General features: G+C 38.6%; 1 protein-coding gene across 2 annotated transcripts; it reads right to left on the reverse strand.

Moving 5' to 3' along the window:
• Window positions 1-17318: 17318 nt before the first annotated feature.
• CCDC50 (coiled-coil domain containing 50) lies at window positions 17319-91840 on the reverse strand. Of its 2 annotated transcripts, XM_072752407.1 has the most exons (12): window positions 91532-91840; window positions 61824-61886; window positions 60909-61035; window positions 55168-55258; window positions 46246-46363; window positions 41440-41967; window positions 32326-32441; window positions 31707-31751; window positions 31495-31599; window positions 29623-29702; window positions 24314-24420; window positions 17319-23659 (listed from the first exon to the last, which is right to left on the reverse strand). In XM_072752407.1, exons 1-12 carry the CDS (start codon window positions 91578-91580, stop codon window positions 23640-23642), a joined length of 1449 nt encoding a protein of 482 aa, XP_072608508.1. In that variant the 5' UTR covers window positions 91581-91840; the 3' UTR covers window positions 17319-23639. The 2 variants fall into 2 exon arrangements, with proteins under 2 accessions (XP_072608508.1, XP_072608509.1); XM_072752408.1 differs by lacking the exon at window positions 41440-41967.
• Window positions 91841-116374: the final 24534 nt, after the last annotated feature.

The raw sequence follows: 116374 nt of genomic DNA on the forward strand, positions 1-116374 counted from the left end.
CCTGCCCCTCCGTCCTCTCCCTCCGTCCTGCTCCTCCGTCCTGCCCCTCCGTCCTGCCCCTCCGTCCTGTCCCTCCGTCCTCTCCCTCCGTCCTGCCCCTCCGTCCTGCCCCTCCGTCCTGTCCCTCCGTCCTCTCCCTCCGTCCTCTCCCTCCGTCCTCTCCCTCCGTCCTGCCCCTCCGTCCTCTCCCTCCGTCCTCTCCCTCCGTCCTCTCCCTCCGTCCTCTCCCTCCGTCCTGCCCCTCCGTCCTCTCCCTCCGTCCTGCCCCTCCGTCCTGCCCCTCCGTCCTGTCCCTCCGTCCTCTCCCTCCGTCCTCTCCCTCCGTCCTGCTCCTCCGTCCTGCCCCTCCGTCCTGCCCCTCCGTCCTGTCCCTCCGTCCTCTCCCACCGTCCTGCCCCTCCGTCCTCTCCCTCCGTCCTCTCCCTCCGTCCTGCCCCTCCGTCCTGCCCCTCCGTCCTCTCCCTCCGTCCTGCCCCTCCGTCCTGCCCCTCCGTCCTGCCCCTCCGTCCTCTCCCTCCGTCCTGCCCCTCCGTCCTGCCCCTCCGTCCTCTCCCTCCGTCCTGCCCCTCCGTCCTGCCCCTCCGTCCTGCCCCTCCGTCCTCTCCCTCCGTCCTGCCCCTCCGTCCTGCCCCTCCGTCCTGCCCCTCCGTCCTGCCCCTCCGTCCTCTCCCTCCGTCCTGCCCCTCCGTCCTGCCCCTCCGTCCTCTCCCTCCGTCCTGCCCCTCCGTCCTGCCCCTCCGTCCTCTCCCTCCGTCCTGCCCCTCCGTCCTGCCCCTCCGTCCTGTCCCTCCGTCCTGCCCCTCCGACCTGTCCCTCCGTCCTGCCCCTCCGTCCTCTCCCTCCGTCCTCTCCCTCCGTCCTGCCCCTCCGAGCTGTCCCTCCGTCCTGCCCCTCCGTCCTCTCCCTCCGACCTGCCCCTCCGTCCTGCCCCTCCGTCCTGCCCCTCCGTCCTGTCCCTCCGTCCTGCCCCTCCGTCCTGCCCCTCCGACCTGCCCCTCCGTCCTGCCCCTCCGTCCTGTCCCTCCGTCCTGTCCCTCCGTCCTGCCCCTCCGTCCTGCCCCTCCGTCCTGTCCCTCCGTCCTGCCCCTCCGTCCTGCCCCTCCGTCCTGCCCCTCCGTCCTCTCCCTCCTCCTGCCCCTCCGTCCTGCCCCTCCGTCCTGTCCCTCCGTCCTGCCCCTCCGTCCTGCCCCTCCGACCTGTCCCTCCGTCCTGCCCCTCCGTCCTGTCCCTCCATCCTGCCCCTCCGTACTGCCCCTCCGTCCTGCCCCTCCGTCCTGCCCCTCCGTCCTGCCCCTCCGACCTGTCCCTCCGTCCTGCCCCTCTGTCCTCTCCCTCCGTCCTGCCCCTCTGCGCTGTCCCCCGGCGTCTCCCCCCCCCCCACCTTCTCCGTCAGCGCCCACACCCCACCCTGGGGGACACCACAACTTGCCTCTTATCTCCCAGGCCTCAGCCTCCCCCCCGCACCCCCCCGCCCCGGTTCCCAGCACAGAGAATCCAGCCCCTTCTAGGACACGAAGCAAGGACCCAGAGAAGCCCCAGCCCCTCCCACCCGCAGACCCGGTGGCTGCCCGGGCTTCCTCCCGCAGTCGTGTCCCTCGGGTCGTGTACGCGGAGCCCACCCCACGGGGCCCGAAGGCACCGTCGTCCGTGCAGGGCTGTCGCTGCGCAGCACCTGGTCCCGGCCCCTCCCACAGCACCTGCGCTCTAGGGGTCCTCGGGCCCTCCCCGTGTTCTTGGAGCTCGTCCCTCCAGTTCATCGTTCCCGTCGGCGTCTGACCGTCCTACGGTGCTCAAGACCCCGGAGCCCACTTCCCGGGGCCACAATCACGTGGGGTCAAACGCTATGGCCAGGAAAGGGCTTGGAACGGAAAGGGGGGGAGAGGGCTTGTGGGTGTGTTTGGGTGGGTGTACGGCTGCTGCATTAGTGGACTTAGATTGCACTTAGAGATATTCTAAGAATTTCTCGAGTGTTCACTTAATAGTTTTCTGGGTAAAGTGTTGTTTTCCTAAAAGTATCCTTTTCCCTCCCTGAAACCGCATCTGGTCTTCCAGCACCGCGGGCTGGGCCGTCCCGCCGGCTCCGCGCGCCCCCTGCTGGCCACAGCGCGTTCACCGTGAAGACGCGGCTCCCGCGCTTTATTATTTACTTATTTTTTGTATAGAATTTCTTTTATTTTTAATTTATTTTTTATTGGTGTTCAATTTGCCAACATATAGAATGACACCCAGTGCTCATCCCATCCAGTGCCCCCCTCAGTGCCCATCACCCAGTCACCCCCATCCCCCACCCATCTCCCCTTCCACTACCCCTTGTTCATTTCCCAGAGTTAGGAGTCTTTACGTTCTGTCTCCCTTTCTGATATTTCCCACTCATTTTTCTCCTTTCCCCTTTATTCCCTTTCACTATTTTTTATATTTCCCAAATGAATGAGACCATATAATCTTTGTCCTTCTGCGATTGACTTACTTCACTCAGCATAATACCCTCCAGTTCCATCCACGTTGAAGCAAATGGTGGGTATTTGTCGTTTCTAATGGCTGAGGAATATTCCATTGTATACATAGACCACAGCTTCTTTATCCATTCATCTTTCAATGGACACTGAGGCTCCTTCCACAGTTTGGCTCTTGTGGACATTCCTGCTAGAAACATCGGGGTGCAGGTGTCCCAGCGTTTCACTGCATCTGTATCTTTGGGGTAAATCCCCAACAGTGCAATTGCTGGGTCGTAGGGCAGGTCTATTTTTAACTCTTTGAGGAACCTCCACACAGTTTTCCAGAGTGGCTGCACCAGTTCACATTCCCACCAACAGTGTAAGAGGGTTCCCCTTTCTCCGCATCCTCTCCAACATTTGTTGTTTCCTGCCTTGTTAATTTTCCCCATTCTCACTGGTGTGAGGTGGTATCTCATTGTGGTGTTGATTTGTATTTCCTGATGGCCAGTGATGTGGGGCATTTTCTCATGTGCGTGTTGGCCATGTCCATGTCTTCCTCTGTGAGATTTCTGCTTGGTCCTCAATCACTTTGCAGTTCGTGTTTCACTTGCATTCCTGTAATAATGACTAGTTCACATGTTACCAATAGGACTCTCTCTGCCTCCAGTTGAGCTGGGCATAACAGTTCCAGGCTGTCTGGAACAGCAGCCTTGGGACGCTGGGGTGGAGGGTGGGGGGACTCGGAGGCTGAGCACCTGCCTTGGGCCCAGGGGAGACCCCAGGGTCTCAAGATCGAATCCCACGTCGGGCTCCCTGCATGGAACCTGCTTCTCCCTCTGCCTGTGCCCCCGCCTCTCTCTCTGTGTCTCTCAGGAATAAATAAGTAAAATCTTTAAAAACAACAACAACAAAAAACAGCAGCCTTTAGCCACAGGCGACTCCTGAGCACTTCACACCTCGCTTGAATTGACAGGCATCCTAAGCATAGAAAACACAACATCGTTCAAGACTTTATGGGAAGAAAGAATATAAAGCATCTATGTTTACAAACTTGCCACTTTTTTTTCCTTGCAATGTTTTTTTGTCAAAGTTTGCGTTTTCTGATATTTATCACAGCTTTTTTTTTTGCGGGGGGGGGGGGGGGGTTACCGTCTCCATGGAACGCTTTTCTCATCCTTCTACTTTCAATCTTTCTGTATCCTAAGTTTCACGTATTTCTCTTTAGAAGCATAAGATGGGGACTTGCCAGTCTGACAATGACAAACTGTGCCATTTAATTGGAGCACTTACCCCCAAACTTCAGTTATACTACTGAAATATCTAAGTTTGAATTTACCTTCCAAATATTGGTGTCCAGGTGTTCTACTTCTCTATGTTCCTTTCAGATGGATTATACTCTACTATTCCATTTCCCTCACTATTATCCTATTATCTTATTATCTTTGTAGTTTCATATTCTTTTACTACTCTTTTTTTGTGATTTTATTTATTCATGACACACGCAGAGAGAGAGAGAGGCAGAGACACAGACAGAGGGAGTAGCAGGCTCCATGCAGGGAGCCCAACGTGGGACTGGATCCTGGGTCTCCAGGATCAGGCCCTGGGCTGAAGGTGGCGCTAAATGGCTGAGCCACCCGGGCCTGGCCTCTTTATGTTCTTAAAATGAAGATTACAGCAAGCACACTTGACATATCAAAGTCTAATAAACGACTTTTTACCTTTCCCAGGATATTGGAGAAACTTAACTTTGCTACTATGTGTTCTTAGCTATCTGTTCTTAGACCAGCGGCATAAAAATCACCTGGGAGGTTGTCAAACATGACACATCTCTAGCACCACCCCAGACCTTTTGAGCAAAACCTACAATTTATCAAGATGATTCATATATTAAAGTTTGAGGAGTACTGCTTTACCGCATTGCAACTCCATTTAAATTTTCACAATTATTAATCCATTTTGTGCATTTTATTTATATTTCAAACCCATCCCATTTTGGACAGTGTTCATCTATTCATTTATTATTTGCCAATAAAGATATACTTTCCATTTATTCTTGTTTTGTAATTCCTGACCTTTCATCCAAGATAATTTTCCTTTGCCTGAAGAATACATACATATTTACCTTAATGTGTGACTTTTCAATAGTTTTAGTTTGAAGTTTTATTTCCCAATCATTTAAAAAAAAAAACTCTATTATGGACATTTTTCAAACTTATGTAAGAGTAGAGAGAACAGTATAATGAACCTGATTTATGCATTCCCAATTATTGATGTGTGGCTGATTTTTTCATACCTATACCTCATTCACTTCCTAAGCTCTGATGTCGTATCATTTCATCCAGTTATGTTATCTCTAAAACATAGGACTCTTTTCATTTACAATCTGATTCCAACATCATCACACTTTAAAAATTAATGCTAAATCCTCAGTATCATCAAATATCCAGCCAGTGCCCACATCTCCCCCATCACCTTATGAACTCTATTATCAGTCTATTTCAGTCTATTTACAATCAGTCTATTTCATTTGCATTTTATACTCATTCTCTCCAATTTCTTCACAGATATATTCCATTTCTGAGAATTTTTGTTATTTTGTAAAGTTTCTCACAATCTGATTTTGCAGATTGCAACCTTATTTGCTATTTAAAATGATCTTTAATGCCCTATACTTCCTATGGTTTGGTAGATAAATCTAGAAACCTGGCAATTTTGTTCTATTATATTATTACTTCCATTTAGAGGCATATAATATCCAATTCTCTCTCCTTTTATGATACCAAATGTTGGTGATCATTACTTAGATCTATTAATTCTTTGAGAGTTGCAAAATGATAATAATCTCATTCTATCACTTTTTGACTGTTAGTTAAAATGTTCTATAAAGGGAAATTTATTCTCATCAATTATTCATTTATTCATCAATAAGGTATAGATCTTATAAAAAAAAAACAGGATAAATGCCCAATTATTCACCTATTCACTAATTTTCAAAAATAATGAGTTGGCCCATAGAATCTGCCATACATAAGCAGTAAGGGTTATTTTAAGAGGATAAAGATGCTTATATAGACATGGACTTAGAGCAGCCTGGGTGGCTCAGTGGTTTAGCGCAGCCTTTGACCACGGGTGTGATCCTGGAGATCTGGGATCAAGTCCTGCCTCAGGGAGCCTGCTTCTCCTTCTGCCTGGGTCTCTGCCTCTTTCTCTGTGTCTCTCAAGAATAAATAAATTTTATTTTAAAGATTTTATTTATTTATTCATGATAGAGAGACAGAGAGAGAGAAAGAGAGAGGCAGAGACCCAGGCAGAGGGAGAAGCAGGCTCCTTGCAGGGAGCCCAATGTGGGACTCGATCTCGGGTCTCCAGGATCACACCGTGGGCTGAAGGTGGCACTAAACCACTGAGCCACCGGGGCTGCCCAATAAAATCTTTTTTTTTAAAAAAAGACATGGATTTAAACATATTTGATATGCTTCTATTCATTTCAGATGTAATCTTTACTGATACACAACCTCCTATCTCTGGCTAGTTGGAGACATTTGACATGATCCTAGTAGCCACTGATAGTTTCTTTGCTAACTGGTAATAAAGATATTCCAGTTTTATCTTGTAAATTTAAATTCATACCTAAAACTAGCCATATCTTTATGAAAGTCTATTTTCTTTCTGTAAGAAATATTATTTTAAGACCCAATCTGAGTATGAAGAATATTCATTGTTAATAGGGTATTCACTGTCTAGGTTTCTTGGACTTTTCAGTGAAAATGGTGAAAAATATTGTTAAAAATATGTATGTGTGTGGGTGCCTAGGTGGCTCAGTCCACTAAGTGTCTGATTCTTGATTTCAGCTTAGGTCATGGTCTCAGGGCCACATTGGGCTCTGCACTGGGCATGGAGCCTGCTTAAGAGTCTCTCTCCTTTTCCCTCAGCCCCTCTCCTAAAAAAATGTATGTGTGTATGGAAAAAAAAGAGAGATAAATCCATATATAGATAAAATCATTTGAAATAGTTTGCTCCCTGTGATTATGTACCAAAGGATATAGTTAGTTAAGTTAATCTTTAAAGAAACTTATACTTTGTTTCAAAATTATTTAAAATAAGTATCTGGCTCTAACATCAGATCTACAAAATAAAGCATATACCTCTTTGTCTAGCCTCTACATCTCCCCTACACATGTGTTTCTCCTCCCTCCTTATAGCTGTGTTCAAAATGTTGACATTCCATTTTACTTACTATAAAAAAATGCATACACAGTATCATTTCCTGACACCCACCCCTTTTCCAGCTACATGGTAGAAAACTTTAATGCTTTCTCTACCGTACTTTTCTCATTTAAAAATACATCCCGAAGATCAGCCTATGGCTGATATTTCCCTCATTCCTTTCTCAGCTGTCTAGTACTCCATAATTCATTAGTCCCTAGTTATTTATGAAAATGAGATAAATTTTCCAACACTGATCTATAAATGACTGTTTTCCTTTTTAAGAAATGGCCAAGAATGACATCAGCAAAGTGACCAAGTATGTAGCTCCAAGCTCCCATTCTCCCACAGAAATAAAAAAAAAATAAAATAAAAAAGGCAGAAACTGTCAGAACCAAGATTGTCAAAACTCTGGAAGTTAATCAAAGGCTTATGGTAACCAAGTGAACAGAGATTCAAGAAAATTTAATTTTGAAACAGTAGAAAGGCATTCAGTGTTTTATTTGACTTTGCCCCATACCCTCTAGGTGGGCAGCAGTCTTGAAGACAACAGCCTTGCAGATCCCTTGGTGGCTCAGCAGTTTAGCACCTGCCTGCAGCCCAGGCCGTGATCCTGGGATTGAGTTCCACGTCAGGCTCCACGCAGGGAGCCTGTGTCTCTGCCTGTGTCTCTGCCCCTCTCTCTCGCTCTCTCTCATGAATAAATAAAATCTTGAAGAAAAGGAAGAAGAAGAAGAAAGAAGAAGAAGAAGATGGCGACGGCGACAACAGCAGCCTGCATTCCTAGTGGGGCATTCCATTCCTGGTTCCAGAGCAAGTAGAATTCTTTGCAAATTGTTGGGTACATCTGTTCTAACCTGACTGGGGGACTAGCTGAAGCAGTGGTGTAAGGCGTTGTAAGGTGCACATCTCTGTTTTCCCTCACTTGGAACTCACTGAGGATAGAAAAGCATGGGGTATTATTTGAAAATACTGCAAGAGTGGACAATTTGCAGACAGCTGAGGCAAGACATTACAGTTGAGACATGTAACAGACAAATTAAGTCTTAGGAGGAAAAGTTGGGGTGAGTTTCTTTGTGAAACAGGAGCAATAAAAAAATACCCATATTTATGGGGGGATTTAGAAAGCCATGCAGAAGCCCAAGGCAAAATGAATTCTCAGAAAAGACCTCAGAAGACCTTAAGCTTTGACTTGGGATGGACCTTATGTTCAGTAAAAATCCAGCTAGGTGTCAAAGGAAGGTTCAGAACAGAGCAAATCTACAAAGACTAAAAGATTTTCTTACCGCTAGTGTTCTAGAAAATCTCCATGAAACAAAAGATGAACAAACGCTAAGAAACAGAGACTATAGAGACTACAAATGAAAGATATACACTCTCTGCAAAAAACAACTTAGAAAAGTCATTAGACAAATTAACTACTACAATCTTCAACAATCAAAATGAAAAATAAAAACAAAAACCCTGGGGAAAAGGAAGAATTTGACTTCCAGGGTTACCATATTATAATACTCAAATGTCCAGTTTTCGCAAGACATATAGACTCACGAAGAAAATATATGCTATTTACAGGAGACTCAGTGCAAATACAATGGCATGAATAGGTTGAAAGTGAAAAAATGGGGAAAAAATGAGCTGAGTGGTTATACTAATACCAGAAAAAATAGACTTTCAGTTAGAAACTGCTACAAGATGAATGGATAAAGAAGATGTGGTCTATGTATACAATGGAATATTACTCAGTCATTAGAAATGACAAATACCCACCATTTGCTTCAACGTGGATGGAACTGGAGGGTATTATGCTGAGTGAAATGAGTCAATCGCAGAAGGACAAACATTATATGTTCTCATTCATTTGGGGAATATAAATAATAGTGAAAGGGAATAGAAGGGAAGGGAGAAGAAATGTGTGGGAAATATCAGAAAGGGAGACAGAACATAAAGACTCCTAACTCTGGGAAACAAACTAGGGGTGGTGGAAGGGGAGGAGGGTGGGGGGTGGGGGTGAATGGGTGACGGGCACCGAGGGGGGCACTTGATGGGATGAGCACTGGGTGTTATTCTGTATGTTGGTAAATTGAACACCAGTAAAAAATAAATTTATTAAAAAAAAACTGCTACAAGAGACAAAGAAGGCCATTATATACAAGGGTCAATTTCATCAAGAAAACATAACAATTATAAACCATGTTCAGTAAATAGCCGCAAAATAAATACAGCCAATATTAGCAGAATTGAAGGAGAAATATATAGTTGGAGACTTAAATATACAGCTTTTAATAATGAACACAACACCTAGATATAAGATCAATAAGGAAAGAGTGCACTTGGACAACACTGTAAACCAATTAGACCTAACAAATATATAGAACATTCAATCCAACAACTAAATACACATTCTTCTTAATTCCATATGGGATGGCGTCCAAGAGACACTATATGTTAGAACATAGAACAGTCTACATAGGGATGCCTGGGTGGTTCAGTGATTGAGCATCTGATTTCAGCTCAGAGCATGATCCCAGGGTCTTGGGATCAAGTCCTGCATCAGGCTCCCCACAGGGAGCCTGCTTCTCCCTCAGCCTATGTCTCTGCCTCTGTGTGTCTTTCATGAATAAGCAAAATAAAAAAAAGGAAGTAAGTTTAAAACAAAAGTCTACATAAATTTTAAAAGATTGAAATCAAAGTCTCTTCTCTGACTGCAAAGTAATAAAGCTGGGAATCAAGAGAAGGAAGTGAGATAATTAAAAATATGTGGAAATTAGGCAACGCATCTTTAGACTACCAATGGGTCAAAACAAAAATTAGAATATACTTAGGGGGAAAAAAAAATAAACAGGAGAAAACACAACATATTAAAACTTATGGAATGCAACAAAGGCAATACTCAGAGGGAAATTTATAACTGTAAATACATATATTTAAAAGAAAGATCTTAAATCAGTAACTTTAACTCTGCATCTTGTAGAGCTAGAAAAAAAAACTTACGACATTGAAAATTATTAGAAAGTAAAAAACAGCAAAGATTAGAATGAAGATAAATGAAATAGAGAATAGAAAGACAATAGAATCAACAAAACCAAAATTTGTTCTTAGAAAGGATCAACTGACAAACCTTCAGCTAGACTGGCAAAGAAGAAAAAAAAAAAAGCAGATAACTAAAATTAGAAATGAGTGTGGGCATTACTACCAACCTTACACAAATAAAAAAGATATTAGAGAATACTATGAACTACATCAAAAAATTAGGTAACCTAAATGAAAAAAAAATTCTTAGAAACACACAAATTACCTAATCAAGAAGAAATTGATCATCTCATCAGACCTGTAACGAATAGAGACTGAATCAGTAAACAGACTCCCAAAAAGAAAAGCCCAGGACCAGATGGCTTCACTATTGGATTCTACTAAATATTAAAAGAATTAACACTAATCTTGGGGTTCCTGGGTGGCTCAGTCAGTTAAGCATCTGACTCTTGATTTTGGCTTAGGTCATGATTCCAGGGTCGTGAGATCTAGCCCCACATCAGGTTCCATGTTTAGTGGGGAGCTTGCTTATGATTCTCTCCCTCTGCCCCCTGGCCCTCCCCATTCACACATGCTCTTTCTCTCTAAAATAAAGAAATAAATCTTGAAAGAAAAATGAAGAATTAACACTAACCTTTCCCTACTTTCCCAAAAAATCATAAGAGGAAGTAACAAATTATAATTCATACAAAGCCAGCATCCCTCTGATACCAAAGCTATAAATACCACATGAAAATAAAATTACATATTAATATGCCTTATGAATACAGATGTAGAAATCAACAAATACTAGAAAATGGGATCCAACAGCATGTTAAAAGGATTTTTTTGTTGTTGTTGTTAAAAGGATTATACACCATGATCAAGTGGAATTTTTCCTCGAATACAAGGATGGTTCAACCTAAGACAATCATTTAATGTAGTAAGCCACATTAATAGAATGAAGGAAACACAACACACACATACCCATACCCACAGTCATCTCAAGTGACACAGGAAGGTATCTGACAAAATTCAACACCCTTTGATGATAAACACTAAAAAATGCAGGAATATAAAGGAACATCCGCTACAGGATAAAAGGTATTTATAAAAATGTGACGTTTAACACATACCTAATGATAAAAACTAAAAACTTTTCCCCTGAGATAGAAACAAAGCAAGGATGATCACTTTCACTGCTGTTATTCAACACTGTACTGGAAGTTCCAGACAGAGCAATTAGACATGAAAAGAAGTAAAAAGTATCTGAATCAGGGAAAAAGGAAGTAAAACTCTCTCAGTTTTCTTATGACACAATCCTAGGTATCAAAAATCCCAGAGAGCCACAAGACAGCTGCTAGAGTTTAAAAAAGAAGTTAACAAAATTACAGGTTACAAGATCAACACATGAAAAGCAACTGATTTTCAGCAACAATCTGAAAAGGAGGTTAAGAAATTCCATTTACAACTGAGTCTAAAATATTAAGGAATAAAACACTGACAAATAAATTTAACCAAAGAGATTAAAAGACTTACTTGCATATTGAAAACAAAAGTAATGTCACTGAAAGAAATTAAAGATGACAAACAAATGGAGAGACATTCCATGTTCATGGATTGGAAAAATATATATATTTTTAAGATAGTAATAGTACCCAAAAAGACCTATAGATCCAGTGGAATTCCTATCAAAGTTACAAGTCTTTTTTAGAGAAGTAAATATTTACATTTATTTGGAGTTGTAAGAGACTTGAATAGCCAAAACATTTCTGAAAAAAAGAACAAGTTGGAGGATCACACCTCCTGATTTCAAAACTTACTACAAAGCTACAGTAATCAAAATAGTGTGGTACTGGGATAATATAGGCAAGCAGAAGTAGAATTGAAGGCCAAAAATAAACTCATACACCTATGGCCCACTGATTTTAGACAAAAGCGATGAGGCAATTCAATGAGGAAAGAAGAATATCTTCAACAAATAGTACAAGGACAACTGGATTTCTACATGCAAAATAATGAAGTTGGACCCCTACCTCATACATATTAGGATGGCTATAATAAAAACACTTTTTTAAAAAAAGTATTGGTAAGGATGTGGAGAAATTAAAACTCTAGTACATTAATGACAGAAATGTAAAAGTGCTCAGCTCTTATGGAAAAGAGCTTACTGGTTGGTTCTTCCAGAAGTTAACGAAGAATTCCACATGACCCAGCAATTCCACCCCTATGTACACTGACATAAGATTCAAATATTTGCATAACAAGGTTCATTGAAGAATTATTCACAATTAGCAAAAGTTGGAAACAACCAACAAAATGTGGTATATACATATAATGGAATATTATTTGGCCACAAAAAGGAATGAACTACGATGCATGCAAAACATGAAAATAAATGCTAAGCCAGACATAAAAAGAGAACTATTATATGACCACCTACATAACAAGGGCAGGCAAATTGATAAAGATATTAAATGGATTAGAGGTTACCAGAGGTTGGGCTGGGAGCAGAGAGAAATAGGAGAGTTACTGTTTACTGAGTACAGAGTTTCTATGTGTGGTGATGGAAAAGTTTTGGACATAAATAGTGTTGCACTACACTGTTAATATAATTAATGCCATTAAATTGTGCACTTAAAAATGATTAAAATGACATATCTTTTGATATACATTTCACAATAAAAATATACATGGGCAAAACTAAGAAATGGTCTTAAAGTTTCTCCTGGACAAAGAGCTAGCCAAAGACATAGACTCTTTCTGAGAGAATAAGATGGGACATTATCATCAAATATTAATTTCATGATTTAAAATGTGGTACTAGGGGGTGCCTAGGTGGCTCAGTTGGTTAAGCCTCTGCCTTTGGCTCAGGTCACGACCCCAGGGTCTGGTAATCGAGTCCCACATCCAGCTCCCTGCTCAAGGAGGAGTCTGCTTCTTCCTCTGTTCCCTCCCCCACACACATGCATGTACTCATGGGCTCTCACGCTCTCTCACAAAAATAAAAATCTTTAAAAGTAAAATAATAATAATAATAATAAAACGGTACTAGATTAGGAACTAAGATGTATTTTTTATTTTTTTAAGATTTTATTTATTTATTCATGAGAGACACAGAGAGAGAGAGGCAGAGACAAAGGCAGAGGGAGAAGCAGGCTCTATGCAGGGAGCCCAACATGGGACTCGATCCCGGGTCTCCAGGATCATGCCCCGGGCTGAAGGCGGTGCTAAACCACTGAGCCACCGGGGCTGCCCTAGAGATAATTTTTTGATGGAGAAATACAGAATTAGAACTCTTAAAATAGCAGAATTCCAAACCCACAGAAATGACTGGGTTGTTTAATAAATGAAATGACCAACAAACTGTTAATGGTTTACACCATTAAAAAAAATATGGCAGAATTAATTTAAAAATATTCAACTATATGTTCTGTGCAAGAGATTTGCTTCAAATACAATGGAGTAGGCAAGTTGAAATATAAGATGTAGTGTGAATGTTTATCAAAAGGAGGCATTGTGGCTATATCAACATCAGAGAAAGTATATTTCAAAGCTAAGAAAATTATCAGTGACAGAGAAGAGATTATATAATGATAAAATGGTCATTCCACCAAGACACAGCAACCCTAAATGTTATGCATCAAATAGGACTGCAAAACACACGAAGCAAAAATTAATGGAACTGAAATGAAAAACAGACAAATTACTATTATAGTTGGGGACTTCAACACCTCTCTTTTGATAATTGATAAAACAACTAGACAGAAAATCAGTCTGGATATAGAACTCAACACCATCATCAACCAACAAGATCTAATCAACATTTATAGAACTATCCACCCAAAAACCGAATGCACATTCACGGAACATATACAACAACCAGGGACATAAGACAAACCTCAACAAATTTAACAGAATTGAAATCATGCAGCATGTCCTCTAACCACAACAGAATCACACTAGAAATTAACAACAATGATATAAGGAAAATCTCCAAAAACATGGAAATGAGACAGAACATTTCTAAATAATGCATAGATCAAAGAACAAGTCTCCAAGAAGATTAAAAAATACATTTCACTAAATGAAAATGAAAATGCAACATATTAAAATTTGTGGCACAGCTAAAGCAGTGTAATTTAATTTAATAAAATAGGAAAATCTATAATTGCTAACTTTTTTTTTTAGGAATAATGTATTTAGAAATAAAATAGGAGATACTACTACAAACCCAGTAGACACCAATAAGAAGGGAATACAACAAACAATTCCATACACATGAATTTCAAAATCTTGGATGAAGTAGTCCAATTCCTTGAAAAACACGAATTTAACAGGAAATACGTACTTTGAATAGCCCTATAACTAAACAAAATTGAATTTTTCATTTAAAAACTTCCAAAAAGGTTATGCCCAGGCACACATGTCTTTTCACTGGAGAATTTTTATAAAACTTAAAAAAAAAAAAAAAAAAAAACGGACTAGCAATTCTATACAATCTCATTTAGAAAATAGAAAAGACAAAAATCAGGTTTTTTTTTTTTTTTTCCAGCATTGCACTAATGTGAAAGCCAATCAAAGGCAGTACAATTACAGGTCAATATGCCTCCCAATATAATACAAAAATCCTGTAAAATATTAGTGATTGCAATTCAAAAACATATAAAAAGAATTATTCAAAAATCTATGCATTTCCATATATTAGCAAAAAACTTGACACAAAATGAAAATATCTATAGTTGCACAAAAATAAAATACCCAGGAGTAAATCTAACAAAACATGTACAGAGCATACATGCTGAAATGCTAGTTAAAGATATCAAATATCTAAATAAAGAAGACATACTTGTAGTCTTTTTTGGGACACTTAATACAGTAAAGACGTTATTTGTCCCCAAATTGATGTAGAAGTTTCATGCAATTCCTTTCAAGATCTCAGAAATATCTCTTATAGATGTAAGTAGGATTATTCTAAAATATATATGGTAGGGCAAAAGAACTAGAGTAGCTAAAACAATTTTGAAAAATAAAGTGTAAAGAATCAGGTTATCCAATTTCAAGACTTACTGTCTAGCTCCAATAATCCACACTGTGTGGCACTAGCAAGGGGAGAGATATAGATCAATGGAACAGAATAGAGAACTCAGAAACAGACCCACACAAAATACACTCAACTCATTTTTGACAAAGGTATAAAAGAAAATCCATGGAGGCCTCTAAAAGATAGTGCTGAAGCAATTGGATATCCAGGCAATCAATCAACTTTGACCGAACTTCGCACTTTACCTAAAAACCAACTCCAAATGAGTCAAGGACTTAAATGTAAAACTTAAAAAGTATAAAGCATAGAAAAAATATATATCAGAAGAAAAGCTTGAGGATGTATGGCGAGGGAAGGAGTTCTAAGGACTTGACACCAAACCATGATTCATAAAAGGAAAAATTGATATACACCACTTGATTCTCACCTCTCCATGCCAGAAAAGTCCAGTCATTTATACATACTCCATTAAAGCTATGTCAGCTATAGACATACAGACCTGCAGACACATAGACTCACATACACACACATGCCTCCAGTTCTGTCCTAGAGCCTGAGGCCAGGTCAAGGGAATGAGGGCACAGATCAGGTATAATGACACCAGATAATTAAATGTGTCAGGTGTAATTAAGGGCATGTCGTGATTAACATGACCAAGATGAAATCTGCATAATTAGGTTCAGGAATTGGTAAGAAAAGTGAGATTTGAGAGTATAAAAAGCATGATATGCCAATGGGAGGTACAAAAGTTCCGAAGAACCCAAACCCTACCTAGTAAAGAAAGTTCATGAAGCTTGGGGATAATAAAAATAGAAATAGAATTTGGTTAGAGAAACACACACAATTAATGGCAATTTTCTGGGTGTGGAGCTAGGAGTAGCAGGATAGTACAACCAAGAACACAGGGTCAGCAAAGGGTATAAACTTTCATTTTTAAGTTTGGGGGATCTAATTAATATACAGCCTGGTGCCTACGGTTAACCATAACATATCGTATACTTGAAATCTGCTAAGGGTAGATCTCAAGCATTCTCACCAAACACACACAGATCCACAAAAGCTAACTGTGAGGGAGATGATGGCTGTGTTAATTAGTTTCACTGTGGTAGTCATTTCACAATGTATACATATGTCAAAACATCACATTGTACACAATTTTTGTCAAAAATACAAAAAAAAAATTTTTAAAGAACATATGATCAGGAATGAGGCTTCTCGCCAAGTGTCTAAGAAGTCTTTGTGACTTTCCTGGCTCCCAGTACTGTGGGAGGCTATTCTTTCTCTGGGCCATTTTCAAGGAATCTAGTCAACATTGACTCCTCAGGCATTATAGAATGTTAGGCTTGACTCCTCAGTCAGGAGTCAGGACTAACATCACCAACTCTCCTGCAATGTGCTTATTACTCTATATAAAAGAACTGAGTTAGAGAGCGTAAGTGGTGTCCCAAGGTCCTGAAGCAAGTTCAAAGCCAGGACTAGCACCCAGGTCTCCTTATTCCTGGAGATGTATTAATGATGTATTCAGGACACTATTTTGCAGCCTTTGCTTTTTTAAGCATGTAGCCTAGATACATAGGAGGAGCCAATAAACAGTCTTCAAATCTCTACCCCTACCCTGTAAGTAATCCAAAGCCTCCTTAAATATTACACCCAATTTCCAAAGTGTAGGAGCTGAATATTTTCTTGCTGTCTTTGTTTTAAAAGGGGGCTTTCTAGTGTGCCACAGCTCTCCATACACACCACATGGCCACAGTTTAACGTCATACTCAGCCATATTACTCAAACTCCACCCAACAATACCAGGTACCTTCTACCACAGATTTAAGGGAGCTACTTTAATTACATATTTAAGTTTTGCAATTGGCCTGTAGATATGTCAACTTCTTTCATTGTCAACTTTCACCCAGGAAGGTTGAAATCAACATACCAACTTTCTTCAACATCTGTACAACACTGGTGTGCCTTATGCATCTGGTAGTGGTAACAGGATAGATATATTACAGATCATTTAGATTTCCTATTATATTTGCCAGAGAAGAAACTAAGGCCTAGAGAATATGCTCCAGGGAAGCTAGTAACCTCTTATTTTTAAGATACCTAACTTCTGGAGCACTGATTTCCATATCATGGCTAATCTATCAAAACAAAGAAAAATGAACTTATAAAAAGTTAAATAGTAGTTGTTATTAATATCTATTTTATCAAAATCCATGGAGTATCAGGTATCCTGCAGACTTGAGTTATTGTACTCATGTACTCACTTGTATTATTCTGTGAACATCCACTTACCTGTTTTTCTTCCAAATACATCAAACTAAGTCATGAACCGCCACAAACCATACAAAGCCACTTCTCTAAGCAACTTTAGGTTTGGAAGTATTTATTGAGGACTTCAACATATTAGCTATCAGTATCAGATTTGGGAGTATTTGTTGACAATTTCAATATACTAGATAGCATCAGTGTCATACATGGTTATATAAAGTGGATGGAACTGGAATAAGAGAAAATGCTGTTATTAAACAAATATACACTAGGGTTACTTCATAAAGGAAAGAAAATACTCCTTTCCTCTTCCCAGAACTTTTCAAGTCCTTGAATGCAATAAAGAAAACATGAGACCATTGACTTAACAAATGGATGACTTTATTAAGAGAGAAGGACAAGATTGGTGTTTGCCTCAAACCATCCAGGAAAACAAGCACACAAACATATACATACTTTGGTTTAAAATTATTCATAATATTAATGTTAGACCTGATTATTTAAAGAATCAAATGGGCAAACGTGTATAAAACAAACCATGAAAACACAAGCTTGCATAGATGAATTAATGTAGATGTAGAACTGGCATTTAAGGGGGAGGCTTGAGCACTGGAGAGTGCTGAGTGACGTTACCACCTCACCTCCCAAGACACGCGGAAGTCACCAGCACCATGTTTCTCATTTTCCTCAATGAGGTTATGAGCAGGAACAGCTCGTGCTGTGTGAAGGTGAACGGAAGTGGTTTCCGTCAGCCTAGGCCAGATGGGTGCACACATACCCACCAGTACTCAACACCAGTCACCTTTAAGGCATCCACAGAGTATCCCTCACAGTTTCATCTAATCTCTAAATAGGCATGTGGTATGAGGTGGCCTCTTCGTTTTCTGTCCTCAGACAGACAACTGTATTCCATTAAGGTTCTGTTCAGTTCCATGAAGTAGTTATTTCAAAGCTGCCTTTCCTTCTGGGGCTTGGCTACAAGTTGATGAGCACTTGGATTAATATTTCACTCATTTTTTAAACATATCCACATTCCAGATCCCAAAGGGCTTCTTACCAAAGAATCTGAAACTGCCTGGGCACTATGCATTCTCTCTCTCAGGAAAGTACTTTTCCAAATTGTAAGACAAATGATAGCACCACCTCTAATTTCCTAAGCAACTTGATTTATATGAGCATACTCTTGTATTTTATAATTCAGCACCTTTTCAAAATATAATACTGTGCCGGGATGGATTCTTTTAAAGGAAAACCCCATTATAGAGAATTCTCATTGTGGAACACCATTTTAATATGCTATCTTCCCACTGCATCTCCTCATTATTTATAATACTCCATGAAACAAATATTGGGCTGCCTTTAAGAGGCAGGTGAAAAATATAGCTACTTCTGAAAAGGGCATTTGGCTTTCAGTTTATAGCAAGAGCTGAAGTTATAGCCTACGGTGATTTCAGGGGCTAATTCAATCGGAAATAAAAAATTCTGACATCAAAAACCCTCTTACTAAATTTAATAGCTAGAAACTATTTTAGCAGTTATGGTCTGAAATTCAGTGCAACAAAAACATACCCTAAGTATGCAATGTGTAATGGTGTATTTTCTTAACTGTCTTTTTACTGCTATCAGTCCTTGCTCTTTCGTGAAGGACATGTCACTCAAAAACCCTGTCTTTCAATTCTCCTGTTCTTTATATGTGAACCTCAACAATGAATGATAGGACACTAACTAAGATGCACAATTAATCCTGTCCTTATCTGAAATGCTGAAACCAGCACAGTGCTGGCTCACTATGCTATTAACAGTTACTCAAAAAGAGAAAATCATCCTCTAGTTTGCTAAGAATGAACAACAGCATATGAAATGCCTTCAGAACATGTTTCTAGGCTGTATTCACAAATATAAAGGGGAACAAGACGGTTTCCAGCACTAGATAGTTCAACAAATCAACATGATTACTTAGATGATTCTGTAAATTCATGGCGTCAAACACGACCTTACAAAAACACTCTGGTGTCTCCCTTACCACAGCAGTTTTCCTGATTAATTTTCTCCTAAAAGTAACAAAATAGAAACACTCTTCCCATCAAAGATCCCTCATTTCAAGTAAATGTCTCTGTTTTGTTTGGTTTTCTCCCTTTTTTCTGTCAATGGTATGCACTTAAAAACACAAGAGTGTTGGTGAAATTCTCACAAAACAATAAGTGACTTTTCTACACAACACAACGTTTGGAAGTATCTTCTACATGGTCACTATAGAATAGACAGTCAACTCTCAGTTATTCAGGAAACGATAACCTGAAAAATCTGGCTAGGAAATTCTCACTCTCCCTCTACCAGCCTTTTTTGGTCATGCCACTGCTTGTTCAGAGATTGAGAGGCAACTCAATGAAATGATGTATTTATCAGTGTACAGGTCCCCCACAGCTCAGTGGGAGGAAATCCAGAGTTCCTGATGGCAAGGATGTTTTGTGATCACCTGTGAATTTTATATCTCAATGGAGAGTTGACATTCACATACAGGAAGTACAGTATACCGACCTCGGTTAGAATCAAACTAATTTAAGGCAACACTGCTCCTCAAGACCTTGCAAGCAAAAAGTACGAGTCTCATCAGAAAAGTGACTCTGTCAGAAGTGAATTTTTCCTAGTTTACCATTTCCTTTTTTACTTCTCTGGAAGTAAATTTCAGGGTTTGTAACAACAATTAAACGGCAGGAGCAACAACAGCCTTGACTCTTCCCTTTAATAACTGTAAGCACCATCAGGGCTGAATGAGATTCTCTGACCAGGAGTTTGGATGACCCTGTGCCCCATTGTGCAGCATTATCAGGACAGTCTTCTAGTTTGCTCTTCCCTGACCACATTACCTGTTCCAAGCTAAAGGCTTTGAAAAATAGGAATTCTATCAATAGTAAGGTAAGCAGTTATGGCTTTAAAACTCACAGGTACTACCCAGATAGGAAAAGAAAATGAGTCCACTTGATCTAGTCACTTCTCTGACTATGAGCAGTAAGTAAGGGACAAAGTACCTTAAACATCTGTTTTTTCCTTTCAGCTGAAAGAACAGGTTTTGGTTATTTTGATTGTTTCTAAAAATTCGGTGTTATGAGAACATGGCACACTACATATGGTGAAATCTACCTGAACGGTGTTCCTTTCACATTAATGTTCCCTACACAAATACTCTTTTCCCAAAAGGGAAAAAATCCTTTCAGTGCAAGTTCTACTCTGTTCTCAGTCCCTGGGAAAGCTGATTGCACGGGGGTCTCACTCCTTTACTTAGAGGGAAGATCTTACATCCAATCACCGGTTATCTTTCAAGAAAATCATCAATGAATAAATGAATAATCCTGATATTCCCCCAAAGTGATTTTTATACAAAGGCAATACCCATTAAAAATCAAGGCCCTAAAATGTTAACCACTGATGTGGTAAACTGAATGCACCATATTATATAGCAGGTGTTTCTAAAGAACAATTTGGCACAAGACAAAAATAAGAGAGTATCTGGCAGTATTGAAGAAAAATAATTATCCATTAGAAGTTAATTATATTTATACTGAAAAGTCCTGACATCGATGGAAAGGTGTGGACAAATTCAGCAATGAATTTATTCATCATCCAGTTCGGCTGCAGACCACAGTAGAGAAGAAAAGGGGAAAATGGGTCCAGTTCACAATTTTCTAGAGTGAGTTCAGTGGAATACAAGGTCCAAGATCATATACCTTGGAATATGTTGATCTAGATCCAAGTGGCCATTGCAAATCTGAAAAGGTTTTCCTCCCAGGAAACATCTATCCAGATCTTTCTTTTTAATTTAGGTGTTTCTCTATGATCAAAGACAAGTCTTTTTTTGCAGTTTACATTACTCTGTTGCTGGTTGTTGTAAAGTCACTTGAGAAAAAACAATTCAAAGGTATGCAAAGTCACTTTCTAAAAAATCTCAATGTCCTGTTAAAGCATATGTAGCAACTGTCCAGTCTTCCGTAAAATGATTATGTCTAACAATGGCTTCACACTACAAATTTTTTCCAACTCAGAACATTTAACGTGACCCTTGTCTGACCTTGCTTCTAGGCAACAAGTTACAAAAAGTTAGATTGGGGGCAGAGGGTGTACACATCCAGTAGCCTCATGATAAGGCTCCATAACATACTGTGCTCATTCAGCAGTACTAGTGTTAATGGGGCCTCCAGAGAAAAGAAGTACGGAGACAGAAAGAATTTCCAAGGCCAGCCTATTAGTTTACATCGCAACATTAAAGCATAATACATGGTGGGCCTAAAAATTAAATTGTGTGTGTTCCAGTGGTAGAAAGAGGAATAAAGTATTTCTGCATTTATATAAAAATAACAAAGTGATAAGCAGAGAACACAGTGAAGAATGTTTGGCAGTTCCTTTAAATACAGTTGTTAGTTACTTCTATAGTCTTAAAAATAATAATTATAATATTTGAGTGAGAATAAAAGGATTTAACTAATAAGAAGAAAAGAATAACTCTTTACTCTTTAAAAAGTGTTTGCTTTACAAAAAAAAATAAAATATCTTAAAATTCTAATTTTTAAAAAACCTAAAGAAAAAAAAGTAACAAATGTTCAATACAGATGTTGAATTGGGTGTCACAGGGAACTATCACCGCTGGCTGCTCACTAAGACAGCTGAAGCGCTAATATCCAAGACTTAACTGTTAAGTGGCCTAACATTTTTTGAATGAAAATACCTCGATAGCATTTTACAATAATAAATATGATTGGATAGAGTACATGAGAAGCAAGACAAATGCAGAATTTTTAAAGTAAATCTGATCATTGTATGATATAGAAAAATAAACATTCATGAAATAAAAATATGGCAAATGATGTTGCACATTTGCCTATCAAAATAAAGAGACATTGTGTTTTCTTTTAAAGTTACCACACAAAAAAAGCTTTTTAAAACATGAAACAAAATCACAGGGCAGACAAAGAAAAATATAGCATTACTAGAAGTCAACAAGGCCTAAGCTTTGGATACTGATAGCACCCTCTAGAATTTGACTAAGGCTAGGACCTCCATCCCTTGTGTCCTTGCCTATTTAATTGATGACTCTGCCTCATTCATTTCATCTGTGTCATTCAAAGTCCTGTTTGTTTTCTCTTTCACCTTTTCTCAAAAATTACTCTTTTAGGGTTTGCTTCTTTCTAGATTATCATTTCCCTAAAACTTGACTCTTAGGCACCTTTTACTCAAGTTCCTGCAATCCAAAAACTTTAGGAACTAAAGCTCTTTCTCAAAATGAAAGGACCCAAATCCACTCTGAGAAACTATTCTAAATAGCTTCCTGAATATTGCCTCAATTGAAAGACTATCTGCAAAGATAAGGCTAAACAATAGTCAGTTCCCAGTGGGAAAAGAATGGATTTACAACCTTTTCTCTAGTCACCTATGTATTTCTTTCCTAAACAAACACCATACTGGAATGTCAGAAATGTCAGATTCACACAATAAAAAATAATGGAAAGTCAAGCTGAAGGGAAACTTTTATATAGACAGCATGTTTGCCATTTATGTTAACTAACTAGAATGGGAAGATAAGCATTTCCACAAGGTTAGAAGCTAGACAAAGACTAGATTTCTCAAAGAGGGCTTCAAAGGTCCTGTACAAAGGAATCCAATGCCATGTATCACTAATGAATACATAGAACCAAATACCTGGATAAAGAACCATTATATCCACTTCAACTTTATGTTGAATCAATCTGATTATTGACAGATAAAATATTTTTTGAGTGGTTGCCAACAAACACTTGCTTTACTTTTTTAAGCAAGAGGAAAACTTCTCAACCTATGTCCAGAGAGAATTGATGGCATTATTACTTACATAAACTTTTTTCTAATTCCACCTCCTTTGGCTCTCCATATAAAAGTAAAATAAGAGGATGGATACAAAGTTTTTCACTCTTTCACTTTCAGTTGAGTGCACAGACTTGAGTTAAAATTTCATAGAATTAAACTTTTGCCAATAAATACTAATAATCTGCCCAATGCCCAGATACCTCAGAAAGACTTGCTATTAATCAGAAGCAGACAAAGTGTCAGAGAATGACATCTGGGCCAATTCTCCCACGAAAGCTTATAAGGATATACAAAACCACATGGTTCAATTGTTCCAGGTTTTTTTTTTTTTTTTTTTTTAACACTTTATAGTTGTGACTTTTAAAAAAATTTTTCTAAGAAATACAGAAAACAACAGGTTCTTTCTTCAATATGCCATATACTAATGCACAAAGAAAGCTATTTCTTATAGTCTTTTATTCTGCATTGCATCCAAACATTGTTTTACTCTGATCATAATCTCCACAAAATTCTAATTGCTAAATAAAGCCTAGTCTCTAGATACCAGTACTCCATACCTAACAGAAGTGACATTTTACAGAGCTTTTAGATACTATATCCCAGGAAGTGTATGCAGCAGAGAGGAGGCCAATATTCAGAAGCTAGATTTTCTTGTACTGCCCAAGTGATCAAGAATAACCAAAACATTTTAAATGAATTAAAATTATTTATGGTCAGAAGAACTCTTGAAGATAAATCCCAGGAATACAAACACAGGAAAGAAAAAAATGAATGTGGAACGCGTTCTGTATCATCCAGTAATGTTTGCTACAGTGAGTCCGTTCTCAAGGCAGATTCCTAGGGTTTTACTGCTTATGATGGAAACCTTGGAAAGGAAGAAAAAAGCAGAAATACCATTAAAGAAAAACCTCAGAAATGCTCTGTTTTCTCCCGGGTCAGGCAAATCATTTATCTTTATATCTATACATGTTTCTTTGTTCTTGATTGTAAAATACTTACAGAGTCAATAAGTTATTTTAGGAATATATTTCAGGTGTACAGTATGTAAAGTATAGCAATTCAACACTTCTGTAAGGCACCGGGTGCTCATCACAAGTGCCCTCCTTAATCCCTATCACCTATTTAACTCATCCCTTCTGATAAGCCCCTTCCTTCTGATAATTATCACTTTGTTCTCTATACTCTTTTTTTTCCTTTTGCTCCTTTGTTTTATTTGTAGTCACACTCTGATGAAAGCTACAAATTCTCCCTGGAGGAAAATGCACATACACAGACATCTTGCATTCAATTTAAGGTGTTTTGTTTTCTGTTTTACCTTTTTTGTTTTTTAACAAATGAAAAATACTATAATGATCTTCCAAAAGGAAGGATAACTTATTTTGCCACTCCAGTGATCTATAAGACACCATTTGATTTTCCACCATAGCATGAGAATTGTAAAAAAAAAAAAAAAAAAAAAAAAAAATCCCAAACTTGATCACATATATTTTTCTTACCTTTTTTTTTTTTTTTTTCTTACCTTTATGAGAGGATTCTGATTTTGAGAAATGACGTGTGGAATTATGCTGGTTTGTAAAATGAGTGTAATCCAAATCTTCAGCCTCTGTCATGGTAGGTGGTGGTGGCCTGAAGGGAAGTCAAACTTTAAAGAGATATTCTAAATAGTGGTGACTACAACTCTACCTCTCATTGGAAAATATGGTAAAACCATTTTGGTAGAAATGCAAAGACACAGAACTCTCATTTTAGTTCCTGGCTTGTTGCATAACCCTGAATAAATTATTTTATCTTACTGTTCCTTTGCTTTGATGCACATAATTCAATAAAAACAAACATTTTTCTGAGAAATATGTGTGAGGCACTGTGCTTTGGACTAGAGAGAAACAAGATTAATGAGATGTGTAACCACTGCCATTAATGAGAAATTTCCTTTGTTTTGGTAGGTTTTATGAAGAAATAGAGGGAAAAAAGAAAAGATCAAAGGGAAGTAATACAGAAAGTTAAGAAATGAAGAAAAAAAGAGGGCAAAATTGGCAGCTAATGGGGGAGGACAGGAAAGAAGGAAAGGGGAGGAAGAGGACATGGGTCATCATATAAAATCTAGAGCAAAGTCTCTCAATCCACTAGGTGGCAAAGCAGAGCTTAGAAAAGGAAAAGACAATCCTACATTGGCAACTTTTCACATCAAAATAATACAAAATGTAAAAAAGCACTGGGAATTTTTGCTACTCTGAAATTTTTATTATTTTAAAATTATGTTACATAGATTTTTGTAAACATTTGGCATTGAAGAAGATGAAGAACAAAATCTCTCCTTTTTTGGTTTTTGTTTCTCAGAGGTGTACTTAAATGTTGCATTAAAGCCTGGAACCAGATACAGTAACAGAATATGTCAAATACATAACCATGTTGTGGGAGATTTTCTGTAACCATATATGCAATCTGGAAGACATAAGTACATTGCAGTTCAGAAAGTTATGCTAAGTTTGGTACAAAGGGCTCTGTCATATAAGAAGACAAGTGATTTCAAATTTCTCACTCTGTCCCTAAGCAGTAGGTCTCTTGCTGGGTATTTGGTCATCTGTAATAGGTCAGCATAGGAAAAAAAAAAAAAAAAAAAACAACAAACAGGTCAGCATAGGATGTAAACTTATTTATTGAGGACTGTGCTATGGGTTCTACTCAGATGATCTCAATGAACTTTTTTTTTTTTAAAGATTTTATTTATTTATTCATGAGAGACATGGAGAGAGAGGCAGAAATATAGGCAGAGGGAGAAGCAGGCTCCCTGTGGGTAGATATCCCAGGACCCCAGGATCACGCCCTGGGCTGAATGGCAGACGCTCAACCGCTGAGCCACCCAGGGGTCCCCTCAATGAATTTTCAGGACAAGTCTGCATGGTAGCTATCATACACATATTTTAGAGCTAGATTAGGTTAGATGAGGTAAGTGATCTGTCCAAGATCACACAGTTGTTAAATGACAGGGCTGGGACTCAAACTCAGCTGTACTTCAAAATCACTCTGCTCTTCACTACCCTATGCTATGCTACATAGGTGTGTATTTTTATCAGCAGCAGTATCCGTATTTGTGTGTGTGTGTGTGTAAATATACTTTCAAATGGTATTTAGCTTATATTTTCATGCTTTTGTATATATACATATAATTAATGTGAATATAACAAATGATAAGGTATTTTTATTTTTCCTGTTTTTCACTTTGAACTACCTGTTTACAAATATTAGAAAGTAAATACAGTTTTTTTCATTATTGACTAACATTTGTAACATTTACCTTAAAAAAGTAGTATTAGAAGCTGGCAGAAGAGTTGAGACAAACTATCTGACTCTAGAATTAAGAAACTCAACTTCAAAAAAATAGGTGGTTAAAGAAGTAACTTGGGTCCAAGAAAACAGGATTGGTAATCAGGACAGCAGAGACTTGTAGTCACTCTTCTTTTGTTAAACTCATATTAGGTGATCAAAACCCAGAAACACAAAAGTCAAATGGGACTCTCAAAACAAAACAAAACAAAAACAAGAACACCAAAACCCAAAAAAACCAAACAAACAAACAAACAAAAACCCAGAATTACTGCCTCACCATCAACTTGTCAAGGAACAGATGCCAAAGTGTGAAACAACACACGGAACTTCCACAAATCCACTAGGATCTCCACATAAGGATATACAAAATCAATCTAGAATGCCCTTAGTTCTCTTCATATGCTGTCTAGTTTGTTGTTGTTGTTTTTAAAGATTTGAGAGAGAGAGAGAGAGCACTTCACACAAGTAGGGGAAGGGCAGAGGGGGAGGGAAGGAGAGAATCTCAGGCTCCCCACTTAGCAAGGAGACAGTGCGGCTCAATCCCAGGTCCCCTGAGATCATGACGTGAGCTGAAACCAAGAGTCCAAGGCTTATGTGACTAATAAGACCGAGCCCCTCAGGTGTCCCCTGTCTGCTTAGTTATTGACTACACAGCAAACAAACCTTTGTTTATGGCTTCCAGTGTTCCTATTTCAAACTATTTGTTATGCTGGAGATAGCTATTTTAAAGTCAAAGATATTCACATCCAAAATTAGAAAAAGCTTGCTAACCCAATAGTTTGTTTCATAGTTTTAGATGTATTAGGAATACCTGTTTCCTACTATCCTCATGAAATGATTTACATGTTTAAGTCAGCGATACAGACACATCCATTTAAGAATTCACTTAAAAGTCATTTCTTGGGATGCCTGGGTATCTTAGTCAGCTAAGTGTTCAACTCCTGGTTTTGCTTCAGGTTATGATCCCAGGGACCTGGGATGGAGCCCTGCATAGTGGGGAGTCTGCTTCTCCCTCTCTCTCCTCTACCCCACCCCTTGCTCATGTCCTCTCACTCTCTCAAATAAATAAATAAGTCATTTTTTTTTAAGAGGCCCTCCTAGATACAGGCTGTCTTCTCATTCTTTTATAATATCACATACTTTTCATCTAAAGCATTTAACATGGTAATGGTTATTTATGCAATTGTTTAGATGATAAATTTCATGAAACTAAGAAACAGTTCTTTCTTGCTAACTGCTGTTTACTCTATGGGCAATTATTAAGACATTCAATAAATATCTGATAAGTGACTGAGTGGAGATAAATATATTTCACATTCATAAGAATGCTGTAGGAACTAAATGAGATTTTAAAAATGCTTATTTTTTTCTAAGGGAAAAATGCAAATAAAATACCGGGAGTATTATCAGCATAATACCCTACAGTTAAAAGACTTTGGAACTTAGTTGAAATTTTTCCCAGTTATAAAGCATCATAGTTAATTCAGATCACCAACTGATTCTGTATTTCTTTAGAGAGAATACAAGATTTTTGTAATGGACAAAGAAACTGATTTTTGACCATGAATATTACAAGCTCTACACAATAACTTGTTTTCCCTCTACTATTATTAACACTATAATGCAGTAAACTTCTAGATCTGGGAAGCTCCATGATTTTCAATCCTTAAATCCATCTCTTTCTGTACAAATAGCTAACTAAATCCACCAAAATTAAATGTGAGGGAAGAAAAAGGAAATGTGAAAGAGGAAACCAAAAGCTCTAAGCAGAATGCATATAATTCTAATATTAGTTGTATAAAATCTGTAATAATAGGCTTAACTTTTAACTAAGAAATACAATTTCATAAAATTCTCAGTTTTATCACCTATATCTAGATCTGTATCTACACATATAATCTTTCTGCAACTGATAAAGACAAATAAATATTCCCTTCAAGTCAAAAAAAAAAAAAAAAGTAAACAAAAAACAAAAAACTTCAGTTCTACCAGTCATAGATCACTTTCACTCATTTACAAAAGCAATTTTTAATACAGGATCATTTGATTATTCATTCTACAAAATGCAAATATTTTTAAAGTAACTATTACATTTTCAGAAACTTGTTTTCAATTTTAATTCATTTTTTAAAATAGACATTCCAGATTGGTCTATCATATCTGAAGTCAAAATTGTTAGTGCTCTAAAGAGCCCCAAAATTTGGAAGACTGCAGAAAAACCCAAAAGATTATTTTAATTCATTTGACTAAAGAAAACATAATAAACCATACCTATTTACCTACTGAGAACAGATTAGTTATATCTTATTTTACCTGGAGATTGCAGGGATGAAAATAAAGTCTACCTTTGGCATGTATTTATTAAAAGATACAAGAAGAACCAACTTTAAGCAATTGATAAAAATATATTACTCTTGTCCTAAGGGCCTTACAAACTTGATGTAGTCTTCTGAAGGCTATTTATCTTCTGAAAGCCCATGGATTTAAAAATAGAATATGGCTTTTTTTAAGTAGGTGGGCGTGGAGCCACTACTTATGGGACTAATGTCATGACCCTGAGATCAAGACCTGAGCTGAGATCAAGAGTCAGATGTTTCACTGACTGGGCCACCCAGGCATCTCAAAAGAATGTAGATTTTTAAGGACACTAAATATATTCACTTTAAGTTGACAAGTCTAGCAGCTTAAGCATGGACAAAGAGTGGCAATAACAGTGTATCCTTTCAATGTGATAAAATTTATCTTTAGAGTTAATACATACACTATAATTAGGAACAATATTTGAAGTTCTAATAGAATTTTCAAAATTTTGTATTTAGTGTTACTTTCATCTTTCTGTATATAATATTCTTTCTATTCCAATCATGTTTTGTTTTGAAAAGCAACAGAAAGCAATAAAGGACCAAAAAAAAAAACAAAAAAGTTTGCTTCTCCAGAGACTTAAATATTGCCAGCTTGAGGTATGAGGTAGAAAGACAGCAACTGCTCCATTAACTATGACCTAAGACTGAGAGAAGTCAGAAAGAAGTACATACACCATAGCCACAGCTATTAGATCTGGTGGGATTTAGAAGTCTGCTGTGTCTCAAAATAAGTATTTGCCTAGACTTTGAAACTCATGCAGAAATGAATTTAAGCATTTGTAAATGTCATGCACACATTAGTGTACCCATGAAACTTGGTAAACCTTAAAACTGGAGATTTTACTGGGAAAATGGTTAATCTCATCCATTCTTAGCTAAGGGAAGTGAATCCAAAGACAAGAACTCGTCCTAACAAAAAACATCATTTTTTATATGCCCTAGCATCTTCCTGATTTGACTTGTTCAACCCAATTTACGAATGGAAAAAAAAGTTTGAGAATAATCCTGCAAGACTTGATACCCCCTGACAACTGCCGATTTCTGGATCTCCTCTTCAAAGAACACTCTTCTCAGAAAATCCATATCTTCCTACCCCAAAGTCAAGTCCCTCATTCCCCTTTTTCAGGTGTCATCTTACCGTGCTGGCCTGTCATTCTTAGAACGATGAGGGTCATCACTCTCTTTTGACTTTGAGTGTGCTGATTTAGTTGTTTTTGGCTATGGACAGAAAAAGAAAAAACATACAGAAAACAGCAAACAAACAGAAAGATTATTAGGTTTAGAAAATATCCAAATTATGCCAAATTCTAGTAATTTTAATTTACTTACATTCAGTTGAACAACTGAATAAAATATATATATATATATATATATATATATATATAGTCACAAAAATATATTGGAAGTGCTCAGTACAGCCAGAGAATGAGCTAACTACATGTGAACATGTTCCCCAGCAGGGGTGTGCCTGGCTACACATTATTAACATAATAGCTGCACAGCAGCTGACAAGAACTTCCAGAGTCTATGGAGTGTAGGACTATGCTCTTAAACTTATTTCTGAACATCTAACTTGAGGATGGTGATTTTCAAGCCAGGAAACTAAGGAAAGTTCAATCCAACCCTTCCAAGAGACAAACTTACACCAATACCAGCACCCATTATAGAATCTAGAAATTAAAGAAATGCTGATACTTGCTAGAAATGTGGCTTTCCCCTTTTACTTGCCTGATTTGCAATTCTTAAAAATACTTACTTCTTCGTGGTTAACAAAGAATCTGAGTAACTCCTGGGCAATTATTTGTAGCTTAACTATATAGCAGAATCATTTGGGAGCCTTCTACTTCTACTAAAATGAAATACATTTGTTAAAAAAAATCCTGAATTACTAAGAGGGTAAAAGAAGGAGATTCCTATAAATAATTAACATGGCAATAATACGTTCATTTGTTTTCAGACTGACAACTGAATAACTGAGCTATAGGAAATAGTAGAGCAATACTATTATCATCACGGTCTCTATGTCCTCTTTTTCCTCCTAATCAGTGCTGAGACAGAGACAGAACCAGAGACTCAAGGGAGGAATTTTTTTCGAGAGAGAATAAAAAAAAGAGAGAAGGAAAGAACAGGGCTGAATATGTCATGGACACACATTCTAGCTGCATCCTTCCAGGCCTAGTACAAAGTCCCTCTCTGAAGGGCCTTTAGCTTAGGAATTGATCCCCCTGTAACTCTGCTGTTCTTCTATACTTTCTTCAGTCATTTTGACCTTGTGTTTGGTAACCATCTATGTTATCCTATTTGTCCTCCTACATTATATAGTATTATGAGGAAAATAGATCTTTGTCCTTCCCTGTTAAGTCCAGAGGGGTGCACTGCACACAGTAACTAATGAGTCAAGTCTGTTAAACTGAACTTGCAACCACCACATACAACAATTACATTACTTTACAGCAGAATAAACTATTTTGTATAATGTTTCTGATTAACTAGGGAAAAGACAACAGGTGAAGCTCATGCTGTTAGTTCCTATACTTTGACATAAGCAATGATTATTGGTGGTATCTGTCGGTCTGCCATGGATTAAGCTGTCAGAGAAAAGAGAAATAATGGGCACATGATTATGGATGGGCAACAGAAGCACACCGAGGACTAAGAGAAGGAAAGAAAAGGCCACTAGGGAGCTATGAAAGCTTGTGAAAATTTTCCTGTAAGGTACAGGTTACATTCTCCTGTAAGGTAAATATTAGTAAAACTAAGATTGCTCCTAACCAGAGGCACCTGCAACTCAATTGGTCTTAAAAGGAATGGAATGAGTTTTTCAATCTTAGCAGTTATTTTTTCATAGTTATTTTTCAAGAATTATGATTTTTTGTAATAAAATAATCTTTACAAATAAGATTCATATATGCAATACAGATAATTTGTATACCCTAAATACATTTGCAGAACTTACCCTAAAAGCAAAATCCCCATTACAAAAATCAAAAAAACAATAAACAAAACTTACCTTCCAATCAGAGTCATGCTTTCTTTTGTCCAAAGATGATTTCTCCCGCTCCTTGGCTTTCTTGTAAGCTTTCTTTTCTTCAGCCATGAGAAGTCTAGCGATTTCCTAAACAAAATCCAGTCAATATCATTGATTGCAGATTCATGGGAATCCCAGAAAATTACTGGGATATTTCTAAAAAGTCCTGGCTAAACAAACTAACATGGACTCACCTCATCCTGGGCTACTTGAGCTGCTCTCATATCCACCTGGGTAGCCTATGGTATAGAAAATACACAAAAGAGTAATTAGAATCTATGTTGTCCATTTAAAAAAATATCTGGGCACCAAGGTGGCTCAGTGGTTGAGCATCTTTTGGCTCAGAGCATGATCCCAGGGTCCTGGGCCCGCATCAGGGTCCCTGCATAGAGCCTGCTTCTCCCTCTGCCTGTCTCTGTCTCTCTGTGTCTCTCATGAATAAATAAAAATTTTTTAAAATCTTCCATAAAAATAAATTGGTGTTTCAAACCAATTGTAATTAACATCCCTGAAGTTGAGCTAGTATACTTTCACTGGCTGGAGCAGGGGCTATTTTTATTAAATTCTATAGCAGATTATGAAAGGATTATCAGAATTCAATAACAGAAAGATAGGGATATGGAATTCTGTTGCTAATTCTTACCCAGTAAGTAAAACTGGACAATCTATTCCCATTGTCTTGATTTTTCCACCCATAAAAAATTTATCAGTTTATCAACTCATAGAGCTCATTATGCCTATTATGTAATCTCAAGAATGATTCAAGAAAATCTAGTGACTATCACCTAAACTTTTGCATGAAAATTTGCTCACCAAAATTTCTTCTTCTTGCAGTTTTCTGGCAATTTCAGCATCATACCATTCCTGATCCCTGTGGGCCACTCGCGACGGAGCAGAGTCAGCTTCTTTCACCACTCTTGGCTTCATTCCTAGAAAAACTCAATGTAATAAGGCAACTACATTTGTTTTCTGAAAAGGTGCAAAACTTAAAGAATTTTTTCTTTAGTATCTAATACTGACAACACTGCTACCACTACTGAACTCCGTGTAGGGTACACCTGAAATAATTTTTTCTCCTAGGCATAGATGTGGCAATGCAGATTATCCACACATTTTTTAAAAAGTTACCCACCCCAAACTGCCAGGCACAAAACTCCCCTTTCACATAGTTTCTTCAACAGCAGAAAATCACGCAATGAACTGTAGGTGAGGCTTTTGCAAAACAGTTAAGTGAAATAAAGGTTAAGTCACTGAAACAAACAAAACAGAAAACAAAGTTACAGAGCTGGAGTTTTAAAAAAGCTAAACTTCGAGACTGGAGGAAACAAGAGTCTTCCTTCTGTTTAACTCAGCCTTGCATACTTTACCTCAGAGGGAATAGAAACCGCATCACCCGGGGGTATGTGAGTCAACCAGTGGCTCTACCATAGCTTCTGCTCTAATGGTCAACAAACCCACTTGCTTTAGATCTTTCCTATATCTTTGATCAGTTCATGCTGTTGCTAAATTTTAGGGAAGATATAACATAAAGGATATACCAGAGAACATAATGAATGATCTTAGATTTCTATTCCTCTGAGAGAAAAGGAATACAGTGGACTGATGGGGAATTTTGGCATTTTACTTTGAAATGTTGTAAGTGGCATATATTCCCTTTCTAACTTTTAATCAAGTGGTAAGTGCTAAGGTTTACTTAAAAATTACAGGCATTTCCCTCTTTGTATCCTGTATAAATTACAATTATTCAACAATGTGAATGTATTGTATTCAGAAGTAATAAAAAAATTTTAATGCCATAAATAAGATGAACCATCTGGAATAGTGACTTCCAGCAAATGGGTTACTGAAGGGAAAAAGAAAGTTTTTACTCCTAATTGACTATATCTTTGCATCAGTGGTTGTCAACCCTAGCTAATATATTAAAATCATCTGGAGTGCTTTAAATAAACATAAAAATCTTTGACACAAATCTCAAGGATTCTAATTTAAGTAGCCTGGATGAGATCTGGCCATTGGTAGTTTGGTTGATTGCTAACAGTTGATTCTTATTTGAAATTGGCATTGAAACTATTAGTTTATTATATCCATCAAGAGAACCATACATTAAAACAATTTTTATGAATATGCCTCACTACACTTGATTCACTTGCTTTAAACAAAAAAGAGAAAAAGGAAAGAAAAAATACAACTAAATTCTGGGCACATGAAGAAATTTAAAATTGTCTGGTAAAGTCTCTCTTTGTAGAGCTTTAAACCTAGCTTTGTGGTAAATCCAAAAGCAATGGAGTCATCTGTCTTTCCTACAAATACAGACTATTAAACCTGGCTTTCATAGCTTCAGGCCTATTAGCACCTGTTTACTCAGCATACAGAATCCACCTCAATTTCCTATCCTCTCCAGAGCTACTGAATCTTACACTGCTGGGTTGGGCTACGCTGGTTTTAACCCAGATTTCTGAGGGGTCTGGGATAGTCAGGAAACAGGGATATTCCCGTAAGTGCACCATATTTAAATGAAATCTAAACCTCTGAGTTATCATTAGTTTGGGCATAACTAGAAAACAACATTTCAGAAAAAATAAATCAGATAGGGAGGTAGAGTTGGACAAAGTTAGTGGAAAAGAGCTTGTGATACTATTCTACCTAAAGAAAAATGACACTTCTGTAAGTAGCTCAAAACCTCATTGAGTCTCATACGAAAGATCACACTTAGGCCTTGCTCCTTCAATTTTGCCACCACTAAAAGAAATAGAGTGGGATATACTCAGATTTCAACACACTAAACCTTGTATGCCTCCTCTTACTCTACATCACAGAATTCACTGAGAAAATATTTTTAGTTATCTTTCAAAGATACTTTGAAGACATTCAAATGAAACAATCAAATGAACAGACTTAACTGGTTTGACAGGATGATAAGACTGTCACCTCCAGGCAGTTTAAAAGAAAATGATACATAGGTTAATGGAACAGAATAGAGAGCCCAGAAACAAATCTCTGCATATATGTTCTATTAATCTATGACAAAGAAGCCAAGAATATACAATGGGGAAAAGACAGTTTCTTCAAAATATGGTGTCTGGAGAACTGGACAGCTATATGCCAAAGATTGAAACTGGACTTATACTATATAAAAAACATTAACTCAAGTGGATTATAGACCTGAACATAAGACCTGAAACCATAAAACGCTTGGAAGAGAACATAAACTCTTAGAGATGATTTTTTTTTTATTTGACACCAAAAGTAAAGGTGACAAAAGCAAAAAATAAACAAGTGGGATTACATCAAACTAAAACACTTCTAATAGAAAAGGAAACCATTAACAAAATGAAAATACAGGCTATGGTATGGGAAAAAAATATCTGCAAATTTGATATGAGGTTAATATACACAATATATAAAGAACTCCTACAACTCAATAGCAAAAAAACAATCTGATCTAAAATGGGTAGAGGATCTGAATAAATATTTTTCCAAAGAAGACATACATATGGCCAACATGCTCCACATCTCTAATCATCAGGGAAATCCAAATCAAAACCACAATGAAATAGCACTTCACACCTGTTGGAATGACTATTATCAAAAAGACAAGAAATGACGAGTGTTAATGAGGGTGTGGAGAAACGGCAGTTTCTTCCGTCCTTGTGGGAGCCAGAATTGATCCCAGCGACATCCCTCCCTCTCGTTCCCGGGCCAGGCTGTTAGCACATGGCCAAGCGTCTGGGCGGCCACAGGTGCAAGAAGGCTCCTTCCTCAGTCATTTGGCCCCTGCTGCCCTCATGTGGGCTTGGGGACATGGGGTCAGTCTGTCCCAGTCGAGGGCCCAGCCTCTTATTGAGGCAGGGGCTGGGAGCAAAGAGAATTTTTTTTTTAAAAGAAAAACTACATGTACATAGAAGAGTTTGATTATCATTAGACTTGTGTGTAGAACTTTTTAAAAAAATGGCCTTAATAAAATTACAAGCAACAAAAAAAAAAAAAAAAAAAAAAAAAAAAGTTACCCTTGTGTACTGTTGAAGGCAATGTAAACTGAACAGCCACTATGCAAAAAACAATTTGGAGCTTCCTCAAAAAAATTAAAATAGGACTACCATGTGATCTGGCAATTCCACCTTTGGGTATTTTTCTGAAAGAAACAGAAACACTAACTCAAAAATATATTTGCACCCCATGTTCACTTCAGTATTATATAGAAAAGCTAAGACATGGGAACAACCAAAGTGTCCATCAACATTTAAATTGGCAAAGAAGAAGTCAAACTCTCCCTCTTCGCCGATGACATGATACTCTACATAGAAAACCCAAAAGCCTCCACCCCAAGATTGCTAGAACTCATACAGCAATTTGGTACCGTGGCAGGATACAAAATCAATGCCCAGAAATCAGTGGCATTTCTATACACTAACAATGAGACTGAAGACAGAGAAATTAAGGAGTCAATCCCATTTACAATTGCACCCAAAAGCATAAGATACCTAGGAATAAACCTAACCAAAGAGGTAAAGGATCTATACCCTAAAAACTATAGAACACTTCTGAAAGAAATTGAGGAAGACACAAAGAGATGGAAAAATATTCCATGCTCATGGATTGGCAGCATTAATACTGTGAAAATGTCAATGTTACCCAGGGCAATTTACACGTTTAATGCAATCCCTATCAAAATACCATGGACTTTCTTCAGAGAGTTAGAACAAATTATTTTAAGATTTGTGTGGAATCAGAAAAGACCCCGAATAGCCAGGGGAATTTTAAAAAAGAAAACCATAGCTGGGGCATCACAATGCCAGATTTCAGGTTGTACTACAAAGCTGTGGTCATCAAGACAGTGTGGTACTAGCACAAAAACAGACACATAGATCAATGGAACAGAATAGAGAACCCAGACGTGGACCCTGAACTTTATGGTCAACTAATATTCGATAAACAAGGAAAGACTATCCATTGGAAGAAAGGCAGTCTCTTCAATAAATGGTGCTGGGAAAATTGGACATCCACATGCAGAAGAATGAAACTAGACCCCTCTCTTGCACCATACACAAAGATAAACTCAAAATGGATGAAATATCTAAATGTGAGACAAGATTCCATCAAAATCCTAGAGGAAAACACAGGCAACAATAGCCACAGTAACTTCTTGCAAGATACCTCCACGAAGGCAAAAGAAACAAAAGCAAAAATGAACTATTGGGACTTCATCAAGATAAGAAGCTTTTGCACAGCAAAGGATACAGTCAACAAAACTAAAAGACAACCTACAGAATGGGAGAAGATATTTGCAAATGACGTATCAGGTAAAGGGCTAGTTTCCAAGATCTATAAAGAACTTATTAAACTCAACAGCAAAGAACCAAACAATCCAACCATGAAATGGGCAAAAGACATGAAGAGAAATCTCACAGAGGAAGACATAGACATGGCCAACATGCACATGAGAAAATGCTCTACATCACTTGCCATCAGGGAAATACAAATCAAAACCACAATGAGATACCACCTCACACCAGTGAGAATGGGGAAAATTAACAAGGCAGGAAACCACAAATGTTGGAGAGGATGTGGAGAAAAGGGAACCCTCTTACACTGTTGGTGGGAACGTGAACTGGTGCAGCCACTCTGGAAAACTGTGTGGAGGTTCCTCAAAGAGTTAAAAATAGACCTGCCCTACGACCCAGCAATTGCACTGTTGGGGATTTACCCCAAAGACACAGATGCAATGAAACGCCGGACACCTGCACCCCGATGTTTCTAGCAGCAATGTCCACAATAGCCAAACTGTGGAAGGAGCCTTGGTGTCCATCGAAAGATGAATGGATAAAGAAGCTGTGGTTTATGTATACAATGGAATATTCCTCAGCCATTAGAAATGACAAATACCCACCATTTGCTTCAACGTGGATGGAACTGGAGGGCATCATGCTGAGTGAAGTAAGTCAATCGGAGAAGGACAAACATTATATGGTCTCATTCATTTGAGGAATATAAATAATAGTGAAAGGGAATATAAGGGAAGGGAGAAGTATGTGGGAAATATCAGAAAGGGAGACAGAACATAAAGACTCCTAACTCTGGGAAACGAACTAGGGGTGGTGGAAGGGGAGGAGGGTGGGGGGTGAGGGTGAATGGGTGACGGGCACTGAGGGTGGCACTTGACGGGGTGAGCACTGGGTGTTATTCTGTATGTTGGCAAATTGAACACCAATAAAAAATAAATTTATTATTAAAAGACATATAAATGGATAAAGAAAATGTGGTATTTATACAGTAGAATATTATTTGGTTATAAAAAAGGGTATCTTGCCATTTGCAACAACAGGGAGGGACCCTGACAGCATTATGCTAAGTGAAATAAGCCAGAGAAAAACAAATACTTTATGATCTCATTTATATAGAGAATCATTAAAAAAAAAAAAAAAGGAAAAGAAAAGTGCTCATGGATACAGAGAACAGACTGGTAGTTGCCAGAGGCAGAGGGTAGGGAATGGGCAAAATGGGTGAAGAGGGATAAATGGAACACACTTCGAGTTATAAAATAAATAAGCATGGTGACTACAGTTAATAATATTGTACTACATATCTGAAAGTTGCTAAGAGAGTAAATCTTAAAAGTTCTCATCACAAGAGAAAAAAAATGTGCCTATATATGGTGATGAATATTAACCAGACTTACTGTGAACATTTTGCAATATACACAAATATCGAATCATTATTTTTTATACCTGAAACAAATATAATGTTATATGTTACCTATACCTCAATATAAATGAATAAATGAATGAATGATTAATGAGTATTTGAGGTAATATCTCTCTAAATCCCAAATATCTAGTGGGGAAACAGTTTATTTGAACTACTGTATACCACTGGAATTTACATGTCTCACAAGCATAAAATCTCATAGGCTAAAATGTTAGATTTCTGGACTGGTAAAATTGCTCACTAAATGTAGTATGCTCTGTACCAGAGGTAAAGAGCTTATTTAAATAAGAACTTCACATACTATATTGTAAGCCTGTACATTTCATTATAGAAAACAGAGATGCTTCAAAAATTTTAAAAAGTTAGTTGAAGGAAACTAACAGAATGGCTGCTCTCATCTTAATAGCCCAAACAATCCAAAAACTAGCCTTCAAAAGATCAAGTGAGGGGAGCCTGAATGGCTCAGTTGGGTAAGCTCCTGCCTTTGGCTCAGGTCATGAATCCAGGGTCCTGGTATAGAGTCTGGAGTAGGGCTCTCTTCTCAGCAGGGAATCTGCTTCTCTCTCTCCCTCAAAACCCATCCCCTCACCCCACTTGTGGACTCTCTCTCCCTCTCAAATAGAATCTTAAAAAAAAAAAAACGATCAAGTGAGCCATATGTAACAGTTGCACATTCAATTATTTTTTCTTTTAGAAAGAAGGGGGGGGAATCGAGGGTGGGGGGAGAAGGCAAGGAGAGGAGGAGACAGAATCCTAAGCAGGCTCCACACTCAGCACAGAGTCTGATGTGGGGCCGGATCTCATGATCCTGAGATCATGACCTCAGCTAGATCAAGAGTTGAACACTTAACTGAGCCACCCAGGCGCCCCTCCACATTCAATTCTTAATCTAATCTTTGCTTGTCTTCTTTTGTTCATCTTCTCCAGTTTAAGGACACAAGAACCTCCTCCAACAAACATATGCAAACCTTACCTTTAAATTCTCACCAAAAAGCTAAAATTATTAGAAGTACTGATATTTAAGACACACCTATCCCAAGCCTGGGATAAGGTAAAATCATGACTGATAGATTCTTGGATATCATGCAAGAATATTTTTTAATATGCCAGTCTGAAGCTTGGGGAATGTCACAGGAGAAAGATACAAAAGTTTTATGGCCCTAAGAGGTTGGAAGTTAACCTGCAGGAAATAATACGCTGTTATGATTTAATAGCTCATTAGAGAAGTCACCCTCAGAGGAGATAGGGTTTTACTGTTCTTTAGAAAGTTAACCAATCTTATATTTAATTTAGCAACTGTATTTTGCATTTCTCTTTCAACGTACTATGCAAATTCCATTAGAACTAGCTCTTTGTCATCCTGCTGGTTTTTTCATTACTAACTTAAATAAAACTTTGGCCTCTGCTAACAACTTTAAGAACTATGCCTTTACAAAAACAAGAACAGACACCAGTATTTAATAACTGCATTTTAATGTAATCTTCTATTCTAGGGGTCACAAAAGCAAATGCCTAAGGTCTCTAGGAAGGTAACATTTGTAAAGTTGAATACAGAATGATAGATTAGCAGCTATGTTGTAGCCATTTTAGTACTTGCCTAGCCACATTGTTTTTTAAACCACTGGGGGGTGAGGGGGGAGTTTGCCCACAATTCCAGTAGGAGTGTTGTGAATCAGTGTTTGATTTCCTACCAATTTTACCCTTCCTAAGCTTGTGTTGAGACTCACATATAATTAAAAGCCATATAAACCAGCCCTCAGAACACACAAGACGTCAGAATCACAGAATCAGAAATGTAGAGGCAGGTACAATTCTCCCCCATGTTAGGACTCCAACATGTCTTTCTACATTTGGATATGGAAAGTATAACTTATTATAGATAGATTATATCACCACCTCCTCTACTCTTTGTTCAAAGTATATCTAATTTCCAATTGTTTGTTTACATTCATTCTACTTTCTGGCTTGACTTAGTAAACCCCCTGAGGCTCAGATTCAAGCATATATCCCTGAACATAAAGCCTGAGGTAGTAATATTTTTGGCAGATACTCAATACCAAATTTTCATTTTATTTATTACCAAGTCTTTTAATAACTTAAATGACTAACATCATAGGAAGAGATAACATGATAGAAGAAACCAACTGTATCAATCCGAATCTGCAACCCAAAAAACAGTTTCCAGACCCAGAAGTAGATTTTGGCTGGGCAGTAAAAAGGATGGAAATAAGAACAGATACCTCCGTGGTACTGCTCAATAACTCCTGCATCTCTTTAAAACTTCAGGAAAGTAAAACAGAACCAGGGAGGGGAGTATGGTCTAATTATGACTTACAGTGGTAGAGCCACAAGGAAAACAGCACCACAGCAGTTTCCAGATAAAAATGAGAAACACAGTACTGTGTCACTGAAGAACATCAGTTAAGCCTCAGAGACCAGAAATTTGAGGCTCAAATCTAACATTCACTTCATTTCAAACAAACGCTAAGAACATACCCAATACTGTCATTTCAGAACATCAATTGCAGCTTTAAAGCCGAACATGGTTAGACCTTAGAAAGGAACTTAAGGCAACAGTCTTCCAACTTCAAGCACAGGTCTAAAACAAGTCCAAATCACCAGGAAAAACTACAGAAATGATCATATATGTGAGATCCAGAAAGTTGCCTCATTTGGAAACAGCCTAGTTGATTCTGACAAAAAAAAAAAAAAAAGCCTAAGGCCCACAATTAGAAATCTGCTGCTATAAGAGAATGCCTGTCCAATCTCTCACTTTACAGATGAGATCAAGAGAAGCTGGTACTTCCAGCCTGGGTGGTTCTCTAGTCAGGCAAATACTATAATGACAGTATCAACATATCTGACTTACAACCAGAAACTCAAGAGCTTTGATTTGGTATCGGAATTTCTGGTATATGGTCTCGGCGAATGAAGAACTGTATCTGGGATGGGCACCTCACTGCACTCTGGGGCTGGAAAACTCTGCAAAGAACTGGTATATTTTCTTAGAAGGCAGTAGGAGAAAGGTACAAATATTTTTCTTTTCTTACACGCTTGATACTAAGTAGATACCTTTTATAATGTTTGGCTCCAGGATTTATTTTAAAGCCACCAGTACAGACTAGAGAGAAAGAAGAGGTTGCTTAAGATGCTTATCAAATATATTTGCTTGTATGCATATATGTGATACGAGGACTTTTCAAGGCGACTGTCCTTCATTACCTGTGTCATGGAGTTGGAGCTGTTCCTCACTCTCTGGGAAGGGAGGGGTCCTGGGCCTGTGCTTCCTTTCTCTGTGCTCCCCTTGCCCATTGTCCCTCCCATATACAGCTTCCTTGCAATGAAGCCCTGCTTTCTGTGAAGACTTGGGTGAAAGCCGGTCTTGGTGTCTGGATTGTTTTTCCCAATTCCAAGTTCGATGGCTACTGTGAGCCTCCCCGTCATCAAATCCAGTACTCAGAAACACCTCACCACTGATCTTGGGGAGCGGAGGTCTCCGACGTCTCTCATGGTCAGACCGTTTCCGTTCACGCTGCTCAATGTCAATTTGGGGATTGGCCCTCAATGTGCCCAAGCTACGGGATGACAGAAATTTCCCTGATGAACAATGATCTTCTAGTTCTTCCAAGTTCTCCACTGGATGTTTGAGTTTCTTGTTCCTTTGCTTCACAATGTTTCCATCACTTTGGAGTCTACATGACCTTGAGACTCCAGAACCCAATTCCCTTGCCCTCCTTGACTGTGGCTGGTCTGAGTGGAAGTGGAGGGATGTGAAAAATAGAAACGCAGGTTAACTTAATGAGAGTATGAACTCACTATGCAGGAAAGACAGGGCCCAAGCTTAATGTATTTTAAAATGGAAAAGACTACTTTTTCAACTTAACAAAATGAAAAAAAGGGGACAGGCATTTATTGGAATGGTTTGTGCATACATGAAGGATTCTGGGTACACAATCAAAATGTAAAAGACTAAAATTATGTGAAATAAATCTGAAAGGAACTTGATTATCATTAGGAGAGTTAATATAGTACTTTAATATTTGCCAATAACAAAAATCACAGCCATCAAATGTTAAATTCTACTTATAAAACCAATTTGGAGTTACTGTGGGGAGTTCAGGGAGTCATAAAACAGAAAACAACCAAGCTTGGTAATAACTAGCTTTCTAGAAGAGGCTTTCAAATATTCTTATTGGAAATGACAATAAATCTCTATCAGGATGTGCTAGTATCCGTTTAGTTCAGGTAAATGACCCAGATTTTATATTTCCCTACTTTCTCCGAGCCATGCACAGTTCAATGTGGAAGAGAACTGGAGTAGAGAATTTTGAGTAAATGACCCTGTTCTCTGTAGATAAATTCTGATCCCAAACTTCCTTAACTTTGGTAGAGGAAAAAATTAAAATAGTATGCCATAACAGAATATAGAAAAAGGAGTCACTTCCATCCCTACATTCATTTCAAAAAATTTTGATATTATATTCTCTGTATAAAAATACAGTGTGTGCTAAATATACAAGTCCTAAATGTACACAAATTTCAAAAACAGCACAGAAGGGTGCTTTGGTCAGGTCCCACTGAAGCAAAATATATGATGAAAATGAAGGAAGGATATTACTATGCACTTTGCAAGGCACGTTTATTTTAACACTTTCTAAGACTCTCAGTATATTCTGTAATAAAAAAGACATCCTAAATCCATAGAAAACTGCTAAATTAGCTATGTTCCCTGTTAAAATTACACACTTGCTAAATTGCATTTGAACCAGCTACCCCAATTTGATGGGATGTAGAGAACATATGGACTATACATTTTCTTAATTTTTCGGGTTTTTGTTTCTTTTTTTTTTTTTTTTAATTTGTTGTTAATCTAATAAAGGAAAGAAGGAAAGGGAGATATGTACTAAATGTATCATTAATGACATAAAGCATCTCAAAAACTTCAAATTGCTTCATCTTGAGCTTTCCAGGAGAAAAGGAAATTTGCTTCAAAGATGACATCTAAATTAAAATCTGTCATCTCGGAAGTTTACAAAATTATCTGCAGAATTTTTTGTTAAATTTATTTTTTACATAAAAGAAAGTGAAACAGAATAATAATTATTATTAAATAATAACTATTATTTTAAGCGTATCTTGACGATTGAGAAAGAAGCAATTGACTACTGCTATGAATTATTAATACAATATTGACTTGCTATTTAAATGATGACCACATCCAGGGAACAATGGTTTAGTGTTAATACCAGTGTTCCCACAGAGAGCTGCATGAATGAAGTCTGCCTTCTAGCCCCCCAAAAACAAGCAGAGCTTTGTTTCCGACATGGATATGTGAAGCTATGATTGTTCTGTTGTTTTTAATCCCTTCTAAAAAGTTAACTGATATTAGTACTTCTACTTTAGGTAATTATGCTCCAAGAATTAGAATAGAGCTGTCACTATATTTGTATTAGACTTGACAGGAGAAAAAAAAAAAAAAAAACATTTGTCTAGTTCACTTGTGATTATCTTTAAACCTGGGAAAGGAAAGAGACTGGGGAAGGGGAATCTGTTTTAATCTTTTGAAACTCTGAACTCTGTCCAGTTAAGGACTGAGACTTCTATGTTTCTTGAGGCCAAGTTATTTGGCAAATATAATTAACTTCCTTATAGCCAATACCTACATTTATATACACACATACATATTTATGTACACATTTTATTTGTATGTTTCCATGTCTTTCTTTCAAAATAAGATGATTTTTGTTTAGATATGTAAGATATTGTTATACACACATAATATTGATATATGTATAAACAATAGTACTTGAAGTCCTCGCCAAAATAACATTATTTATGGTGATCTTCTCAACATCCAGGTGCAGGATGTATTTTTAAAATATATATTTTACAAATGAGAAAAAGCCTTAGCATGATTATAGTAGATAGCTTCAACACTGCAATTGTTCTAATGAAGGGATGCAACTTGAACCAAGGTCTTATAATTCCAAAGACCATGACTTAAAAAAAATTACTTAATATGCCTATGATACAGGTATGGCTTTGAAAGAAAAACATGGATTCACGAATGAGTAAGACATACCATTTCAACTAATATAAATCTGACAGATGTTTTAGATAATTTCAGATTTGCAGAAAATCAATAAATGATCATTTATAAGATTAAAGCTTAAGTAAAATAAAAGCTAAAAAGAAGACCACTTCTGTAATGACCTACTGTAATTATTACATAATTAAGGCAAAAATCATAGTATACATATAGAGGGAAATACAATTAAAGAATATCCTTATGTGTTGGGAAAAGACTACTGCAAAGGACACAAGGATTACTTTGTGGGTAAGAGCTGAATTATAGTGTGGTTTTTGTGGAACACAACTTTGTCTAACTCAAAGGTAAATGAATGAGGATCACACAAGTTCAGCAATCTATAAACTCTGAACAACACCTGAAGAGGAATTTTAATATTTACATGAATATGGCTCAGGAGATCATGACATCACATTTTGTTTTTGTTTTTACACCTCAAAAGGTGTCCTTGAAAAACTACTAAATTCTTAACATAGTCTCCTGTCCTAGAGGGATGACAGCACTCTGGTTAAAACCACCAGATTTCAGTCCCGACTGAAATTAGTCTAAGGTTTTAATAGAGGAAGGCCAAAATTAATACTTTAGTATACTTAATTATTTGCCATCCTAATGTTTTTATAGACTTAATAGTTTTAAATCGTTACTTTTATTTGCAGTGAAAACTATTCCAGAGCAGAAATAAATATAAAAACAAATGGAAAACACCAGAGCACATTTCTAAGCTTTTAATTAAAACTGGAGAATAAACTCTTGACCTTCTGGTCTCTAGCACAGAAATATATGGTGATTTTTTTTTTCTTTTTAAATGATGTAATACACAATTTCATTAGAAAAATCAGCATATAGAAAGTGACTATCAAAAAAGAGCTGAGCATTTTACATATGGAAGAAAAGCACATCAAACCACAGGGAATCAAACCACTTACTATGCAATAGAAAGGAGCTCTACTGAGAACAATAAATTTAGAGCGTGACTGGGCAAGATTGTACTCAACTGTAATAATCCTAGCATCTATGTATGCATACCTTGCATTCTGCTCATCAAAGACAAATACCTATTTACCTTTTACTATGAAATTATACAGAAATAATTGATAATTAGCTCACAAGGGCCTTTGGGATCATTGACCTTGATATTATTACTTTCTAGGAACTGCTTTAGGTGTTACTTGTTACCCTAAGCTTGGTCTCCAAGCTGAACTACAATAAATACTGACATTAGAATTATAGGGAATATCTCTCCTTTGACAGATCTTTTAAAAAGGCAGAACAATATTTGCAAATACTCATTTCCCAACACACTTTTAAGATAAAGAATCACCAGTACCACAATTGCCACCACAATACCATTGTTGTCACCACACTGCAAAAGCAAGCACTAGAGTAGAGAAATTCAGAAGGGACTTCTTCCTCAGGAATTTTTCTATATGGCAATCAAATAGCAAGAAAGTATCAAGGGTAAATAATGAATGCAGAATCTTAGAATTTAATTTTGTCATCAACACACATAGTTATTGGCCTATTTTTGAAATACAAGAGGCATGGGAAAAAGTTTTATTACCCAACTGAAGTATGGTGTACCATCTTCATCATTCATGGCACTTTGCTGCTTCGGACATTCTGTCCAGACTCCTTGAGAAAGATCAAGCCCAGAGACACACCCCCACTTTTTACAGCCCAGTTTATGTGTTTAGAATGTTGTACAGCATTCCAAGTGGTTATAGGACAACAGAATGCATGTCAAATCTTACAAAATCACAATTGTTTTAACAGCCATAAAAATGGCTCTGATTATTCAACTAAGGAACTGATGAATTCAATAGATTCAGAGAGAATTTGGCCACAAATCCTTATGGGCCCTGAGGTCACTTTACCAATTTAAAGGGGTGTCTTATGGTTGAGTCTAAAGACAGAGTAAGTCATAATGTAGCCATTGTTACCTCCATTTTCATAATAGTAACTATCTCCATAAGCACTGGATCCAGAAGACTCTGGAAAGTGTTTCTTTCGCTTTTTCTCTTCCTGTAACTCCTTTTCTTGCAAAAGGCGAGCTATGTCCTGCAAAAACAGACAGAACACTAATCAATATTACCAGAGAATGAAACCTTTTATAATGAAACAGATTCCATCCAGTAGCCCTCTAAGTCAGTGGTCTGACATTCCATTGCCAAGCTTTTGTGGGTTCTGTCCATAGCTTTCCAGACTTCCTGGCATTGAGCTCATGCCATTCAAACACCATAGATAACTGCTCAACAGGAGCAGTGTATGATCCAGATGAACAAGAAAGGTTTAAAAAAAAATCAAAATTTATGTCTAACTCAATCTGGAGTCATACAAATCTAGTATTCCTAAAGCTAGTTACACAACAGATTTTTAAAAATACTTATTTGTGGGCCCTTTTTCCAGTTTATGATTCAGTAAGTCTGCATGGAGAAGAGAGCAATAATCTATGAAACTTTATAAATCATATGTATAATTTAATTTTAAAGCTTTATAATTCTTTAGCTGATTCTGATTTAGCTTTTCATTAGAATACCACTGTTTTCACTGAAAAAGAAAAAAAAAACAGTATTCTGTCTCCCCTTTGCTTCATTTTCATGCAAGTTTTTAGCAGTTACTGAGTGATGAGTAACATTCTGATCCTGCCTCCCAAGAGATTACCATCACTGTAAGAAAACAAAGGTATATGCAAATAACTACAATACAATTAAATCACAAATCCCTTAATGAGAGGGTAAAAATGTCAATGTGAGCATAAAAGAGGCAAATCTCATTTCTGCTGAAGTTAATTATGGCAAGTCTTTGCTTTTGCATTAGGTTTTGAATAAAGAACTGGATTCCAATAGGCAAAGTAAGGAGGGAGAACAACCTCAGAAAAAATATGAATGTTTTAACTGGGTGACAACCAACAGTCCATTAGAACACAGGAGATACAGTGTTAAAGAGAAAGATGAGGCTGGAAAAACACTCTGACACTGGATCACAGGCAGTCCTTAACACACAATCTCAAGAAGTCTGGAGTCTACAGTTTAAGGGATGAAGGGTTACTAAAGGTTTTGAGCTAGCCAGTGACAGTGTTCTGAAACTGAAGCTCATTTCTATGAAAGCCCCACAAAACAGCACATAAACTTTGTTCCATGTACATTCTTTTGGAAAGAAGGTCCCTAGCTTCACCAGATTCTTAACTATCACACAAATAGGCAATAGCATTCACTGGTGAAAAATGATAATAATCATAGGTAGTTTAAGGTGCTTACTTTCTATTTACACTAAGTACTTATATAAGACAAGAAGTGTTTAAATGTTGATATAAATTTTCAAGCAAGAATTCATTACTACTCTCCCTTTTGCAATTTTCCAAATAAGTCAAAATGAAGACTATATGAAGACTAGAAGGCAAACTTCAAAAAAATTCATCTGAATGAATCAATTTCTTTCATGTCAGTGCAGAAACATGAAGGATGCTGCAGCTAGGTAAATCAGCAATGATCATCCACACACTTAGCTTTCAATGATCATCAAATTGGCCTTACAAATCTGCCTTTTTATTAAATGAATACCTAAATTCAAGCTTATGAATATACTAATAACATACTATCTCTAACTGATTTCTATGCTGGAAATGTCTCATAAAATTTTGTGAAAGGTGTACATACCTCTCTGCTACTTAACTACCCAATCTTCACTCTCTATATATGTATATACACACACATACACATGCATACCTATAGATACATATACATATCTGTATCTACATATTCTATACATACATATATCTATACAGATACATTACTAGTCAATATTAAAGTCCAATGTCTTAATTTCCTAATGTATCATTTTAATAAATCTGTTACTACATATAACCCCTGTACCAGGTTCATCATATTTGATATCTTATAAAGTAATATACCAATCAGCTCAAGAGAGACAAGTAGGACAGATAACTGTTCTCCCAAAGCTATTATTATTATAATAAAGTTTCCCAAATCTCTATACTTCTTAGTGCAGATTAGGAAGAAAATGCAAAACTTTCCTGAGCTATCACGTTTACTGAGTACCTAACGCTACAAATGGTTTGCTTTATTTTTATTTATTTATTTATTTATTTATTTATTTATTTATTTATTTATTTATTTATTTTTTTATTTATGATAGTCATACAGAGAGAAAGAGAGAGAGGCAGAGACACAGGCAGAGGGAGAAGCAGGCTCCATGCACCGGGAGCCTGATGTGGGATTCCATCCCGGGTCTCCAGGATCGCGCCCTGGGCCAAAGGCAGGCGCCAAACCGCTGCGCCACCCAGGGATCCCAATGGTTTGCTTTAGAGGAAACAAGAAATTTCCCTTGCTGTAACTGAGTAAAAATAAACAGGAAAATTACCAGGTCCAACTGCCAGCATAAATGATTTAACGAAACTATGCTTTAGAGACCTTATAATTGCTTTCTTGCTACTGAACTTCATCCTGATGAATATACGGTAACAAGCTATGTTCTCAGTGTGAAGAACAAGGAGGAAAGAAACAAGGATGATGCCACTTGTTTACCGTGCATTAGCCAGTCAAAGAAAGTGCTTTTCATCAGAGAGAAACAGTTATGCTCCTTAGCACCCAAACCTGTTGCTCTTTTAAGCTCTCAGCTCCTTTTTGAGTAAGCTTCCACTTGGTGAGAGGAAAGGCTGCTGGCTTGAGGAGGGAAAGGATAGACTTCACAGACCAGTGATTGACTTAGAGCTGTGGCTTCGTCCAAGGGCGGGCCCCTCCCTACTTTGCAACATCACTGTGCACTGCCTGCAGGGAGGTGATTTCAGTAGAAAAAACTTCCCCTGAAACAAACTGAAGATTTCAGTTAGTCACAATGCTGCTGCGTGCAGCTTAGTCATAAACAAGCTCCTTGGTCCTTAGCTTTCTTCCTGTAAAGGTTAGTCTAGAACAGCATTTCCAAAGCTCTATTCCTGAGAATGCTGGTCTCTAAAGGTTCTCCAAGAAACACAAAGCATTCAATGGAAAGCCTGTATTACGTCTAACTCTTTGAAATGCACAATAGATTATTTTAAAACTTTGATAAAAGAAACCTGTCATCTTCCTATAACCTAAAAATATTCAAATTTGTTTTAAGTAAAAAGTTTTTTTACATAAAAGGTATAAACCTAATGGAATTACTGTTTCATAAAACATAACTTGAGAAAACAAACCTAAAAGAACTCATAAGCTCTTCTGAAGTCATTTTAAATTATTTTTTTAATTAATCATACTAATCAGGTAGGCTTACTTTGGGCTCATGTGAAAAAACAAAACAAAACAAAAAACTATAATTAGAAGACTTTCTAGTAAATACATTTATTGGGATGAAAACTCACTATGGTATCCAAATCTTGAAAATTTTAAACTATGAACATAAGACAGAACACAGTTAAGGATCTCTAGATGCTAAAACAAGTCATTTTAATGAAAACATAGTCTTACTAATTGCCTTCAATGGACCAAACATTCTCCTACAGACCTGTAGAGAAACAGGATATGTGGTCAATATCCTCAAGGTTCTTACCTATTAAGTTTTAGAAGCAAAATGATTAGTATAATTTAAGATATGCAAAAGTGAGTGCTCTAAGAAAGGCATTATCACAAACAAGGCATAGTGGAGCCCAGAAGAGCCTAACACATCATTCCCAAGTAGATTACAAATTACTAAACTATTGAGGCGCCTGGATGGCTCAGTGGGATGAGTGTCCAACTCTTGACTTCAGCTGGTCATGATCTCAGGCTAATAGGATTGAGCCCTGCATACCAGGCCGTATGCTCAGGGGGAGTCTGCTTGGGATTCACTATCTCTTCCCTCTGCCTCCCCACCCTCACCCCCTGCTCATACTCTGTGTCTGTCTGTCTCTCAAATAAATAAATCTTTAAAAAAAATTACTAAACTATTATGTTGGGTTCCTTAGGCTATTTTTTTTTTTTTTGGTTTATATGATTTTATATCAGGGTTATTTCTCCCCTGAAAGTTTCCACTTCTATTCCTCAATGGTAGTAGGTTTCAAAATTAGGAAATCTTTGGCATAAAAACAATCAAGGAAATCTAAAAATGTGATTATCAAATAACTATCAGAAAGAGAAAGAAGAAACCCATTCCATTAGATTGCTACACTTCTTTATCAACTAGCAATTAACATCTAATTCAGTAGGGAACTCAGAACAGGTATACTCTCCAGCAGGGTTTAAGACTGGAAAACAATGTACCAATTCTATGGATGTAAAAACATCACTATGACCAAGATAAGAAGAGAGAAGAATCTTCTCAATCAACAACCTTCTACTCACTCCCCCTTTCTGGCCATATATGCATAATCTTATTTTTAAAGTACCAAAACATAAGGCATTTCTTTTAGTAGCTAAAATGTACTGCTATTTGAAGTATGCTCTAATTATTACCAACTAACATAAATATTCTTTTAGAATATGAAATTCTAATCACTTTAAGAATGTTATGAAAAAATACCATGGTTCACACTAGATTAATTTTTAATGTAAACTCGTTACTAAGTTTATCCCTGAACAGTTCATATTATAAATGGCTTCAAACTGTTGGACTAGTGCCACAGACTTTTCATAATATGGTCATGCTAATGTTTCCTTAAGAAAAAAAAAAGTGTTTCCCTAAAATAGTTGCACATTTCACATATATTTGGACGTAGGTTCAAAAGAAACATATATGTATATCTATAGATATTTAAACACACACACACACACACACACACACATGCTTAGGAGTTTTATTTAAAAATTACTTAAATCGACTAAACACATTCCTTAGCTTTATGAAACAACAATGACAAATGCTTATGCTGTGACCAAAGAGAATGATCCCAATGGAATTAGTCCACTTTTCTTAGTTACAAACACATACAGTCCAGTATTCCCAAAGGCTACAAAACCCTGCTTCCACAGAGGCCTAGGGAGAAATGGAACTACTATAGTCACACGATGTAAAAATGTTTTTTTTTTTTTTTAAAGGAGAAAAGCTGAAAAGAAGGAAGAGAGGGAGGAAGGATGGGAGAAAAAAAAGAAAGAAGAAAAAGAAGGGGGAAAGTAAGGGAGAAGCAGGAAGGGGGAAGCTACAATGCTGGTAACAATACTAAAGATCTTTCTTTTTCTTTCTTTCCTTCTTTTCTTCCTTTCTTTTTTTTTTCTTCCTTTTTTTAAAAAACTTTTCTACATCTGCCTCTCTGCATGGAAATGCTAGTTGCCTTACATCTGTGCTGTGTTAAAAAGCACAATAAAATTATACCATAACAAAGCTAGAAATGCTAATTCACCCACACAGAATTGTATAACTTCTCATGTACAATGCTATGCAGGAAAAATACTCTGTCCCGAGAGAAAAGAGGCCTTGGATTCTACATCTGGTTGTTTAAAGGGTAATAAACTACTAAAGAGAGTTGACCCCAAAAATCTCTGAAAATGAGATCTGGGTGAAAATCCAGAGAGGAATTTTCCACAGCCCTGCTGTTCAGTAAGAACTTACTAGCTAAGCAGACTCCACAAGGAAACAGAAGAGCATAAATGGAGAAAAATTTTAAAAAGAATTAGAGTAGTTCATGAGTAACAGGCAACATTTTTTTCAAGAGCTGGCCGGAAAAACCCCACTATTATCTCATCTCAGTCTCAGTCTCCTCTGCAGGACTAAAATAAATAAATATGCATTATTATACATCCTTCAATGATAAGCTTTACTATTACAAATCTTGTTCATTTAATATTAGTAACATACCAGTGGGTTGAGAGTCCTATCTTTTGTTAAGAGAACAACTCAGCATGGTAGGCATCTTCTAATCTAAGGCATCAGCTGGAAAGTCAGAGTCTGAACATAGTTTGTAAGGTTAGTCTCACTAAATCTCCCCTACTGAATTTATCCTTTAATTCTCTCCACTACACTGGGGAATGGGGCCATTTCACCAGGTCAAACAGCAGTGGAGGGCAAGTCAGCTGAGAGGTCTATCAAGGCAAGGAAATGCATGAAGACTACTCAGATCAGACTAGACTGGAATATACTTAAGCCTGTTTATTTTTTCCCTTTCTAATTTAGCATACATCTCTATGTAAGAGAAACAAAAGCTGTTATAAAGGGCATAGGGATGTGGAAAAAAATGGCAAGAAAGTAAAAAAGAAAGAAATTATTCACTTAATATGTCTCAGAGGCCTTACATACATGATCTCACTCAGTCCTCCAGGGTTTGTACAATTATCATGCTATCTCCAATTTGGAACCTGGGTTCTACAAGGTTAAGTGAGATTCGAAAGTCACAGCCAAAAGTTAAAAAGCTAAGATTCAAACCCAGGGCAGTCTGACTCCAAAGGTTACATGTTGTCTACTGAATCACAGTCATGTGTGTCAGAAGTGGTCAGTCAGAGGACCTGAACTATAGAGACATTTCTCTGGCATCTTATTATAGCTGGGGAACAGATACTGACTTCTTCAAGTTTTAATTTCTTCATCTGAAAAAGAATTAATCACTAAACTGCTTACTTTTATATAGTATTACCATGAAACTATTTAGTATGATCACTGTTTAGATTCTACATGCCTAAATAAAGTGTTTTGGTTTTTCATTCTCCCCTGTTTTTCCTGAATGGGAGAAAAAAAAAATCACAGGACACCAGTAGCATTTATAAGAAGCCAAGTTCATTACTCTGTTATTTTTAAAATAAAAGCTTTCCTGTTTAGAAAATATAATCACTCCTTTCAGTTCCCAGTTTCATCCCTAAAAGCAAAGTATTAACTACAGAGAGGCAACACATCCTGTAGTAAGAAAGAGTTCCTGTGTTGATAACAGGAAGGATAAAAGGGAATTCTTAATTCTTACTTGCAGTTCTGATTATTACAAAATCAAGGTTTGTTTCTTAAAAAACAAACAAACAAACAAAACAAAACAAAACAAAACAAAAAAAACAGCTAAATACACACATACCAGGTGTCTCATGCTCACCTGGCATAGTACAAGGAGTCTTATAGGAACAAGGATGGCTCTGTGGGAGCAGCAGTATATGCAGGCTAGTTTCACTGATGGCCCTCATCCCACCTATTTAACAGGATGATCGCATGTGCTGGTACTCAGGACAGGCCCAGTTTATGTAATTATTAATAGTGCCCCTTTTAACCCAGAAAAATATTTGAGTATACATACAATAAATCTATGGCAATCCTAATATTAAAATTATAAAACATCTTCTTCTTTAATATAACCTTAACCTGTGACCAAGAACAGCACAACTGGTTTCAAAGAAGGCAGATGCAGAATCAATACACAATGAAAAGGAATTGTTTGTAAGGTATGCTAAAAGTCCAACACAAAGGCAAATTCAAGTTAGTTAACTGCAAATTCAAGTCTTCTTACCAACAAACCACTATTGATACTTTTAGTCATTTTCAGCTTTAAAAACAATACAATTTTAAAATATCCACAGAATCCAAAAGATTAGTTCTTTGAGGCAGAACTCATAGAAGAGTGAAGCCAGAAGCAACGAAGAGTGAGAGCAATGGCAGCTTGTGACCTCCCACAATGACATGTACTGACTCCCGTTCAGCCTACGCTCAGGTCTGTGCTTTCCCTCTCAAGATCACAGGAATACAGCCTGTATTGGGTCAAAGAGTGTCTCCTAAAAATTCATTTCTACCACGAACCCCAGAAAAGGACTTTATTCAAAAATAAGGTCTTCACAGATGTCATTAGTTAAGGTCATGCTAGACTACGGTGGGTTCCAGAACCAATCAGTGGTTTCCTTATAAGAAAACAAGAGGACACAAAGATACAGCGAAGAAGGCCATGTGACAATAGAGGCAGAGACTGTAGGGACGCAGTGACACGCCAAGGAATGCCAGACTGTCAGGAGCCACTAGAAGCTTGGAAGGGGCAAAAGCATCATCTTTTCCAGAGGCAGCAAAGCCCCACAAAAACTTTGGTTCAGATTTCTGGCCTCAGAACTGAGAGAATACATTCCCACTGTCTTTTTTTTTTTTTTTTTTCAGTAGCAATAGCAATATTTTTGAATTTTTATTTATTTTTTTAATAATAAATTTATTTTTTATTGGTGTTCAATTTGCCAACATACAGAATAACACCCAGTGCTCATCCCGTCAAGTGCCCCCCTCAGTGCCCACCACCCAGTCACCCCCATCCCCCACCCTCCTCCCCTTCCACCACCCCTAGTTCGTTTCCCAGAGTTAGGAGTCTCTCATGTTCTGTCTCCCTTTCTGATATTTCCCACCCATTTCTTCTCCCTTCCCCTCTATTCCCTTTCATTATTATTTATATTCCCCAAATGAATGAGACCATATAATGTTTATCCTTCTCTGATTGACTTATTTCACTCAGCATAATACCCTCCAGTTCCATCCACATCGCAAATGGCGGGTATTTGTCGTTTCTAATGGCTGAGTAATATTCCATTGTATACATAAACCACATCTTCTTTATCCATTCATCTTTCGATGTACACCGAGGCTCCTTCCAGAGTTTGGCTATTGTGGATTTTGCTGCTAGAAACATCGGGGTGCAAGTGTCCCGGCGTTTCACTGCATCTGTATCTTTGGCATTCCCACTGACTTAAACCAACAAGTTTAGGGTCATTTGTTAAAGCAGTCCTAGGAGACTAATTCACATGTTACGTTCAATTATCGTTATCTTTTAAGATTTCACTTATTAGGTTATCAAGGGGCAATCAACAGTGGTCTGTGGAAGGCAACACTCAGACTATGCACCCCAAAGACAAGAGCTCAGCTGCCCACCTGGCAACCCTACCCTGAGCCTATGAATACTGAAAGCAGTGCCTCCTCTGGGCTAGGGTAGAGGGGCATTATCTAAGTTGTACCTCATCCTTCTTCTCCTGAATGCGTCGTCTTTCTGCTTCAATAGCCAGCTTCTCCTGGATTTCCTGAGCAATTTCACAGTCTTGTTGTTCACTAAAAGAAAAAAAAAGAAAAGAAGAAAGAAAGAAAGAAAGAAAGAAAGAAAGAAAGAAAGAAAGAAAGAAAGAAAGAAAGAAAAGAAAAGATATTAGTTTTCATAGAAAACTATGAATAAAGAAAATAAATGATTTTTCCTAAAAATAACACAATTTACTGAATACTCACTATAAGCCCCTGTACGTTTTTCTATCATTTAATCCTCACAATAGTGATGTAAAGAGTTTGATACTGTTACATCTTACAGAAAAAACAAAAACAAAAAAGGCTGGGGCTGAGTAGTAAAACCACTTCCCTAAGATCACGGAGAAAATAAGCACCAGAACCAGAATCTGATCCCCAGACACTACAATGGAAAGTCCCATGCTTTTTCTGCACTCCTGAATCACCTCACCATACTGGGGCCACTCTACAGAGAGGCATGTGTTCTCAAGATTCTGCAAAGGAAACATACACTCTGAGATTAATGTCCACAAATACCCAAATAAAGATACGGAGTTCACAGAAACAAATGGGGGAGAGCTCACTAAATATCACTGGAATCACTTAGAGGTGGTATGACTTCAAAATGACTGGATGTATTTTTCAGTTTCACTAATACTTAAAATACTCCCCAGCTTCAATTCACAATAGACACCCCCTGGCTGATGCCAGTTTTCTTCATACTCAAGCCCCTAAGAAAACCAAATATTGTAATACTGTAGCTAGCATAGTTTGTTTGGGCATTCATGCATTCAACAAAGATTTAAATAACACCTGCTGTGGTCCAGGCACTATGCTCCTCACTGAGGAAGCAAACATGAGTAAATCTTCACTCTGCACTCAGAAGCTCACAATACTTTTTGGTGAAAAAAACAAGAGAATGATTTTGGTGGGAGAAACAGATCCTTTAAAACAGAACCTCTAAAACAGCAGTTCAAACAAAATATAAGGTTTGGATCTCTCAGAGACGGTTACAAGTCCATATGTCTTCGGGATTCAGGTTTCAAGAAAAGTCATTGGGAAGCCTAAATCTCCAGAATGTGATAGTTCTGGAGAGCCAATTTTTACACAAAACTGTTAACTAGGAATGAAGACCACAGACATGTTTAGAGCTTACTATTTAAAAAGATGCTGGAATAAAATCATAATTGTGATTTATAGATGCAGTTTGTTTCCTAAATAAATAAATCCTCTCATTCTCCCCCTGCCAAGTGAACTTTAAATACTCAGTATGGGCATGTGGGTGGCACGTCAGTTAAGCACCGACTCCTGATCTCAGCTCAGGTCTTGATCTCAAGATCCCAAGTTCAAGCCCCGCATTGGGCTCCATGCTGGGTGTAGAATCCACTTAAAAAAAAAAATACTCAGTGAATCTCAGTCTTGGTTATATGTTCCATATTTAACAAACAGCATTTTGTAATTAAAAAGTGTTGTAGAGAGCAATAATCCTAATTTCAATTGAGGAATTAAAATCCATATATTCGGGATCCCTGGGTGGCGCAGCAGTTTGGCGCCTGCCTTTGGCCCAGGGCGGGATCCTGGAGACCCGGGATCGAATCCCACATCGGGCTCCCGGTGCATGGAGCCTGCTTCTCCCTCTGCCTGTGTCTCTGCATCTCTCTCTCTCTCTCTGTGTGACTATCATAAATAAATAAAAATTAAAAAATAAATAAATAAAATAAAATCCATATATTCTATTCTCACAAAACTGAGAGGAAAGAATTATTTTAATTTGTATGGAAATGGGTCACTTTTAACATGTTTGGAAATAGGTAGGTGTAGGTGGAAGATGTGACACACACACAGGTGTGTACACATGTGTTATGCACACACAAGACAGAAAGGAAGGAAAAGAAAGTAAGACAGCACAGGGAAGGGATGGCAAGATTCCGTTAGAATCAGTAGGAAAACCACTGGAGAAGGTGGCTGCAGATGTGATGTCTGGTCCTGCCACTGACAGCCAGTGAGCTGCATCCTCTTGTGTCAATTTAACAGCTATAAAAGTATTTGCACTTAACGACTTCATCTAATAGGTCTAACATTTTAGGACTCTTATCCACTCAAGCCAAAGTACTGAAAAGAAAAAAAAAATCTACTCAGAATAGGTTTTATTATATAACCTCTTTTCATTTACTCACTTCTAATAATTAAGAATCATACACAAAATCATGGTCTTAGTTTTCAAGTATGCCTCTATTTGCATCTCCTAAATTCATGTAGAATCTACACAGGACTTAGCTATTGTTAATTAAATGCAGATGATAACAGATGGGAAGAGAGCAGAAGCTCGGTAGAGAAGGCAAATCCAAATGAAATGTTAAAGATCACAACTGTCATAGATGTATAGAAAATAGCCAAACCATGGAAAGAGCCTAGATGTCCATCAACAGATGAATGAATAAAGCAGATGTGGTATATATTTATAATGGAATATTACTCAGTCATCAGAAAGAATGAAATCTTGCCATTTGCAACAACTTGGATGGAACTAGAAGATTTTATACTAAGCCAAAGAAGTCAGGGAAAGACAAATACCATATGATTTCACTCACATGCAGGATTTAAGGAACAAAATAAATGAACATAGGATAAGGAAGGAAAAATAAAAACCATAAAAACAGAGAGGGAAGCAAAGTGTAAGAGATTCTTAACTACAGAGAACAAAATGTGGGTTACGGAGTGGGGGAGGTGGGTGGGAGGGAGGATGGGTGATGGGTGGTGGGCATTAAGGAGTACACTTGACGGAATGGGCACTGGGTATTACATGCAACTAAATGATTCACTAACTTCTACCCCTAAAACTAATAATAATACATTGTATTTTAACTAAATTGAACTTCCATAAAAATGTTTTTAAAAAATAACAAACAAAAAGAAAAGAAAGAAAGAATTGAGGTTTAAGCTAAGCTTAATTACTTCAAATCATATTGCCATGAAGGACCAGATTTAATTCATTCAGCCAATTATACAGAATCCAGAGGAAGCAAAATCAAGTGATAAAGAAGTAGTCAACAGGGGATCCCTGGGTGGCGCAGCGGTTTAGCGCCTGCCTTTGGCCCAGGGCACAATCCTGGAGACCCAGGATCGAATCCCACGTCGGGCTCCCAGTGCATGGAGCCTGCTTCTCCCTCTGCCTGTGTCTCTGCCTCTCTCTCTCTGTGTGTGTGTGTGTGACTATCATAAAAAAAAAAAAAAAAAAAAAAAAGTAGTCAACAACTGGCAAATCTGATGCTGGACAGGGGCCCCAGGATGCAGATTGAGTGGGAGGTTCCAGTTCATTAATATTTACAGCATTTCACCCATCCAGTGATGTGCAACTGTCAAAATTACCAGAGTGTGAAAATCATGAAACTTCCTTATTTCAGTTAGGACTATCTGCCAAACCCTGAAGTCCCAGGCAGAAATACAATACCTGGCTCTCTTCTAATGTAAGACCTATAATCCATCACTCCCTGAATCTTCATTTATATTTAGTGTTTTATTTTTATCTCAAGAATCTCTGAATAATCTCATTTTACTATCATTACCCTAATTCAGGATCTTAAACCTCTACACCAGCCTGAGAACTGCCTTTCATAGCAAAGCACTGTGGATCATATAAAGAATAGTTGAGAACTCTAGAATATTTTTCTAGCTCTGGCTCTGATCTTCACCTGGTTGTGACCCCGAACCTCTCTACACATCTCAAATCTCTTCTGAAAGATTTATTTATTTATTTGAGAGAGAGAGGGAGAAAGAGAGAGAGCAAGGGGGAGGTACACAGGGAAAGAGAGTCCCAAGCAGACTCTGCCCTAAACACGGAGCCCAATGCAGGGCTTAATCTCATGACCCTGAGATTACGACCTGAGCTGAAAACAAGAGTTGGTCACTCAACCAACTGAGCCACCCAGATATCCCTCAAATCTCTCTCTTTAAACTCCATTTCTATTACCCTCAAATCTCTTCATTTGGCCGTTGCTCAATAGCAGCCTCCACAATCCTCCACTACCCAGTCCACAAACTAGGCCCCAAAATGAAAACCCCAACAGATTCTCTGTTGTTTCTAATATAAAATCTGCAAAACCTAAATTCCTAAAAACATAATTTATGTAACCTTTTGGTCCAGCTTTGACTACTTTTCCAGCCTCATCCCCTACCCATGCCCTTAATCACACCCTGTAGTCCAGCAAGACTGACATCGTGTAGGTACCATGAGATTCCAAGTTCTTTTACCTCTTACCTTCCTTGTTACCTCCTCTGGCGAGAATGGTTTTCCCCAGCTAGGACTACACATTTCTAATTAACCATCAAGGTTCAGATTAACTGTATCTTTGTTGGGATGGTTTTCCCAGTCTCCTCTCTTCATAGGAATGAACTGTATTCTTCAATTTCCTGTGGCTTGTGAGATTATCTGGAGATTTATAATGCTCAGAGCTTTATTCTGAGGCTCTTAAGGGCAATGGCTATATTTTACTCCTATCTCTGGTCTCTAGTGCCTTTCATGGTGACAGGTATAGCAAAAGTCAGTGACAGCGTTTTTTTCCAAAATAAGGAAGCTGAACAAAATGATAACTAAAGTTCTCTCTATGAATAATAAAACAGAAGGATAAACCCTTCCTCAAAGACAGCACGAATAATAGGTTTTCCTGTTTCTCTGAACAAGAATGACATTAAATTGAGGGTTCCCTTCACTTCTTTCTTTGCCCTTTTTCCTTAAAACAATACCTTGTGGTAAAATCCATCATTGAGATTTAAGGATGGGGGCCACTCTCAATTAAGAAATGCACCCTGTGAGCTTTTAAAGCATTGGAAAAGAACAAGTCATTGTGCTGGAAGAGACCTTACATGTGATCTTTCCATTTACCTAACTATTAAAGGAGGAGACTAAGAAAGAACTTTTGTCACATGCTGGAGTTATAAAGATAACTGAGGGTGTAATTTAAAGCATTCCAGGGCAGCCCAAGTGGCTCAGTGGTTTAGCACCACCTTCAGCCCAGGGTGTGATCCTGGAGACCCAGGATCGAGTCCTGGAGACCCGAGATCAAGTCCCAAATCAGGCTCCCTGCATGGAGCCTGCTTCTCCCTCTGCCTGTGTCTCTGCCTCTCTCTCTCTCTCTCTCTCTCTCTCTCTCTCTGTGTGTGTGTCTCTCATGAATAAATAAATAAAATCTTAAAAAAAAAATAAAGCATTCCAGAAGATTCTATCTCTCCCTGAAAAGCCAGAGGTTCAAGGAAAATAATAGCAGCAAACACCCCTAGGAAAGAACTGTAGGAAAGAGTACCCCTAGGAAAGAGTAAAGAAATCCAAAACAACTCAGAAAGTTCTTTGATATCCACTCTTTCCCTGGATTCCTCCCAAACCACCTACAAGGCAAAGGGACAGAGATTATTTTCCACATGATACAGGGAAGAAATATAGACTCAGAGAGATGGACCAAATGGCTCACAGTCCTAAAGTTAAAAGTGCTGAGTTCATATTAGAATCCACATGTCCCAAAACCTAGAAAGTGTTCCAACAACAGAGAAAAATTTTCAAATCAAAGAAAACTATAGGATAGCCACTACAGGATTTATAATTGAATAATGAAAGGCAGGAGAGGGACAGACATGGAGTCTCTTCCCTGCCCTGCTGCTCCACAGAGAAAATCAGTCCCAGCGTGAGTCCCTCCCACCCCCAAATCCTCACAGGTCTTTGTAGCGCTTCTGGAGCTGAGCCTGAGCTTTCAGGTCTTCCTCCTGAAGCTGCTTAGCCACCTGGAGATCATGTTGGACCAAACGGTTCCGTTGAATGTTCGATGCCAAATGATGCTCAACTGGACAGAAATATTGAAGACAGGAATAACAATGTTTCAGTTTTTGGCTTATTAACAGTATGCCTTAAGACGAGCTTTTCCCTTAAAAAGAGCCTCACATCTATGACTTCATTTTATGCTCTCAATAATGCTATATAATAGGCAACTTCTTTGTATCTTTCCATTAAGTAAAATGAGGACAGAAAGGTTAAGTAATTTGCTCCTGGTCACATGGCAAAATAGTGGTAGTGCCAGGACTTCCACACAAATACTCTAAGGCCACGGCTCCTTCTGCTCCACCAGTTGTCACTCTATTTATAAATTACATTTTTCAATACTTAATGTTTATATTGACACGTGAATTAATGATTCTTAAATTACATATTCACAAATATGTACTTTTATGTAACAAATACAACTTTAGCTGGATTTAGCTTCCATGATTACATATATAAATATTCTGAAGACTCCACAATCCAGATAACTGCCAATGCCTTGGAAAGATGTTCAAGCCCCTCTTCTAGGGGAAGGGATAGATGCCAGATAGTGTCTCCTTCCTATAACACTAAGGCAAGAGAAAAAGTTCAAGTCCCCCTTCTCCTTCCATACACCCAACAGTCTCCTAATCCCTGGCAGCTGTCATACTTCAAAATACCCAGAATTTCATCCCCCACCCAGGTGACATTTGCCTAGATAAATCCCCCAGTAGGCCTGGTGACTCTGTTCCCTGCTGTCTCACCCTAAGAAACCTGCCTCAAGCTACCACTAAAAAAGAAAACAGAAGAAACATAATGAGGGCCATTACTCACTCTCTTGTTCCTGTAGGCTGTGGGCCAGGGTGTGGTCCTCTAAAACAGCAAAATCTCGGCACACTGCAAAGGATGAGGGAAGAGAAGCAGACAAGAAGGCTCATTGGTAATATTTTATAGTTTTTTAAAAAAGAATTGTGTTTACTTCAAAAATCAATTCTAATATTATAAGATAACATGTAATGTAAAATAGTGACTAGTTAGTATAAAGTCTTCGATCATAAAAATCCACATAGTACATGCTTAGTGCCAAGCACAGGGTGTCACAAAATAATGGTTAGGTCTTATTCCTGGCCTACCTATACTAACCACAGAATCAGAACTCAGAGGTCCAGAAATTCTAGTCCGCTAAGAGAGAGCAAGTGCTACTGCCATAATACAAGAGACAAGAACATTCTGCATACTGCAGCTGAGAGAAAGAGGAGTCCTCCCAATCAGAGGAGTTAAGAGAAATCTATCTAGCCTTTGCCTCAGTTATCTGGGGTGGAGGGGGTCCTCTATCAGGGACTGACAGCTATCTTGGTATCTCTAAAGAAAAACATATATTTATTAGTCCCTCAGGTAGGGGCAGATCTCTTTGTCAAGGATAATCACATTCTTTAATGAGTCCACACCCTCAGACATGAGTTAGAACTGGCTCCTTACATGTCCCTAAATGTAGAGCTTCCCAAAATTAATCTGTACACCAAAAGAAAATGGGAACCTTAGAGGATACAGGAATCCGTCCCTAATGTTGCCTCAATTTGGAGATCGGGGCAGGAGCATTTAGTGACCTTTTTAGAAGCAAATGGGAAAAGATGGTCTCCAAGGTCTGTTCTACCCTAAACAGCAATTTAAACTCCTGTTTCTTAAAACAAACATATACATAAAACAATACTTATGAAGGATTCTTATTATGACATGTGCTTTTTCACTTGTTTGAAGGACATGTAGTTTAGATGATAACTTCTTACTCTATTCCCAACATGTAACTCACATTAAAAAGGAAAAGTCCTCAAAGCCATAAACTAGTACTAGGGATTTATCTAAGATTCCAGAAACTATACCATAGCATTAGCAGAGGTTATAGATTTCTTTCCGCAGCTTTGGATTTGCCTATGAGGACATTTACCTAAAATGGAATTAAAAAAAAACCACACACACATTTTTGCTATTTTTAGCACTTACATATGCTAACATATACACTCATGTAGCCCTGTCCCTGAGAAATAATGCCATAAAAAAGTAGGTAGATCTTGGACAATAGGTTGCTCCAAAATGGTTTTACAAATCATTTCTGCCTAAGAACCGCTTAGACTATATATGACCTGCTTACCCTTGTTCAAATGCAACTGTGAAACTAGTAATTCCAGTAGAAAGTTCTGTGCTTTGACATCAGATATATTCTCAGCAAGTTGTAACAACTGTGTCCCAGATCCTAGTTACCCTGTATTTCAGAGAATGGAAGTGCTTTCAAAATGACCTGGTGAACCCTTTCAATTAACAGGTAAGGAAAGTGAGGGCTGTAAGGAACAAAGGCTATTATTAAGGCCAAATGGAGTGTGTTGGTGACAAGGCTAGAAGTCAGTGTCCCAGCCAGTAAGGGCTCTTTCTTTCCCTGAAACCATGACAGCCTTCCTGGACTTCAGGCAAACCATGAGGTTGGAACAGACTGAAAGGAGATATTCAATATTGATCAACATGCATTCCCTAAAATGCTTAGCTAATTAATATTAATTGATTAAATGGCTAAGACATGTATGAATTTAGTTCACAGAAAACAAATATTCAGAACGAATTAGCCAAAATGAATATAATCAAATCTTGTGCAAAAGAATGCTATCTTAATATGTTGCCTTATTATTTGAAGTGCTTTTATTATACTGCAAAAGCTTATGTGTGTATACTAAAGTCAGTATTAAACTTAATTAAGATTAGATTAATTGTTGAGATGATTATTTTTCAAATCATGGATGACAACCTGTTATTAGGTCAAATCAATTTACTAAGACTAGAACAAGTATTTAAAAATTAATAGATTCAAAAAAATGAATAGACTAGAAAAAAGTATAGCATACACAGTGGAGGAAATTATGATATGGAGAAACTTTTCAGTTTTACACACACACACACACACACACACACACACACCTACACAGATAAGTATATATGGTATGTATTAGCTCACAATGTAAAACATACTTCATCCTGTATATTATACTCACAAAAAAAGCTACTTCACTTTATGTTATCAGAGCAAAAAATTATGCCAAACAATATATTTTATATATATTTTAATGTCATGCTGAATAAAATAAAAAATTATAAAATTGTTGCAATTTTCCATGTGCATACCCATGTGAAGAACTTCAATAATTTTTTTTTTGCTTTAGTCAGTGCAACATTAAAAATATTATGTTTATGGACTTAAACACTTGTAATAAAAATATGTTTTTAATACACAGCACTGACACAAACTGAATTTAGAATTGTGCTCATCTGTAGAGAGAAGCAAAGGGCAGGAGTGTCTTTGCTATATCAGGTGTTCTCTTGTTTTAGGAACAAAATAGAGAAGACTACTGTAAATAAGGCAAATACTAACATCTATTAAATCTATTAGGTTCTTACATTTTGTATTTCTTCTGCTTTTTGTAACTTTTATATTGCATTTTAAATTCTATAATTAAATACAAACATTTTTAAAATTGACATCTTTTTTTTTTTATAAATTTTTTTTATTTATTTATGATAGTCACAGAGAGAGAGAGAGAGGCAGAGACACAGGCAGAGGGAGAAGCAGGCTCCATGCACCGGGAGCCCGATGTGGGACTCGATCCCGGGTCTCCAGGATCGCGCCCTGGGCCAAAGGCAGGCGCCAAACCGCTGCGCTACCCAGGGATCCCCTGAAATTGACATCTTTAATTCCATCAGCAGCATATACTGCTAAATCATAAACATGAAGACACATTTGACATAACAGGTACAAGGAGTTTATGTATCACTAGTTACCATAACAATGACTCTTCTCAATGATTTCTTACTATTTAAACAGAACAAAGTAGATTCAATTATCATGATTTGACCCTAAATCTTACAGCATATAGGGGTGAGGGCTTGAGCTAGCAGAGAATCTAGAAGCTCTTCAAGGACTAGAAGGAAGTGCACACACTCATACATGGAATTATACTGTCAATACACTGATTTAGCACTTCAGAGCTAAACTTTCAAATATATAATTTCACTTATACCAAGTATTATGTGTTTAATCCAGTTTCTTCTGCATCCACTCTAGTTCCCTTCAAGATATATCTTTGCATCGTGACTCTACTACAAGCTGGAAAAAAATCACACATTCAGCCACCTTTTAAATCAGTATCCAGGCTGGGAATTACAGAAAATACTTCACAGCCAGGCCAAGTTCAGAGTCTAGATAGTTGTTCCTTCCCTAATCTACTCTACTTTGAAGTAAACAGTATAAACACTACTGAGGATAAACAGCATAAGCTCATCTCACCATCTTTCCCTGCAAGTACATTTAAGATGTATCATTGGACCTTGAGCTCTTACCTTCCCACGTCTCAAACTTTCTCCCTCCTATGTTCACTTTCACTCATCCAAATTTCAGGCTGATCTTGATATTAAGGCAACACCAACACTCTCCTTCATTCCCATTCAAACTTCAATGGTCCTGTAACCTCTAACCTCAAACATTTTCCCCACAATTAGGGCATGGTAGCTAAGTCTCTTTTGGAAACTAATAACCATGCAACTCTGCCTCATTGCTTTTGAAGAACATCAACAGAAAGAAACACACTTTATCATTCAGCTCAAATACACAGCTGCCTCCCCAACCAGTTGCAAACTCTTCAGGAGAGGGACCCTGTTGGACTAATCTCTGCACCTTCCACACAGTTAGCACTGGGTGTAGCATGTAGTAAGACTCCAAGAGATATTAATGGAAAAAATGAATAAACACTGATCAACAAAGTCAAAACACAGTAAAAGTTCCATTGACAAGAGAAGAAAACAATTTTATGAACAGAATTGAGCTCTTTTGTTATGACAGCAACACAGAGGCTTACAAAATTTTCAAATATTTAAATAAAAACTAGAAATCTTCCTCATTCCCATTAAATGAAATATAGTTTTAGTGATTCTTTTTAATCCAGATATATACATATAGGGATATAATGAATTAGTTTGTATTGAGCCAAACAAATTTCAGAAATAAGAAGTGGGATTTATATATACATATAACACACACACACACTCCCCCATCCATTTTCCTTGAAGAAAAAGACGTTTTTAATTCATTTATGGATCTCCCTAAATAAATAAATGACATAGAATATATCTAGAAAGCAGAGTCATTCAACAAACATTTGTTGAGCTCTTTTTTAGGATAAATAAGTCATCTCCAAGCCATCAAGAAGATAGAGATGACAGAAAGGTAAGTAAACATAAACACAATATAATTTAATAAATGTTAGAAAGACCTACAGAATATTCTTTGAGGGCATAAATAATGGAGGAGTTATGCTTGGTATGAAGTGGAGAAATGAAGTATAAGAAATGGGAATGACTCAGACAAAGGTATCCAGAAACCTTAAAATAGCTAACATACAAAACAAATTTCAAAGGAAGGTTAAAATTCTTAAGGGCAGAAGGGGTAGGCATTCTCAGTGAAGCAGACCAATTAACTCTTACAAACCAGAAGAGTAAAGACAGCATTCCACTTCTGTCCTTCTTTTACCCACATCCCAAAACTTTCTGGAAATAACAATTCCAATGAGTCAATCTTTACAAGCTTCCACTCACATACAAATGCCTGGATTAATAATACACTCACTAGAAACTTTTTCTTTCAACTGCATATGTATGCCTTTTATATTCTGGTATAGCTTGTAAATTATTCTATTTTTGTGTAAATGCTATTAGCAACAAATGGGATACCTACTCATCACATTGAGAACAGGGATAGTACTTGCTTTCCTTTGTTCCATACACATGAAAACAGCCTCTATGAATGAGGATGATATTCCAGACATATATTTTGTCTTTAAAAATTTGGTAATGAGAGATCCCTGGGTGGCGCAGCGGTTTGGCGCCTGCCTTTGGCCCGGGGCGCGATCCTGGAGACCCGGGATCGAATCCCACGCCGGGCTCCCAGTGCATGGAGCCTGCTTCTCCCTCTGCCTGTCTCTGCCTCTCTCTCTCTGTGTGTGTGACTATCATGAATAAATAAATAAAATCTTTAAAAAAAAAATTTGGTAATGACACGAGGGTACAGTTGACACTAACATAAAAACTTTGTTGATGACAGTGCACTTTCATATTTATTTCTCCTAGCCACTTGAAGGTAAAGGCTTTATCAATACTCTCGTTTTATTTATGAGAAAACTATGACTCAGAGAAATAAAGTGACTTGACCAAGATAGGCCAAAAATAAATTAATCAGAACCAAATCAAGCTCTTCTGGCCCCAAACGTTTCTGTTCAAAGAACTCCAGGAAAAAGCATAAAGTCTATATTCCATTACATCAGAAAAGAGTGATATCATTAAATAGTAAATAAGATAAATATGCATTCAGTTCTCTAAAATTGTGAATACAAGAGAATTTAGGTAAGGGTGATACATGTACTTAAAATGTGGATTCCAGGTCTCAAAATAGAGCAATAAAAATGTGACATCACTCATTTTGTCTCACTCTCTCTCTCCCCAGAATAAGTCTCTATAGCAATCAGGCTGTGTTTACCTCTGAAAAACAACAGCAATAAAAAGATCTTTTCATCTACAGTGTTTCATGGGCAATCTACAAGAAGATCCCTCAGCTGTGAGTATAGTGGGAAATTCTGAGGAAAATCTCCCTTTGGGATCTAACCACCTCCCCCCTTCTCCTCTACTTTCCATCCAACATCAATGAGTATCCCCCTTTGCAAAGAGAGTATTAATGAATTTCATACTAATGCGTCCAAGTGATACATATGTAAACCCCTATGCTTTTGTTTGTTGCCCTACAAAAGGAAAAGCTCTAATAAAATTGCCTGAGTAAAAGAGAAATGGGATGCAGGAGAAAGTGTAAACAGTTATCCTAATGACAAGCTTTCAACATTTTCATAATCAACAAAGTATATATATATACACATATATACCAATATCACCAATATCATCACCAATACCAATCCAAAATGAACCTTCATCCCCATCCCCGTAGCTCAGCTATGGACTGTGGACACTCTCTTAACCATCTGCCCCAATAATGAGTCCCAAAATAGCAGATAGCTTTGAGTCACTGGCCACTCTGACAACTGAAACTTCCCTTTTAGGCAGAAGGTTGAAACAATGAGAATAAGATCTCAGTGATGTTTGAGCAGTTAATTTACTAGAGGATAAGGGATAACTGAAGCCCTTGATCCTTCTCCGACTTTTAGTGTCCTAGATGTCCATCCTGTGGAAATTAACAACATCCAAGTATGGTATGACAGAAGGAGGAGAGTAGCACCTAATTTTGGCTGATGAAAAACTGGTCAATAACATAGGTATTCCATCCTCATTTACTTTGTTCCTAGTCAAAGTGGCCAATGGTTAGGCCTAGTTTTCTGATCAAGTCTCCAAATCTCCTGTTCTATCCCATATACTATGGTTATTTCATCTGTCTAGAAGATAGATGATCCTTCTGAGAAGAGATCCATAATATAATTAAATCAGATCCACTTTTCTAAAATATTTATCCTTAATGTAATTGCCCCCCTTACTAAATTAACTGCAAAGGGCACACATATTTCTATAATTCCTTTATGAAAGACAGAGACTTTCATCCACATTTTGTACAAATGACTGAGTCAAGTACTATTAACCAATGTTTCAACTATTTGGGGATATTTATGGTTACTGGTTTTGGTTTACATTTTAGTTCATTGGTGTGGGTGCAGAACACAGAGAATGGGAAGAAAACTTAGTCACCATACTACGGATTGGGTGTGGAGAGCAGAACTCTGTTCTATCTGCCTGAGGCACCTCTCCACTGTCTAAAAAATTCATAATCAACTTTCAAAACCCTCACTCAAATGTCATTTCTCTATTTATCCAATCTTCTTGAATAAAGCCAAAACCATCACAATTGACTGTCACATAACCAACAGATATACCTATACATTTTTCCCCCAGTGACTTCATAGGATATAGTAAATATAATACTATAGCACTAATCTTATTATTACCTTTACCCATCTGTTTCCCCAGCATACATTCAAGATCCTGTAAGGCAGGAAAAATATTATGGATTATTTTATCTCTAACATTTATCACAGTTCTTGAGATAATGATTTTCAAATAAATAATTGTGGAAATGAGGGCTCCTAGGAAAATGATGACCAATATAAATGAGGTACCATGAAATATTGCATTTTTTGCAGGTATGAGCCCATCCTCACCTTCCAGCTAACCTGAAAAAAAAAAAAAAAAACCTGAGGAGCTCCATGTCTGCCCACATTACCTAAAATGACAGTAAAAGGGGGGGGGGGGGGGGGCACACCTGGATGACTGAGTCGGTTAAACATCTAACTCTTGATTTCAGCTCAGGTCATAATCTCAGGGTTATGAGGTAGAGCCTGTATAGGGCTCCCCGCTCAGCACGGAGTCTACTTCTCTCCGTCTCCCTCTGCCCCTTCTCTTGCTTACTCTCTTTCTAAGATAAACAAATAAATCTTAAAAATAAAATATAAAATAAAATGACAGTAAAGAGTTTCTGGTTCCATCACCCAAATTTCAGATACATTATACGTATTATAATGGATAAAAGTTGATAGAATCCTAGAATATCTAGAAAGGTAGTACATTCAGTCAGATGGTCAACTGTTGGTCCCATTAGACCACAGTTCAAAACATCATTCAATACATGAAGAAATGATGGCTCTGAGAGCTGGAATAATAATGCCAAGGATCACACAAATAAGTGTCTAAGATTAGACCCCCAGACTACAAAAAGTGTGTGTATACATCAGGATATGTGTTAACCTAAATAACCCAACAGGATACATAAGATGTGCATGGCATTTTGAAGCAGAGAATGTAACGTGTGCTAAGATACTGACAGGAATTTTCAGAACCTTGGAGTGGTGTCCTGAGTCATTTGAGAAAACCTTCTCAGTTTTCAGAAATCTTCTATAGTAGCAGACTGCCAAAGAGTCTTAAAATCAGAAAATGTTAGTAAATTAAGGTAAATGAAAAAGGGGTCAACATCGGAAGAAATAAATAAATTGATTAATTAATTAATTTGTTTGTTTATTTTTTAAAATATGGAGGGAAGAATCTTGAAGGATCTTTGTAATAGGAAAATATCTTCCAGGTGAATCAATCCTGCCACAAACATTACTGAGTGATAGAAAGCTACCCTTTTCATAAAAGGTGCTACAAGGAGCAGAATTCTGCAAAGTTCTACCAAATATCTGGTCTGCTAAAGTTATCTCTTTGGTGAGAGCACCAAACTGTTTTAGAGTATCAAGAATTCTAACCTCAAGAAAATATAGCTAAGAATAATGAAGGGATCTAGGCCAGGTTCTCTAGTTTCTTCAAATATTTCTAAGCTTCAATCTCTGGTCATAAAAATGTGCTTATTCATCACTTTCTTAAAATTATGGAAACTGATTATCAGAAAAGGTTTTAGTAGTTGTCAAGTCCAATCTTACCCTGTCCATGTAACCATCCTCTTAAATATTTCAGCCCCAGGAAGCCCATTTCCTTTCAACACAGCACCCCCTGTAAATAAATGTAAGTAAGGGGGATCCCTGGGTGGCTCAGTGGTTGAGCGCCTGCCTTCGGCCCAGGGCATGATTCTGGAGTCCCAGGATCAAGTCCCACGTCGGGCTCCCTGCATGGAGCCTGCTTCTCCCTCTGCCTGTGTCTCTACCTCTGTGTGTGTGTGTGTGTGTGTGTGTCTCATGAATAAATAAATAAAATCTTTAAAAATAAATTAATAGGAAGAAAAGAAAGAAGAAAGAAAGAAAGAAAGAAAGAAAGAAAGAAAAAGAAAAGAAAGAAAAGAAAAGAAAAGAAAAGAAAAGAAAAGAAAAGAAAAAAGAAAAGAAAAGAAAAGAAAAGAAAAGAAAAGAAAGATGGTCTTCAGAAGGACAAAACCTGTCAATTCATAGACATTATCCACTGATCCTACTTCCAGCCTTGGGTACATTGGCGGTGGTGGTTGGGGCGGGGGGCGGGGTGGGTTGCATAAAAAATGGCCCTCTGAAATCTGTTCAATACACCCTATAGATGATTATCCATGTGGCTTATCATACAAGCTAGGCACAAGTAAAGGTACTCTCCATTATATGAGCTGACCTTTTTAAAAAAAAAAAAAAAAGATTTTATTTATTTACTTGAGAGACACAGAGAGAGAAAGAGAGCATGCACTAGTGGGATGAGGGGTAGAGGTATAAGCAGACTCCCGCTGAGCAGGGAGCTTGATGCAGGACTCAATCCTGGAACTCCAGGATCATGACCTGAGCCAAAGGCAGACACTTAACTGACTGAGCCACCCAGATGCCCCATATGGGCTGATCTTGTGACCCTTTCTGACTATAGATGACATACCTGACTTTGCAACTTCATAAAATATTAGGAAGGATAAACCTCAAAATTCAAATACTGACTATATACTGTAGAATTACAATGTCACTTATTTTCCTTTTTAAGTATTTCTATATTTTCCAATTTCTCTACTGTGAAGAGTAGTCAGTGTTTATAATCATTTTAATAATATTTTATAATAAGATACATGTTTTTAATCTAATTTTCACATCTAAATAATGAAACAAATATTTGCTAGGAAAAAATGAGTTGCATTTGCAATGTTTTATTGATTCAGTTTATAGTTTCCTTAAGGTTACAAAATGAAAGGGTTTTATTGTTGTTGTTGTTAAGGAAAAAAGTATATTACCAAATACAAAGTCTACATAAGTCCTCAAATTTGTATCTGATTTTCCTGAGAACCAAAGCAAGCTGGGAAATGTGAAAGTTGCCCAGTTTCCATTATCTAAAAAAGAAAGAATACCAGTTCTACACTGAATAGAAATATTTTACTAGCAGTAAACATGAAACTAAGCTGTTATAATGCTAAAACTTAAATAGAAAGCACTGAATTATATTAATGGACATCATCAATAGTTAAAGCATGCATTTTAAATGTGCACCTACACATACACACACCACACATCTTCAACCAAAGCCCAAGACTAAGCAAAGAGACATTAAAATGTCTTAAAGCAAAACAACTGATTTAACCCCAACATTTCACTCTGAGGCAATTTATTAAAATCAGTCCCTGAGTTATTTTTTTTTCTAATCCCCCAAATTCAAAGTTAAATGAAAACCCCAGTAACCCAAACCACTTGTTTGGCAAGTAGATATGTTATAGTTGACCACAGACACATTAGATTGCAGGCAAGTGGGTTTTGAAAATGCTGAGATAATGTAAGTCCTCAAATCAGAAGTACTACTTCAATATCATAAACCATCCACATCATTATCAGAGACCACAGAAGAACTGGGTAACTTATTGGAAAAGTAAAAATGGCTGAGTCAGAAATTTCCATCTGACAGAGCAAAAGATTGAGAGTGAGAGGAATGGTGAAAAAGTGGCAGGAGGGAAGATAGTAGGGTGGAAACAGAGCAATATTTACCCATCCCGGTAGAACTGTCAGGTAAAACATTCCATAAAGAAATATCTGACTCAGAATGCCTGTGTGGCTCAGCGGTTGAGCTTCTGCCTTTGGCTCAGGGCATGATCCCAGAGTCCCAGGATCCAGTCTTGCATTGGGCTCCATGTGAGGAGAAAGCAGGAGGAGCCTGCTTCTCCCTCTGCCTATGTCTCTGCCTCTCTGTGTGTGTCTCAAGAAGAAATAAATCAAATCTTTAAAAAAAGAAAGAAAGAAAAATATGACTCAAGTTATCATAAAGGATAAAAAATACCCACAAACACAACCTCACAAGCTTCCTGTGTTTGCAGGCATCAACTTTATGGATCAGTACTCTGAAGCCAACCTTTCCTGTGTTGACAGTAACCAAAAAACTACTCAAGAAAAATTACAACTAATATCTTATCTATTTTCAGAAAATGCAGATCTAGATGCTAAATCTTCCTCTCTTCTCAAGAAGCATCGCATAATCTCAAAATGAGGCTCAACCTGCAGGTCACTTAGTTTACACTCCCAAAAATTGGTGCTTAGGTTCTGTCCTTGCATTCCCACCAAGTGATCACGAGTGAAGCTCCCTTCAAAACTCCATATGACATACCTTTATATCATCCAATGTTGGAATATATGTTAGAAAAGATTTCCTTAAACTAGACCAAATCTGTATGGTCTATCCATCACTACTCTATCCATTCAGGTCACAAGTTTTCCCCCATACTATATATGGGAACCACTACTCATATATAGATATTTCTTCAAATTAACTAAAATTAAATTTTAAAAATTCAGTTCCTCAGTCTCACTAGCCACATTTTCAGTGCTAAATAACTATATGGGGCTGATGACTACCATTTTGGACAGCGTGAAATACAGAACATTTCCATCATCACAGAAGCTCTATTGAACAGCACTGCTCTAAACAATAATCACAGTGAGATAGATAGGTTACCGCTAACTTAAACTAGACCACTCAGTAGCATTTAAAGCCATTTTAACTGTCTGTGTCTATGTGTATGCAAACACACACATGGGCATATGCACTTATATTTTAACCAACAGATGTAGCTCACTTTACCAGCACAGGCAACCAAAGGTTTTGAATATATTACTGGTCTTGTGTTAGCCACTGATTTATCTTCAAAATTCCTGTATTTCTCCTGTTTCTTTTTCTTCAGCTATAAAGTGATGGTAGTTTTGCTAACTTCAGCAGTGTGAAAAAAGAAAAAGTTATTCCACATTTATCAAGCAACTACTGTGCAGATATAGTCACTGAAACAAAGTGAGTAAATACCCACTTAGAAAGGAAATCGAACTGATTTCAATACAGTTAAAGGAATTCAATTCTGGGAAATACATCTGCTACTGAATAAAACCACCAGATGGCTAACACTTACTGACCAAACACTTACTGAAGAATTCTGCATTCTGATTAACAAATCTACATCTGTGAATTTCAGTTGATCCCGAAAATCAAACTGGTCAAATGTAGAGAAGATTTTCCTCAGTTTACTGTCTTTGGTGCACTCCCTAAAGAACAATTACATTTTACATGGGTGCTCCATTTCAGAACAACTCAGAAATATGTGAATTTACACAGCAGGTAAATAAGTAATTACTTTTAATATCATAAAAATTATTTAAAATAAATCATTCCTTCTTTTAAATGATTCAGTTTATTTTTAAATGAATTTAAAATTTCCTAACTGAATATAAAAAGATAAATATCAAAATTACACTCAGAGGGGTACCTCGGTGGCTTAGCCAGTTAAGCTTTGCATTCTTGGTTTTGGCTCAGATCATGATCTCATCAGGGTCCAGGGATCTAGCAGCCAGCACATTGGGTTCTGTGCTCAGCACAGAGTCTGCTTGCTGTCCCTCCCCCTCTGCTCCTCTCACCCTCCAAATAAAATCTTTAAAAATAGTTACACTTAGAAAACAATGAAACTCTTTACACAGTGTTTTCTGCAATACATTACATAGAGCACTTGTGTTCAGTAAATACTCACTGCTGTAAGGATGCAGTATAATGTAACCAAGTATTCTTATCCTGATTACAGTCCTGGGTCTAACACTCCCTAAATGAATAATCTTGAACAAATTAATATAGCTTACGTTTACTCACCCAAAATAGGAGTGATAACAACCACTATAAGGACTTGAGCACTGCAGGAAATCTGTACACTTCTTTTTAAAAGGTATTCACAAATTATTCTGATGGAGATAACTTTCTATGTAGAAAACAAAAGATCCTTGATTACCACAAGCAGTCCTCAAAATACCCCAAATACTTAAATATCCTTAGATAAGCAGTAGCAGACAGAACAATTTTCCACAAAGAATATCCAGACTGTAAGAATTTATTGCTTTTATATTGCATGTATCCCTAAAGAAACTCCGATCTTCTGTTGTTCCACTATTTGAATGACACTTTTCCTGGCACTTAAACAAGCCCTCAAAAGGTTTGGCAGCCCTCAAATGGTTTTGGTTTCTCTGTTTGCCTTAGCCTAGAAAGAAAAGCCACCCATCTCCTTAAACCCCTGTAGGATAAACCCAGTCATGCCCATTAAAACCCAAAAGATCACATCCAACCCAACTTAAGTACAAGTTTACACCAGGGAAAGAAAACCATTTTGGTTTATTGGCTTCATATGACAAGAGAGTTTCCTTAAGTACTAGCTACGGCAAATTCTATTTACCCTGAGTCAGATATTTCCACTTTCAACATCTCTCCTGCAAGGAGATACTTTAGCTAGCACTTTCTTTCCTATCAGGATTAGTAAACACAATTATTTTTTATTTTTTATTTTTTTATAATTAATTTTTTTTATTGGTGTTCCATTTGCCAACTTACAGGATAACACCCAGTGCTCATCCCGTCAAGTGCCCCCCTCAGTGCCTGTCACCAATTTAAAAAAAGTAAGGGGTGCCTGGGTAGCTCAGTTGGTTAACCGTCTGACTTCTGATTTCAGCTCAGGTCATGATCTAGATGGTAAGATCAAGCCCTGAGTTGAGCTCTACTCAGCATGGAGACTGCTTAAGATTTTCTCCTTCCTTTCCACCACCCCTTGTTCGTTTCCCAGAGTTAGGAGTCTCTCATGTTCTGTCTCCCTTTATGATATTTCCCACTCATTTTTTTAAAGGGGGGGTGGGGGAGACTGGGTGACGGGCACTGAGGGGGGCACTTGATGGGATGAGCACTCGGTGTTATGTTATATGTTGGCAAATTGAACTCCAATAAAAAAAAATAAAATAAAAATAAAAAAATAAAAAGATTTTCTCCTCCGTCTGCTCTTCCCTTCTCTGTCTCTCAAATATATATATATATTTTTTTTAAAAAATCAAGAGTAATATTCACCCCCCCAAATTTTGTTTCAAATAGCATCCATAGAATAAATAGGCATTGTAAAAAGATTCTCTTAAATCCTGCTCCTCCCACCCAAATTTTGTTTCAAATAGCATCCATAGAATAAATAGGCATTATAAAAAGATTCTCTTAGAATCCTGCTCCTATAAAGCAAATTGTACTACTCAACAGTTCCACTCTGGTAACTATTTTTCAGAACTCTACACACAATTCCAGTAATCTTAGATCATATAGATTTAAAAGTATGAAAAAAAAACAAATGAGTAAATTTGGAGATCTTTTAGAATTTTACTCTGATATGCTGCCATATGCTCAATAATTGGTCATGTTTACTGACTAGAAATGTGTTTTTCTACAAGATATCTTGAGATCATGGGTACCTTTCTTAGAATCTAGGGGAATGCCTTTCCAGAAGATCAGGAGATTTAGCTTTCTAATTATAATACAAGTAGGCTTACATTTAAATCAGATTTCCTGGAAATTACCATCTATATAGAAGGAAGCAACCCAACAGTAAACTGAAAGAAGCTAGCTTATATTTCAAAGCACACCTAGAAAATCCCTATGCTGATAAACAGGGAGTTGAGCCAAGAATTTAAAAAGGGATTCTTTCAACCACTTTGGCTCTCTCTATGCAGTTCATCAGAGGGTATTTTATTTTTTAAAGATTTACTTATTTTAGAGAGAGCATGCGTGCATGAGCAGGAGGGGCAGAAGGAGAGAGAGGAAGAATCTCAAGCTGACTCCATACTGAGTGCAGAGCCTGATGCAGGGCTTGATCTCAAAACCCTGAGAGCACAACATGAGCTGCAACCAAGAATCCAATGTTAACCTATTGTGCCACGCAGGTGCCCCTATTTTTTTTTTTCATTTTTGAGAAAAAAAATGTACTCACCTTAGTGGTACTTAAGTTAGATGTAAATTTTTGAAAGTTCCCTATTCCTAAAGAAAGCTGGAAATGAAGCAGCTACTGCTATTGGAAGAAAGAAGCAAAACCTGAAGCATAGAGGTAAATTTCAATAACGAGAAAGCTGAGACCTCTTCAATAAAGCAAAAATAAAGATTATATAAAGTGGCAGCATTATTCTGTCTTGGATTTTTCCTGCTGTGTAAAGAGTATTTCAGAGGGGGAAAAAAACAAACAAACTTTGGAGCTATACAGACCAGGATTCAAATATGGCTTACTTAATGGCTTTAAGACCTGTACAAGTTATTTAATCTTTTTGAGGTTCAGGTTCCTCCTCTGTAAAATGAGAATAAATGTCTTGAGAACTATATTAGACAAGTGAAGGGCCAACGAATACATCTGTCACTCAATAAAAGGATATTCAATAAATGGAACCTATTATTATTGGCAGCATCAGAATTAAGGAATTCTTAAGTCCTACACTTATGTCCCATTAAGTATTTCTTCTAATCAAGTCCCTCAACTAAGTTACTCACTAACACAGATCTTGGCACTTGTCTAGTATAGAATCTGTAATAGAATATGCAATCACTGCTTCCTCTTATGAATGTTTAGAAATATATCCTGGCAAAAAATTAAACTGTAATCGCACCTTACTACATTTCTATAGCTCTTGCTAACCTTTGTCCAACTGAAGGAGAATGTTTCCTTTACATATCGTGGGCCTGAGTCAAAAGAAAATCAGTGTGTCTAAAATGTTTAATAAGCTCCATCACTTCAAACTTTCTTTTTCAAGTGAATGTCCAGAGTTAGAAAGCAGAGTAATAACCTCCATCACTTCAAACTTTTTCTATTGAATGTCCAATGTTAGAAAAGTAGAACTACATGAGAAAGTCATGTAATAGCTTAATCAACATCAAGAATGATGAGGGTAGGGGATAGCTGGGTGGCTCAGCGATTTAGCGCCTGCCTTTGGCCCAGGGCGCGATCCTGGAGTCCCAGGATCGAGTTCCACATTGGGCTCCCGGCATTGAGCCTGCTTCTCCCTCCTCCTGTGTCTCTGCCTCTCTCTCTCTCTCTCTCTCTCTCTCTCTCTCTCTGTATCATAAATTAAATAAATAAATAAATAAATAAATAAATAAATAAATAAATCTTTAAAAAAAAAAAAGAATGATGAGGGTAGACTGCTGAGCAGAAGTATAACCAGTCAAAAACACACTAACAAGTAGATTAAAAACAGTGCATGCTTAAAACTAGATGTCTTTTCCTCATTTCTATTTTTGAGTTGCTCTAGTGAAAGCTTTCTCCCAAATCCACATGTCATTTTGGTATCTTTACTATTAGAAATGTGGATATTTCTTGCCCAATGTATAGAAATACAGCTTTATTGTAGCATATAAGGAACACACAAGTTAAAGTACAAGAGCCCTGTTCTTCAATTCCAGACACCTGACAGAGTTTTAGTTCTGGTTCTGTCAACAGTTCACCAAGTGACCTCTGACAAGTCACTTTCCAAATCAGAACCTCACTGTCCTGAGCTGTAAAGAATCAGTCCAAATTAAGAATTCATCCATCTCTGGGGCACTTGGCTGGCTCAAGTCACTTAAGCATTTGCCTTCAGTTTAGGTCATGATCCCAGGGTGCTAGGATAGAAACCTGTATCAATCTCCACATTGGGCTCCCTGCTCAGTTGCTTCTCCCTCTGCCCCCGCCCCCATCACACTGGTGTTCACTCTTTGTAATAAATAAAATCTTAAAAAATAAAAAAAAATAAATCATCCAAATTAGACATAGGATTGCATGAAAGGTAGTTGATTCAGAGTGTTAAACATTTCTCTTGGACACAATATATAAAATGTGATCATTACAGCCTGTATAAAAGACTACTCTATAGAATGACTGTTAGGCTTTCTCCTTCACCAAATACCGCTTTCTTCATTGTTTCTGATGATTTAACTATTCCCACCATACAAAATGGCAAACATTTGCTTTTATTAATCTGTATAGTAGCTTTAATCATCAATAAATCCTAAAATAACCTTTCATTCAACTGCTGCCTTATAAAAAAGTGATCTTTTCCTGTTTCAACTAGCAATTCTCACAGAGCCTTCAATACTAGGGCAAAATGAGACCATGTTATCAGTCACTTATTGTCCAATGAATATAAATGTGAACTGTGTCACTAACTAAAGGGCTTTATATGGGGCCAGATGATCACAGTATAGCCTGGGAAATTCAGAAGGCTTCTGAAAGATCACCAAATGTTTTAAGTTCAAGTAGAATGGATTCTTAATATGCCTTGGATTTTTCTCTGCAATGCTATAGAAAGTAGCTTCAGTACATTCTATAGTATGCTTGGTTATCATGTAATTCCCCTGCAGAGGAAGTGAAAGAAAATCAGGGGCCGCCTGCATCTGTGAATAGGAAGACAAGTTGTCCAAATCCTTTCTGCTCTACAAGATTTACTCGCTTTACTGTTTTTTAAGGAGTCAAAATTATTTTGGCAATTTTTAAAAAATTGAAATAGCTATCTATGAGTATAAATTTATTTTTTACAGCACTGCTTTTAAAGTAGTGTTAACTCCTAATATATCATATGAAGCTGAAAGAAACTAAACAGTGTGGCCTTAGAAAACTATTCCAAAATAAGTACAACTGGACATATCCAGGCCCAAAGCAAAATCTGTTGAGCTCTTACCCATGCTTTCCCACCTTTTGACCTTAAACCACTCCAAGTTCGCAATCTGTACATCGTCCCTCTAGTCTCCAACCAGAAACTTTCAGATTCTCCACAACTATCTCTTCTTAGAATCAAGAACTTTAAAAATACATGTTATTTTTGATATGTTTAGTTAAAGCTTTGTAAGAACCTTACTCCTTTTATGCCAAAATAAATTTAAAGGAGAAAACAGTAAATTTAAAAATTCCGGGAGAAGTCAAAAAGTCAAAGTATTACAGGGCAACTTAAACAGTAATGTCATCAGGAGCTTGATTGGATACCACGACATTTTATAGAAAGTTTTCATATCCATTTCTCCAGTTAGCTGTCATCAGAAGCCCATGTAAATATCATTTTCAATAAACAGATAAGGAAACTAAAGCTTAGAAATACTGAGTGTTATCTCTGAGATCTTACACCTAATAGGTGGTAAATAAAGAGATGTGAAACCAGGTCTTACAAGTCTAGGTTTGGGGTATTTCCCTTTAGAAAGAAATCAGTCCACTGAAGTTAAATTTTATACTACTAGTCTGATTGCAATTGGGATGAATTATTTAATGTACCAGTAAACTACAGCAAAGACTGCAAAATAATTCTAAGAAAATCTCAGTTACTAAAAAAATGCATAGTAGAGGTATATAGAGTAAAAATGTAGCCTCCTGTAGTATTTAAAATAAAAAAAAATGATAGATATATTACATATTGCCAAGTAAACGGGAATCAGAAATGTCTCCATGTCTTTTCTCCCTTCAACTGGCACAAATCTTTCCAACACCTGTTCCCCACATTTTGGGGAGAATACATGGAAAGAACCCATAAATAGGGAACAGAAAACTAAATAAAAATAAAATTTTGATAAACCCCAATATGAATAGCTGAATGACACCCTAATGATTTCTATTCTATAACCTACAAAGCAGTTTTCATGTTTTACATAGTAATCAATTATGAAACAGAAAACAAATTTAGAACCTCAAGACAATCTGTGACAGACAGGTATCCTTCAGGTTTTAAGTGCCAATGAAAATTTCACATATCCAGAAGAGGCTTTGTAACACAAGGATTTCACTCAGTCACCACATCCAACTGCTCATGGTATTTCAGCAATGTCTCCTTTAGTTGTGTGATTACCAGTATCCATTTACTCTGGTGAAATAATTAGAATCACCCTTTTTACTCACAAAGGATCTGGGTTTGGCCTATAAATTCCTTGGTGACCCCATCTTTAAGCCTAGTGATTATCCTAGTACAGGGAGCTTGAGAGTCACTGAAACCAAGTTCCTAGACCTCAGGGATGTTAAAAGCACAGTAAACTGGCATCTATCCATAGCTCCCTAACTATTCTCTAAACCTCCTGTCTCTCCCCTCTAAAATACACACTTAGCCAAAATGACCTTTTGAGGATCAGCTCTGTGAAGCTCTAACGGGGTAACTACAGAAAGAAAAAGAAATGTTCTGTGGGTCCACTAAAGCCCAATTTGAAATAAGGTCTGACCATGGAAACCTGGAAAAACAAGAGAAGCAGACATGTCAAGTTAAAATCCTGCCATCACTGATAGCATAAGGGGACCTTTGTAGGCAAAGCTAAAAAGTGATGTGGTAAATACAGACATTGAGAATGAACAGTTCTTTCCAAATAGCTCTTGGCCCAGATGTCAGACCAAGCTCAAGAAGTACAGATGGGGGAACAAAGATCTTAATCAAGTCTCTTCTTTCTCTTTATTTATTTATTTATTTATTTATTTATTTATTTATTTATTTATTTATTTATTTATTTTCTCCTTTTCTACTTCAGGTTTCCCATCTAGACAATAAGGACTTTTGGACAGTATTTGTCAACCCTAACATTTTATATTTTACACATCTTCATAACACCAAAGAAAAAAACCTAACATTTTAAAGCATTTGACAGAATGTTACCCCCAACTTATGTAATTAATGTAATAAAGTAAATCATGGACTCCTCCATACAGTCAATTAAAAAAAAAAAAAAAAAACAGAATCCAAAACAAATGTTGTTGATGGGGAGGTAACAAAGAGGAAAAGACATCCCTATAAGGCACTCACACTTTTCTACGTGCAGTTAAAAGTTCTGGAGTAAAGTTAATGGAAAGTGACTCAACCTTTATGACTCATTAGAAAAATAAAAGCCAAAAAAAGTCCAGTGGAGACTCCCCTGGTATTTGGTCATTGAGGAGCTGTATCAAGACTGGAAATGCTCATTACACACTAAACCTTCAAAGCTGAGGGGTAATTCAACCTAGGTACTTCTGATAGAAGTTTCCAAGAAGACAAAGTAACATTTCCTTCATGCAAATGTCAGTAACACATTTGAAGGAATAATTAGCAATAAACTAAAAATCGTAAGTAAACTTTTTCAAAAAGTTCAATCTGTTTACTCATGCACTCCACTCATGAAAGGCCACAGACCCTCACTCAGAGCTGGCATATGACATGCTCTTATTTTATATAAGGCTTCTATCTAGATAATCAATTTTGAAGTACCTAGAAATACATACGGAGTGTAAATTTTTTCTTCCTAAAAAAAAAATCAGGATATAAGTATATAATTTTAAAAGTCACTACAAATAGAAAATACACTACCACAAGAGTTCAATCAGCAATAGTCCCCAACAACACCAACCTATTAAAGTTGTAACTGATGCTCATGGTGATAACTGAAGTATTCAGGATTGAGTCCCACATCAGACTTCTTGTATGGAGCCTGCTTCTCCCTCTGCCTGTGTCTCTGCCACACTCTCTCTCTGTCTCTCATGAATAAATAAATAAATAAATTATTTTTAAAAAAGGAAAAAAATCAAATAAGGAAGTTTCTTTAAAGTTTCATCAAAAATGGTAAAAAAAAAACCCCACTATTTGTTCCATAAAGTACCAGATAATAAAAATTTTAAGCTTTGCTGGCATATGGTCCCTTCCACAATTACTCATCTCAGCCTTTGTAGCATGAAAGCAGCCACAGACAATATGTAAACAATGAGCATGTTTTGTTCCCATAAAACGTTACTTATAGAAATATGAATTTCATATGTCACTAATCTTTCTGCCTCTTTTTTTTTCAATTACTAAAAAAATATAAAACCTAGTCTCAGCTCACCTGCTGAATGAAAACAAGTGGTAGGTGGGCTGCATTGGCCTATGATCCGTAGTGTACAGACCCCTCTATCTTAGTGGAACCGTCAATTACCAGAGGGGAGAAAATGCTGCTTATTCTTGAACATTGATAGAGAACACTGCAAAAACTTGAGAAATTAGAATAGAGAGGATTCCTGCACTAGGGTGACCACAGTATATTGCAAATGTCCATTGTGTAAGTCCAAGTATATAATCTGGGTATAAAAACTACAGACTCCTGGGACCATATCAAAGAGATTCAACTGGTATCTAGTACGGCTAGGAATGTGTTTATAGTAAAACACCCAACATAAACAATCTAATGCTGTACCAAGGTTTAAAATCCACTGACACTTGCAAAATATTTATCTGACGTAAGACTTGACTCCACAATATATAAAGAACTCTCAGAATTCAATAAAAAATAGCCTAATTTTTAAAAAGGGAAGGCAAAAGCTTAGAACACATATTTCAACAAATACATAAGAATGGCAAAAAAGCATAAGATAAGAGGCTTAACATCATTAGTCATTAGAGAAATGTAAACTAAAGCCACATATGTTATCATATACCTACTAAAATAGCTAAAAGGAAAAAAGAAAACAAAAAAACACCCTGACAATGCAAACTGTGGGCATGGATGCAGAGCAATTGGACCTCACATACACTGCTGGTGGGAATGCAAAATGGTATAGCCACTTTGAAAACAGTTTGGCAGTTTCTTATAAAGCTAAACATACACTCACCATATGACCCAGCAATTCCACCATAGGTGCTTAACCAAAAGAAATGAAAACTTTTTTTCACCAAAAAAACCCCCTCTATATGCAAATGTCTAGAGTGACTTTATTTATAACCACGAAGTGAAAACAACCCAAATGTTCTTCAACAAGTGAATGGATAAGTAAACTGTGGTTCAGCCAAACACTGGAACTCAGAAATAAAAAGAAAGAGAATTACTAATATATACAACATAATATCAGATACATTATGCTAAGTGAGAGAAGCTAAACTCAAAAAACTATTTTACTGTATGATCCAAAGACAGGGCATTTTTCCAAAGGAAAAAACTATAGTGGCCAAAAACGAATCAATGGCTAGCTAGCGGGAAACAGGGAAAGAGTAGAGAAGTTTGGTGGTTATATAACTGTTCTGATCTGGACTGTTGCAATAATTACAAGACTATACATTTGTCAAAAACTTAGAACTGTAAATTAAGGATGAAATTTCACTGTACATAAATTATACCTCAATGAGTTTGACTAAAAAGAAAAAATACTAATATATAAACAAAAGAGATTACAACTGGTTCTGGCTTATGAGAAACTTCTTAATGTTGTTATGTCAATGTATGATTACCAACTATCATATGCATATGTACATACTTTATGTGGGGTTTTTCTTGTAAAATAAATGATGGCAAAATAAATGACTGTGTTTGCACACACGTTGGTCATGACTTCTAATGGTAATCTCTGAGAATTCTTTTGCACTGGTTTCTAAATTCAAACATCTGGGAATAAATAATCCCCAAGGTCCTTCTGAATATACAAACCAATTATCCTTTATAGGTCTTATTCAAGATCTAGGATATCCTAGTTTTACATTTTGAAGTACAGGACACCTTTAAGTGGGTCATCAGTTAAAAATATTAATTCAATAGATCTTCCACTAGCTACTTCTGAAACCGCAAATATAGCTATTATAGGTTTGTTTTTCCCCATGCTTCAGAGTGGTTCATTTTAAAAATATGCTCCTGCACTTAAGAAAACTAGGATTTCAAGCATAGTTTACTAAAGCTTTGTGGTATCTATAAATGCTTTCTTTATAAGAGTATCACATAGCTTTTTGTCATTGACGCAAATTCACTCATCTCAATAACAACTCTTACCCCCTGACAAGGACAATGGAAAAACCATGGCCTGTAGCTTTCTTTGACTTTATCCCTCTATACGTTTAAAGGGTCCAAGCCTTTAAACATTGGCCCCATCAGTCAGGCTGACTATAGCAGAAAAGGCATGCATTATTATTATCTTTTTTTTAGATATAACACTGATGCAGGAGTATACCCTCCTATAGTTCACTCAGTAATTCATTTGATGAATCAAAAATAAAACCTAAAAACAAAATCTTAGTTAAAAAGTTTTAAAAAGCCTACATAAACTCATTAACATTCATATCAAACATTATCCCTAAAATAACTTTAAAACATCTGTGAAACTTTTATCCATTATTTCCATTCCACTGTTGTAAACATAAGGCAGTATTAAGGAAACACATTAGAAATTAATCTTATGTATCTACAGAATAATTTAAAAGAAAGGTGATGAGGGGAAGGGGGAAAAGGATGAGAAAGAGAGAAGGCAGGAGAGAAGGGAGAAAATGCGAGAGGAGGGGGAAGGTAAGTAAGGAGAGAATATCTGCAGCTTTAAGTGTTTCTAATTCTAGTCTCAATGTGCTAATTCCTAGCTACTCAACCTCAGCAGTTCCTGTAGCTCACTTCCCCATCCTGGCCCTCAGACTTTCATCTAGAAAATGAGGAGGTTGGCTTAGATTAGTGGTTTTTTTAATGCTTTCTACTCTGAGATCCTTTGATTAAGTATCAATTAACTTTATGGTTTCACACATGGAAGAAGTTGTCCTTTAGGTACCTGTTAGTTAAAACAAAACAAAACAAAAAAACTCAATGACTTAAAAAATGCTTTATTTAAAAAAAATCTTTATTTTACAAATGATAGCTATATCCATTTTTTTTAATTCACTCATTCAAGAAAGTATTGCATCCATAAACTGGAAGAGTTTTTCTTTCTCCTTCATGTGAGGGGCATTTTGGCTAAAATATGAATTTAGACGGTTCTTTACAGCAACTCCTTGAACTCTACACAATTGCTTCTCCACCACAGTGAATATCACGTCCATGCACTACAGGGCATGTTTTATGATGGTACTACCCTTGCGCAACAGGTGGCACACAGTAGATAAACACTTTTTTAAAAAATATGCATCTAAGATTCCTTCCAACTTGCAAACTGTGAGATAAGTGTATTAAACCTATTACTCAAATAAAAATCAAAACCACAAAAGAGCATTTATTATGAGTTTTCACTAAAATTTTATTCTTAATAATGATTATCTCCAAGGACAGAAGGAAGAGCATAACAATTCCTTTATGTTTTTTCACTTGTTTATGTTATACTTACCTATATGGGATGATATCTATTTCTACGATGCACCAATGAGAAAATAAACATTAGGGGGATCCCTGGGTGGCTCAGCTGTTTAGAGCCTGCCTTTGGCCTAGGGCATGATCCTGGAGACCAGGGATTGAGTTCCACATCAGGCTCCCTGCATGGAGCCTGTTTGTGTCTCTGCCTTTCTCTCTCTCTCTCTGTCTCTGTGTGTCTCTTAGGAATAAATAAATAAAATCTTTTTTAAAAATTTAAAAAAAGAAAATAAACATTAAAAAATATTAAAAGTTCTTATATAAAAAAATAAAAAATATATGTATTTCTTTAAATAAATTTACTTTCTGGCATTGTGATCTGTGCTCCCCATGGTTAGAAGGCAATATCTCTGCCCCTTAAGAGCTTATACTCTGAGAAGGAATATAAAATAACATATTATCTATAATATACAATAATAATAATAATAATAGTAATAAAATAATATACTTTGCCAGAGGTATGATTCCTAAACTAACAGGGAGCATTTAATAACACATTCATTCACTCACATATGCAAATATTTGCTGAATACTTTATGGCTGAAAGACCTGAAGCCAGATGAGGGTAAAGAAAGATAAATAAAATATAAATCTCCCAATTCAAGGAGATACAGCCATTGTCTCATTAAAAAAGAGTAACAAAAAAACCTGCGGTAGAATTCTGAAGCAAAGAGAAACTGTAGTTTGTCCTGGAGCCATGTACTATACATCCATACATCTCACCTTCACTGCCTTCCCATTACACACCTCGTATGCTCACGACATGCTTTCGATCTCTGGGAATACTTGCTTAACTTAATGCATCAGACCTAATTTTGTACTCTTCTCCTTAAAATTCTGGATTTGTGCCATTAACTTAATTTACCTCATTATGCTACTACGGTGTCCTGGATCTAAAATGAATCAGTCCTTTGAGACATATTTCTGGAAATGTATTAAGATGTACTTATCTTCCACAAGAAAAGAAAGAAAGAAAGAAAGAAAGAAAGAAAGAAAGAAAGAAAGAAAGAAAGAAAGAGAAAAAGAAAAGAAAAGAAAGAAAAGAAAAGAAAAGAAAAAAAGATTTTCTTTTAGAATAGCTAGTTGCTTTTACTTGAAGTAAAAAGTCACTAGGTGCATTTATTTCAGACACGTACATGAAACATAGATATAACCAACTTTGGAGATGGTGGAACTTTCCATATGAAGACTAGTACAAATACATAACAAAATGATTGCATTTCTTACTGTTGTAAAAGAAGAAAAAAGAAGGCTGGCCCTGGGAATTGACAGGAGGGTTTGTGTGTTGGGCTAAATGGCTAAAAGTGGAAAAATTCTAATTGCAAAGGAGTTGATAAAAGTTTAAAAGGGTATAGAAATGGCTTTGGTGGACAGGATAATATTAGCTCTTAGACCAACACTTTAAGTGTCAAAACTTTGTAAGATGGGAGAAGGGGCAAGATTATGATGATAAGTGATCAATTAAGAAGTGATATGGGAATCTGACTGGAGAGGGAAAAAAGGAAAGTAAGGAGTCTGGACTATTTTGTCAGAAAGAAAAATCGGCAAAGACATTACAATTGACCAAAAATCTAAATTTGTCAATTGAAGAAAAGCTTTCATTCTAAGAGAAATATATTCCCAGCTCCAATCTAAACTAAGAAGCTTACAGAATACTGTTGGAACCTGAATACACCTTTGTCTAACATTCGAAAATTGCATGATGCCTTTGAGTCACACATCTACTGATCTAAAAAACACTGACTGGAGATTATTTCAAATCTTGTTGGGTAGAAGCTCGAATGTTTCAGAAGAAATAAAGGACTATTCCTAAACATTGGCAAAGTATTTCCATTACAAAAAGTATGCCTGTGTCCCAAATATGTTTTTAAACCAGAAATAATGACGTGTGTGAACATTTAGCTAGACTTAATTCCTTTCACCTACATATCAACTCAAACGTGTCCTTTTGTCTCCTATTCTAAGAGATTTCCTAAGGTAACAATACTGCTGTAACTTTGGGTATTTTTTAAAGGTCTGGCCAAATTATGAATGTCTTTGACCACCCTAAAACTAAGTAAGCAAGCACTGGATTTTAACCTAGAAAAGAAAATTATATTAAAATATTCCCTGCTGTCAGCTGTTACCCATGACCTCTGTTGAGATGTTCACAACAGAGGTCACAGGCTCCCCAACCCCTCCCAAAGAAAAGGCAGCGGGAAGCCACAGACACTGACTGCATTATTCTTAATCTGTATTGGAATCTACCCCATGACCCGAAATCGTAATTCTATATAAATCCACCAAAATTTAGATCAAAAAGAGAAGTGGAAGAGACAGATTTTTAAAAACAGAGCTTAAAAATCTATCCCAGGGTATTAAGCAATTTACCACTAAACTTCCTTTACAAACTCTGTTGTAGTTTCAATATTAAGAACAGTCTCAAATGTGTATGTTTTACCCAAACAAGGGCATCAGCTTTCTTCTCTTTAAATTAGGGTTCAAAGACATTATTAGGGACTAACTAGGCCATAATTAAGAATTACATTAGAGAAAGATACATTTTATTAGACTTGAATACTTCCCAGATCAAAAGCTACACCACCATTAGGGCGTTCTCAGCCCAATACATCATTTCCTTTGAGTATCTTGGAATCAGAAAAGTCAGCTGCTCACAAAGACAATAATCTGACCACCTTCAAAATCAATCAACATTTAATTCTAACTTAATAAAAAAAGCCACACCAAATTTTCGTACCACCTTACCATATCATGCAAACTGGACTGCCAAACACATGAGCAAAGTGAAAGCCAATTTGAATGTGTTAAAATTCCAGAGTCTAGCAATAGAAACATCTTGCATTTTTAGATGGAAAGTGTTTGTTGAACCCGTTGAGAAAGAATGTACTAGAATAAATCATTCCTGTTTTGGTTAGAAACCAGAAGACCTAAGAGTCATATAAATGCTAATACAGAAAGTGAGTTTCGAGTTTGTTCCAGGTCACTGACAGATACAAGGGGCTGGGTAAGATCACAGCACCACATGATTAATACTTTACCTGTTAAGGTTGTGTTTTAACTCCAGTGCTCATTCTACTCATCACCCACCCCCAAGGAAGCACTACACACTACACAGGGTCACTTTTTCTTTAGAGACGTTTGTCCATAGCACACAGACATTTGTCCATAACACTGTACCCAAAAGGCTAAGGGCAACCAGACAATCTCAGAGACTAGGTCTTTCCAAGTGTCTATCAGCTTTTCCTTTCACTCAGGCACCAGACCTGACACTGCTGTGAAAACGACATTTACATGTGAATGCCTGAGTCTTCACCAAAGCCTTCCTGGAAATTGAAAGGTTGAAAGATCTCAGGCCTAAACTCTAATTAATACCCTGAAGGAAAAATAGGACAAGCCTGGCCCCAAGAAAAATTCTACATAAAACCAGGGACTCTATCTTGTAGTGTTTGGAACTCTGGGAAAGAAAGCAGTCAAGCTTCCTTGGGATTTTGGCGTCGGTCTGAACACCCACAAGACCATCAGAATTAAATCAAGTTGTCAATGAAACATGCAGTTGCAAGAAAGCAAAAATTCTTATTTTCATTCCACATTCCCAAGACAAGACACCCGGGGCCAAGATGTTCAGTTGAAACAAATGGCATTCACAACAAAGACAACCTTTGCGAGCTTGGATAGCACTCTGGGATTTCCACACTTCCTGGGGCCAAAGTGGAGCCAAAGATAACTAAAGGTTAAGGTGATCTAACACCACCCAAAATTTCGACAAAAAAATGCTAAATCTTGGAGCAGCCGATCATGAGCAGGGGAGGGAAGTCAAAGGGCTACTTGCCAGTGGCTAAACCAGACCAGTACTCATCAACCACGATTTTCTAGGACATCTAAAGAGCCTTTAAAAATCAAGGTCACCAGTCAGTCCCCTGTCCCCCCTTACCCCCTGCTTTTTCTAAGAAAATGCTTGCAGCAGCTTCCCATCAGCCTGCCTGCGCTGGGCAGTGCCAAGATGAAACTTTTAAACCTTGAGGGAGGTGGGAAAGTCAGCCAGCCAGACGCTGGGCTAGGAAAAGTGGAGAGAAGGAGGGAAAGAGTCAAGTTTCAAAACAAAGGCTCCACAAGGAACTGAACGTCAACCCCTCCCCACTCCCTAGCCCTCACGCCAGCAGCTAGGCTGGGCCTGGATTTTTCAGGACACAAATAAGTCAGATGTGCCCAGCCCTCGAACGTTCACCGTTCACCGAGGCTTGGCCTGTCACTAGAACATTTGCACAACCACTTGCCGCGGGTGGTGCTAGCCTGTCTCCCCCCACCTCCCCGCGAAGGGCAAGCCGGGCTCAGAACCCGGTGACTCGCCCAAGGTACCACAGTAGAGCCTCAAGTCAACCGGCCAGGGCACCCGGGGCATCAGGGTCAGGGCACTCGAGGGGGCCGGGGAGCCAGGGTCAGGGCACCCAGGGGGGCTGGGGCGCCAGGGTCATAGCACTCGAGGGGGCCGGGAAGCCAGGGCCAGAGCACCTGGGGGGGGCGGGGAGCCAGGGTCAGAGCAGGGGGGGGCAGGGAGCCAGGGTCAGGGCACTCGAGGGGGCCGCGGAGCCAGGGTCAGGGCACCCAGGGGGGTAGGGAACCAGGGCGGGGGGAGAGGCAGGGTCAGGGCGCCCGAGGGGGCCAGTGAGCCAGGGTCAGGGCACCCAAGGGGGCCGGAGAACCAGGACCAGGGCACCCAAGGGGGCTGGGGAGCTGGGGTCAGGGCACCCAGGGAGCCAGAGCCAGGGCACCCGAGGGGACCGAAAGCCAGGGTCAGGGCACCCGGAGGGGCCAGAGAGGCAGGGTCAGGGGACGGGCGGGGTGGGGAGGCCCGGGGAACCAGGGCCAGGGCACCCAGGGGGGCCGGGGAGCCGGGGTCAGGGCACGAGGGGGGGCCGGGGAGCCGGGGTCAGGGCCCGGGGGTCCGGGGAACCGGGGTCAGGGCATGGGGCGGCCAGATCCAGGGCACCCGGGGGGGCCGGGGAACCGGGGTCAGGGCACGGGGGGGGGGCGGAGGCCGGGGCTCCAGGGTCAGGGCACGGGCGGGGGGGGGGGCCGGGGAGCGGGGGTCAGGGCACGGGGGGGGGGCGGGGAGCCAGGGCCAGGGCAGGGGGGGGCCTGGGAGCGGGGGTCAGGGCACGGGGGGGGCGGCGGGGAGCCAGGGCCAGGGCACCCAGGGGGGCCGGGGAGCGGAGGTCAGGGCACTGGGGGGGGGGGCGGAGAGCCAGGGTCAGGGCACCCGGGGGGGCCGGGGAGCCAGGGTCAGGGCACGGGGTGGGGGGGGCGGGGAGCGGAGGTCAGGGCACGGGGGGGGCGGGGAGCCAGGGTCAGGGCACCCGGGGGGGCCGGGGAGCCAGGGTCAGGGCACGGGGTGGGGGGGGCGGGGAGCGGAGGTCAGGGCACGGGGGGGGGCGGGGAGCCAGGGTCAGGGCACCCGGGGGGGCCGTGGAGCCAGGGTCAGGGCACGGGGAGGGGGGAGGCCGGGGAGCGGGGGTCAGGGCACCCGGCGGGGGGGCGGGGAGCCAGGGTCAGGGCACCCGGGGGGGCCGTGGAGCCAGGGCCAGGGCACCGGCGGGTGGGGCCCGCGCGAGGGCCTCGGGGGCCCAAAGGGCGACGGCCCCGGCCGGCCGGAGCCAGGCTGGGGAGGGGGGCGCCCCGCTCTTCGCCGCGGCCCCTACCTTCCTTGACTCCGGGCAGCTTGGACTGGTCGATGGTGACTTCAGCCATGTTGGGCCGGGGTCCCGGCGCCCCTCGCCCCTCGCCGCCCGCCGCCCGCCGCCGGCCCCGAGCGCGGCCCCGCAGCCCCGCAGCTCCAGCAGCCGCGGCACCGCCAGCAGCAGCAGCAGCGCCCGACGCGGCGCAAAGTCCGTCCGGCAGCGCGCGCCGACCAGGGGGAGGAGCGGCCGCCGCGGAAGCGCTGGCGACAAAGGCGGCGGGAGGGCCGTCCGGGCGCCCGGGCAGGCGGCCCCGCTGAGCCCGCCGCAGCCACCTGCTCCCGCGCCCCCCGCCCCCCGCCCGGATCGATACCCGATCTCCGAGCCCGGAAGTGGAGCCGGGCCGTCCCGTACGGAGGGAGAGAGGAGACAGAAAGGCGGGCGCGCGGGCCGGGCGCGGGGGCGGGGCGGGGCGGGCCTGTAACCGCGCCTGCGAGCCCCGGGAGGGGGTTGCGGGTCTGTAACCGCGCCTGCCAGCCGCGGGGGGCTGCGGGTCTGTAACCCGGCCTGCGACCAGCTGGGGGTGCGGGTCTATAACCGCGCCTGAAGCCCCGGGTGTCTGCGGGTCTGTAACCCGGCCTGCGAGCCCTGGGGAGGGGGAGTGCGGGTCTGTAACCGCACCTGCGAGCCGCGGGGGGGGGGGGGGGGGGGGGCAGCGGGTCTGTAACCCAGCCTGCGACCAGCTGGGGGGTGCGGGACTGTAACCGCGCCTGGGGGGGGTTGTGGGTCTGTAACCGGGCCTGCGACCAGCTGGAGGCTGCGGGTCTGTAACCGCGCCTGCAACCCCGGGGATCTGCGGGTCTGTAACCCGGCCTGCGACCATCTGGGGGCTGCGGGTCTGTAACCGCGCCTGCAAGCCGCCGCGGGGACTGCGGGTCTGTAACCCAGCCTGCGACCAGCTGGGGGCTGCGGGTCTGTAACCGCGCCTGGGGGGGGGGGGTCTGTAACCGGGCCTGCGAGCCGCAGGGGCTACGGGTTTGTAACCGGGCCTGCGAGCCTTGGGGGCTGCGGGTCTGTAGCCGGGCCTGCGAGCCGCGGGAGCGCCGAGGTCCGCGCCTCCCCCTTCTCCTTTGTGCCGAGGGCCGCCCGGGGGCTGCGGCCGCGCTGAGCCCCCGCCCCGGGCCCCGCCGCCGTCTGGTCCGAGGGCTCCTGAAGGCCTCAACCAGGGCACGTGGGTCACCCAGAACAGAATCGTCCTCGCCGCCGGGGCTCTGGTTCCGGGGCTGGGATTTCCTGCTGCCTGGCTGTGTCTCAGGCATGCTTTGCCTCCGGGGATTAGAGGAAGGATAACATATGGACGTGGAAAACCTCTGATACAACCTACAGAGCTAGACAACAGCTGCTATGTGGGCCAGTTTACCGAGGAGAGCATTCGCCACCAGCTGGGGGGACTGAGTCATTCATTCATCAAAAACGCAGGACTGTCTACCAACTGTGGAATTAGGTACTAGGGGGTGATAAAACGTGTCTCAGACATTGTCTTACAGCACATCACATACTAGGCTATAATTGTGACATTTTCATCTCTCAAATATAGACATCCTGTCTGTATCTCCTGGCAACGCAATTCTCCCTCCTTTTGGGACACTGTCCTCAGCAGTGGGCTCCTCTCCGGAGCTCGCGCGATCATAGAACCTCCCTCCCACCACCACCACCACCACCACCACCACCACCACCACCACCACCACCTACGCGTGTTCATCCAAGGATGGGTGTGTGACCGAGATAGGTCAAGCAGAGTGCTCCCCCAAGATTATAGCTTAAAGAGGGGCAGATACTTTCTGTTCCCTACGGGGAGGCTTTGCCCTCAGCAGTCGACAGTGAAACCAAACTCCCAACAGAGCAAAGGTAAGAGGAAGAGAGAAACAGGGCATGTTCTGATACCACAATAGCAAGCCAGGTCCCTGGAATAGCTGGGATGCTTGCAGCTCCTTGATTCTGGGATCTCCCTCCAACATCCTCTCAAATTCAAGCTGGTAATTTTACTCTCTTAAGGTTGTAAAAATGGATTTTCTTTCATTCATAACTCAGAGAATCTCAGCACAACAGGCCACAGGGAAGAGGTTTTATTTGGACTGGACATTAAAAAATAGATGTAGGTTAGCAAACATTTAGGAGAAGACTTTCTAGACTAGAAGGTGATGAACTATGGCTCACAGGCCAAATCCAGGCACTGGGTTTCGGGTTTTAATTAATTAATTAATTAATTAATTTTTATTTAGGGGGAGAGAGAGAGAAGGGTAGGAACAGGCAGGGGGAGAGGGAGAAAGAGAATCCCAAGCAGGCTCCCAGTGCATAGGCCAACACAGAGCTGGATCCCATACCCCCGAGATGATGATCTGAGCTAAAATCAAGTCAGGCCAACCGAGTGACCCAGGTGCCCCAGCCCACTAGATTTTAATGACTACATTTTATATGCTTAAATGGTTACATTTTAAGTGGTTGCATAAAAATAATATTTTCAATTTTGTCTCTCAGGTCCCAAATCTAAAATATTTACTATTGAACCCTTTTCAGAAAAAGTTTGTCAACTAGTACTAGGCAGAAAGAGCACTCAGTAAGCCAAATGGTTGAATAGGAAGGTGGCACTATTAGGAAGGTAGTGTTATGGTGATTTTTAAGTTCCTTGCCTTCTGACTTTTTAAAAAAATTATGGTCATAGAGAATATTTATAATAGATATTTTCAGTTTTCCTCTCCAAATCCACTGCCTCTGCTTCTCTCCATGCTCTGCCTGGGAGCTGACATTTATGAATGTATCACCGGAACCTCCTTGCCTTGTGATTCCTGTTGAGTTGGACCAATGGGAAGCATTATCAGAAGATCAAAAGAAGGAGAGAAATACCAGCCTGTGAATTACCCTCTTCTCACCTTTGTATTAGGCCAAAATTTTGGCCCTACACTGGCCTTCTAATTACAATGCCTGTTCAAAGACTCTTTTCCATGGCTATAGCTCTCTTGGGTCTCTAATAATAACTTTTCCTTCCAGTGCCCCTTCAGGTGTAGGGTTGTAAAGGCTTACCACTTTGCTTGGTCCTTGAACCATTCCCACACCTCTGTAATTGTCCTTCATTATATTCTTTTCAATTAAAGCATTTTGCATGCTGCTTCTGTTTTCTGCCTAGACTCTGACTGATAGGATAAATAAGAAATGCCAAAAGGTCGCTGCTTTGTTTTCCTTAAAAACACCCATATTTCTGTCCTGGAGAAAAATATATTCAAAGTCATGTCTATTGTTTAGGGCATCAGCTGCCTTCAACAGAAAAAGTAATGAAAAGTGACCAGAAGCTCCTTTCAGTTGCTGGACCAGATAACATGAAAATCCTCCCCAAAATCAGGCTATCCTTCCCTATCCCCACCCTTACTCTATATCTACTCCCCCAACCTGAGCAATTAGAGCTCAGAGTTATAAGATCACTTTCCAGCACAGGACTGAAATGTCTATCTTTTGATTATTTAAAAGAAAATGAATGTATAGTGAATTCCTATATCTAGTTTATGTATTTTAATGTCCTGAAATGTCAGTTTTGCAGTAAGAAGATTCAAAAGATACCTCCCAGAGGAGGTACAAATCCCCAATTTTAAGCAGATCTCAAACAAGCATTCCAGGGCTAAATCGCAACTCAAATGCCACAGGGAGAAATAAGGATTTATTTATAAGATACTATCAAACCACTAATTGAGTGGATTATTATAAATGAGAGTTATACGGCACATTTTCTACATGAAGAGGGCTAATTTGGGAATAACAAAACACGTGGATTGGAAGGGGGAGAGTATGACCATAAGAAGTCAAATCAGAAAACTAAAATATTCAAGAGACAGCCAAGTGGTACTAGATGGCGAACTCCATAAGGTCAGGGATTTTTCACCTGTTTTACTATCCCTAATACTTAGAACAATGCCTGGCACAAAAGGGGCACTCAATAAATGCTTGTTAAATAATGAATATAGCAATCCAATTATAAAAATCCCAAATTAGAAGAAGGCTAAAGGGAAAGTAATATGGTCGAATGCATAAGTCACACTGGACCTTGATAAGGCAAGAAAGGGGCCCCACGATGTTACACATGCTCCTAGAAAGACCCCTTCCTTTTCTTGGCACCCAGTGCTTTCTAGAAACTTCACCACCACAGTCGACCTAAGAAAGAAGTCCCCCCCCCCTCCCAAAATAGGCCATAATTAGAGCTAATTATGCAACTTCCACTAAGTAGACATTGTTAGTCTGCTGGGGCCGTCTTAATGAAATACCACAGCCAGAGTGTTTTAAACAAATTTATTTCTCACAGTTCTGGAGATTAGAAGTCCAAGAGCAAGGTTTTGGCACATTCAGTTTTTTCTGCGGCCTCTCTCCTTGGCTTGCAGATGGCCACCTTCTCACTAAAGCCTAGCTGTCACCTGGGAACATTGTTTTTCCAGCAGCCCTCAACAATTAATGGGTTTCTTCTTGAATGCTCTATACCCCATTGGGCTTGGAGGTGCTACGGTTGTATTCTTTTTTATCTTATTGCCTCTCCTAGAACATACTTACCCCTATTCTTAAATATATCTAGTGTCTCTGAAGCTCATATCCTCAGAATCCCTACATCTCCTGTGGTAGTTATTTACATACCCTTGGGTAACTTCTTGTTCCTTCAAGATGATAGCTTCTTTCTCATTGTGTCCATCATCTGTAACTTGGTGATTTCAATGTCTACATAGACAGTCCACCTCTCTTTACTTGGCTTCCTTATGCCCAGTGATTTTATTACCCCACCCCATCTCCACCAAAAAGTCCCAGGGTCATTAACTAGAATTTGGCATTACTAGAGAATGTGCTCCTTCATCAATCTTGAACACCTCATTCTCCACCTACCGTTTCTATCTCTGCAACTCACTCCTACTAATACCCCAACTCCAACAATTCTCCAACAGCAGCGGAACCGATCATCTCTTTGTCCTGCCACCTCGGCACTGATTCTCACTTCTCCCTATATCCCTACTTCTTTTTTAACTAGTCTATGGCCTATTTTGTAATCACTCCCTGCAAGATACTCTCACTTCCCTTACCTCTGTTTTCCTTTTCCCTACTTGCATGGCAATATCCCAGCCATGGCTAAATGACTATAAATTCTGCATATTGCCCAGACCAATTTATTTCCTATTCCATTAGACATTATTTGCACATCTTCTTCCTTTCTACCTATATAGTCCTTACATCTCTTTACTCTTAGTTTCTTAGACTATTAAGAAAATAAAAATTATTGAAAAGAGGACTTCCAACCTCACCCTCTCCAAATCTATCAGTCCACCTGTCTATTTCTCTATATAAGACTAACATCTTCATTGTGGACTGGGTCCTTGGGTGATTTTCAAAAAAAATTATAAACAGAATGGCAGAAATACAAACATGGAAACAGAGCAAGTTGTGGATCTTCCCCCTGTTCCAGCTGTTACCCCTCTGTTTCTGGATGATGAGAAGACCTAGAGAGTTCCAAAGAAAAGAGATGTGGTGTCAGTGGGGGTAGGAGTAATAAGGGGGCTCAAGACAGCACTAAAACATAAGCCAGCCTGAAAGTGTTACTCTTTAAGCAACCATTATGTCTGTGGTTATTCAATCTGCTGAGTATCAGTGTTTTTTTTTTTTAATTTTTTATTTGAGTTCAATTTGCCAACATTTAGCATAACACCCAGTGCTCATCCTGCTAAGTACCCCACTCAGTGCCCATCACCAAGTCACCCCAATCCCCACCCACCTCCCTTTCCACTACCCCTTGTTCGTTTCCCAGAGTTAGGTGTCTCTCATGTTTTGTCATGATATTTTCACTCATTTTCTCTCCTTTCCCTTTATTCCCTTTCACTAATTTTTATATCCCCCAAATGAATGAAACTATATAATGTTTGCCCTTCTCTGATTGACTCATTTCACTCAGCATAATACCCTCTAGGTCCTCCACGTCAAAGCAAATGGTGGGTATTTGTCGTTTCTAATGGCTGAGGAATATTCCATTGTATACATAGACCACAGCTTCTTTATCCATTCATCTTTCGATGGACACCGAGGCTCCTTCCACAGTTTGGCTATTGTGGACATTGCTGCTAGAAACATCGGGGTGCAGGTGCTCCAGCCTTTCACTGAATCTCTATCTTTGGGGTAAATCCCCAGCAATGCAATTGCTGGGTCGTAGGGCAGGTCTATTTTTAACTCTTTGAGGAACCTCCACACAGTTTTCCAGAGTGGCTGCACCAGTTCACATTCCCACCAACAGTGTAAGAGGGTTCCCTTTTCTCCGCATCCTCTCCAACATTTGTGGTTTCCTGCCTTGTTAATTTTCCCCATTCTCACTGGTGTGAGGTGGTATCTCATTGTGGTTTTGATTTATATTTCCCTGATGGTAAGTGATACAGAGCATTTTCTCATGTGTTTCTTGGCCATGTCTATGTCTTCCTCTGTGAGATTTCTCTTCATGTCTTTTGCCCCTTTCATGATTGGATTGTTTGATTCCTTGCTGTTGAGTTTAATAAGTTCTTTTTTTAAAGATTTATTTATTTATTTATGATAGAGAGAGAGAGAGAGAGAGAGAGAGAGAGAGAGGGGCAGAGACACAGGCGGAGGGAGAAGCAGGCTCCATGCTGGGAGCCCAATGCAGGACTTGATCCCGGGACTCCAGGATCACACCCTGGGCCAAAGGCAGGCGCCAAACCACTGAGCAACCCAGATCTTCGATACTAGCCTTTTATCTGATAGGTCATTTGTGAATATCTTCTCCCACTCTATAGGTTGTCTTTTAGTTTTGTTGACTGTTTCTTTTGCTGTACAGAAGCTTTTTATCTTGATGAAGTCCCGATAGTTCATTTTTGCTTTTGTTTCCTTTGCCTTCATAGCTGTATCTTGCAAGAGGTTGCTGTGGCCAAGTTCAAAAAGGGTGTTGCCTGTGTTCTCCTCTAGGATTTAGATGGATTCTTGTCTCTGATTTAGATCTTTCATCCATTTTGAGTTTATCTTTGTGTCTGGTGTAAGAGAGTGGTCTAGTTTCATTCTTCTGCATGTGGCTGTCCAATTTTCCCAGCACCATTTATTGAAGAGACTGTCCTTTTTCCAGTGGATAGTCTTTCCTGCTTTGTCAAATATTAGTTAACCATAGAATTGAGGGTCCACTTCTGGATTCTCTATTCTGTTCCATTGATCTGTGTGTCTGTTTTTGTGCCAGTACCACACTGTCTTCATGACCACAGCTTTGTAGTACAACCTGAAATCTGACATTATAATGCCCCAGCTCTGGTTTTCTTTTTCAATATTCCCCTGGCTATTCGGGGTCTTTTCTGATTCCACACAAATCTTAAGATGATCTGTTCCAACTCTGAAGAAAGTCCATGGTATTTTGATAGGGATTGCATTAAATGTGTAAATTGACCTGAGTAACATTGACATTTTCACAATATTAATTCTTCCAATCCATGAGCATGGAATATTTTTCCATCTCTTTGTGTCTTCCTCAATTTCTTTCAGAAGTTTTCGGTAGTTTTTAGGGTATCGATTCTTAACCTCTTTGGTTAGGTTTATTCCTAGGTATCTTATGCTTTTGGATGCATTTGTAAATGGGATTGACTCCTTAATTTCTCTTTCTTCAGTTTCATTGTTAGTGTATAGAAATGCCACTGATTTCTGGGCATTGATTTTGTATCCTGCCACATTGCCGAATTGCTGTATGAGTTCTAGCAATCTTGGGGTGGAGTCTTTTGAGTTTTCTAGGTACAGTATCATGTCATCTGCAAAGAGGGAGAGTTTGACTTCTTCTTTGCCAATTTTAATGCCTTTTATTTCTTTTTGTTGTCTGATTGCTGAGGCTAGGATTTATAATACTATGTTGAATAGCTGTGGTGAGAGTGGACATCCCTGTCTTGTTCCTGATCTTAGGGGAAAGGCTCCCAGTGCTTCCCCATTGAGAATGATATTTACTGTGGGCTTTTCGTAGATGGCTTTTAAGATGCTGAGGAATATTCTCTCTAACCCTACACTATGAAGAGTTTTGATCAGGAATGGATGCTGTATTTTGTCAAATGCTTTCTCTGCATCTATTGAGAGGATCATATGGTTCTTGTTTTTTCTCTTGTTGATATGATCGATCACATTGATTGCTTTATGAGTGTTGAACAACCCTTGCATCCCAGGAATAAATCCCACTTGGTTATGGTGAATAATCTTCTTAATGTACTGTTAGATCCTATTGGCTAGTATCTTGTTGAGAATTTTTGCATCCATGTTCATCAGGGATATTGGTCTATAATTTTCCTTTTAGGTAGGGTCCTTGTCTGGTTTTGGAATTAAGGTGATGCTGGCCTCATAGAACGAGTTTGGAAGTACTCCATCTCTTTCTATCTTTCTGAACAGCTTTAGCAGAGTAGGCATGGTTTCTTCTTTAAATGTTTGATAGAATTCCCTTGGGAAGCCATCTGGCCCTGGACTTTTGTGTCTTAGGAGTTTTTTGATGACTGCTTCAATTTCTTCCCTGGTTATCGGCCTGTTCAGGTTTTCTATTTCTTCTTGTTCCAGTTTTGGTAGTTTGTTGTTTCCAGAAATGCGTCCATTTCTTCTAGATTGCCTAATTTATTGGCGTATAGCTTCTTATAATAAGTTTTTAAAATCGTTTGTATTTCCTTGGTACTGGTGGTGATCTCTCCTTTCTCACTCATGATTTTATTACTTTGAGTCTTCTCTCTCTTCTTTTTAATAAGACTGGCTAATGGTTTTTCTATCTTATTAATTCTTTCAAAGAACCAACTCCTGGTTTTGTTGATCTGTTCCACAGTTCTTCTGGTCTCTATTTCATTGAGTTCTGCTCAAATCTTTATTATCTGTCTTCTTTTGCTGGGTGAAGGTTTCATTTGATGTTCCTTCTCCAGCTCCTTTAGGTGCAAGGTTAGCTTTTGCATTTGAGTTCTTTCTAGTTTTTGGATGGATGCTTGTATTGCGATGTATTTCCCCCTCAGGACTGCCTTTGCTGCATCCCAAAGATTTTGAACGGTTGTATCTTTATTCTCATTAGTTTCCATGAATCTTTTTAATTCTTCTCTAATTTCCTGGTTGACCCTTTTATCTTTTAGCAGGATGGTCCTTAACCTCCACGTGTTTGAAATCCCTCCAAACTTTTTCTTGTGGTTTAGTTTTAGTTTCAAAGCATCGTGCTCTGAAAATATGCAGGGTACGATCCCAATCTTTTGGTACTGGTTAAGACCTGATTTGTGACCCAGTATGTGGTCTATTCTGGAGAAAGTTCCATGTGCACTTGAGAAGAATGTGTATTCAGTTGCATTTGGATGTAAAGTTCTGTAATTATCTGTGAAATCCATATGGTCCAGTGTATCATTTAATGCTCTTGTTTCTTTGGAGAGGTTGTATTTAGAAGATCTATCAATTGTAGCAAGTGCCATATTCAAGTCTTCAAGTATAAGTGTTTTATTATCTAAATATGTCTTAACTTTGATTATTAATTAATTGATCTACTTGGCAGCTCCCACATTTGGGGCATAAATATTGATGATTGTTAGGTCTTCTTGTTGGATAGATCCTTTAAGTATGATATAGTATCCCTCTTCATCTCTTACTGCAGTCTTTGGGATAAACTTTAATTTATCTAATATGGGGATGGCTACCCCTGCTTTCTTTTGAGAACCACTTGAATGGTAAATGGTTCTCCAACCTTTTATTTTCAGGCTGTAGGTGTCCTTAGGTCTAAAATAAGTATATTGTAGACAGCAAATAGATGGGTCTTGCTTTTTTATCCAGTCTGAAACCCTGCACTTTTTAATGGGATCATTAAGCCCATTTATTTTCAGTTACTACTGAAAGATATGAATTTAGTGTCATCATGATACCTATTCAGTCCCTGTTTTTGTGGATTATTTCCTTGGACTTCCTCTTTCTTTTACAGTCCCCCTTAATATTTCTTGCAGAACTGGTTTGGTGGTCACATATTCTTTCAGTTTCTGCCTATCTTGGAAGCTCTTTATCTTTCCTTCTATTTTGAATGAAAGTCTTGCTGGATAAAGTATTCTTGGCTGCAGGTTCTTCTCATTTAGGACCCTGAATACATCCTGCCAGCCCTTTTCTGACCTGCCAGGTCTCTGTGGAGAGATCTGCTGTTAACCTAATACTTCTCCCCATAAAAGTCAGAGATCTCTTGTCTCTTGCTGTTGTAAGGATCTTCTCTTTATCTTTGGAATTTGCAAGTTTCACTATTAAATATTGAGGTGTTGAGCAGTTTTTATTGATTTTAGGGGGTGATCTCTCTATCTCCTGGATCTGAATGCTTGCTTCCCTTCCCAAGTTAGGGAAGTTCTCAGCTATGATTTGTTCAAATACACTTTCTGGTCCTCTGTCCCTTTTGGCACCCTCGAGAACCCCAATTAAACATAGATTTTTCCCTCTGAGGCTGTCATTTATTTCTCTTAACCTATCCTCATGATCTTTTAATTGTTTTTCTCTTTTTTCCTCAGCTTCCTTCCTTGCCATAAACTTGTCTTCTGTGTCGCTCACTCGTTCTTCTATCTTGTTAACCCTTGTTGTTAGGACCTCCAATTTGGATTGCATCTCATTTAATTGATTTTTAATTTCTGCCTGATTCGATTTAAATTCTGCAGTCATGAAGTCTCTTGAATCCTATATGCTTTTTTGTAGAGCCACCAGTAGTTTTATAATTGTGCTTCTGAGTTGGCTTTCTGACATTGAATTGTAATCTAAATGTTGTAATTCTGTGGGAGAGAGGACTGTTTCTGATTCTTTCTTTTGTGTTGAGGTTTTCCTTCTAGTCATTTGGCTCAGTGCAGAGTGGCCAAAAACAAGCTGTACTTGATAGAAGCGCAAACTCTTCTCACTGTAGCATTCCAGCTGTTCTCTCTTTAAATCTCGGGCTGAATTCGTAGGTTTTCAGGATTATTTGAAAGTTATCTAGGTAAATTGGTGGGGACAGGTGACTTGGGGACCCTACTCTTCCACCATCTTGCCCCGCCTCCCCTGAAATCAGTTGTAATTAGGTCCTATTCTCTTACTGTTTCAAGGATATTACTCCCGAACAGTAATCATTTGTCCTCTCTGGTAAATATTTTCCAACAACATTTGAACATGCTATAATGCTTACACCTTAACAAAAACTTCCTTTGACCTAAAATTCCCCTCTATCAATTACTACATTTTTCTGCACGTTTATAGCGAACTTCTTTGAAATATTCATCTATTCCCATGATCTCCTCTTGCTACTTCCTCATCCTTTCTTGAACCCATTCCAATTATATTTTTTAGGCCCACCATTCAAAAAAAAAATTATTACACAAATAATAACCTTCATGTTGTGAAATCCTGAGCTCAGTTTTCAGCTCTTCTGTAATCAACCTATTGTTACTTTTTAATAAATATGATCCAACCCTTCTTTCTTCAAATGTTTTTTTTTTCCATTTTGTTTCTTGAGTTTGTTTTGTTTGTTTGTTTTCTGTTTTTTTTTGGGGGGGGAGGGGGATTATTTATTTTCTGCCAAAGTCTTTTTCACTTAACTGGTCTCTATTCCTAGAAAGCCCCTACCCTTGCCCCATCATCTGACAAATAACTGCAAGATGTGCTTCTCCATTTTTATTCAGATATCTGTTCAAATATCATTTTCTCAGAGAGACCTCCCTGACTTTATCTAAAATGGTAATCTAATCCTTGTCATTCCGTATCTTGCTCACTCTTCTATTTTTCTCTCCAAGTCAATTATCTCTGCAGATATTACATGTTTAAATGTGTATTCATTGTGTCCATCCAATCTACCAGGAGGAGTGGAACTTTGTCTATGTGAACCACTACTGTATCCATAGTACTTAGAATAGTGTTGGCACACAGTATCTGCTCATAAAATATGTGTTGAATAAATCATTGGATAAAGTATTTGGTAAAGAATTATTAAAGAAAATCATTTTTACTAGGCTGATCAAACAATATCTTTTAAAAAGTAAAGTTTTAAAAAAAATTTTTTACTTATTTGAGAGAGACCATTTGCACACAAGTGAGGGGGGAGCAGAGGGAGAATGAGAAGCAAAAGCTGACTCCATGCCAAACAGGGAGCCTGTGATGTGGGGCTCAATCCTAGGGCCCTGAGATCATGACCTGAGCCGAAGGCAGAGGCTTAACCAATGGAGCCACCCAGTAAGCCCTAAAAAGTAACTTTTTTAAAAAAAAATGTGTTTTTCAGAAATGAGTTTTAAGAAAAAGCCAAGACCTTAATAGATAGCAGACATAATTAAAAATTTTTAGAGAAACAACTGGATTTAAAAGAAATATCACTTTGCAAAGAGGAATCTTTAGCTTATACCATCTTCTCTTGAAGCCTATGTTTGTTTTAAAGGCCTTTTATTTATTCCAGATAAATTTATTTCCAATGTGGAAAAAAAGAAAAAAAAAAAAGATTTACACCACTGTCATTTGGGAGGTATTTCCATGGCTGCCATGAGAGTGTAGGCAAAGAACATTGTTGAAGAAAGTGAGTCTATAGGGAGCCAGGGCAAGAGAATCTCATCCATAAGACTTGTCAGGGACTAGGGTAGGATCCTTTACATCCAGGGATATTAAACACACTGGCACAAGTGCTGATTAGTGCAAGGAGAAGCATGAACTAACACCACCAATGCAAGTTTCAATGGAATGAGCTATGTAAAATGTGCATAACCTCTGGGCTCAGTATGCTAGAATTATTATGCTAGGCTTCACAAATTCATATTCATATCAACAAGTATAATGCTGACTTCATAAACTATAAATCTCTCAAAAGCATATTTCTTTTTTTAAAAGGTTTTATTTATTTATTCATGAGAGACAGAGAAAGAGAGGGAGAGACAGAGACACAGGCAGAGGGAGAAGCAGGCTCCATGCAGGGAGCCTGACGTGGGACTCGATCCTGGGACTCCGGGATCAGGCTCTGGGCTAAAGGCGGTGCTAAACCACTGAGCCACCCGGGCTGCCCCTCAAAAACATATTTCTATATTTTTAATGAACACAGTACAGTTGTGATGAATTTATTTACAATTTGTGAAAATCAGTGAAAGGAACCTCACTAAAATACAATGGGAGTGCCAGGAAGGGGAGCACAAAAAGGGGAGGAAACCCATCATTCAAATCTCAATTATAGGAAGAATCGTCAATTACAGACCCCAAAAGAAGCATAATCAACAAGAGTCATCAGTTACAGGCCCCAACAGGGAAAGATGCACATTGCATCTCTGACAAGAAAATCAACTGCCCTTGCAAGTCAGCCATTGAGAAACCATCATTACCCTGAACTCTTGACTTTTTTCAATAGACTTTCATTTAAAACAACCCCTCCCAACTTCCTTCTTCTTCTCCCTGAAATAACATTCACCTCTTTTGTTTGTGGGACCCGGGCTGTGGTTTTTCCACAACTTATATGTTCCAAATTGTAATTCCCTGCTACTCCTGAGTAAACCCATTTGCTGATAAAATATTTTTTATGTTAACAAAGTAATCACTAAGATTAGCATAACTTTTTATAACTGTGTGTTTTTTTTTCAACCAAAGGTTAACGACAACAACAGAACATTTAGTATGGAGAAAGGTTTTGATTAAAAGGAGAGCTTCAACTCAGAAAAGACTGGAATCTACCTTTAAAGGATGAACTACACTATGCATTTTTTCTGTAGGAGATTCATAATTTAGGAAGCTTTTTCTACATGTGATTTTCCCCAGGATATCTGTAACTGGAAGGGCAGGGCTATAAATTCAAATTGGGAGAAGGAGAAAGGATGAATCTGTGCAGCTTAAGGCATCAGCAATGAAATGGCCTTAGCAGATTCTTGGGTAAACATATCAAGGGAATCACTGTCTCTAATACATTTGTGAATTTCCTCAATATTCTGCTTGGCTCTGTGTGGAGAATGGTTGATGTATAAAACGAGTTCAGTGCTAGAGAAAACTATACTAACAGTATAAACATGTGAATGACAAGAATACATATCAATACATATCAATTATGGTGGCTATCTCTGAGGGAAAGAAGTAGGGAAGGTGAGGAAACTGTGCCATAGGTTGTATCTGCAAGAGTGACCACAGCATCATTTCCTGTCACATATGCCCTCCTGCAAAATGACATGGTAGTCCCTATCAAGGTGTGGAGTCTAGGGGATCCCTGGGTGGCTCAGCGGTTTGACGCATGCCTTTGGCCCAGGGCATGATCCTGGAGTTCCAAGATCGAGTCCCACATTGGGCTTCCTGTGTGAGGCCTGCTTCTCCCTTTGCCTCTCTCTGCCTCTCTCTCTCTCTCTCTGTGTGTGTGTGTGTGTGTGTGTGTGTGTGTCTCATGAATAAATAAAGTCTTTAAAAACAAAAGGGATGGAATCTAATTCTCCTCTGATTGAATCTTGGCTGGACCTGTGATGACATTCATCAATAAAATGCAACAGAAATAACACTCTAAGACTTCTAAGTCTTGGCACTAAGGCAACTTCTGCTTTTATGCTCTGAAAAAAGTCAGTGGACTGGTAAGAAATCTGACGGTCCTAATATATGTTGTCAGAAACTCAGCTAGTTATATAGAGAGGCTATGTGAGTGGGAATAAAGATGCCCAGCCAACATCTCTAGTGACAGGTAATCCCAAGATGTTTGCCAAGCATTTTCTTCAAAATCAGTTGAGACATTTCAGGTAAAGCCATGTGGGACCATGTCCTCACTGATCTTGCCCAGTTTATAGAATATTAAACAAATAAATGAATGTTATTGTTTAAAGCTAATAAGCTTTAGCTAGAGTGGTATACTATGTATCCATAGGTAACCAAAAGACTATGCTTCAACTATTATCTGTGAAGATTCAATTCCTTGAGAAAAGGCTACATATTTGTGACAAATATGGAAAAATATTTTCCTTGAATCTGGTTGTGGTACTTTGGTGACTGTATTATTTTCCATTTTTTCTTTACATAAGAAATTTTGTGTAATTCTTAACTCAAAATTTAAAAACCCATTTAGGCTTGCATTTCTGGTTAGGATAGAGTAAATAGTTCTAACCACAGCCTCCCTCCATATGCAACTATGCAGCTAGAGAAAGCATATGTGGCAACCGTTTTCAAATATAGACTGATAGGTGGTATGATCCCTGAGGAAAGATAGACACATGAAGTGAGCCTCCCAGTCTTGCCAACGCTGTAGCTTGATACAATTTTCTAATGTTTATAAAGGGGGTGTAGGCTCCTGGATGACTCAGTTGGTTAAGCATCCAACTCTTGATTTTGGCTCAGGTCATGATGTCAGGGTTGTGAGATCAAGCTACACATCAGGTTCTGTACTGGACATGGAATTGGCTCGAGATTCTCTCTTCCTCTCTCTCTACCCAGCATCCCCCTCAGCCCCCTGCACACGTGGCACTTGAAAGAAAAAGAGAGAAAGAAAGAAAGAAAGAAAGAAAGAAAGAAAGAAAGAAAGAAAGAAAAAAGGGGGTATAATCCAAGCCGAGTCTCTTTGGAGAGGGACAGAACTGAGCTTAGGGCTGCAGACACAATTTCAGCATGTGGGGTAGAGTATAGAAGAGAGAGTTGTACATACGATTTCCCAAGTGCTTGGCCAAAGCCTGTACATATACAAGATGAAACTGTGACAGAAAGAGTTTCCCTAACAGAGAGCAGTATCCCTAGAATAGAAAATGGAATAGTAATTCAAGAGGTCACTAGATGCTGGAAATGTCATATTAAGACCCATTTAGAGTAGAGAGGACTCATTAACGCATCTAGTATTCAGATACGTTGCCAAAGAAGCCATAAATTATATGGATAGCTTACTTGCAAAGCCTACTCTTTAGCTAATCTAAGAAAGTCTAAAACTAAGCCTGACAGAAAGAAAGAGAGCTTCTAATAAATAACTATCTGCCAGGACAAAAGTCAACAATTGAGTTTTAAAAAAAAACAATCTAATTCAAATTAGATTAAAAATGTGTCTTTCAAAATGTCCAGAAAAAAATCATCTACCAAAAATTATCTAATGTGCAAAAGAGTAGGAAAATGTAGTAATAGGGGAAAAAAAGGCATCAGAGGTCACAGGTACCAAGATGACCTAGATGTTGGAAATAGTAGGCAAGGACGCAAAGAGGCTCTCATTATCAATTATTAAAAGTATTTTCAAGGATTTAAAGCAGAATATATGGTTATAAGGAATGAATAACTGGAGGATCTCCCTGGACAATAGAAACTGTAAAAAAATCAGTAAACAAATCTAGAAATTTTTCAGATAAAACCTGAACATAAACGCAAATTCTAAAAGTAAAAATTATAATATCTGAAGTGAAAAAAATAGTATCTGAAGTGAAAAAAAAAAGACTAGATGGGCTTAATAGTAGAATGAAGATGGTAGAAAAAAGACTGAACTTGAGGATCGATCAATAGAAAGGATTTAATCTGAAGAAACAGAAAACAAATTTTTTTAAAGAAGGGCCTCCGGTGCCTTTGGTATAATATCATTCTGTTTGGTACTTAGAGACCCAGGAGTGGAGAGAGAATAAGGCAAAAATACTCAAAGGAATAATGATTAATAGTTTCCCAGATTTTATTTCAAAACATCAATCGATGGGTGCAAGTAGCTCAGGAAATCCCCAAAGGAGAAATACAAAAACCAAACCAAACCAAACCAAAACACCTAGGCCATTCCAATCAAGAATTTGATAATCACAGATGAAGAGAAAATCTTTAAAGCGTCCGAGGAAGAATGGGACATATAAGAAAACAACTATATAAATGATGACTATCTTCTAATGAGGAACAATATAGGCCAGAAAGTAATAAAATTACAGCTTTAGAGTGACAACAAGAAAAAAACACCTATCAAATAATTATTAAATATATAATAGGACAGCGCAGGTGGCACAGCGGTTTAGCACCACCTTCAGCCCAGGGTGTGATCCTGGAGACCCGGGATCGAGTCCCATGTCTGGCTCCTTGCATGGAGCCTGCTTCTCCCTCTGCATGTGTCTGTGCCGCTCTGTGTGTGTGTGTGTGTCTCTTATGAATAAATAAATAAAATCTTTAAAATAATTAATTAATTAATTAATAATAAAAACGTCTTTCAAAAATAAAAATAAAGTTATTTTCTAATAAATGAAAGCTCAGAAAAGTTGTAATCACCATACCTAAATCATGAAAAATACAAAAGGAGGTTCAAAAGGCTGAAGGAATTTCAGATTTTTTTTTTTAGATTTTATTTATTTATTCATGAGAGACAGAGAGAGAGAGAGAGAGAGAGAGAGAGACATAGGCTGAGGGAGAGGCAGGCTCCATGCAGGAAGCCTGACATGAAACTCGATTCCAGGTCTCCAGGATCACACCCTGGACTGAAGGCAGCACTAAACTTCTGAGCCACCCAGGGTTGCCCTTGGAATTTCAGATTAAAAGAAAGAAAAGTCTAAATATGAGGATAAGTTTTCAAAGATCTAGCTCCTTTTATCTTTTCACTTCATTTTCCTAAAACATAATTTATTGATTAAAGCAAAAAATAAACAAATAAAATTGTAAGTTAATGTTTATAAAGTATGTAGAAGTGAAATTCATGATAACAAAAGTACAGAGTAATGAGTGGATAAATGAAATTAAATTGCTGTGAAGTTGAGGTGTGAAAAACTTAGGTAAATTAAGAAGGAACATGCCCCAATTTATTTATGTGTCCAGCACAGCACCAACTACAAAAACTGACAGAGACATAAAAAAACAATATAGACCAATATCCTTTATGAATATAGTTGTGAAAATCCTCCACAAAATATTAGTAAATCAAATATAGAAATATGCAAAAGGAATAACACATGAACACCAATTGAAGTTACTCCTAGGATGTGAATGCAGAATTGATTTAAGAATCAGCCTGTGGAATTCAACGTCTTAATCATCTCAATAGATATTATCAAAAAATAAGTTTAACAAAATGCAACATCAATTTATAGTAAAAAAAAAAAAAAAAAAAAAAGGGCGGGGAGGGGGGATCCCTGGGTGGAGCAGCGGTTTGGCGCCTGCCTTTGGCCCAGGGCGCGATCCTGGAGACCCGGAATTGAATCCCACGTCGGGCTCCCGGTGCATGGAGCCTGCTTCTCCCTCTGCCTATGTCTCTGCCTCTCTCTCTCTCTCTTTCTGTGTGACTATCATAAATAAATTTTAAAAAATTAAAAAAAAAAGAAAAGAAAGAAAAGAAAGAAACTCCTGAAGACCAGAAGTAGAAGGATGCTTCCTCAATATCCTAAGATGTATCTACGAAGAACACACAAGTTAGTGAAATATTGCATTGTTTCCTTCTAATATTGGGAACAATAATAGGTTATGAGCTCTCTTTATTTTTATTCAATATTTTACCAGGCAGTAATCCACAGTGCAGTAAGAAAGAAAGAAAATAAAGTGCACTTAGATTGAGAAAGAAGTAATTTTGTATGTTATATTATTGGCTAAGTAGAAAACTCTAAGAAATGTGCAAAGCAACTACTTGAAATAATAAATTAGGAAAGGTACAGAGTAAAGGGTCAATATATAAATATCAATTTTATTTCTACATACTAGCAACAATTAAAGAATACAAATTTACAAATTTTAAAAATCCATTTACTGTAGCATCAAGATACATAAAATTCTTAGAAATGAGTTTAACAAATATATGAAAGATTCCCAATCTGAATACTACAAACTGTTGCTAATAGAAATTGAAGATGACCTAGAGTAGAGAATCATTCTGTGTTCATGGATTGAAAGAATTAATATTTTAAGAGGCCAGTTGTCTCAAAATTGATGTATAGATGTAATGCAATTCTGTCTAAAGTTCCAACAGATTTTTTTTTTGGCAAAAATTGACAAGCTGTTTCTAAATCTAATATAGAAATGCAAATGATTAAGATAGTCAAAACAATTTTGAAATTGACCAACACCAGTAGATTTACACTATGTGTTTTTTGTGTGTGTATTTTATTATTGGAGTTCAATTTGCCAACATGTAGCATAACGCCCAGTGCTCATCCCATCAAGTGCCTCCTCCGTGCCCGTCACCCACACCCTAACCCCCTGCCCACCTCTCTTTCCACCACCCCTTGTTTGTTTCCCAGAGTTAGGTGTCTCTCATGTTCTGTCACCCTCATTGGTATTTTCACTCATTTTCTCTCCTTTCCCTTTTATTCCCTTTCACTATTTCTTATATTTCCCAAATGAATGAGACCATATAATGTTTGTCCTTCTCCAATTGACTGACTGCACTCAGCATAATCCCCTCCAGTTCCATCCACGTTGAAGCAAATGGTGGGTATTTGTCGTTTCTAATGGCTGAGGAATATTCCTTTGTATACATAGACCACAGCTTCTTTATCCATTCATCTGTCGATGGACACCAAGGCTCCTTCCACAGTTTGGCTATTGTGGACATCGCTGCTAGAAACATCGGGGTGCAGGTGTCCTGACGCTTCGCTGCATCTGTGTCTTTGGGGTAAATCCCCAGCAGTGCAATTGCTGGGTCATAGGGCAGGTCTATTTTTAACTCTTTGAGGAACCTCCACACAGTTTTCCAGAGTGGCTGCACCAGTTCACATTCCCACCAACAGTGCAAGAGGGTTCCCCTTTCTCCACATCCTCTCCAACATTTGTGGTTTCCTGCCTTGTTAATTCTCCCCATTCTCACTGGTGTGAGGTGGTATCTCATTGTGGTTTTGATTTGTATTTCCCTGATGGCAAGTGATGTGGGGCATTTTCTCATGTGCGTGTTGGCCATGTCTATGTCTTCCTCTGTGAGATTTCTGTTCATGTCTTTTGCCCATTTCATGATTGGATTGTTTGTTTCTTTGCTGTTAAGTTTAATAAGTTCTTTAGAGATCTTGGAAACTAGCCCTTTATCTGATAGGTCATTTGCAAATATCTTCTCCCATTCTGTAGGTTGTCTTTTAGTTTTGTTGACTGTTTATTTTGCTGTGCAGAAGCTTTTTATCCTGATTAAGTCCCAATAGTTCATTTTTGCTTTTGTTTCCCTTGGCTTCATAGCTGTATCTCGCAAAAGGTTGCTGTGGCCAAGTTCAAAAAGGGTGTTGCCTGTGTTCTTCTCTAGGATTTTGATGGAATCTGGTCTCACATTTAGATCTTTCATCCATTTTGAGTTTATCTTTGTGTCTGGTGTAAGAGAATCGTCCGGTTTCTAGTTTCATTGGACAGCATGTGGCTGTCCAATTTTCCCAGCACAAATTTATTGAAGAGACCGTCCTTTTTCCAGCGGAGAGTCTTTCCTGCTTTGTCGAATATTAGTTGACCACAGAGTTGAGGGCCCATTTCTGGGTTCTCTATTCTGTTCCGTTGATCTATGTGTCTGTTTTTGTGCTGGTACCACACTGTCTCGATGATCACAGCTTTGTAGTATAACCTGAAATCGGCATTGTGATGCCTCCAGCTCTGGTTTTCTTTTTTAATATTCTATTCCCCTGGCTATTTGGGGTCTTTTCTGATTCCACACAAATCTTATTTGTTCCAACTCTCTGAAGAAAGTCCATGGTATTTTGATAGGGATTGCATTAAATTTATAATTCGCCCTGGGTAACATTGACATTTTCACAATATTAATTCTTTCAATCCATGAGCATGGAATATTTTTCCATCTCTTTGTGTCTTCCTCAATTTCTTTCAGAAGTGTTCTATAGTTTTTAGGGTATAGATCCTTTACCTCTTTGGTTAGGTTTATTCCTAGGTATCTTATGCTTTTGGGTGCAATTGCAAATGGGATTGACTCCTTAATTTCTCTTTCTTCAGTCTCATTGTTAGTGTATAGAAATGCCACTGATTTCTGGGCTTTGATTTTGTATCCTGCCACACTACCAAATTGCTGTATGAGTTCTAGCAATCTTGGGGTGGTGGCTTTTGGGTTTTCTAGGTACAGTATCATGTCCTCTGCAAAGAGGGAGAGTTTGACTTCTTCTTTGCCAATTTTAATGCCTATTTCTTTTTGTTGTCTGATTGCTGAGGCTAAGACTTTTAATACTATGTTGTTTAGCAGTGGTGAGAGTGGACATATAATCTGTTTTAAAATCTAACTATAAAACTGCAATAGTCAAGAAAATGTAGTATTGGCATAAGGAAATAATCCAGTGGAATAAGAATCCAGAAAGAAGTAAATATATGCATTTAACTGATTTTTTCACAGTTCTATACGTATGAAATTTTACAACACTTTTAGAATACTGACAGTTTTTCATGTCGAATATGCATGTAATCCATGACCCTTCACTTTCTATCAAAATGTGACCTGCAAAGAAAACATCACCTTGTATTTGTCTTACCACATTTCTGCTTCAGTATTCTTTTCTCTATACTCCTGTTGCCCTCTTATCTCATGAAAAAGTGTTAGCATAGAATAAGTTTTGTCAAGAGTTCTGTTTCCTAACAGCCCTAGGCAAACATAACTGATACAAAAAATGGCCCTCAAAAGACCATCCTCAATATGAGGTTTTGGGTTAAATCACTCATGTCCTGGAGCCAGAGCAACTCACTCCATTACTGTCATAAAGTGGAATGGCAAACCTTCCTGGCCTGCAATGGAATTACAATTATCCAAGCTATCACCTTTGGTTAAGTGGAATGAAGTGTAGGTATAAGGAAGGGCATTAAGAGGTCAAGTGGCAAGGCACCTGTGTGGCTCAGTCAGTTGAGTGGCTGACTCTTGATTTCAGCTCAGGTCATGATCTTGGGGTTATGGGGTCCAGCTCCATGCTTGGGATTCTCTCTCCCCCTTTCCATTTGTCCCTCCCTCCACTTATGCTTGCTCTCTCTCCTCAAATAAAATATTTTTTTATAATGAGGTTAAGGGGCTATTAATATACTAGATCAGTTTAGAGGCATTTGTGATTATAAAGTTGCAAGAGCTGCAAAAAGAAAACAAGTGAAGACTTGGTGGGTCTCTTAAGGCAAATGAAACAAATGGGGGTCCCTGAGGCCAGAAATGATGATATTTGGGAATTTGAATCTCCTAAATTCTCTGATTTTTCAGGGCCTGCAGAATCAGCCCTTCCTAATTGCCAGATGAAAACAGCATAACCTAAAGACTATGCCATAGCTACTCAAAATGGTGACTTCTAATATGACCACTGATGTCCTCAGGGTCCATGCTTAAAATTCCTCATAGTTTCCAGAGCTGACACCCAGAATCAGGTTTTGGTACAACCTGACTAGGGAAGTACAAATCTAAGAATTTGCTGGTGTGGTCTCTTGAAACCTGGCATTGATAATGGCCTATGGTAAATGAAGTCAAGATGCCAGAGTATCCATTTTGTTTGTTATTGTTTGGAATTTGTTCTTGAGGATTGTCAAATCTCAGAGAGGTAGAGATATTGGAATGAACACCTGAGAATTATTACCTAAAGCCCAAAGAAAACTGCTTTTATTAAGGCAATAATGAATGCACAGTGAGAAAGACATTGATGTTTTTGAAAAGCTCAATGGTAGAGGCACAGGGGTGGCTCAGGGATTGAGTGTCTGCTTTTGGCTCAGGGTGTGATCCTGGGGTCCTGGGATCGAGTTCTGCATCGGGCTCCCCACAGAGAGCCTGCTTCTCTCTCTGCCTATGTCTCTGCATCTCTCTGTGTCTCTCATGAATAAATAATTTTTTTTAAAAAAAAGAAAAGCAACAAAGGTAGCTTCCTTCATCAGTGGGAGATGATGTTATGAAACTAGGCTAATTAAATACACATGAAGAATACAGGATTTTGGAATGGCCAAGGACAAAGTTAATATGCAGAAATTCTGGAGTGGTGGTCAGAGGAGCTTGACCATCAGAGAAATACACTGATGGCTAATAGATTATGGTTTTCCTAAGGGGTAACAAAGACGGACAGTTTTTTTATATATATGACAGAAAGAAAGAAAGAAAGAAAGAAAGAAAGAAGGTGAAGGATGTCTGACATCCAATGTCCATTGGAAAATCACAGCCTGTCTTTCAGTTTCCATATCGAAGTCTATTCACAGAGCTAGGTTCTATTGATTGAAAGAGAGGCTGGAGACCCGAGGGCGTATGTAATAAGTATCCTCCAACTTTCTCCATAGGGACTTGCTGCCATTTGACAAGATAACTTTTCCTGGGTGCTTTTCAAAAGACATATATGCAATTTGAACTTATGCATAGGGAACCTGAAATGCCATGTTAGACCCCTGATGAGAGAGGGACCTCATAGAGGACAGATGTTAAGTACAGTTTTGATGCAAGTCTGTCTCTCAGTGAGTCCACTGCATCTATAGACTAACCCAGAGGTTATTTCCAAAGTCAGCAAATGCATACTAAGGATGGATATACTTAGCAGGTGACGGAACTCTTAGATTCATTCTCTGGCCTTTGGAGTAAGAGCCAACTGGAGATGCCAACTGGAAGGTTCTTCAACTGCCCTCCCCCACCTCAAAGGTAGGAAATTAGAAGCAATACCACATTCTAAAGTAATTGAAGAGATGTGAGCCACCCTCAAAGACTTAAACTGCAAAGTTAGTTACCAGCATGTTCTTCAATTCATCTCTGACCTCTGTAAAAACCACTTGGAGCATAGGGGATGATGGAGAGTACAATAACCTTAGCCAAATTATAACTCCAATCACTGCTGTTTTGCTGGATGTCAAGAACCGTGAAAGGTCTGAGATTCTACTCCACCGGCAAATTAATAAGTTAGCCTGCCATAGTCCATGGATGCTGGCGGAAAACATGAGATTCCTGAGTTGGAGACAAATGAACAGAAAGAGCAGAAAGCAGTACATCAACACTTAACACCAGTTCCTCAAGCTCTAACTCATAGGGTATTGCAAACAGAGCCAGGTGTTTCTTTATAGTCGGTGGGGTGTGTTAAGAGAGGAACCTCAAGCTTTGGGATCCTGAATCTTTCATAATGGCAAGGAAGCCTGCTTATCCTTTGCCTTGATGGGAGATACTATTTTTCTTATACTGGAATGTAAATACACCTACTATTTGCTCTGAAGGGATATGCTTTTTCTATCCTTCAAAGCTGTTTGCTATAAAACATCCTTTGAAAAATAGCCTAGAACAAAGGAAGCCAGTGCCTCTGCTCACAGGATATGTAAAAATGTGGGATGCTCACTGAGAATTGACTCCCAATAGCGGATGCATTATGTTTATTGAAGCACATTAATCAGCCTCTGACATTTGGTTTGCTGTTATCAAATTAGTGATTCCTTTAGCATGGAGCATCAGATATAGCTTGCCCTTTTCATGGCTATGTTAACTGTCCTACATTTTCTGCAATATTGTCCTTAGGACTATACCTCAATCCTCGGGTATCCTGACCATGATGGTCATTCTCACATTCTGCAGAATATCCTAGTGGTCAACTCTGTAGATAGCATCATTCTGGTTACGTTGATAAGCAAGAGGTGACAAATATCCCTAATACTCTAGTAGGATATATGTGTCAGAAAGTGGAACTAAAACCTACAAATTTTAGGGGTAATGTTCTTAGGGTCTGGTGATTTGGGGCAGACTGAGTCATGTCTAAAAGCAATGGCTAGGGCAGCCCAGTGGCTCTGGTTTAGTACTGCCTTCAGCCCAGGGCCTGATCCTGGAGACCCAGGATCGAGTCCCACGTTGGGCTCCCTGCATGGAGCCTGCTTCTCCCTCTGCCTGTGTCTCTGCCTCTCTCTCTCTCTCTCTCTCTCTCTCTCTCAATCTGTCTCTCATGAATAAATAAATAAAATAGTTAAAAAAATTTTTTAAAATAAAAGCAATGGCTATTAATTGGGGATGATTTTCCCTTCAAGAGACATTTGGCAATGTCTGGAGACATTGTGGTTCAAATGGTGTTCAAAAATCAG

The sequence above is a fragment of the Vulpes vulpes genome, chromosome 3 (genome assembly GCF_048418805.1).
Source record: "Vulpes vulpes isolate BD-2025 chromosome 3, VulVul3, whole genome shotgun sequence".
Classification (NCBI taxonomy): domain Eukaryota; kingdom Metazoa; phylum Chordata; class Mammalia; order Carnivora; family Canidae; genus Vulpes; species Vulpes vulpes.

Excerpts from the sequence above, each read along its gene's own strand:
- CCDC50 (XM_072752407.1), bottom strand. The coding sequence starts at position 91,580 with ATGGCTGAAGTCACCATCGACCAGTCCAAGCTGCCCGGAGTCAAGGAA. Across the intron at positions 61,036-61,823 it reads CAGCCTACAGGAACAAGAGA|TTGAGCATCATTTGGCATCG; the intron begins GTGAGTAATGGC and ends ATTTCTGTCCAG. Across the intron at positions 29,703-31,494 it reads AGCATGACTCTGATTGGAAG|CCAAAAACAACTAAATCAGC; the intron begins GTAAGTTTTGTT and ends TTCTGTCCATAG.